Genomic DNA, 143,335 nt, shown 5'->3' with positions numbered 1-143,335 from the left:
GGCACTGATCACCACCTGCACTCATGTATATATCATGTATATATCTATCTACTTAGCACTTTTAATTCTTATTCTTATTTTATATTTTTATGACAGTATGTTTGTACTGAAGCACCGCAGCAATTTCCTTATGTTGTAAACCTGCTCAACATTTGGCAATAAAACCCTTTCTGATTCTGATTCTGATTCTGATTTCCCTTCCTATCCCCCGGTCCTGTCTGTTTTGATTGTAATAACTTAAAGGTAAAAAAATAAAAAATAAAAATAATAAAAATCAATCAAGTGGGCCAATATGGCAAAGTGGTAATGATCCACGCGGGAAAATAAATCTTCAGCATCTTTCTTTTTCCTTCAGACCATAATTCTGATTGCAACAGTGTCAGACAGGACAGTGAAATTATAATAATAATAATTTTATAGAAGCATCTGTTGCTGCCAGTCAACCTGGGAATGGTTATAAGACCATTTTCAAAGAATCTGAAGTTCATCATTCTGCAGTGAGAAAATAAGATAAGTCCCAACAAAGGAGCCAAAAAAGGAAAAATCAAAATAAAATGTTTGATTGTGGTTGTGAGCCACCACTGAACATAACAGCTTCACTGCTCCTTGTTACTGATTCTCCAGTTATTTGAACACTGCTGAAGAGAAGAAGACCATTCTTGTAAAAGATTTCCCCGTATGCCATAATAATGGTGGTGACACAAAGCTCTAACACATCTATCTAACATCTCCCTGTCGTCAAACATGGTTTGAACTGTCTGGTATCCTTGGGGTACACAGCATACGATTCATGACAATTCCAGTCTCATTAGAGTATTCAGTGATCCCTCAGACATTTTAATCCAAGAAGACACCATTCATACTTCATTTAGACGAACTGTAACGGAGTAAGTGGTTCAGGAAAATGCCCCTGAAACAGAACAGCCTGATGGATTATGAATGGGTTGTGTAAGTCACATGCCAAAGATCAAGTGAAAAATTCTCTCTTTAGTAAACAGCATCATCAGATTGATACACGTTTCTGTATCAGTCAGTCAGATCATTTCCATAGAGAGGCACTTTGCATCAGCAGCACCATGCTCCAGTGCTCTGGGAGAGTTTATAGTCCTGAGAGTTGAACACTGGATGACTGACAGCTGTCCTTCATCACAACAGAAGCCACAGAAATCCTCCTCATCAAAAACATGACTTTGATCTGCGTCCTCATCTGGACTCTCCTCTGCTGCTGCTTCACAGGTAAAGTCCAGAGAATCAAACTCCTCTCCTCTATCAACATCTGTCCCTCTGAAATGAAGCCCACAAAACCATGAAGCTGCTTTATGTTTTTGTCTCTGTGTCCTCAGAGTCCAGAGGACAGATCACAGTGACTCAGCCTGGAGCAGTGAGCTCTGCTGTGGGAGGAACTGTGAGCATCAAGTGTAGGACCAGTCAGGATGTTTATTATAGCTGGCCAAATTACTATTTAGCCTGGTACCAACAGAAAGATGGAGGAGTTCCTAAACTGCTCATTTATGCTGCTAGCACTCGACAATCAGGGATTCCAGCTCGTTTTACAGGCAGTGGATCAAACTCTGACTTCACTCTGACCATCAGTGGAGTCCAGGCTGAAGATGCAGCAGTTTATTACTGTCAGAGTTTTCACTATCCTAACAGTCAAGCTGTGTTCACACAGTGAAAAACAGTCGTACAAAAACCTCCCTCAGTCAGACTGAACAGAAACTGAAGTGACTGCTGCAGCTGGAAGATACTGCAGAGACTGATACAGTTCACTGAGGACACACACACACACACACACACACACACACACACACACACACACACACACACACACACACACACACACACACACACACACACACACATTTGCTTCCAATCTAAAAATAGTTTCTTTTTCTCTTTTCCCTAAAAATTAAGTAAAAATCAGTCAACATGTTCAACAAGTTGAATAGTTATAGAGAAAACTCATTGTGACCTTTGACCTCCATTCCATACTAGAACCACCATAATATCATCTATGATTTGTTAAATTTTAACAGTTATCAGTAAAATATGACCTTCATGTTAAAATATATGAAAATAAAATCAATAAATATCATACAGCTCAACATAAAAAATAAAGTTTAATTTAAATAATCTAAACATAAATTCAGGCTCAAAAACAAACACTCTGTTTACACAGTGAAAATCTGTCGTACAAAAACCTCTCAGCTGAAGAGGAACTGATCTGAAGCAACAGCTGCAGAACAAACTACAAGACTGGGATTTTTAGATTTTTAAAACATTAACATTATTTTTAGATGACTGATGTTCTCTGCAGCCCATCAGTCTGACTCATTCTTAGTTTCTACATTTATAACAATAAGTTCAGATGAAAAGACGTAGCTGGAAGGTCCACAAAGAAAAAAAATGTTGTTTTTGCTCATTAAAGATTTTTATATTAATCCAAGTTGTAAAATATAACAAGCTGTCATTAGAAATACAAATACTGTTGTCAGTGTTTCTGCACTGATGAGCAGCTCTTTTCTATTTGTAAGCTGTTAAATATTAAACTGATGCTTCTGTGGAGCTCAGCTGCAGTCCTTCATCACACAAATCCAGAAAATCATTGTAGTCACATCACAACTAGTGTCTATAATATTCTGATATTCTGCTGATTAACAAATCAAGCAGGCTGTTATAACAGTGTTTGTAGGGGATGTGTTCAGTGAAGATTTAGCCTCATTTGGATATTTCCAGCACAAACGAATCACTGTTACTGTTGTAAAAACCTAAAGTTATTTAGTCAGTTTCCAAAGTATTAATGTAGACAGAACAAAGAACTAAAAAGTTTCTCTTTAAAATAATATCTTACTAATGCTTAAAAGTGTGACATTAATATAAAGTCCTACCTAAATCTGAAACCACTGAAAATAAGATGTGATCATCCTCCTGACAGACCGTGGTCTTTTTCTTGTGTTAAGAGGTTTAGTGAAGTGAGTTTCTCTCATTTTGCTGTGAACACTAGAAGAGATTAACTTCTATATAAGTTGATTAAAGCAGACCTGTAGTCTCTCATCTGCCTGCATTCCTGTGTTTGTTCTGTTAGTCTGTTCTTAACATCATGTCCACTTCAAGCTCAATTCTGTCGTCATTATTTGAGTCCAGTTATTGTCTCGCTGCCTTCTGTGAGTTACTCAGCCTCTGTTTTGTGTGCTTTAAATCTCCTAATCTCCACCTCATCCTGACAATTAGAGATCCTCAGCTAAGTCTCCACCTGCTTCACCTCTGCCACCACCAGCTTCTAGACTATTCTGTGCTTTGGTGCTTCATCAGAGTTTCACTGCCAAATAGTTCATTAATCAAACTTCAGTAAATCTTCACTTAAACTTGATTTAAATGATCTCTGTTTAATCATACAGATGACACCCTGCTCTTTAATTTTACTTATTAGGTTTTAGATCAGATTAAAATGTAGATCATAAAACAGCTTTGAGACTAGAAATTATGAAGAGCACACAGATAATCTATGGTTGACATGACCTCAACATCTTATAGAGAAATATTTAATATGTGGATTAAAAAATATATTTAACCATTTTCACTGCACATTACACTTGATGTGTCTGTTTACATTTTTATTTTGGTCTGGTTTTACAAATATTACAAAATCTTAATTTTTTAATGTGCATTTATTAAACTCACAGAGCCAAAGAACATGTTTTCTCGGTACGTTTTTATTCTTTTAAGAGTTTGAAATATCAGCTTTACAACAGACACAAAAGGATGAAACTAGAGGAGATTGTTGCTCTGATTGTTGTCATTATGAGATGGAAACATGACTGTTTGATGCTTTTTTTAAAATCTGCAAACAAAAAGAAACAGAGAGAAAGAGGAAAAACAGCATGAAAGACTCAGTGATTGACATCAGGACTGGGAACACTGGTCTCTCCTCAGTATCTCTGAGACCAGAGTCTGGGAGCCCTGGGTGGCCTCACAGGTCACAGAGCCCACCTTCCCCCACTGGTCTGCAGTGAGCGTCAGGGTGCTGCTCCAGCCGTAGAGGCCGTCATTCTGCAGCACTCCAGGAGTCCTGCTCTCCTCCCCTCTGATGCTGCTGCTGCCACTGCTGTCGCTCGTCTTCCAGGACAGACTCCAGTCTGAGGGGAAGCCCTTGTTGGCCACACACATGAGCGTGGCCTTCCCCTGCTCCAGCTCTGCACTGGAGGGACCCAGCACCTTCAGGGCGGGGCGGGTATCACCTAGGAAACACCAATCAGCTTAGAGGACAGGAACCACAATTTGAATTTCTCCGTTAAGAAGTTTCTGTCAGGTGTTTTTTCTGCTCCACCAGTCATTCACTCACACATTGTTTCACTTCCCTTTAAGAAACCTCTCATGCATATCAGCACAGAGAGAATCATCACACAGTTTGAGCTGAAATATGTTCAAACTACACTGGAAATAAAAGAAGCAGATGTGGAAACATTTACAGCAGAAGTTTGGCTTTAAAATGATTAGAAGTCTAAATCATGGACGACTGAAGAAATGAGTGGACACAAGCACAGAGCAGCTACTCATTCATGTAGATTTGAAATGTTATTGAACAGCTCACATGATTTCAAACTAAATCTGAAACATCTGACACGATAAAAACATCAGAAAGCAAACTTTGACTCATCAAACAGCAGCTGATGTGGTGGAAATTTACAAACTAATCATAAGATGATGAAGTTTACTCTTGTCTACATTTTACTGTGACAGAAATGTAGATTAAACAAGAGAAACTCGCAGAGCTCATCTGAATTAGTCCAGTAAAAAGGACAAACATCAAAAACTAAATTATTTTAAATAAAAAAAATACTTTTGTCTCATCTAAGCAGCCTAACAAATAATTATTAAATAAAATGATACAATATTTAATAATAAACACAGTTTAATTAACTTACTTCCAACATCCAGTCTGGTTCCTCCACCAAAAGTCCACCACAGTGATACAAACTCATTGAGGCGCCGTACAAAAACCTCTGACTGTAGAGAGACACGGCTCTCTGACGCTAACAGACTGGATTAAAACTAAAAGCTCTCTAGACTTAACCAGATGTATGTATATGTAAAATATCCTCAAGTCCACTCTGATGTTTTATATCATTTGTTAATATTCATTTGAACATTTATTCTGAAGCTAACTTTGTTTCTTCATGAAAATTGATGGAAAAAATATTTTACCGAGTTTTTTTCTGGCACACTGAACAGAAAAGTCAAGATAATTACAAGAAAGAAATCTGTTAAAGTAAAAGCGGTTTAAGTTTGACTTACTTCCAACATCCAGTCTGGTTCCTCCACCGAACGTGTACCACAGTGATACAAACTCATTGAGGCGCCGTACAAAAACCTCTGACTGTAGAGAGACACGGCTCTCTGACTCTGAAACAAACAAACTCACCAATATGAATTCTTTAAATCATAATTTCATGACATATTATTATTATAATTATGAAATAAAAATGAATGAAACACAATAAAACAATTTTCCAAAAATGTAATTTGCATTTATTTTAGAGTTTTTATCCAGTTTTGGTCCTCAGTAACCAAAAGGTTATGGCTGTGATATATTGTGTATTTTAGAGTTTGAAAAAATCTAAAATAGTGCTGTCAGCGTTAATCTTGTTAAAATGACGTTAACGCCATAACCACATTAAGATCAAACCTGCACCATTCTTTTGGTCCACTGCAGTGTAGCAGTCAAAAGAAAAGTGAAGTGGCCACAAATGGCCAGGATAGAGCCCAGAGGGTTAATGCATAAAATGTATAAAAATATTATTGATTACAGGGTAATACATTAATGTTAATAGCAACTGTAAGCTTTTTACTTTGAAGTAAGAAGTATAAACAATGCTGTTACTGTCACTGGACCGAGTGGTCTGCACTGAAATGAACTCAGGCACAGAAACCCAGAGCAGAGACAGCAGATGGTTTAACAATATTTTATTAGGCCTAAGCGCTCCAAATGTAGCAAGGACAAAAAAAACCCTAACCCTGCAATTCTGGCTTGGAGGCAGAATAAACAGAGAGAAAAACAGATAAACACCATATACACATTTAAGTTCAGGTTTTAGCAGAAATAACACGTTACAGTTAGCATGTAAGAGATTTGGGAGAAAATTCTTTACAAAAACATAATTTACCAGACACTTTTATTAGTGACATACGTATCTATTGACATATAACAGACAATTTAGCAAAGGCTAACTAACATCTGGGCAATAAAAAACAGAGCAGAATGTAAGTTTGTCTTTGTGACAAACGCTACAATGTTGATGCAGGTGGAATGAGAGACATAAATAAAGTGCAATATGCAGTAAAGGGAACAATGTGCACTGATGTCAGATAGAGAAAAGTAGTGAAGTGAATTTGTTCAATAACAAGCAAAAATCTAATACGTTTGAAACTGACCACTAAAAGCTAACCAGAGGTGTCAAAAGTACACACATTGCAAGTTTAGATACCTCGGGGGTCTGACCGTTGTTGTAACGCTAACAAAGTGCCAACATAATCAGTGTAAGCAAACTAGATGATTCCTAGAATTATATAATTATTAACGGCAAATTTATACATGACAGACTCTGTCCCAACCTTTACAATCCACTTGCAAGGTTTCCACAGACGATGATCCATGCAGGAACGCATTTCGGCCTACTGTAGAGATCACGTGTTTCCGGTTAGTGTGGAGGTCACGTGCTTCCTGTTACTGTGGAGGTCGCAATATGGCGCTCCCCAGTGGCTGCAGCCCTTCTCTGTGCATGGGGCTGCACGCCACTAACATGTTAACGATCTAACTGCGCTAATGCGCTGACGCCGTGCAGCCAACGCACGGGGCGATCTGCGTTAACTCGCTAAGAGAGATTTGTAGTGTTAATGTAGTTGTGACTTCAACGTCATTTTAACACAATTAACGCTAACAGCACTACTCTAAACATTAAAATGTACTTTCAACCTACATTCACTAAACTTCAAACTGCATCAAAAACTATTTTGTGTGTACTCCCACACACAGGTTACAAACGATAAGGAGCAGTTATTACACACTACATCACAAAACCTGTTCAGGGCATGAAACTCAAGTCTGTCCAGTGTCACAGGTTGTCCTGTTATTCTACAAAACATATACAAATGTGAAGTTAAAACAGAGATGAATGATTCTGAGCTGTGGTCAGCATTGTACATCATTGTGAATCACTGAAAGTGTGTTTCACTGAGTGAGTTTTCTAAAAATCTAAAGTAAGTTTTACAAATTGAACCTTTCCTCTGAATATTTTTTAAATGTCCTTCACTTTTGAGGCCCTGTTTACATGTGCAGGCGTCTTTTGGAAAACAGACTTTTCTATTTATTCTGTCCTGCTTACATGTTAACAGCACTTTAGTCCAAGACAATCCAATACAAAAAGCACATGGCCCAAAAATCAAAAGAATGATAATCAATGAAGTTTCAATGAAGCTCCAGAGGACGACCCAGAGGTCGGCAACAGAATAGCCCATGATCAAATAGTTGTGGGGAGGCCTGTGGTGGCGAACTGCATACAAAGCGGTGACGTCGTCGGTGAGGCCATGGCAGAAAAGCCCCCAGTGGCTTGGCTACACACACTCTGCGCAGGTGCATAGCATTGGCTTGGCAGGCGTCAGGCACGCTGAATGTCACGAATAGTGGAGCTGCTGGCGACGGATTCGTAACTGAGACGAAGCCGAACCAGCAAGCGCGGGGACTGCTGGTGGGGACGAAGCAGAAACGGCAGGCGTGCAGTCCACTGGCAGCTGCAGCCGCAGTGGGCAGAGTAATCCAGCAACTCCCGGCCTTGGATCGTCTCCTTGGCTCGGACCAGATAGCAGATCAGCGCCGAAGCCGACGGGATCTCCAGCAGTTCGGGATTGCCGTGAAGAATCACCTCCATGGTGTTTACTCCCACAAGCTTTGTCCACACATCCGAGGTGCCAGAGATGTATGCTCACAGGTTCCAGAGACGGTGACACCCTCCTCACGAACAGCATCCACTGGGTCCATCTTGCGTCAGATCGTTCTGTCACGGCAGGGTGTGCCTGTGCTTTTTTGATACAGGACCCAAAAGCAGATGATGACAGAGGAGTTGCAGGTTTCAGCAAAAAACGAGCCTTTATTTGGGTTGAGGGCTGAACCAAAAATGAAAACTATGAAAAAACTATGAGAACTGTGACAACGGTGACAATTGTGGTGGGTATAACAGACGACCTGTCAATGACATTGTCAGGGCTCGTGGGATGAGCCGTGTGGAATTTAATGAGGACCCAAGATGCAGGCAGCTGAGATGCAGGGGAGTTTTTATAGAGAAGGTGGAGGTACAAACAGAAACGGCAGAGGAGTGGAGGAAACTAAACAAAACCTAAACTGGAAAAAACTAAGAAAACAAACCTGAAGCGCTAACGAACACGGAGAAGTGGGAGCAGGCAGGCACAGAACAAAACCCTAACAAATGGTAAACCTTAACAAAAGATATAACAGAATAAACAAAGAACATAGAATAATATAAATACACACAAAACACAGAGTCGTCAGACTCAGGACCATGACAGACATACAGAAAACACACCGACTTAAATACATACGGCGGACGAAAGCGAAAGCATTTGCCAAGAATGTTTTCATTAATCAAGTGTATGAAAAAAATACACACAGGTCCTTTTCTGTCACCATGGGTACCTACGCCTCCTCCATTGCCCCTGTTACCTCTGGTGTCCCCCAGGGGTCTGTGCTGGGTCCCATGCTGTTCTCTTTATACTTGTTACCCTTGGGCCGAATCTTTGATAAATACAATATTTCCACTTTTATGCGGATGACATTCAAATCTATTTTGAACTAGCTGAGGATGTCATGTTACAGCACGATCAGCGGGGCCTATCGCGCGGTGCCCCGCGCTTCACTCGGACTTTCTGACCACGTCATGATCCACCTAATCCCCGCGTACAGACAGAGGCTGAAGCTCTCCAAACCTGTCGTGAGGACTAAAAAACTGTGGAGCAACGAGGCTGTGGAGGAGCTTCGCACGTGTTTGGAGAGAGAGATACTCCCATACAGCTTATGACAAAATTTGATCCGATGTGATTGATGGCCCTAATCATGACCTTTTGACCTCCCCCCCTCCCCCCCCCGGAAGTGTATAATTTAATCCCCTAAGCGTGACGAATTGCATCCGGGTTAGGGAGGGGTGGGAAACCCCCAGCATCCGGAGAAGGGGGGTGAACCCCGGAAGCGCGCCACCTGTCCCTAAGCGTGTCGAATTGCATCCTGAGATGGGAGGGGTGGGAAACCCCCGTCATCCGGAGAAGGGAGGGGAAGCCTCCGGAAGCGCGCCACCTGTTGTTGGGAAAAAAAGTTTTTTAGAGGGAGGGACTGCGGCAGGGGAGGGGAATAAAAAGCAGAGAGGAGGCGTCACAATTTCTAAGTCACAGACACAAGATGGATTCTTTCATTCTGCAGCCCAGCAGCGCTCCTGTGTCCAACGAGATCTGCTCTCCTAAAGAAGGCTTTGAATATGACATATTCAAATACAGCATATTTACTATGGAAGGCATCGATCCGGACCTTATGACCCTACCGGAAATACTCCAGAAGTGTCTAGTCATTTTCAGACCTGATGCCTCATGTTCCATAAACATGAGGGGAGGGGTATGGTTCCTGAAGCACAGCGGTGATGCAGCAGTTGATTCTGTGTTGTATAGAGAGACAGAGCGGCAGTTAGTTTTCCACAAACTCATAGTCTGAACTCTGTTTCAATATTATGACAATTTTCTCTGTTTTTTTTTTTTTTACAATAGCGGATGTAATTTTACTTTCTTAAGCTGCACCGGCGTTTGTAATGGGAATAAAGAGTGACTTCCTGTAGAGAACCGTTTCTTTCAATAGTATTTTATTTTCCTATAATACAGACGCAGTAAAAAAAAAAACCTTTAAGATGATCAACCTAGCTTGTGATGAAAAGAAGAACTTTCTATCCGCTTGTAACCTACAGGCTGCCTACCCCGTATGTGTAAAAATGAATAAATATTCCTTAGTGAATACTACTTTTCCTTTTGAGAATCCCTTTTACAAGGGACTGAAAAACAAACCATAATTGCCGTGACAGGCGATCTTGTTTCACACACACACAGACCGCGGGTCAAGAAGGAATGAGACAGCAGATATCAGTTTTTTCTCAATGCTTATAACCTATAACATGTCCTCCAAAAAATTATTATTATTATTATTAAATCATCTATATGAGGTAGCTTTTGCGCAGCCTGCTCCTTGGTAGAGTTTTTTTCTTCATTACTTTTACAATGGGTTTTCTCGATAGACAGAAAATGAAAATGAGGAGTCAACAGCCGATATTATCATTGCTTGTATCCCTGTAAATAATTTCGTACATCTCCTCATAAAATAAACCTTAGTGGAAAAAGCTCATATTCGAATAAGTTTATTCCCCGCTGTGGGAAAGAGTTTTTTTCTCAGAGTCAACCATGAGGCGAGTTTTGTCAACAGCAAGAACAAGGTCAGACAACTGTTGCCCATAAGGTAAAACAAATATCCGCCTCAAAGTCATATTTTACCGTTGCAGACAGCCCTCACAAGAAGGCATTCAAAAAAGGAAATAGGATACCTCATCTCTCCCGACTGCACACACACGCACACACACACACACACACACACACACACACACACACACACACACACACACACACACAGAGAGACCCGAAGGATGAGAAAAAACCCCTCTCTAACTGTCAATATTGTCAGGAGAAAGATGCGAAAAACAGATGCACCGCTAGACGGGGATAAAATGAGAGAAGAAACGCGAGGGGAGTCAAAAAGAGCCGATATCTGCTCAGCCCCTACTGTGAAAGTTCTACCAATCGCGAGGAAGAATCCGTGAATATTATGTCAGCATTCCGTTCAAACAACGCCGCCGATCAGAGCGCCAGGGCCATCTCGCCAGAACTGTTCGTACCTCACCCCGGTAAGTTTTTTTTCTTTACGACTTTAAATTATATATCAACAGAGATGTCAATAATTTGATTACTTTCTTTTAGATTTCTACATCAATGATTTCACGCAAGTGGACTACGGTACGATTAAATAAGTATATATCATTTTTTAAATAAGTTTAGATAGACTTGATTTGACGAAATTTACTTGCTTATAGAGGCTATTGATATCGCTGAGAATAGCGGCAAAAATCCGGCCGTTTTCCGTGGCGAATTAGACGCCATACTCCCCGCAGAACCTCCGCTGCCGCCGCGTCGAAAAGAAGAACGAGAAGACGGCGCTATTTTCGTCTCCGCAGACCAGGAGAACTGCAGGAAAATAGATTTTAAATCCGAAGGTAAACAATATGATGCATTATCCGTCATTTTGATGAATAACAGGATGTGACGGAGTAATTCGAGTGTGCTATACCGCCCCTCCCGACTTGGAGTGGTATAAAGTGTGCTAGAAAGTTTTTATTTTTTTATTTATTTTAAATCTTTCTCTTTTTTGTTTTATTTCTCGACAGCCGAGATCGTCAATTTACCTATCCAAGCCCCCGCTACAGACAATAGGGCGGAGGAGGAGCGGGGTAAATAAAGGTTTTTTCATTCTCAAAAAATAGGGAGGAGGAGATTGTTTTCTTAAATCTTTTCTCTCTTCTGTTTTATTTCCCGACAGCCGAGATTGCGGATATACCTATCCAAACCCCCGCTACAGACAATCAGGCGGAGGAGCGGGGTAAATAAATGTTTTTTCATTCTCAAAAAATAGGAAGGAGGAGATTGTTTTCTTAATTCTTTTCTCTCTTCTGTTTTATTTCCCGACAGAGGCCGATACAGAAAATCAGGCGGAGGAGGAGGAGGAACCGTCCAGAGCTCCTCCTCTCAGGAGACTGAGAGGTAATTGACGGGGGATGAATCGATCCTAATAAACTTCTCCGCTCTATAAAAAATGTAAGTTTTAAAAATACATTCTGTCCGTCTTTTCTTACAGCTCGACGACTACTTCATAAGAAGAGAATCCTTGAAGACCTCGCTTTCATGTACGCCTTAACAGTTCGCACATATGCATCGATATACAGACACAGGGACCTGTAAAGGAATGCAAAGTAAAAGCATACGCATGTAAAAGTCTGTGAATTAAGAAATAAAGAAAATCATGTCGGAAGAACGCAGCATTCCTGACGCTTTGTTGGAAGCCGTGGCAGAATTAAACAGAAACGATGAACATTTAGCCCCACCGATAGAAAACAATATAGCCCCACCACCGATCGATCCCCTACAGCCTTTAGAAAACGCTTTGCAAGCCCTCCTTCAAAACATTGAAAACGAACGGCTTGCCGGTCTACTGAACTTTGACCCCCTGCAACCGTTAGAAAATGCTCTTCATCTCTACGACCAGCAGAGGGAGCCGCAGCAGCAGGTGCAGCATCATCATCATCAGCAGCCCAGGGAGGAGGAGCGGCCTGCGGAGCATCAACAAGGAGGATCTCGGGTACAGAACGATGCGGTGACTCGCCGCGAACAATTTAATAATTTTGAAATAAGGCGAGTATTTAACATTCCCTCTCCGGATGAAGCGAGCGACCTCGCTCAATTTTACCTCGACGTCAGGGATAATTTTGTAGATCTAGCGGATAGGGTCAGACAGGAAGTTAGTCGTAACGACCGGGTTCAACTGGAGATCATCAGCGAGCACGCGCGAAGTCACTCTGTTTTCAACGTCGACGAAAGCGTTGAAAACATTGTACCGGTTTTTGAGGACCTGCTAGCCAGGCTGATACAATCAAACGGCGCGATCGTTGCGGGCTCTCCCCTAGAAATTGTTGTGCAAGTAATTAGAAATCCTAGAGGCAGCGGCAGTAATGACCCGCGTAAAAAGATTTGCAAAACGTTAGATGATAAAATTCTAGTCAAAAAGCGAAGCTGTCTGTACGTGGTAAGAAACAAAAACGATAATCTGTGTTTCGCCATTAACCTGATCCACCTCACTCAGCCTCATTTCACAGATAAACAGGCCCTGGAACGCGGCAGAGAGCTGCAGCGTTTAGCGGGGTTGAGCGATCGCACTCAGGTAACTCTCACCGACATAGGTAAATTCGAACAAATACTAAATCGTAAAATCGTTGTGTTTTACCGCCCGCCCGAGGACAGAACTCTTTCATTAATCGAAACAGACTACCCAAACACGCCTCACCCTCTGTACTTATTCTCTGCCCTTTGACCCGCGCTCCTTACGGGGACCTGCACGCCTCTGCCGAGGCGAGGCTCCGGGAGCTGAGAAACGTTTACAGAGTCCGCACGGTCACTCTGTGGGAGCACGAATGGAACGAGATGAAAAAATCGAACGAGGAGGTTAAAAATTTTATGCGGAGCTACGAAGCCCCGGAACCTCGCCTCGGCAGAGGCGTGCAGGTCCCCGTAAGGAGCGCGGGTCAAAGGGCAGATTTCCTCAGGCCTGTAGCATTTTGGACAGCCGTGATAAAAGCATCCCAGAAATTCCCACACCCACTTTTCCCCGTTAATCAGTGCGTATCCGTCGACAAAGTACGGGCCTATTTTTTTCTCCCCACCGGTTGTGAGAGCGTGTTGAACGGGAATTTTCTGAGAGCGAGCTACCCACTCCAGCCACTGAATGGACGCGTGCGAATAGGCTTTGAACCTGCGGCCGTAGTTGTCGGGCGAGGGGATGGCCAGAGTGTTTTCGGGTAGGAAATTGGTGAGAAACACTTTCATGCAGGCTGAAGCTATAGTGACGCAGCTGAAAGGATCTACTTTAGTTTCGCCTATAAAGCCGTCTCTGAACTTTACGCACGCCTCCCTCAGGATATTAACGTCGTTTCGGCAGTAATACAGGGACTCTTTTTCAAAGTTAAGCACCCCCCAGGAGGCCTCGCAGTGCCAACGCAAAAACCCCTCCCGTTCGGAGAGTGACATGCGCTCTACCCCGTAATCTGAAGGAGGAGGGTACGGACCCACGTATTTTAAACGGTCCCGCGAGCTGAATTTGTGAGGAAAAAATCCCTTGGATTTGTCCTCGAAGCCTAAAGCTTTGGGCATAGCGCTGAGACGCATGGTGAGAAAAGAAAGCGAGTCTATGAATTTGAGAAGGAAATCGGATTCTGTGAAACATATAATTTTACTGCCTTGCATGATGAGAGAGGGCGTCATCCCCTCTCCCACCAGGTGACTTAGAATTAAATAACTGTCAAACCCTTTCGCGTTGTGCGCAACGAACGTGGTCTCTCTATATCTTTTCCTTCTGTATCTTTGGAGAAACTTTTCAACGCAGTCTACGCCGTAAGCGTGCCACTCTTCTCCTTCTAGAGATTTTGTGCACACTAGGTAAGGGACGTGCGTCCCCTCCCTGTCTGGGAAGGTTTCAAAGTCATAAAAGATTATGGAAGCGTTATCAGATTTTTCGTGCTTCAAAGGTTGAATGTAACACAGGTGCTGATTTTTGTCGGGAGGAAGTTCCGCGCGACAGATTTTGCATCTGGCGGCTGTGCACCTGTGCTTTTCGCGACGGGAGAGGAGTTTGCAGTCCGGACATTTATACAATTGTTGACAAACGCTGAGGCCTGATCTGGAGTGAATTCTAGCTTGTTTGTGCTTCAAATAACACGTGCGTGTGCGACATGATCTGTTACAATCCGTACAGATTACAGAGTCCAGAAAGTGAGAGGGGCACGCGGGGTCAAAACAGAGGTTGCAGCGGTTTTGACAAAAGTGTTCCTCTCTTTTATAATACCCGCGGTGACACTCCTCGCAAATGTACTGGATTCCTAAAAATGTTTTTAGATTTTTTATCCCGTAATAGTGATGCCGGAATAAGAATAAGTACAGCGGGTGAGGCGTGTTTGGGTAGTCTGTTTCGATTAATGAAAGAGTTCTGTCCTCGGGCGGGCGGTAAAACACAACGATTTTACGATTTAGTATTTGTTCGAATTTACCTATGTCGGTGAGAGTTACCTGAGTGCGATCGCTCAACCCCGCTAAACGCTGCAGCTCTCTGCCGCGTTCCAGGGCCTGTTTATCTGTGAAATGAGGCTGAGTGAGGTGGATCAGGTTAATGGCGAAACACAGATTATCGTTTTTGTTTCTTACCACGTACAGACAGCTTCGCTTTTTGACTAGAATTTTATCATCTAACGTTTTGCAAATCTTTTTACGCGGGTCATTACTGCCGCTGCCTCTAGGATTTCTAATTACTTGCACAACAATTTCTAGGGGAGAGCCCGCAACGATCGCGCCGTTTGATTGTATCAGCCTGGCTAGCAGGTCCTCAAAAACCGGTACAATGTTTTCAACGCTTTCGTCGACGTTGAAAACAGAGTGACTTCGCGCGTGCTCGCTGATGATCTCCAGTTGAACCCGGTCGTTACGACTAACTTCCTGTCTGACCCTATCCGCTAGATCTACAACATTATCCCTGACGTCGAGGTAAAATTGAGCGAGGTCGCTCGCTTCATCCGGAGAGGGAATGTTAAATACTCGCCTTATTTCAAAATTATTAAATTGTTCGCGGCGAGTCACCGCATCGTTCTGTACCCGAGATCCTCCTTGTTGATGCTCCGCAGGCCGCTCCTCCTCCCTGGGCTGCTGATGATGATGATGCTGCACCTGCTGCTGCGGCTCCCTCTGCTGGTCGTAGAGATGAAGAGCATTTTCTAACGGTTGCAGGGGGTCAAAGTTCAGTAGACCGGCAAGCCGTTCGTTTTCAATGTTTTGAAGGAGGGCTTGCAAAGCGTTTTCTAAAGGCTGTAGGGGATCGATCGGTGGTGGGGCTATATTGTTTTCTATCGGTGGGGCTAAATGTTCATCGTTTCTGTTTAATTCTGCCACAGCTTCCAACAAAGCGTCAGGAATGCTGCGTTCTTCCGACATGATTTTCTTTATTTCTTAATTCACAGACTTTTACATGCGTATGCTTTTACTTTGCATTCCTTTACAGGTCCCTGTGTCTGTATATCGATGCATATGTGCGAACTGTTAAGGCGTACATGAAAGCGAGGTCTTCAAGGATTCTCTTCTTATGAAGTAGTCGTCGAGCTGTAAGAAAAGACGGACAGAATGTATTTTTAAAACTTACATTTTTTATAGAGCGGAGAAGTTTATTAGGATCGATTCATCCCCCGTCAATTACCTCTCAGTCTCCTGAGAGGAGGAGCTCTGGACGGTTCCTCCTCCTCCTCCGCCTGATTTTCTGTATCGGCCTCTGTCGGGAAATAAAACAGAAGAGAGAAAAGAATTAAGAAAACAATCTCCTCCTTCCTATTTTTTGAGAATGAAAAAACATTTATTTACCCCGCTCCTCCGCCTGATTGTCTGTAGCGGGGGTTTGGATAGGTATATCCGCAATCTCGGCTGTCGGGAAATAAAACAGAAGAGAGAAAAGATTTAAGAAAACAATCTCCTCCTCCCTATTTTTTGAGAATGAAAAAACCTTTATTTACCCCGCTCCTCCTCCGCCCTATTGTCTGTAGCGGGGGCTTGGATAGGTAAATTGACGATCTCGGCTGTCGAGAAATAAAACAAAAAAGAGAAAGATTTAAAATAAATAAAAAAATAAAAACTTTCTAGCACACTTTATACCACTCCAAGTCGGGAGGGGCGGTATAGCACACTCGAATTACTCCGTCACATCCTGTTATTCATCAAAATGACGGATAATGCATCATATTGTTTACCTTCGGATTTAAAATCTATTTTCCTGCAGTTCTCCTGGTCTGCGGAGACGAAAATAGCGCCGTCTTCTCGTTCTTCTTTTCGACGCGGCGGCAGCGGAGGTTCTGCGGGGAGTATGGCGTCTAATTCGCCACGGAAAACGGCCGGATTTTTGCCGCTATTCTCAGCGATATCAATAGCCTCTATAAGCAAGTAAATTTCGTCAAATCAAGTCTATCTAAACTTATTTAAAAAATGATATATACTTATTTAATCGTACCGTAGTCCACTTGCGTGAAATCATTGATGTAGAAATCTAAAAGAAAGTAATCAAATTATTGACATCTCTGTTGATATATAATTTAAAGTCGTAAAGAAAAAAAACTTACCGGGGTGAGGTACGAACAGTTCTGGCGAGATGGCCCTGGCGCTCTGATCGGCGGCGTTGTTTGAACGGAATGCTGACATAATATTCACGGATTCTTCCTCGCGATTGGTAGAACTTTCACAGTAGGGGCTGAGCAGATATCGGCTCTTTTTGACTCCCCTCGCGTTTCTTCTCTCATTTTATCCCCGTCTAGCGGTGCATCTGTTTTTCGCATCTTTCTCCTGACAATATTGACAGTTAGAGGGGTTTTTTCTCATCCTTCGGGTCTCTCTGTGTGTGTGTGTGTGTGTGTGTGTGTGTGTGTGTGTGTGTGTGTGTGTGTGCAGTCGGGAGAGATGAGGTATCCTATTTCCTTTTTTGAATGCCTTCTTGTGAGGGCTGTCTGCAAACCCTGGTTTACTCCTAAACTCAAAAAGCTGTGGCTGGAAAAGAGAAAGGCGTTCAGAAGCGGAGACAGGGACTGCTACAGAGAGGCCAAGTACAGGTTCACTAAGGAAGTGGACATTGCTAAACATCAGCACTCTGAGAAGATGCAGCAGCAGATCTCAGAGAATGACTCGGCCTCTGTGTGGAAAGGTTTTAGGAATATCACAAACTACAAGCCTAAAACCCCCCACTCCACTGACGACTTGCTCTTGGCCAACACCCTTAACGACTTCTACTGCCGTTTTGACGAGCCATCAGGCAGCCTTCACACCTCCAACGGCCCCAACAATAGAGACACTTTGGACACTCATTCCCCCACCTCTCCCCCCTCCATAGAGCCATCACCACCTTCAAACTGTTCACCTGCAACACCCCCCTCCTCACCCCACACAAAAGAGGATTTCACACCACCTCCTCCGACCACAACTCTTCATATTCATGAAGCAGATGTGAGGAAGCAGTTTAAGAACCTGAATGCTCGGAAAGCTCCCGGCCCAGACGGCGTGTCTCCTGCCACCCTCAGACACTGTGCAAACGAGCTGGCCCCAGTGTTTTCTGGCATTTTCAACTCCTCACTGCAGGCATGTCATGTGCCTGCCTGCTTCAAGTCCTCCACCATAATCCCTGTCCCCAAGAAACCTAGGATCACTGGACTAAATGACTACAGACCCGTGGCTCTGACATCTGTGGTCATGAAGTCATTTGAGCGCCTAGTTCTCTCCCATCTCAGGACCCTCACGGCCCCCCTCCTGGACCCCCTGCAGTTTGCATATAGAGCCAACAGGTCTATAGACGACGCCATCAACATGGCCCTACACTTCATCCTGCAGCATCTGGACTCCCCAGGAACCTACGCCAGGATCCTGTTTGTGGACTTCAGCTCTGCCTTCAACACCATCCTTCCAGACCATCTCCGAGGCAAGCTTTCCCAGATGAATGTGCCTGATCCCATCTGCCGGTGGATCACTGACTTCCTGATGGACAGGAAGCAGCATGTGAGGCTGGGAAAGAATGTCTCGGACTCCCGGACCATCAGCACCGGCTCCCCTCAGGGCTGTGTTCTTTCTCCTCTGCTCTTCTCCCTGTACACCAACTGCTGCACCTCCACCCACCAGTCTGTCAAGCTAATCAAGTTTGCAGATGACACCACCGCTATTGGACTCATCTCAGACGGGGACGAGTCTGCCTACAGGAGGGAGGTTGAACGTCTGGTGTCCTGGTGCAGCCACAACAACCTGGTGCTGAATGCCCAGAAGACAGTGGAGATTATTGTGGAAGCACACAGCCCCACTCCCCCCCATCATCCTGACTGACACCCCCATCACCTCTGTGGACTCATTCCGCTTCCTGGGTACCACCATCACCCAGGACCTGAAGTGGGAGCCCACCATCACCTCCGTCATCAAGAAAGCCCAGCAGAGGATGTACTTCCTGAGGCAGCTGAAGAAATTCAACCTGCCAACACGGACGATGATGCAGTTCTACACTGCAATCATTGAGTCCATCCTCACCTCCTCCATCACCGTGTGGTACGCTGGAGCCACTATCAGGGACAAACAGAGACTGCAGCGTGTTGTGCGCTCTGCTGAGAAGGTGATTGGCTGCAGACTCCCATCTTTGCAGGACCTGTACACCTCCAGGACATTGCGGCGTGCAGCTCGGATCTCAGCTGACCCTTCTCACCCTGGACACAGTCTGTTTGACCTGCTCCCCTCAGGCAGGAGGCTCCGGTCCATCCGCACCAGAACCTCTCGCCATAAGAACAGTTTCTTCCCCTCTGCTGTTGGACACATGAACAATAACCATATGACTGTCCCCGCCACTAACACATGACCCTACGCTGTGTTCACTGTATCATTCCATGTTTGGCACTGATCACCACCTGCACTCATGTATATATCTTTCAACGTAGCACTCTTAATTCTTACTCTCATGTATATATCTCATGTATATCTCATGCACATATCTTTCCACATAGCACTTTTAATTCTTAACCCTACTTTTATTTTTTCCATGTCTATTTAAGTGCTATTTATGACACCATGTTTGCACTGAAGCACCGCAGCAATTTCCTAATGTTGTAAACCTGCTCAACATTTGGCAATAAACCCCATTCTGATTCTGATTCTGATTCTGATGTTGTCATTGCAACATTTCTCCGATTGTATGAATGAATGAGATGTTTTTTTAAGAGGATTGCAGAAAATGTCCTATTTAAAAACATACCTATGTATGATTGTAACCTAAGTGTAACGCGGTTAAAGGACCAGGGCGCCTGACTGCAGCCTCATAGACAATGAGCTATCAGATTAAGATTCGACTATGGAGCCTGAGGGTGTGAATAAAACACAGGAAACAAAAGTAGAGCTCAAATATATATATATTATGTTTGTTATGAGAAGTGTATAGACGGATGTACAAAAGAAAATAAAAACATATGCATATATATCACAAACAAAAATAATGTTGACAATACAAAACAGCTTAGTAGGTTCCAAAAGGAGGTGGGATGAGGTGTAGTCCAGTATGTGATTTAGTTTAGTTCCATGGACCTGTGATAGGTCATTGTCAACAATTTGTGATTCAGTCCATAGGTTCACAATTCCTACCGCACCGTAGCGGTGGTCGGGTGGCTCGCCATCTCGCGCTGATCAGGGCAGATCGCGGGAGAACAAAAAAAAAACCTGACCTAAACAAGGTCAAAAAACAGAAATTATCATTCACAGAAGAAAATGAAACAGCATTCTACTGCTGTGACAAAATAAATCCATAAATAACAAAGTCAAGTAATCAATGCCACGTTTCATACAACAATCAATAAACCATCATCTCTTATAATAAATGTCATTCTAAATACTATTCTAGAAAGACATTCTCATGGGTCCCATCAAAGTATATCAGCGTTAAAGCTAATAAATATTATCCAAAGTTAATCAAATATATTTACAAAACTCATTTAATCACAGGTGTTGCGCAACAGATTCAATAATGTAAATGGAATTTAACTCAATGCAAAATCTCATAGGCCGTTTCGGCATTTCATCAGAAAAGTAACAAAAAACATCCAAAACGGACAAAACTACAAAAATCAAATCACTCATTCAACTCTAGATACGTTAAGTCAACATTCGGCCATAATGGAATAAACAAAAACAACAATATTCAATAGATGACACTAGTAATTGCACTTACTGTCGCTAGCCTAGCATTAGCTTACCGGCATTGTAGGATGTGCGATCGCGGCTCCGCATGTACATTAATTGTGACAAAACAAAACAAACAAATAACTCACCGTTGAGTCGAGTGTGAGGTAGTGTAAAGATGAATGAATCGGCCGGGTTATTGCACGCTGTCAACTGGCCTGTAGTGCAAAATTTGTCGATATCTGACAAGTACGCCAACCACAGGGACAACAGCAGCCAGAGGAGCAGGGACATGCAGCTGATTGACCCGGAACTTATACAGGATTCATTCCCGCCACAATAAAGGGACTGGCGGAAGTGGGGTCAGAGGTTACCGTGGTTACACTCTCCCCCCCTAATCTCATGGACGTCCTCGTACATGGACTAGGCTGGCAGCGAATGACTGGTTGGCTGAGGTGTGAAGGCATCGTCTCCTCTTCTTCATCGTCTTGAAGAGCGAAGGAGAAGACAGAACTTAACCCATGCAGGAAGGTCTGAACGCTCTTTAACAGAGGCTTACCAGGCTTGATGTATTGCAGCCGATCAGGAGGATTCCTGGTGCGGGTTGAATGCCTCAAAGGTGGTTCTGCCTCAGGACTGAGAGGCTCTGATTCAGTAGGTGAGTATTGTGACAAGTTACTTCTGGATGCTTCCGAATCAGAAGACAGACTTTCTTCATCGTGAGAAGTTTCGACAAGATCAACTGGCTCAAAGCCAGCTTCCACGGTTCCGCTAGCAATAACTTGTTCCTCTTCAGCAGGTACAGGTTCCTCTGAGAGGATAGCATTCTCTTCCTCTGTAGCCAATACTACAGGGACATCGGGCTGGTTGATAAGTGGCACAGGTTGCGGAGTATTGGGTAAGTCGATGGTTGTTGTGAAGGTGACAGGTTCAGCAGAGAAGGGAACAGGTAGGTATGAGATTAGTTCCTCTTCGTCATTGTTATCAGCATCATCAGCACGTACAGGAGACACGGGTAAGACAGGCATTTTCCTCTTCTGCTTAGTAAGCATTTCCTTTTCAGGTGGTAAATACCCACAGGGCAGTAGGAGGTCTCGATGTAAAGTTCTCAGGGGCTTGTCTTGGCCTTCGGGTCGAACTGTATACACAGGAAGAGTGCCGGCTTTCTTCACTACAATGTACACAGATGACTCCCATTTATCTGCAAGCTTGTGTTTGCCTCTTAGCCGCACGTTCCTCACAAGAACTCTGTCTCCAACATTCAGCTGTGATGCAGTGACATTTTTATCAAATCTGTTTTTGTTACGTTTCATCACCTTTTCTGAGTTTTCGATGGCCAGCTTGTAACTTTCTTCTAGGTGGGACTTTAGTTTGTCCACATATTGTGTGTGGGATGTTGATCCTTCTTTGGCAAGGGGTAGTCCAAAGGCCAAGTCCACCGGTAAGCGAGGTTGGCGGCCAAACATAAGCTCATATGGTGAAAAACCTGTAACATCATTTCTTGTGCAATTGTATGCATGCACCAGGGGTTTTACAAAATCTTTCCAATGGGATTTCTGTTGAGCTGTGAGTGTTCCTAGCATATCCAGTAATGTTCGGTTAAACCGTTCAACAGGATTGCCTCTTGGATGGTATGGAGTGGTTCTTATTTTGTGGATCCCAGCCATTTCACAAAGCTCTCGGATGATTCTGGATTCAAAGTCAGGGCCTTGGTCACTGTGCAAACGTTCTGGGATACCATAATGCACAAGAAAGTTGTCCCATAAACATTTGGCAACAGTCCTGGCTTTCTGGTTTGGTGTTGGCACAGCAATGGCATATTTTGTGAAATGGTCAGTTATGACAAGTATGTCTTTGACTCCACGATCTGGTTCCACAGAGAGAAAATCCATGCACACCAGTTCCATGGGATGAGAGGTTTTGATATTGACCAGAGGTGCGGCTCGTTCAGATGGGGATTTGCGTCTCACGCATCTTTCGCACTGTCTTATTCTATCGACCACATCACGTGTCATCTTAGGCCAATAAAACCGGGAACGGACCAAGTCCAGCGTTCTGTCGATTCCCATGTGACCCATTTGATCATGTAGGTGGTTAAGTACAACTGGCCGATATTCCTCAGGTAGCACTAGCTGGTATGCGAAGTCACTTCCCACTTGTCTCTTCCTGACGAGAAGGGTGTTATGGAGCTCCAGTTTATTTACTTCTCGCAGTAATAGAGGTAGATCGGGAAGTTCTTCCCTCAGGAATGGCGGTGGTGACTCGCCTCGTTCAACCTGAGCTATGACATGCCGGATGACAGGGTCAAGGCGTTGTTTGGCTGCAAGGTCAGCTGTTGAGATTTGGGGGAGTACCATGGAGGTGAACTGGATGTCGTCCGTGAAACTGTCAGGCAGACTGTTGACATTGACAGACATGGATAACACCAGAGCAAGATCAGGATCCGTGCTTGAACTGTACATCAGATGACGGTCACAAACTGCTTTGATGGTATGCTGGTCAATAGAGACATAATCTGGTTCATTGAGATGTTGCCATGCAAATCTCCAGATTCGCTCACGTTCTTTCTGTGACAGAGGATCATCAGACAGTTCACCATGAGGTCGGCGAGACAAACCATCAGCATCCGAGTTCTGCTTTCCTGCTCTGTAGATTAATTTGAAGGTGAAAGTGGACAAAGCTGAAAGCCATCTGTAACCGGTAGCGTCAAGTTTTGCTGATGATAAGAGGTATGTTGATGGGTTGCTGTCTGTCACAACTGTAAACTGAGCACCATAAAGGTAGTCGTGGAATTTTTCAGTCACCGCCCACTTCAAAGCAAGAAACTCCAATTTGTGGGCGGGATACTTTGACTCACTCCGGGAAAGACCTCTGCTGGCATATGCTACAGCTCTGTTTTTTCCATCCTGCTCTTGATACAGCACCGCACCAAGACCTGTGGCACTGGCATCAGTGTGGAGTGTGTATGATTTCTGGGGATCAGCAAATGCCAGAACTGGGGCAGAAGTGAGTTTGTCAATAATGGACTCAAAAGCTTGTTGACACATTTGCGTCCATCGTCCTCCAAATGGCTCTTTGGGGTTGAGGTAATTCTCTGGCTTTACAGTTCGTCTCAGTTTCCTCTGGGAAGGTGGATAACCAGCAGTGAGTTCATGTAACGGCTTGACAATGGCCGAATATCCCTGGACAAAACGTCTGTAGTACCCAGCAAAACCAAGGAAAGATCTTAATTCCTTCAAGTTTTTTGGCACTGGCCAAGAAGTGAGTGTGGAAATCTTGTCCAGATCAGTTTCAACACCAGCCTGGGACACTACATGGCCCAGATACTTCACCGATGTCTGGAAGAACATGCATTTCTCAAGTGAAAGCTTCAAGCCAAAATCTTTGAGTCTGGTGAGAACTTTCATCAGGCGAGCTTCATGTTCCTCAAGAGTTGGTGCAAAGACAATGAGATCGTCAATGAAAACCAAGACTTCTTTTAGATTTAATTCTCCCATGCATTTTTCCATCAGCCGTTGGAAAGTGCTTGGTGCGTTGGTAATCCCTTGTGGCATCCGATTAAATTCCCAAAATCCTACTGGGCAGACAAAGGCAGTCTTTGCCTTATCCTTCTCCTCCATTTCGATTTGGTAGTAACCCGACTTGAGGTCTAGCACCGTGAACCACTTTGATCCTGCAAGTGCGGAGAAGGTGTCTTCCAGTTTAGGCAGAGCATAAGCATCTTTGATTGTTTGCAGATTGAGTTTGCGGTAGTCAATACAAAGACGTATACTGCCGTTCTTTTTGCGTGCAACCACAATTGGAGAGGCAAATGGTGAGTCAGATTCTCTGATAACGCCAGAGTCAAGAAGTTCTTGCAGGTGCTTCCTGACAGCATCAAGATCTTGAGGGTGAATTGGTCGTGGTCTTTGCTTGAAAGGAGTTGGATCGGACAATTTGATTTGGTGTTTAACTTTATTGGTCCTGCCGAAATCCAGATCGTGTTTGGCAAATACTTCAGGAATAGTGTTGAGTTTTTGAACAATGCGTTCTTTCCAGTCTGGAGTTAAGGGGGAATCTCCAAAGTTGTATGGTGGTTGAGATGGAGGTAACGACTCTATAGACTGGTCTGAATACTGGGTGGGTTGCTCTTTGGAAATGACCTCTTGGAAGGCGCTGATTTCTGCAATAATAGCTCGAGCTGGAATGTGGATTTCATGGTCGGACTCATTACTCACTACTACAGGCAGAGAATATGGCCGACGTTTAGGTAAGTCCACAAGGCAGGTTTTTACTAGGAGTCCACCAGGCAGAGAACTGGAGGTGGGGTGTTCCAGAATAACTGCTTTCTCACCTTGGAATAGCCTTGTGACCATGCATCCCTCAAGGACAGTGGTTTGGCCGGCAGTAATCGTATGCGGTTGGTCTGACTTTAAGATTACAGGAGCATACTGGTCATTTGAATTCTGGATGTGGCGACACTGGAGGATTTTATAAACTGCAATGTAACCGGAACCAGATGGCAGGAATGACTGCTCAGAGAGGGTATCACAGTGTTTGCTGTATGCAACGTCAAGAGTGTTGGTACCAACAAGTATCATTGGGGGTGATTGCTGGACGTCAGGCACGACAAGCGCAAGTGTATCAACATTAATGGATGAACCAAGAAAATTAGCTGGGAACGTCATGTTAATCTCAATGTATCCCAGGTAAGGTACGGCTTGTCCATTTGCTCCTTCTACTTCCAACAGATCATCCAGTGGTTTGATTGGATGGTCTGAAAGGTAAGTATTATAGAAGGAAAAAGGAATCGTAGTAACCTGAGAGCCAGAATCAAGAAGACAGTTGAAATGGTTGCCTTTGATTTGAATTTGGCCTGTGCTTTTGGTCCCCACAAGCCCTTTTGGCAACAATGGAAATTTGTTGTGGTTTCTGGGACTGTTCGTGCACGCAGCTCCTGTGTGTCCCACCACAGAAACTCCTTCTAGTTTAAAGATGAAGTATTTCTAGCGTCCCATTCTTGCTGTTTTTTCCTTAATTGGCTCTTTTTCTGTTCAACAAGACTGGAGTTTGCTCTGTTGTTGCAGGTGGAAGAAACATGGCCATCTTCTCCACAGTTAAAACAGTACCATGGCTTGGGTCTGGTATTTGACTGAGGTGAAGAATGACTGGATTTGGTTTGTCGTGGCTTAAACTTTGACTCGGTTGGACGTTTTTGGGACCAAAGTTGGGACATTTGCTGTTGGAGGGTTTGGAGTTGTTTTTTCATTTCTTTTAGCTCTTCATTGGCTGTAGAGTGCCCACAAGAACAAGTACTTTGGGATTGGATGTTAGCTTTTTGTTTTGATGAACCGATGTATTTCTTCATAAGTGACTCCTTAGCAATTTGTCTGTCTTCTTCTGTCCGTAACGACAACAACAAGTCAGAGAAAGGTGGTGGGTTGTCCTTTTGCTGTTCTAATTGTAGTTTGGTTAGTATAGTGTTATCCCAACACCCCCGACAAAACTGCTTCAGCAGATGCTTATTCATGTCAGCAGCTGCAAGTCCTCCTTGCTTTACAACAGTGCTGAGGGTTAGCTGCAATCTTTGGAGGTAAGCGGATGGTCGTTCACCTGGATTTTGAAGAATATTTAAGTATTGAGCATACAATTCTTCACCATCTTGAACTGTTCCAAAAGCGGAGTCAAGTACACTTAGTATGACTGAAGGCAATGTGTTGGGACTTAGACCTTTAACCAAATCAGCAGCAGGTGACAACAGGCTCTCTATAATACGCCTGGCGACGTATAGAGCTGACAAACTGGGGTCGGCAAGCAGTAGATCAATTTGGGAACGCCATGATTCAAAATCTGCTTCACTACTTGGCTTAGGAATCCTTCCTGAAAAAGCACGGAGACGTAGTGAAGTTGTGGTGCTTATGTCTGGGTTTCGGACCACATGCTCAACAACAACCCTTTGTATTTGTGGTGGGTTGAGATCAGGGGCTGTGAGTGATACTCTTGGAGTTGGTCCAGTCTGGCTTTGACGAGGTCGTGCCCCCTGCTGGTCAGTGGAAACCTGTCTGGCAGGAGGTGAAGACAATTGCTGCCGCTCCAGTTCCCTTTCTTCTTCCTCTACACCAATGTCCTCATCTACTCCATTTTCCTCATCATATTCAATTTTTCCATCATCACCTGCTCCTGCTTCATGCAAATGTTGACCAATCTGCCTCATTACTGTCTTCAAGACATCTTCAAACCGGTGCCCGCTGCGATCAGCAATATGCTTGAGCTCTTTGAGGTAATTGGGAGGGGGACTGCTGCTGTCCTCCGTGGCGGCGTACTCACAGGCCAAAGCTGTGATGCGGAAAACAAGGTCGGCAACACTTTTAGAACAGTGGGTGTATGGCAGAAACGGCTCTAGAGTTGTAAAAGCAGTGGTATCTACAAACTCAGCGATCAGGTTTTTGAAGAAAGTACTTGCGGGATCATTTACGTAAAAATGACGGCTAAGATTTCCATAAGTACGCAAGTAGTCAAGAATTTCATTATCAGATTTTGTGTTAGACACACCGGAGATCATCACAGACTGTGATATATTTATGCCAGAAAGTGCAACTGAATCCATTTTTGATTTTATGTTCAGCAAAAGCGAAGTAAATAAGTAAAGAAAATTGTACGTAAGACCCCAAAATATTCACACACAAAGGCTCCTGGCTGGCTCGCCACTTGTAACGCGGTTAAAGGACCAGGGCGCCTGACTGCAGCCTCATAGACAATGAGCTATCAGATTAAGATTCGACTATGGAGCCTGAGGGTGTGAATAAAACACAGGAAACAAAAGTAGAGCTCAAATATATATATATTATGTTTGTTATGAGAAGTGTATAGACGGATGTACAAAAGAAAATAAAAACATATGCATATATATCACAAACAAAAATAATGTTGACAATACAAAACAGCTTAGTAGGTTCCAAAAGGAGGTGGGATGAGGTGTAGTCCAGTATGTGATTTAGTTTAGTTCCATGGACCTGTGATAGGTCATTGTCAACAATTTGTGATTCAGTCCATAGGTTCACAATTCCTACCGCACCGTAGCGGTGGTCGGGTGGCTCGCCATCTCGCGCTGATCAGGGCAGATCGCGGGAGAACAAAAAAAAAACCTGACCTAAACAAGGTCAAAAAACAGAAATTATCATTCACAGAAGAAAATGAAACAGCATTCTACTGCTGTGACAAAATAAATCCATAAATAACAAAGTCAAGTAATCAATGCCACGTTTCATACAACAATCAATAAACCATCATCTCTTATAATAAATGTCATTCTAAATACTATTCTAGAAAGACATTCTCATGGGTCCCATCAAAGTATATCAGCGTTAAAGCTAATAAATATTATCCAAAGTTAATCAAATATATTTACAAAACTCATTTAATCACAGGTGTTGCGCAACAGATTCAATAATGTAAATGGAATTTAACTCAATGCAAAATCTCATAGGCCGTTTCGGCATTTCATCAGAAAAGTAACAAAAAACATCCAAAACGGACAAAACTACAAAAATCAAATCACTCATTCAACTCTAGATACGTTAAGTCAACATTCGGCCATAATGGAATAAACAAAAACAACAATATTCAATAGATGACACTAGTAATTGCACTTACTGTCGCTAGCCTAGCATTAGCTTACCGGCATTGTAGGATGTGCGATCGCGGCTCCGCATGTACATTAATTGTGACAAAACAAAACAAACAAATAACTCACCGTTGAGTCGAGTGTGAGGTAGTGTAAAGATGAATGAATCGGCCGGGTTATTGCACGCTGTCAACTGGCCTGTAGTGCAAAATTTGTCGATATCTGACAAGTACGCCAACCACAGGGACAACAGCAGCCAGAGGAGCAGGGACATGCAGCTGATTGACCCGGAACTTATACAGGATTCATTCCCGCCACAATAAAGGGACTGGCGGAAGTGGGGTCAGAGGTTACCGTGGTTACATAAGACACGAGGTTACAATCATACATTCACTCAAAAATATAATTATACAAAATCTGAAATATCTTTCTAACTAATAATAAAATCAGTTGATTCACCACCAGATCAAGATAAAAAGAATTGAATTTTTCATAGAAGGAGGAAGAAATGTTCTTTTTGAAATAATTTACAGAGAACATCATCAACAGCATCATCAGATCGATCCCACTCCCTGTTGCAGTCATTTCCATAGAGAGGCACTTTGCATCAGCAGCACCATGCTCCAGTGCTCTGGGAGAGTTTATAGTCCTGAGAGTTGAACACTGGATGACTGACAGCTGTCCTTCATCACAACAGAAGCCACAGAAATCCTCCTCATCAAAAACATGACTTTGATCTGCGTCCTCATCTGGACTCTCCTCTGCTGCTGCTTCACAGGTAAAGTCCAGAGAATCAAACTCCTCTCCTCTATCAACATCTGTCCCTCTGAAATGAAGCCCACAAAACCATGAAGCTGCTTTATGTTTTTGTCTCTGTGTCCTCAGAGTCCAGAGGACAGATCACAGTGACTCAGCCTGGAGCAGTGAGCTCTGCTGTGGGAGGATCTGTGAGCATCAAGTGTACGACCAGTCAGGATGTTTTTGTTTGGAGCAACAACCATCTTTTAGCCTGGTACCAACAGAAAGATGGAGGAGTTCCCAAACTGCTCATTTATACTGCTACCACTCGACAATCAGGGATTCCAGCTCGTTTTACAGGCAGTGGATCAAACAAAGATTTCACTCTGACCATCAGTGGGGTCCAGGCTGAAGATGCAGCAGTTTATTACTGTATGGGTGCATTTGATAGCAGCTACTGGGAACCGCGCACACAGTGAAAAACAGTCGTACAAAAACCTCCCTCAGTCAGACTGAACAGAAACTGCAGTAACTTCCAGCTGCAGCAGAGACTGACACAGTTCAATGAGCACAACCACAATTTCATGAAGGGACTGAATTTTTCATCATATCACTCAGAAATCTAAAGTTCACTATTAAATGATCATTATGGTGGAAACTTCTTTCTACCCACTAAAAAACTCAGGAAATCTCGAACTGTCACGGTTGTTGCTGTGAATCTTTGAGTAGTTAGAAGATGCTTGATCATGAACTTTGACCTCAGCTTCATAATGGATCACAGACACACTGTCTTTAAATAAAAGAAACAAATCTCAACAATCAGTCACCCTGAAGCTCAGCGATTTCTGAAGATTATATCGAATCAGTTTAAAGTCAAATATATCCAGTTTTACATTCAGCTCTTATGAGACCAGAGTTTTTCCGTTTTTTCTCGTCTTCATGTTCAGACAACAAACATTTGAAAGTGAGGCCTTTAGCCTGCATGTTAGCAGCTTTCAGCCAATCAGAGCAGAGTTCAGGATGAATAAAGTCACTTAGTGCATTAGTGTGAACTCATCTGCCTTCTGCAAAGAGGACACCTTCTGTTCATTTAGATCAGCCACAGAAGAGCTCAGGCACACATTTAATAAACAGCTTCACTATCATTAGCTCACACACTGATGCTAAATCAGTAGCATTTCAAGCCAAGCAGCACCCATCAACAAGGATTCCTGTCACTCTGTTGACGTCAGAATGAGTCTCATGTCATGTTTTCTTTAGGCTTCGAAATTTCTATTGATGAGCTTATAAATTCACACAATTCCACCTTTGAGTTTAAACTGTCTTCAGCAGGCTTGACTCTAGAAAAATAATCCTTATCTTTTCACATTGATTGCGGCCGGAAAAAAAGAAGCGCTGTGAAGTGTGTGGACCCAATATAAATGCACCAGATACATGCAAGAAGTACATTTGCAATATACACACACAGTGAAACTCTGCCCCTCATGGTTGGTGTAGTCTGGCATGAAAATAGCCATGTTCAATCGGACTAATGTGTTGTTCAGACAGATGTTGTGTAAACTAACCAGAGTAGGTTACATTTCTAATGAAGGTCGAACAAATAAATCACTACAGTTTTGGAAAAACTTGCTTTATTTGTACATTTGTTCATTATTTTTCAGTCTCACTGAGGGAAGCTTCATAAGCTCAGGACAGCTGCAGCTGACTGACTCTGTGTGTTTGCATATGTGTCCTGCCTCTCTGCTCACAGCTGTTAAGAGGCCAGTGTTGATCAGTGGCTGTCCAGGCCTTTCAGAGCCACTCACACACCAGTAGCACAATGATGATGTCACTGACTCTACTGCTGGCCACCCTGGGGCTCCTTGTTCAGGGTGAGACTCTCTGTGAAAACTTTGCTTCAGCATGCAGCCAGGTTCACCACAATGATGTTCTGCTCTGATGGAGAAACTCTGAAACCAACAGCACTGACCTTCTTCCATCTGTTCTCCGTGTTAGAGAAATGATCCTCGAATGTTTGGATGTTCATCATCTCGATAACTTTTCTCCACTTTTTCATGTTTTCAGGTTCATCAGGAGAACAAGTCCTGACTCAGACTCCTACAGCTCAGTCTGTTGTTCCAGGACAGACTGTCTCTGTCAGATGTAAAGCCAGTTCAAGTGTTGGCTCATGCCTCCACTGGTACCTTCAAAAGGACGGAGAATCTCCCAAACTCTTAATTTATTATGCTACCAGCCGTCAGTCTGGAGTTTCTGATCGTTTCAGTGGAAGTGGATCTGGGACTGACTTCACTCTGACTATCAGCAGAGTTCAGGCTGAAGATGCAGGAGTTTACTACTGTCAGCAGTGTAGCAGCTGGCCGCTCACACAGTGATACAACGCCGTACAAAAACCTCACACAGCTGGAGAGGAACTGAGAAAAAAGATCATCTGAACTGACAGCTGCTCAGAAACACACATTATTTATTTTTATAAAATATTTTGATAATTTTAAAAATAGGTTTATATGTTGTTCTAATACCATTTTATAACTGTTAACATCATCAGTTCTTTATGGCCAAATACATATTTATTGCTAAAATTATCTTCAAATCAGAGAATATCGATACAAGCAATGACTAAAAGCAATCATTTAAATATTTTATCTTTGTATTATGAAAGCTAGAAACAATGTTCTCAAACTGAAAAGACTAATGACTAATTCAGCCTGCTTCTTTTTCTGCTTCTTCTTCTTTTTTTTAAGAAAATCGCTTAAAAACCTTGAGCCCTTTTCAAACAGATCAAACATTAAATTATTTTCAGGGTTTTAACTCTTGAATCACAAATGAAATATAATGCATCTACAACAATCTTTGAAAGTAGTTCCAGTAGGGAGCAGCTGATGGATGTGATTTTATTTATTCATTTATTGCCTTTTTCTCCAAAAGTTGATTCTGTTCATCTGGACGCAGCGTTTTCAGTGGGAGAAACGTTTCGTCACTCATCCAAGTGACTTCTTCAGTCTCAGCTGACTGCAGGTTTCCCCAATATTATAAACAGTACATTTGCATAATGAATGAAACCAGCCAATGAAGGAACAATGGGCTGGGAGGTCACCTTCATCATAATTATGCAAATTTGCATGACCATTGATCAACAACCACTAATCAAGGCCCACTGATTAATGGCCATGAGTACCATTCACAGTTTCACAATTTCTGCAATCACAGCATTGTTAGATTTATTGCTTTTTCTTTTGTTTTGTGTTTCCCTTTGTTTTAGGTTTGCACTCTGATGTGTAGTGATAGTGTAAAAATTAGCGCTGGTCTGTCATCAGAGTCTCTGAGAGTGGAGTGTGGGAGCCCTGGGTGGCCTCACAGGTCACTTTGATAATGTGTCATGTGCAAAAGCATCAGCTCTAGGAGCCGTGATTAGAGAGTGCTTAGCAGTGAATCAGAAGAGTCGACTCCCATTGAGCGAGAGCCGGCTCCTCGCTTAATTTCCTTTCGCTGCTCAGCTCTCACACAGTGGCTCAGCTATGCTCCAGTCCCTCCATGTTGTGGCCAATCACATGCCAGGATATAGGATAAAATCATTATGTGAAAAATAGAGAGATGAGACATTCAAGTGGAGCATGCGTCTGTCCTGTCAGTAAGTGAGTGAGACAGTAGACAGCGATGAGGAGACCTGTGCAAGTGCATTGCAAAAACACATAAATATGTCTGACACCCGTAAACGAAGCAGCATCTGGCTGCAGTTTAAAGACTTTTTTGTCTCGGTCTTGGTCTTGACTCGGTCTGTCTTGGTGTCGGTCTTGTTTGGTCTCGATACACTTTGGTCTTGGTATTGTCCTGGTCTTGGTTTAGGCGGTCTTGAATGCAAGTCTAATGTTTATTCATTTCTAATGAAATTATTGTGAGATCTAAACGAGCATTTCTCCTCTAAAATCAGGTCAGATTTAAACCTTCTTAATTATGATCCAAGAAAAAGTGTTTTGATGTATTTCTCATTATTATCATGAAATTATTAATTCATTGCTCAACAGCATCATCAGATTGATCCAAGTCCCTGGTGGAGTGAGATCATTTCCATAGAGCGGCACTTTGCATCAGCAGCACCATGCTCCAGTGCTCTGGGAGAGTTTATAGTCCTGAGAGTTGAACACTGGATGACTGACAGCTGTCCTTCATCACAACAGAAGCCACAGAAATCCTCCTCATCAAAAACATGACTTTGATCTGCGTCCTCATCTGGACTCTCCTCTGCTGCTGCTTCACAGGTAAAGTCCAGAGAATCAAACTCCTCTCCTCTATCAACATCTGTCCCTCTGAAATGAAGCCCACAAAACCATGAAGCTGCTTTATGTTTTTGTCTCTGTATCCTCAGAGTCCAGAGGACAGATCACAGTGACTCAGCCTGGAGCAGTGAGCTCTGCTGTGGGAGGATCTGTGAGCATCAAGTGTCGGACCAGTCAGAATGTTCATAACAACAACTATATGTTCTGGTTCCAACAGAAAGATGGAGGAGTTCCTAAACTGCTCATTAAGTATGCTAGCACTCTAGAATCAGGGATTCCAGCTCGTTTTACAGGCAGTGGATCAAAGTCTGACTTCACTCTGACCATCAGTGGAGTCCAGGCTGAAGATGCAGCAGTTTATTACTGTCAGAGTCTTCACTATCCTAACAGTCAGTGGGTGTTCACACAGTGAAAAACAGTCGTACAAAAACCTCCCTCAGTCAGACTGAACAGAAACTGAAGTGACTGCTGCAGCTGGAAGATACTGCAGAGACTGATACAGTTCACTGAGGACACACACACACACACACACACACACACACACACACACAAACACAAACACCTACACACACACACACACACACACAAACACCTACACACACACACACACACACACACACACACACACACACACACACACACACACACACACACACACACACACTTCACAGTCCTTCCAAAATAATTGCAAAATCATTTCTTAGGCCTTGATAAAACTTAAACTTTCATAACTAATGTTTATGTGGGTTTGACTCAAAACTTCAGACTTGTGTCCATCCTGACGAGCTCGCACAGAAGAACATGTGAAACACAAAACAGTTGATACTGTGAGTCAGATCTGTGATGAAGAAACTCTCCTGTAAATATTCAAACTGGGAAGTAGTTATTAAATGAGAATATTTTAGTAAACTGCAGTACTGATATATGTATGTATGTAGATTGCTCAGCTACATTCTTGGTCACAGAAATATTTCACATGATTTGATCTGAAGATTTAAAGTTTAGTTCATCAAGTCTTTAACTTCATCTTTGTGACATAAATTATTCTGACATTTACACTTTTTAAACTGCACTGATGTTCTGAAAGAGACATTTTTAGTGTCTCCTATGTTGATAAAGAAAGTTTAGTTTTTCTTTGGGTTATTTTATCAATTCTGACTTTGAAGAAAACCAGGACGGGTCTCATCACGGGTCACATGCAGGTTACAATAACCTGTCACCATGTTTTCTACTTCTTCTACACCCAACAGCAAATATCATCTATGCTGCCCTCACGACACGTGACCCTGTGAGGTTAGACAGCTAGCGAACAAATAGAAGAGGTCTTCCACACAAGGCTTGACTTTCTTGTTTTTATGTAACTAGAACATGAGAAAAAATGAAAATGAATCGCTGGTTAACACACATCTTAATAACAACTTGCCGATTAGCCTAGCTTAACATGTACATTACATCAGCATACAGTTCGCTCCATGTAAACACACATAACGACTGTCTCTACACATGTCAATACTCACAAAGACGAACGTTTTCCGAGGTGCGAACGTGTAGAGCACTCTTAGCGTGAACATGAACTAGTCCCTATTTAATAACTGCCGGAGCACTTTTCACGACATCATAAACGAAAGGGTACATCAAAGATAGGTTAGTGAACAGAGCGCTCCCTCGCTCCATTTCCGCACATAGGATACAAAGATCTCTTGTGGCAATGATGTCTCACTCTGAGCTTATTTATCACTCTGCTTATGTGGCTCAATCAGCACACACACCAACCGCTGACTTTTGACTCAAGGGCATAACATCATCACAAAATCCAACATGATGGAAAATAATGCAGCTACAAAAGACTTTAAAGCTTTTTATAACAGGGAGCAGCTGTTGGCTGTGATTCTATTTTTAACTTATTGCTTTTTCTTTCTTTTTTTTTACATTTACAGTCTGATGTGATACAGCACATGTGATTCTCTCAGTCAAAGTTACTGAAGCAGAGATTTTCAGTGTATGGAAGCATCACTGCTGAAGCTGAAGGATGATTATCAGACAGAAGAGCAGCTGAATGGAAACACATGAAAACCACTATTTGAAGACCTCAGTTTTTATTTGAAGTATTAAAACCATCAACAGTGCCACAAGCATGAAAACATGAAAACTATCAAAGCAATACAGACACAGAGGGAGCAGACTGAGAGAAGCTGCAGACTAAAGCCAGTATCAGAGTCCCAGTGAGTCAGCTCAGGACTGGGAACACTGGTCTGTCATCAGAGTCTCTGAGAGTGGAGTGTGGGAGCCCTGGGTGGCCTCACAGGTCACAGAGCCCACCTTCTCCCACTGGTCTGCAGGGAGCCTCAGGGTGCTGCTCCAGCTGTAGTGGCCGTCATTCTGCAGCGCCCCGGGGCTCCTGCTCTCCTCCCAGCTGATGCTGCCACTGCCATCCACCTTCCAGGACAGCCTCCAGTCTGAGGGGAAGCCCTTGTTGGCCACACACATGACTGTAGCCTTCCCCTGCTGCAGCTCCTCACTAGAGGGCGCCAGCACGGTCAGGGAGGGGGGGACTCGACCCACTGCAGAGAGAGAGAGAGAGATGTTAGAGAAACTGGGAGTTTGGGTGAAACTGATCTCCAGATGTTTCACTTCCCTCTCTGAGCTTGGTAACCATGGTAACTGAAAGGCTTCACTGCTGAACCATGGCAACAGACGAGTTTCAGTACCAAAGATAAAAATATTAAAGTGTTTCTTTGACTTCTTTGTGAACTATTTCTTAGTTCTACAATTACAATTAAAGTAATCAGAAAAATACATTTTCAGAATTTTATCATAACTCAAAAATTAAACAATTTTGTATATAAAAATGGAAAAAAACAAACAAACTTATTTTTGGTATATTTGGGAAAAATAAAAATAACTTAATTACAAATTAAATCTCATAAACTGAGCCCAAAGTGGTCAGCATGCTTTTAGAGCAGGGGTGGGCAACTCCAGGCCTCGAGGGCCGGTGTCCCTGCAGGTTTTAGATGTGTCCTTGAACCAACACAGCTGATTTAAATGGCTAAATTAGCTCCTCAACAGCTATGTCCCAATTCAGGGTCTGCACGCTTGAAGTACGCATTTCAAGTGCGGTTACGTCACCGCCACGCGGCTGTCCCAATTCGAAGTGTACTTCAAATGCATACGAGGGAGAGAAAGATGGCGGAATAAGCGGTTGTACAATCTGCGGGTCTGATTAAGAAACGTGATTTTGATGTCCTGTAAAATACTTTACTGACAAACTGTTACTCCAAAGGAAGTAGAACGCAAGCGAAACCCCCTGGAAGTTACTTTGACAGACCTTCAGGCAGACACAAAGATAAACTTAGAGCGATAAAAATGGCTAACCCCAAGCTAACAGGTAGCCTCTCCGACCATGATTACAACCTTGCTGCTATGCGGGAAGCATGTGAGGATGAAGATATAGAAGAGATGGAACTTCAGAAAGAGATCGGAAGACCCATAGGTGACCACACTCCGTTACCAAGTCCCAATCCCAAAAAAATGAAAAGCAAAATAACTGAGAAGCAGGTGAGCATCGAGAATGTATATGAAGTTTTACTTGGCTTCACAAAGAGATGCGAGGAAAGGTTTGATTCTCTTGAAAAGAAGTTGGAAGCCTTCGAACAACGCATTGAAGTAAATACACAGGCGACCCAAAAAAACAGAGAGGAAATTGACAAGCTGACGACGAAGGTGGAGTCGCTGATGAAGGAAAACAAAGAATTAAAGGAGAGCTGTCGGGAGAGTGCACGTTACCGCAGAAGATGGGACCTCAGAATTTTGGGTCTGACAGAGAAGGACAACGAGAATACACGTGAAACAGTGATCGGCATTCTAACAAGAGTGGTTCCTGTATCAGTGGAAAAACTGCAGCTCATGGTTGATACAGTACACCGACTGGGGAAGAAAGACAATGCAGTGAGCAACAAGGTGCCAAGACCAATCATCATACAGTTCAGCATGAGGACGGCAAGGGATGAAGTATGGAGGAAATCCAAAGAGGCCAGGGTCTGCAAAGAACTGAACATAAAATTTAAAGAAGACTTCTCCAAAGAAGACCGTGAAGCTCGGATCAAGCTGTGGCCCAAGGTGCAGGAAGCTCGAAACAACGGCAAAAGAGCATTCCTAAAGGAGGGTTATGCAATAATAGACGGTAAAAGGATCGATCTGTGAGATGCACTTGAAGAAGTCACTACAAGTTAACCATAAAATGTGGGTATGTGTGTGTGTATATATATGTTTATATATACATATCTGTTAAAAATACACAAATAAAAAATAGGAGAGGGTCAAAAAGCAAAGCCGTAGTTAAACGTGGGCTATCCAGAGCTAAAATTGCCGCATATATAAAGGGGTAGTACTGTGATAGGGTCGGAGTACTGTTATGATTACATAGGTAGGACACTAGGCTTATTCCTGCTTCAAGCACTTTTTTTTTCTTCTAGTAAGTGCCAAGGAAGCCGTTACTGTTCTTGTTTTGTATTTTGTTCTTGCGTTTTTTGTTTTTGTTTTTTCTTTATCTTATAGATGGCTGTTCTATTAAGTTCCTTAAATGTTCGAGGCTTAAAAAACAATGTCAAACGTAAGGCCATGTTCTTATTCTGCAAGGAAATTAAGGCAAACATTTTGTTTTTACAAGAAACACATTCTGGTAAGGAAGAGGAAACATTTTGGAAACATCAATGGGGAGATAGTATTCTTTATTCACATGGTACTACTCACTCAGCAGGAGTTATGATCTTATTCAACAAATTTGCAGGGAGAGTTATTGATCATAAAAGCGACGGAATGGGGCATTGGATCATGGTGTTGGTAGAAGTCTGTGAACAGAAAATTATTCTTATTAACGTGTATGGATACAATAACAGGTCGCTAAATAGAAATATGATGTCTAACTTAAGTAAATTAATTGCAAAGTGGAGTACTACATATGGTTCTACCCAGGTGATAACTGGAGGCGATTTTAACCTGGCTCCTAACTCATGGCTTGACAGACAACCACAAAGAGGAAATCAACCAGAACACGATAGCATTATTTGTGACTTTTGTACGACAACCAATATGATCGATTATTGGAGGATGACAAACCCAAATACGAAGAAATATACTTGGTTTAGTCCATCAAATAAAAACGTATGTTCAAGATTAGATTATTGGCTTGTCTCCCAAACAGTATCATCATATGTTACGAAATGTGAGACCCAGTCAACCCCACTTACTGATCATTGTCTGATAAGTCTCTTATTATCTCTACGTAAACAACAAAGATCTGACAACATATGGAAATTTAACAATAGTTTATTACAAAACGAAGACTTCTGTAAACAAGTTAAAGAACTTAAATCAGAAATTAACAATATGAGCATGACTAATGTCAGTAAATGGGAATGGTTTAAATATAATGTGAAACAATTAGCTATAGAAACGGGAAAGAAAGTGTCTGCCCTACGCGTATGTGAACAGAAAAATCTAATTGAACAAATTCATTTATTATGTGGTAAACCCTGTATGACTGCGGAAGAGTCAGAACGCTTACAATCTTTACAAAATAAGCTAGATGAGGTGTACTTGATTAAAGCTAAAGGAGCATATGTAAGGTCTAGAGCCAAGTGGATTGAACATGGAGAAAAAAATTCATCTTATTTCTATAGTCTAGAGAAGCGTAGACAAACAAAGAAAAAAATAACTAAATTGAGTAAGGATGGTACTATAATTGAGGAACCAAACAAAATAAGTGAGGAAATTAACATGTTCTATAGTAATCTGTATAAATCAAGAACTGAAAAAGAAAATGCAGATATCTTTTTTGATATGATTAAAGATCAGGTTAAAAAATTGGAAGAGGATGATAAAACATGGTTAGAAGAAGATTTGAAAATATCCGAATTAGATACAGCTCTAAAACAAATGAAAAATGGAAAATCGCCTGGAATTGATGGTTTAACGATTGAATTTTATAAAACCTTTTGGCAAGACATTAAAGATTTGTTATTTAATGGCTTTTTGGATTGTTTAAAAAATGAAGAACTATCCCCAACAATGAAAACAGGATTAATAACCTTATTACCCAAACCAAACAAAGATTTACAAATGCTAGACAATTGGAGACCCATAACACTTTTATGTAACGACTACAAATTATTAGCCTTAGTATATGCAAATAGGCTTAAAAGCGTCTTAACCAAATTGATTGATGAGTGCCAATCAGCGTTTATTAAAGGAAGGCAGATTCATAATAACATAAGATTAATATTAGATATGATTGACTATCGATCCTTTATTAATTCAGAAAGTTTAATACTATTTATTGACTTTTTTAAAGCATTTGATTCAATAGACCATAATTTTTTATTTAGATCTTTAGAACTTTTTGGATTTGGAAACAAATTTTGCAAAGTGATCAAACTGTTCTACAAGCAAATTTATAGTTATGTTTCACTCAATCCAGGCATAACATCTAGGATAGACATATTCTGTGGAATTCGACAGGGTTGCCCAATTTCTCCAAAATTATTTATTCTTTGCACTCAATTAATGGCTTACCTCATTGTGAACTATTCAGACATCGAAGGAATAAACATTTTTGATATTGAACTGAAAATAAGTCAGTTTGCAGATGACACAGTAATATTTTTAAAGGATAAATCAATACTCGAGAAAGCATTGAATGTCATTTCAATTTTTTCTAAAGCTTCAGGCTTGTGTCTGAACCTAAAGAAGTGTGAACTTTTGCCACTTTATGATTGTTTGGAAAATAGCATGAGGACGATTCCAGTGAAAAATGAAGTTAAGTATCTAGGCATCTATTTAGACAAAGACATCAACACTAGAGAATCAAAAAACCTAAAAGACAAAATTGATGGCATGTCCAAAACACTAAATCATTGGTTGACGAGAGATATTACAATTTTTGGACGCAATCTATTATCCAAATCAGAGGGCGTCTCAAAGATGGTTTATCCAGCATACTCACTATACATTACCCCGAAAAGCATTAAAAAGATTAACTCTATAATCTATCAATTCATTTGGCGCAATAAAACACATTACATTAAAAAATCACTACTTGTCAAAGATTACGCTAAAGGTGGTATAAAGTCAATTGATTTTCAATCAATGGTTGGAGTATTTAAAATAAACTGGATAAAAGCCTTCCTCTTGAAACCTGACTCCATATGGTTCCATATCCCAAAAAATATTTTCAAAAAGGTGGGAGGGTTGGATTTTCTCCTGAAATGTGATTTTGATATATTGAAGTTGCCTGTGAAACTGTCAGAATATCATAAGCAGGTCTTGTCTTATTGGAAGATGGTGTTTGCCCATAACTTTTCACCACATTGCTCCACCTTGTGGAATAACAGAACAATTACAATTAATAAGAAGTCATTGTTTATTAAAGAGTGGTTTGAAAAAAACATAATCTTTATAACAGACTTACTTGATGAAAGGGGTCAGTTTCTCTCAGTGGGTGTTTTTAATACGAAGTTTAACATTCAGTGTTCCCTTAGAGAATATGACAAGGTTTGTAAGGCAATCCCCTTACCTCTGTTGAGTTTGATTCAAGGTTATTTGTATTACTCTAAGGCACAAATTAGTCTACCTTCTTTACATCTAAACCAGATTCCTTTGACGGATAAAAACTGTAATAATAAAACCATGAACAAGATATTTAAAAACAAATTATTTCACGACTTTAACAGTAACACAAAACTAAAAGGGAGTAATATTAAAATAACGAACAAATATACGCACTTTTTAAAATGGCCTATCCCCCCCAAAGTCAAAGAAATGCAATTTAAAATAATTAATGGATATTACCCAGCAGCTGAAATGCTTAAAAAAAGGTTTGGGTTTGAGGTAGAGCCATGTGGATTTTGTTCACAAAATGCGGAAAGTATTGATCATTTGTTTTTTTCCTGCTCAGTAACAACTGACTTTTGGCAAGATCTAGTAGACTGGTTGAGTATAAGAATAGATGGGATGACCCCACTGACTCTAACACAAGTTTTATATAATAATGGTGATCCATCTAAGGAACTGTCCATGCTACACAAGGTGGTGATAATTATGGGCAAATACCACATACACAAATGCAAATGGAAAAGTAAAAGACCTTCCCTAACTGTATTGAAAATTGAATTAAAATCTTTTTTGTCATCTTTAGAATTACTGAGGGATTCATGTAAAGAGGCTGCTTTGATATGCGACAATGGGACTCAATCTCTATCCTTTTAATGATTGTGTTTTTGGTGTACTAAGTAAGCCACATGTATGTTAAAGTGTTCGCAGAAAGGAAACTGTTATATGTCATAAAAATGGCCTTCATATATTTATGTATATGTATATATGTGGTTTTTTTTTGTTTTGTTTTGTTTTGTTTTTTTTGTTTGTTTTGTTTTTTTTTCGTTTGATTTCTTATTCAACCTTTTCAAGATGTTGTTGCACAAATGTTGTCTCCCAACGAGAGATTGTAATATGTGCATAAATTTAATTAAAGTATTTAAAAAAAAAAAAAAAAAAAAAAAAAAAAATGCATACTCCAAATGCGCCGTCGATTTCCCCAAATATCAAGCGTGGTCCGGTGTGTCACTACCCGATCCGTACCGGAAACCCGATCGGTACCCCGCATGCGCAAATCTTACGTCACTTCCTCTCTTTGTCAACATTGCGACATTCAATATATTTGAATGACACCGTTAGCGCCCAGTTAGCTCCTAGCATTTCTCAACAGCTCTACCTCCTTTTCGACTACCGGGACATTTAAACAATGGATAATTCGTATCCGCAACAAATTTTTGCTTTTCTCCTCAACAGAGAGCGTCCCCCGATTGAACAACAGCGCCGTAAAATAAGAAGAATGGTGCCTAATGACAGAGTTAATAATAAAGACTTTAAAATATGTCACGCAAAGATTCAGCAGCCAGTTGAAGTGTTTACTGGCAATTGACAGTGATAGCGGACATTATCATCACTTTTCAAACAATCCTCTCCACACAGACAAGCATAAACACACTCGATTATCACTAAATCAAATTTAACACACATTTGTAATGACGCTAATTCAGTTTACAATAGGGTTCATTCGCTCAGTCAGCAGGTGGCGGTATCCTCGTACACTGGGGAGTACACTGCCATTAAACGAACAGAAGAAGAAGAAAACCCTTGCACATGCGCGGTACGGATCGGGTAGACCCGATTTGTACGGTCCGACTTTGCACATGCGCAGTAAGGATCAGGAGTCCCGATCTGTCACTATCTTTTTATTTTTTTTGTTTTTGTCTACATTATATTAAATGTTTCATTATCGGAAACATTTTAAGAGATACTTGTTATTCTTAACATCTTAACAGATACTCTGACCTGTAACTATCGTAAAATGCTTCGACCGGAAGTAGACACCTTTCGCGCATGCGGGGTACCGATCAGGTTTCCGGTACGGATCGGATAGTGACACGGTGCACGCTTCATGGTCCCATATATCCCACAATTCATAGCGCGGCGGTGGGTGTGGAGAATTTTGCAGCAAAATACGGCAGAAGGGAGCGGCCGAAGACGTTTTTTCTTTTTTTCCCCCAAACTTTATTGAACTTATAAAGCGAACAGTCAGTCATTCCAGTTCGGTTTGTACAGTAGACATACAAGGCAAATAAGAGTAATAATATATAGTACAATGAAATAAGAAGGATAAATAAATAAAGGAGAAAAAAGAAAAAAAGGGGGGGGGATTGTGACAGACTTCATAACAACTTTGTACTTGAAAGTTGTGACAGCTCATTCGTTAAACATTTCTGAATGAACTTCAATCAATGATAAACCTTTTTTATTGGAAGTTAATTTAAGAGAGTTTAAGTAATATTCAATTTCAATCAAAAACAAATTAAATGATGGGGTTGAGTTTTGAAATTTACATTTATGTATGTGGAATTTCCCTAATAAGATGGAGCGGCCAAAGAGTGAACTGTCAAAAGTACTGAATATGACGTCAATTATTTATGTGCAAATGTTTAATAATTAAAGCCAGTCATATATCCACAAACACAACAAGCTGAAAGTCAGTGATATATGTATATACACTATATACACCCACTATATATATATATAAAAAAAAAACAAAAAAAAAAAACACCCAGCACGCCCCTGCGAGGGGTTTATCCTTCAAGCTCGGGTCCTCTACCAGAGGCCTGGGGGCTTGAGGGTCCTGCGCAGTATCTTAGCTGTTCCCAGGACTGCGCTCTTCCGGACAGAGATCTCCGATGTTATTCCCGGGATCTGCTGGAGCCACTCGCCTAGCTTGGGAGTCACCGCACCTAGTGCTCCGATTACCACGGGGACCACCGTTACCTTCACCCTCCACATCCTCTCGAGCTCTTCTCTGAGCCCTTGGTATTTCTCCAGCTTCTCGTGTTCCTTCTTCCTGATATTGCTGTCATTCGGAACCGCTACATCGATCACTACGGCCGTCTTCTTCTGTTTGTCTACCACCACTATGTCCGGTTGGTTAGCCACCACCATTTTGTCCGTCTGTATCTGGAAGTCCCACAGGATCTTAGCTCGGTCATTCTCCACCACCCTTGGGGGCATCTCCCATTTTGACCTCGAGACTTCCAGGTTATACTCGGCACAGATGTTCCTGTACACTATGCCGGCCACTTGGTTATGGCGTTCCATGTATGCCTTGCCTGCTAGCATCTTGCACCCTGCTGTTATGTGCTGGATTGTCTCTGGGGCATCTTTACACAGCCTGCACCTGGGGTCTTGCCTGGTGTGATAGACCCCAGCCTCTATGGATCTTGTACTCAGAGCTTGTTCTTGTGCTGCCATGATTAGTGCCTCTGTGCTGTCTTTCAGTCCAGCTTTGTTCAGCCACTGGTAGGATTTCTGGATATCAGCCACCTCCTCTCTCTGCCGGTGGTACATACCGTGCAGGGGCCTGTCCTTCCATGATGGTTCCTCGTCTCCCTCCTCTTTCTTGGGTTTCTGCTGCCTGAGGTATTCACTGAGCACTCGGTCAGTTGGGGCCATCTTCCCAATGTATTCTTGGATGTTCATTGTCTCATCCTGGACTGTGGTGCTGACACTCACCAGTCCCCGGCCCCCTTCCTTCCGCTTAGCGTACAGCCTCAGGGTGCTGGATTTGGGGTGAAACCCTCCATGCATGGTAAGGAGCTTTCTTGTCTTTATGTCAGTGGCTTCTATCTCCTCCTTTGGCCAGCCTATTACCCCAGCAGGGTACCTGATCACGGGCAGGGCGTACGTGTTGATGGCCCGGATCTTGTTCTTACCATTCAGCTGACTCCTCAGGACTTGCCTGACCCTCTGCAGGTACTTGGTGGTTGCAGCCTTTCTAGCGGCCTCTTCATGGTTCCCATTTGCCTGCGGGATCCCCAGGTACTTGTAACTGTCCCCTATGTCTGCAATGTTGCCTTCTGGTAGTTCAATCCCCTCAGTTCTGACTACCTTCCCTCTCTTTGTTACCATCCGACTACACTTCTCCAGTCCGAACGACATTCCAATGTCATTGCTGTATAGCCTGGTAGTGTGGATCAGTGAATCGATGTCTCGTTCACTCTTGGCATACAGCTTGATGTCATGCATGTACAGGAGGTGGCTGACAACTGCTCCGTTCCGTAGTCGGTATCCGTAGCCAGTCTTGGTAATGAGCTCACTGAGAGGGTTCAGGCCTATGCAGAACAGAAGTGGGGACAGAGCATCTCCTTGGTAGATCCCGCACTTGATGGTGACTTGTGCTATGGGCTTGGAGTTGGCCTCTACTGTTGTACGCCACATCCCCATTGAGTTCCTGATGAAGGCTCTTAGGGTCCCATTGATCTTGTACAATTCTAGGCATTCCAGTATCCAGCTGTGGGGCATTGAGTCATAGGCCTTCTTGTAATCAATCCAGGCAGTGCACAGGTTGGTCAGTCTGGTCTTGCAGTCTCGGCTGACTGTTCTGTCTACCAATAGCTGGTGTTTTGCGCCTCTGGTATTCTTGCCAATTCCTTTCTGTGTCCCGCTCATGTATTGACCCATGTACCTGTTCATCTTAGCCGATATGACAAACAGAAGAAGACGGCCGTAGTGATCGATGTAGCGGTTCCGAATGACAGCAATATCAGGAAGAAGGAACACGAGAAGCTGGAGAAATACCAAGGGCTCAGAGAAGAGATCGAGAGGATGTGGAGGGTGAAGGTAACGGTGGTCCCCGTGGTAATCGGAGCACTAGGTGCGGTGACTCCCAAGCTAGGCGAGTGGCTCCAGCAGATCCCGGGAATAACATTGGAGATCTCTGTCCAGAAGAGCGCAGTCCTGGGAACAGCTAAGATACTGCGCAGGACCCTCAAGCCCCCAGGCCTCTGGTAGAGGACCCGAGCTTGAAGGATAAACTGCCCGCAGGGGCGTGCTGGGTGTTTTATATATCATAATAATCTGGCAATACTATAATATTGGCCATATTATATTTACATTACCACAGTGAGATGACTTTAGTCTCATGAACAACATTAACTAATTGTTATTTACTAACTAATCTTACATGACTGTTCAGCACAGAAATGAAGCCCAACAATCATGTTTTACAGTCCTGTGGTCTCAGCCTCAGATACTCAACTAATCAAAGTGATGTCATGACAAAAATGAATGACTAACAAAACATTTTTCTCCTTCATTTCTGTCAAACAATGCTGTATGTAACGTGTCTCGCGGTTAGTATCATGGTTGCTAGGCAACCTGAACAGCGTGATGAAGCGTATACCGTCCCATTTCACAAGCCTCTCACTTCCGCACTTCTCGTACTTATAGTACGCACCGTACGTAGTACGCGCAGTGCGCGTACTTCAAGCGTGCAGACCCTGAATTGGGACACAGCCATGCTGTGCAGGGGCCTGTCCTTCCATGATGGTGCCTCCTCTTCCTCTTCTTTCTTGGGTTTCTGCTGCCTGAGGCGGGGAAACTAAAAGTGCAATCAATTACATGACAAACACAGTTATCCAGAGCAGAAGACTCATCACTCTAGAGAACAGGTCTACACTGCTCTAGAGTCTGAGCTGCAGAGACTGATACAGTTCACTGAGGACACACACACACACACACACACACACACACACACACACACACACACACACACACACACACACTTATCTCAGACAAAGTGAGTCAATGTGTGATATGTAACATGTAATCCTAATGACTTTCTACCTCACCTACACCGCTTCTCTGAGATTTTAAGCACTTTCGGTCCCTAGTTAGAACATATAGTTATTAAAGTTACATAATTTTCTCAAAGATCAGTAAACTTTTTGGCTGACGAAAACAAAAAATGTGCATGCTTGCACTCTCTGTAATGTACAGATTTCTGTACACAGTTTGGGAACTGGGGTCAGTCAACCCAACCACTCAGCAGGCACCTGTGAGGGACGAGAGAGAAACACCCACACATACATCCTCTGATGGGAAGAGTCTGTCACGGCGGGGTGCGCCGGTGTGAAGAATGAGGTAGACCCAGATGCAGACACGGTGGAGACAAAACGTAGTTTCAAAAATAAAGCGAGCCTTTATTGCAGAAGAAAAAACATCAAACTAGGGAAACTAAGGAGACGATGAACACTGTGTTAACAGAAGGCTGTGACACTCAGTGAAAGAATTACAACAAAATGATGAACACTGAGTAAACTAGGACACACAGCGAAACAATGAGGTAAACCCATGAATACTGTGGTGAGGTTAACAGACCATCTGACACCGACTGAGCAGAAACACACGGATTAAGTACACATAAGGAATGATCAGGGGAAGCGGAATCACATGGGAAAACAGCTGACAGCAATTAACATAATGACAGGACAGGGGACGTGAAGCTAAATACAATAAACAAAAAACACAAGGATCCTTCAAAATAAAACGGGAAACATAACGAGACCCAGACATGACTGGAAGTAGACAAACAAAGAAAACTTGGACATGAAACATGACAGATAAACACACGAAGACTTAACACAGAAAACTTCACACAGGGATGAGACAAATGGGGAGCTTGAAAAATCATGAATTAAAACTGTAACCCAGGCATGACAGAATGTAACTCGATAAACTGAAATGAAACTAGACTGAAAGGAATAAAAAAACATCAAGAAACTCAGAATACTGGGTCACATGACCCAGGACCATGACAGAGTCACCCAAATAAACACACACACATATGACCCACATGATTTTCGATCATAAGAGGGGTAGAAACGTGAAGGCCACAAGTTCAGTCTGTGGATTTTACCTTCAAATCCAACAGCACCTTTAAACTAGGTACATGTTCTTTTATGTCCATGATGATAACATCATGAGATTTTATTCAGTTGAATAAAGCTGGAATTCAGTTAGTAATTTTATGATTGAAAAAATACATCATCAGCAAATAGTGAACATTTATACTTGATCTGCCCCACTGTCATTTCATAAATACATGACTGTGATCACATAGCTACTGAAACACCTCTGATAACAGCTTCATTTAAAGATACTGATTGTGTCTGTTCGTGTTTCACAAGAACTCATTTGACGCAAAGGAGCAATAGGGTTTAAAAAATCTCCTTTAGCATTAGACATAAACTAATATTTATTATCAAACATTTAAATGTAATAAAAGGCAAGGCAAGTTTATTTGTATAGCACAATTCAACAACAAGGTGATTCAAAGTGCTTTACAGAGACATTAGAAACAAAAACAAATAAAAAGCATGATTTAAAATTGATTAAAACAAGCAAACAAACAAACTAATTAATAAACAAACAAAACAGTATATAAAATCAAAACAGATAAAATCAGAACAGTAGATAAAATCAGTAGTTAAATGTAAGTTTTGAAATTTAAGCTTAAGTGTGGATTTGGTGCTTTATTCAAATGCAGCTGAGAATAGGTGAGTCTTCAACCTGGATTTAAATAAACTGAGTGTTTCAGCTGATCTGAGGCTTTCTGGGAGTTTGTTCCAGATATAAGGAGCATAAAAGCTGAATGCAGCTTCTCCGTGTCTGGTTCTGACTCTGGGAACTGATAAAAGACCAGATCCAGATGACCTGAGGGATCTGGAAGGTTCATACTGGGTCAGGAGGTCATTGATGTATTTTGGTCCTAAACCATTCAGAGCTTTATAGACCAGCATCAGAACTTTAAAGTCTATCCTCTGACGGACAGGCAGCCAGTGTAAAGACCTCAGAGCTGGACTGATGTGGTCCACTTTTTTGGTCTTAGTGAGGACTCGAGCAGCAGAGTTCTGAATATGACAAAATCACGGAGCTATTTAAGGTCTTCTCTGTTTCCTCCTTTGTCTTCAAATCTTTCTTGGCTGTAGTTGTGTTTGTGTTAAGGTTTGACACTGGGCAGAAAAGCAGGACTCAATCACAGGACTTCCTCTAGCAGAGACAGTGACTTCAATGACAAGTGAAAAAAGGGTCATAAACGGTTTCAACATACAAAGTCCACAGCAGTGTTAATCCCAGCTCTCAGTACAGTCAGGCTGACACAGCTGATGACTTGGACTGGGGGCTTCCCAGAATCCCGGGATGGAATGAAACTAACAGCTGGTCCATTGTCCGAATCGAGTGGGTACATGCAACATACAGTGCCACAGCTCGGGCAGGCCACAGAGCCAGCAGCCTCTTAGTCCAAACCTTCAGTGGGAGCTGAGTGCAGCTCAACTGAATGAGAGAGGTGGAAGTCCGAGAGGGCTTTCTTCAAGAAGGCAGGGTTGGGCCGGAGGACCACCCCCTTCCCATCTGGCAGCCACCTACAACAGTCACTGTGGACCGACAGCGCCTCCAGCTCACTAATTCATCTGGTGGAAGTTAGGGCCAGAAAGAAGGCAGTCTTAAGCGATAGCCACTTCAACTCAGCACTTTCCAGGGGCTCAAATGGAGGGCGCCAAGGACAAGGTCCAGGTCCCAAGGGGAAACTGAGGACCCTGGCCTTTAAGCTGTTAGGTGCAAAGCAGTGTCAGCGTCACTGAGTGCTGAGCGACCAAGGCGAACTGCATCCAAGTTTTCCAAGGGAATGTTTTTTTTTCTTAACTAAGCATTCTGTTATTATCAGTTTTAGTTTTCTTCTGTGGTTTTTCAGGCCTTTTTAGTATCGTGCTGTCCAATGCATTTATTCCTTTTACGAATGAACCAGGTGGTTGATTCGGACAGTCCTAAAGTTTCTGCTCTTATGTTTATTTTGTTATTTCCTGTGGTGATGATCTCTTTGGACCTCATATGGATAGTAATTAATTAACAATACATGCAATTATTTTACTTAAAATCAATCAATCATCTGTTTAATTAACAGGTCTTATCTGTCCATGAAATGGCTTTAAAAAACAAAGACGTATCCTTGTGGCAGTCTGTTCAAATACATTCCAGATTTTAGAAAACTGACTTTGAGACCTTTATTCAGTGGTATGTTAATTTGATTGATCCATTATTAAACAGCATTATGAGCCTGGTCCAAGTCTGTGTTGGAGTCAGTCTAGGAAAAAAGTCACACCAAAAGGTTCATTGCCTCAATGGTGTCATTGATCACTTTTATAGCAGTAGCTGAATGAATGTTTAATTCTGCTTTTAATCCACATTACCAGATTGTGTATCAGGAGAAGGCAGAGCTCATTCAGAACTCTGCTGCTCGAGTCCTCACTAAGACCAAAAAAGTGGACCACATCAGTCCAGCTCTGAGGTCTTTACACTGGCTGCCTGTCCGTCAGAGGATAGACTTTAAAGTTCTGATGCTGGTCTATAAAGCTCTGAATGGTTTAGGACCAAAATACATCAGTGACCTCCTGACCCAGTATGAACCTTCCAGATCCCTCAGGTCATCTGGATCCGGTCTTTTATCAGTTCCCAGAGTCAGAACCAGACACGGAGAAGCTGCATTCAGTTTTTATGCTCCTTATATCTGGAACAAACTCCCAGAAAGCCTCAGATCAGCTGAAACACTCAGTTTATTTAAATCCAGGTTGAAGACTCACCTGTTCTCAGCTGCATTTGAATAAAGCACCAAATCCACACTTTAAGCTTAAATTTCAAAACTTACATTTAACTACTGATTTTATCTGTTTTGATTTTATATACTGTTTTGTTTGTTTGTTTGTTAATTAGTTAGTTAGTTTATTTGCTTGTTTTAATCAATTTTAAATCATGCTTTTTATTTGTTTTTGTTTCTAATGTCTCTGTAAAGCACTTTGAATCACCTTGTTGTTGAATTGTGCTATACAAATAAACTTGCCTTGCCTTGCCTTAAAGGTCCTGGATAAAGTAATAAATAGAATAATATACCAACCCAATTACATCTCAAAACATGTTGAAAACCTGTGAATTCACATTGCAAAGACTAATTATGTAGTCCTGCTGGAGTCAGTTCATTTGCATAGAGCGGCACTTTGCATCAGCAGCACCATGCTCCAGTGCTCTGGGAGAGTTTATAGTCCTGAGAGTTGAACACTGGATGACTGACAGCTGTCCTTCATCACAACAGAAGCCACAGAAATCCTCCTCATCAAAAACATGACTTTGATCTGCGTCCTCATCTGGACTCTCCTCTGCTGCTGCTTCACAGGTAAAGTCCAGAGAATCAAACTCCTCTCCTCTATCAACATCTGTCCCTCTGAAATGAAGCCCACAAAACCATGAAGCTGCTTTATGTTTTTGTCTCTGTGTCCTCAGAGTCCAGAGGACAGATCACAGTGACTCAGCCTGGAGCAGTGAGCTCTGCTGTGGGAGCAACTGTGAGCATCAAGTGTACGACCAGTCAGGATGTCCGGTACTCCAACCGTTTAGCCTGGTACCAACAGAAAAATGGAGGAGTTCCTAAAATGCTCATTTATGGTGCTAGCACTCGAGAATCAGGGATTCCAGCTCGTTTTACAGGCAGTGGATCAAACTCTGACTTCACTCTGACCATCAGTGGAGTCCAGGCTGAAGATGCAGCAGTTTATTACTGTCAGAGTTATCACTACATCAGCAGTCAGTATGTGTTCACACAGTGAAAAACAGTCGTACAAAAACCTCCCTCACACACACACACACACACACACACACACACACACACACACACACACACACACACACACACACACACACACACACTTTACCATATCCTCCATGTTCTTTAAAGCAACCACCAAATGATTTCAATATTTTAAACCCTTTTACAATTTCCATGAATGAGTGAATCTCGACAAAATGAAAGACAGTCTTTCTAATGGAAATTCCAAAGACAGCAAGACAAAACATGAGTGACCTACTACTAGTAACCCTACTGTACCAACATGAACACACAGTATATAAAAGAAATCTGGGGAAGCTCCTAAACTGCTGATTCATGATGTTACCTCCCGTCAGTCTGGAGCTGACTTCACTCTGACCATCAGTGGAGTTCAGGTTGAAGATACAGGAGTTTATCACTGTCAGCAGCATCACAACTACCCACTCACACAGTGAAACAACACTGTACAAAAACCTCCCTCAGCTGGAGAGGAACCGAGAAGAAGAAAATCTGAATAAGCAGCTTCTCAGAGACATAAACTATTTCATCATTTAATAATAGCTTCAATTAAACAATTTGCAGTTATTTGATTTTAAATATTTTTATGTTCAATTTTATCACATCAAATCAGAACAACAGTTACTTTAAGATTTTTATATTTTAGGTAAAGACACTACAGTAATGTTCAATGAATTATGGTATAAACCATTAAAAAAATGTATGACTACTATATCTCTGGTTTATAGAAAATAACACCAAATATTAAGCTTCTGATAAAATGAGACCAATGCAGACTGTTTTGCGAGAGTTTTGAGTTTTACATTATTGATGAACTTTGATTTTGCCATTATTTATCATTTCTAGTCTTCTGGTTTCTGTCTCTGTGTTCCCTAGTTGCTGTGCCTCATCTGTCAGCTGTATCCCCTTGTCAAGTCTGTGTCTCTGTGTTATGTTTCCTGTTTTACTTTGAAAGTCTGTGTCTCATGTTAATGTGTCTGGTTTGCCCTGATTTGTCCCAGCTGTGTTTCCCTCCTGTCTCCCATTCCCTGATTGCTCCCTCTGTGTATTTAAGCCCTGTGTTTACTTTGGTCTGAGTTGTGTTCTCTCTGCCTGCCTACATTCAAGTTCAGCATTAAAGCTGTTTTGAGTTCATGTTTTTGCCTCTGTTTATCTGCACATTGGGTCCACCAATCCTGCCTGCACACAGCTCATGACGTACTTAAGTGGAGGTGACATATAAGATGTCATGTCATCTGTGTGAGTGTGTGTGTAATAAAAAACAGGTGAAATAACTGTATCAAGACTACAAATTATGAAGAGGAAATATATACCATCAACTTGGCTCCTATTTCTTTAAAAAATATATTAAATGTGGAAATAACAATATAGTCAATCTTTTCAAATTATATAACTCTTGTTTTTTTATTTTGGTTGGGCTTATTAAATGTTTCTATTTTAAGGTGTATTTGTTAAACTCGAGTACTCAAAGACCATGTTTACTAATTTTATTCTTTTTAGAACAGATCATACACACAAAGGGATGAATGTAGAGGCATTTGTTATGATTTTGGTATTTATGAAATGGAACAATTTTTATTGTTTTGTTTTTTTTAATATGTCTGGGGGTGGGCGTCCAGGTACACACCGGCTCACTCCTTGGCGGCCGCTTATCGGGGCCTGGAACCTGGGGCTCGCTCGGACCACTTTGGAGGTGGGGTGCCCCCGGCCTCTCGGCCTGGGGCTCGGTCACTCAGGCACAGCTGGCTGCCGGCGGAGCTCACGGGCACGTCACTGCAACTCCCCCTGGCTTCTGCTCCGCGGCTGCTGAGTGAACCCTCTTCTGGGACTCTCCTCAGCTCTTGCTGGGACAGTGGCGCGGCTGCCCCTCTGTTGGTTTTCCATGGTCTCTTGTGTTCTGGGGGCCTCTGGATGTCTGGAGTTTTGATCTCCTCCATACCTGCTTCATACCCTGGAGGACGGGGCTGTGGCCCCCCCACACTCCCTAGCAGATCGTTACATGGAGAAACCTTTGGAATACAAGCACGCTGATCCACACAGGTATGCACACGGGTGTTCACTGCTCGTAGACTTAAATTACACCTTTCTTGGCTGCTACTTCGAAGCACATCTGTCCTGCGTGCTGCACAACAACATTGAATATTTAGTATTTACTGCTGTTTACACTTAGCTAGATTAATGCGATGGTGTTGTGTTTAGTATGTTGCTTTGTTTTTTTTGTTTTTTTGCTTGTCTTCTATTCTTCTCTCAACAGGTGATCCAGGAGATTTTTATTTTTTTTCTCCCCCCCTTTCTCACTGTCCCTCTCCCCTTCTGTTTTTCCTTTCCTTCCTCTTTCTTTCTCCCTTTCCTATCCCTCACTGATGTCTGTCCCGTCTGTAACATCTGAAAATAAAATATAATAAATAATAAAAACAAAGATCGACCAAATGGACCAATACGGCAATGCCACGATGATCCATTTGGCAAAGTAAATCCATTGGGTATCCTTGTTGGTCTTCAGACAACAATTCTGATGGCTAAAGAACCAAATGGGACAGGCAAAAAAAAAAAAAAAAAAAAAACAATGACTCAGTAACAGTGACTCAGAATCTCCCAAACTCTTGATTTATTCTGCTACAAACCGTCAGTCTGGAGTTTCTGATCGTTTCAGTGGAAGTGGATCTGAGACTGACTTCACTCTGACTATCAGCAGAGTTCAGGCTGAAGATGCAGGAGTTTATTACTGTCAGCACTGTAACAGCCGCCCGTTCACACAGTGATACAACGCTGTACAAAAACCTCACACAGCTGGAGAGGAACTGAGAAAAAAGATCATCTGAACTGACAGCTGCTCAGAAACACACATTATTTTATCTGTATAAAATAGTTTTATATTTTTTTTTATAAATACATGTTAGAAATGTTAATATGATCATTTTGTGAATGTTTTTATTATTTTTATTTTTAAGCAAGAAGTTATTTATCCTATAAATAGAATTTTATTGCTACAATTAATTATCTGTAAAACAGAGAATATCGATACGAGCAATGATTGAAAGCAATCAATTAAATATTTTATCTTTGGATTATGAAAGCTCGAATCAACTTTCTCAAACCCAAAAGACCAATGACTTATTCATCCTGCTGTAAGTTCTACAGAAACACAAATATTTATGATTACCATGTAATCGTCTTTTTTATAAATATTTCTTCACGTCATTATGCGGGCCACAAGTAGAGGTGAAATGGGCTGTGAGATTGAGACACAGAAATTACAGCCTCTTGATGTGTGTTTTGTTTCTGTTTCCACCTGCCTGGAATCACCAAAAATAGAGAGGGCACAGCCTAACATATGAAACAGGAAAAGACTGACGTGTAAACCCTTTATTCCAACAAAGTAACTGTATTCTGAATGTCACCTTTTAAACGGTAACTGTAACGGAATACAGTTACTCATATTTTGTATTTTAAATACGTAACGGCGGTACATGTATTCTGTTACTCCCCAACACTGGTCTGCAGGGAGCCTCAGGGTGCTGCTCCAGCTGTAGTGGCCGTCATTCTGCAGCGCCCCGGGGCTCCTGCTCTCCTCCCAGCTGATGCTGCTTCTTCCATCCACCTTCCAGGACAGCCTCCAGTCTGAGGGGAAGCCCTTGTTGGCCGCACACATGACTGTAGCCTTCCCCTGCTGCAGCTCCTCACTAATGGTGTCTCTGTTATGGGTCAAACATTTCACATTTCTATCAAGTAAATTATTCCATGCCGTGTTTCAAATTAAACTGAAGAGTTGTAAGTCCATTAGCCCTTGGTGAATAAATAATGACAGAGTCTAATATGACAGTGTCGTTGTTTCTCTCAAGCTTTATTTACCAAATTTTGACTCTTTCAACTCTAACACATTGATCCAAATTCACGCACAGATGTTCAGCTGTCTTAAAGTCTGAAGGACTTGAAGGACACTTTATATGATTTATGTCAAAGAACAAGTGGTGTCATGAAACTGCTGAGCAGGCAGGAAAGGACTCAAATGCAGCTACTGCAGAGACTGATACAGTTCACTGAGGACACACACACAAGCATATACATTGAGTATATTGCTACAAATTAAGAGACGACCAAATACAATACATAGCACTTAGAAAACATCACTAGATTAATTGATAATCCTGAACACGCACTTTGTTCACACCTGTTTCTGGACAGGAGTGCTTTAACTCTCAGACTCCTGATCTCCACCTCATCCTGGACAATTATCCTCAACTAAGTCTCCACCTGCTTCATCTCTGCCACCACCAGCTTCTAGACTCTTCTCTGCTCTGTTGCTTCATCAGAGTTTCACTGACATATAGTTCATTAATCAAACTTCAGTAAATCTTCATTTAAATAGACTCTGTTTAAACATACAGATGACAGCCTGCTCTTTAATTTCAATTATTAGGATATTTTTTATCTATATTGTCCGAATAAAATGCAGGTCAAGAAACAGCTTTGAGACTAGAAAATATGAAGAGCACACAGACAATCTATGGTTGGACCTCAACATCTTATAGAAAACACTAAATGTGTGTATAAGAATATATTTAACCATGTTGACTACACATTACACTTGGTGTGTCTGTAGACATTTTTATTTTGGTCTGGTTTAATAAATGTTACAAAATCTCTCTTTTTTAAATGTGCATCGATCAAACTCACAGAGTCAAAGAACATGTTTCCTCGTTGCATTTTTATTCTTTTAAGAGTTTGAAATATCAGCTTTACAACAGACACAAAAGGATGAAACTAGAGGAGATTGTTGCTCTGATTGTTGTCATTATGAGATGGAAATATGACTGTTTAATGAGTTTATTTTTTAAATCTGCAAACACAAAGAAACAAAGAGACAGAAGAAAATCAACATCAAAGACTCAGTGATTGACATCAGGACTGGGAACACTGGTCTCTCCTCAGTATCTCTGAGATCGGAGTCTGGGAGCCCTGGGTGGCCTCACAGGTCACAGAGCCCACCTTCCCCCACTGGTCTGCAGTGAGCGTCAGGGTGCTGCTCCAGCTGTAGAGGCCGTCATTCTGCAGCACTCCAGGAGTCCTGCTCTCCTCCCCTCTGATGCTGCTGCTGCCACTGCTGTCGCTCGTCTTCCAGGACAGACTCCAGTCTGAGGGGAAGCCCTTGTTGGCCACACACATGAGCGTGGCCTTCCCCTGCTCCAGCTCTGCACTGGAGGGACCCAGCACCTTCAGGGCGGGGCGGGTATCACCTAGGAAACACCAATCAGCTTAGAGGACAGGAACCACAATTTGAATTTCTCCTTTAAGAAGTTTCTGTCAGGTGTTTTTTCTGCTCCACCAGTCATTCACTCACACATTGTTTCACTTCCCTTTAAGAAACCTCTCATGCATATCAGCACAGAGAGAATCATCACACAGTTTGAGCTGAAATATGTTCAAACTACACTGGAAATAAAAGAAGCAGATGTGGAAACATTTACAGCAGAAGTTTGGCTTTAAAATGATTAGAAGTCTAAATCATGGACGACTGAAGAAATGAGTGGACACAAGCACAGAGCAGCTACTCATTCATACAGATTTGAAATGTTATTTAACAGCTCACATGATTTCAAACTAAATCTGAAACATCTGACACGATAAAAACATCAGAAAGCAAACTTTAACTCATCCAAACAGCAGCTGATGTGGATGAAATTTACAAACTAAGCATAAGATGATGAAGTTTACTCTTGTCTACATTTTACTGTGACAGAAATGTAGATTAAACAAGAGAAACTTGCAGAGCTCATCTGAATTAGTCCAGTAAAAAGGACAAACATCAAAAACTAAATTATTTTCAATAAAAAAAATACTTTTGTCTCATCTAAGCAGCCTAACAAATAATTATTAAATAAAATGATACAATATTTAATAATAAACACAGTTTAATTAACTTACTTCCAACATCCAGTCTGGTTCCTCCACCAAAAGTCCACCACAGTGATACAAACTCATTGAGGCGCCGTACAAAAACCTCTGACTGTAGAGAGACACGGCTCTCTGACTCTGACAGACTGGATTAAAACTAAAAGCTCTCAAGACTTAACCAGATGTATGTATATGTAAAATATCCTCAAGTCCACTCTGATGTTTTATATCATTTGTTAATATTCATTTTAACATTTATTCTGAAGCTAACTTTGTTTCTTCATGAAAATTGATGGAAAAAATATTTTACCGAGTTTTTTTCTGGCACACTGAACAGAAAAGTCAAGATAATTACAAGAAAGAAATCTGTTAAAGTAAAAGCGGTTTAAGTTTGACTTACTTCCAACATCCAGTCTGGTTCCTCCACCGAACGTGTACCACAGTGATACAAACTCATTGAGGCGCCGTACAAAAACCTCTGACTGTAGAGAGACACGGCTCTCTGACTCTGAAACAAACAAACTCACCAATATGAATTCTTTAAATCATAATTTCATGACATATTATTATTATAATTATGAAATAAAAATGAATGAAACACAATAAAACAATTTTCCAAAAATGTAATTTGCATTTATTTTAGAGTTTTTATCCAGTTTTGGTCCTCAGTAACCAAAAGGTTATGGCTGTGATATATTGTGTATTTTAGAGTTTGAAAAAATCTAAAATAGTGCTGTCAGCGTTAATCTTGTTAAAATGACGTTAACGCCATAACCACATTAAGATCAAACCTGCACCATTCTTTTGGTCCACTGCAGTGTAGCAGTCAAAAGAAAAGTGAAGTGGCCACAAATGGCCAGGATAGAGCCCAGAGGGTTAATGCATAAAATGTATAAAAATATTATTGATTACAGGGTAATACATTAATGTTAATAGCAACTGTAAGCTTTTTACTTTGAAGTAAGAAGTATAAACAATGCTGTTACTGTCACGGGACCGAGTGGTCTGCACTGAAATGAACTCAGGCACAGAAACCCAGAGCAGAGACAGCAGATGGTTTAACAATATTTTATTAGGCCTAAGCGCTCCAAATGTAGCAAGGACAAAAAAACCCTAACCCTGCAATTCTGGCTTGGAGGCAGAATAAACAGAGAGAAAAACAGATAAACACCATATACACATTTAAGTTCAGGTTTTAGCAGAAATAACACGTTACAGTTAGCATGTAAGAGATTTGGGAGAAAATTCTTTACAAAAACATAATTTACCAGACACTTTTATTAGTGACATACGTATCTATTGACATATAACAGACAATTTAGCAAAGGCTAACTAACATCTGGGCAATAAAAAACGGAGCAGAATGTAAGTTTGTCTTTGTGACAAACGCTACAATGTTGATGCAGGTGGAATGAGAGACATAAATAAAGTGCAATATGCAGTAAAGGGAACAATGTGCACTGATGTCAGATAGAGAAAAGTAGTGAAGTGAATTTGTTCAATAACAAGCAAAAATCTAATACGTTTGAAACTGACCACTAAAAGCTAACCAGAGGTGTCAAAAGTACACACATTGCAAGTTTAGATACCTCGGGGGTCTGACCGTTGTTGTAACGCTAACAAAGTGCCAACATAATCAGTGTAAGCAAACTAGATGATTCCTAGAATTATATAATTATTAACGGCAAATTTATACATGACAGACTCTGTCCCAACCTTTACAATCCACTTGCAAGGTTTCCACAGACGATGATCCATGCAGGAACGCATTTCGGCCTACTGTAGAGATCACGTGTTTCCGGTTAGCATGGAGGTCACGTGCTTCCTGTTACTGTGGAGGTCGCAATATGGCGCTCCCCAGTGGCTGCAGCCCTTCTCTGTGCATGGGGCTGCACGCCACTAACACGTTAACGATCTAACTGCGCTAATGCGTTGACGCCGTGCAGCCAACGCACGGGGCGATCTGCGTTAACTCGCTAAGAGAGATTTGTAGTGTTAATGCAGTTGTGGCTTCAACGTCATTTAAACAAAAATAACGCTAACAGCACTACTCTAAACATTAAAATGTACTTTTAACCTACATTCACTAAACTTCAAACTGCATCAAAAACTATTTTGTGTGTACTCCCACACACAGGTTAAAAACAATAAGGAGCAGTTATTACACACTACATCTCAAAACCTGTTCAGGGCATGAAACTCAAGTCTGTCCAGTGTCACAGGTTGTCCTGTTATTCTACAAAACATATACAAATGTGAAGTTAAAACAGAGATGAATGATTCTGAGCTGTGGTCAGCATTGTACATCATTGTGAATCACTGAAAGTGTGTTTAACTGAGTGAGTTTTCTAAAAATCTAAAGTAAGTTTTACAAATTGAACCTTTCCTCTGAATATTTTTTAAATGTCCTTCACTTTTGAGGCCCTGTTTACATGTGCAGGCGTCTTTTGGAAAACAGACTTTACTATTTATTCTGTGCTGCTTACATGTTAACAGCACTTTAGTCCAAGACAATCCAATACAAAAAGCACATGGCCCAAAAATCAAAAGAATGATAATCAATGAAGTTTCAATGAAACTCCAGAGGACGACCCGGAGGTCGGCAGCACAATAGCCCATGATCAAATAGTTGTGGGGGTCGACAGCTTAACAGTTGATACCGATGTAACTCTGGGGGCAACCAGGAGGCCTGTGGTGGCGAACTGCATACAAAGCGGTGTCGTCGGTGAGGCCATGGCAGAAAAGCCCCCAGTGGCTTGGCTACACACACTCTGCGTAGCTGCATAGCATTGGCTTGGCAGGCGTCAGGCACGCTGAATGTCACGAATAGTGGAGCTGCTGGCGACGGATTCGTAACTGAGACGAAGCCGAACCAGCAAGCGCGGGGACTGCTGGCGGAGACGAAGCAGAAACGGCAGGCGTGCAGTCCACTGGCAGCTGCAGCCGCAGTGGGCAGAGTAATCCAGCAACTCCCGGGCTTGGATCGTCTCCTTGGCTCGGACCAGATAGCAGATCAGCACCGAAGCCGACGGGATCTCCAGCAGTTCGGGATTGCCGTGAAGAATCACCTCCATGGTGTTTACTCCCACAAGCTTTGTCCACACATCCGAGGTGCCAGAGATGTATGCTCACAGGTTCCAGAGACGGGGACACCCTCCTCACGAACAGCATCCACTGGGTCCATCTTGCGTCAGATCGTTCTGTCACGGCAGGGTGTGCCTGTGCTTTTTTGATACAGGACCCAAAAGCAGATGATGACAGAGGAGTTGCAGGTTTCAGCAAAAAACGAGCCTTTATTTGGGTTGAGGGCTGAACCAAAAATGAAAACTATGAAAAACTATGAGAACTGTGACAATGGTGACAATTGTGGTGGGTATAACAGACGACCTGACAATGACATTGTCAGGGCTCGTGGGATGAGCCGTGTGGAATTTAATGAGGACCCAAGATGCAGGCAGCTGAGATGCAGGGGAGTTTTTATAGAGAAGGTGGAGGTACAAACAGAAACGGCAGAGGAGTGGAGGAAACTAAACAAAACCTAAACTGGAAAAAACTAAGAAAACAAACCTGAAGCGCTAACCAACACGGAGAAGTGGGAGCAGGCAGGCACAGAACAAAACCCTAACAAATGGTAAACCTTAACAAAAGATATAACAGAATAAACAAAGAACATAGAATAATATAAATACACACAAAACACAGAGTCGTCAGACTCAGGACCATGACAGACATACAGAAAACACACCGACTTAAATACATACGGCGGACGAAAGCGAAAGCATTTGCCAAGAATGTTTTCATTAATCAAGTGTATGAAAAAAATACACACAGGTCCTTTTCTGTCACCATGGGTACCTACGCCTCCTCTATTGCCCCTGTTACCTCTGGTGTCCCCCAGGGGTCTGTGCTGGGTCCCATGCTGTTCTCTTTATCTTGTTACCCTTGGGCCGAATCTTTGATAAATACAATATTTCCACTTTTATGCGGATGACATTCAAATCTAGTTTGAACTAGCTGAGGATGTCATGTTGTCGTTGCAACATTTCTCCGATTGTATGAATGAAGTTAAAATCTGGCAACTGAGCAATTCCCTCATTCTAAATGATAAGAAGACTGAAATTGTAATCTTTGATACTCCCTTCTCTCGGGCTGAACTAATTGGTATTTTTGGGCCCTTTGCTGACTCCCTTTCTGACACTGTGAGGAACCTGGGTGTTGTCTTGGACAGTTCCTTCAAGTTGGACAAACATGTGTCCTCTGTAGTTAAATCGAGTTTCAGTCAACTACGTCTAATCTCTTTTTTTTTTTTTTTTTTTTTTTTTTTTTTTTTTGCTAAATGACATCAGAAACAGCAGTATGCGACATTACGTGATGGCAGAGCTTCAGTTCATCCTTTGTCATTTTTTTTTTTTTTTTTAATAAATAGGACAGGGGGAATGAATGAGAGAGAGAGGGGGAGAGAAAGAAAGAAAACCAAAGGGGAGAAGAGACTGTGAGAAGGGGGGGGAAGAGAGAGAAAAAAAAAAAAAACTCCTGGGTCACCTGTATGGAGAAAAAAACAAACAAACAAACAAACAAAAACAAACAGAGGAGACAGCAAACAACAAAGAGCAACATAATAATAGAGAAAACAAAGCACCATCACAATAAACTAGCTAGTCATAGATATCAGTATTTACTAAGTAATAAACGATATTGTGCAGCACGCAAGATAGACAGCGCACAGTGTGCTTTGAGGCAGCAGCCAAGAAAGCTTTAGTCCGCGTCTGTGAATACCCATGTGTGCATACCTGTGTGGATCAGCATGCTTGCATTCCAAAGGTTTGTCCATGTAATGATCTGCTAGGGAGTGTGGGGGGGCCACAGCCCCGTCCTCCAGGGTGTGAAGCGGGTATGGAGGAGATCAAAACTCCAGACATCCAGAGGCCCCCAGAACACAAGAGACCATGGAAGACCAACAGAGGGGCAGCCGCGCCACTGTTCCAGTAAGAGCCGAGGAGAGTCCCAGATGAGGGCTCGCCCAGCAGCCGCGGAGCAGAAGTCAGGGGGAGTTGCAGTGACGCGCCCGTGAGCTCCGCCGGCCCCCAGCTGCGCCTGAGTGACCGAGCCCTAGGCCGAGAGGCCGGGGGCACCCCACCTCCAAAGGGGCCCGAGCGAGCCCCAGGCCCCAGGCCCCGACAAGCGGCCGCCAAGGAGTGAGCCGGTGTGCACCCGGACGCCCACCCCCAGACACAAAGAACCACCAACACACCGACACCTGAGGGAGTCCGCCACCGGCAGGGGAAGTGGTGGTGGGTGGAGATAGGCCTCCAAACCTTGGAGGGCCTGAGGTGTCCCCAGAGAGGTGGCGTCTGATACCCAACCTGACATATAGACACAGACATACAGGCACACACAGACACAAACATCCATTCCCACCCTCATGCTCTCATATGCACTCACTCCACACTCAACCAACGTGGAGACAGACATAAAGAGACGCTGTACACACAATCACACTCCCCAAGCGTACTCTACAAACCGGGTCTAGGTACCCTTGCCCCTGGAGGGGGGAATTGCACCCAGACCCAGGTGGTGTTACCCTTTTCCCTGCGGTGGGGAGAGGCAGACCGCCCCGACTCCGCAGCAGCAGGGAGGCCCCACACCCCAGACCGCAGTCGGACGGCCAACTCCTCCTACTAGCCCTCCCGCTCCAGCAGGCCGCAGAGAATGGGGGTGGGAGAAGACTCCAAACCTCCCTCCACCCGCTCATTGTAGTGTTGATGCATATGTGTTCTAAGGTGCAATTAAAACCCAGGAGGGCATGGAGCTACCTGCCAAGGAGCAGCAGGTAAGCGCATAGTCCCTCCTGCTAACCCTCAATGACTAAGTGTATTTAAAATTGAGAGGTGGGCAACGACGTCAGGGGTGAGGTATACACCCTGATGGTGATTTGGACTCCGTGATTGTGCCCACCCCCAAGATCCTATATGTATGTGTAATGAGAGTGTGAATAATGTGAATGTCTAAGTTGTGGGATAAAATTGAGGCAGAGGCTCCGTCAATTTTAGAAACTCCCACCATGCTGTTAGAGAAAAGCTGATGTTGATACTTTTAAAGCATTCATGTCTTTTGATGTTTGAGCTAATAAATGGTAGGTCTGAAATCTCTAGATCCTTGCATAGTGCCTGTTCAACATCTAGCCAGGGCTCAACTAAGAAGGTATGTTTTAACCATTCTGAGATGAACTGAAGCCTGTTGGCTAAGAAGTATTGGTGAAAATTAGGCAGATCTAATCCTCCTCTATCCTTGGTTCTTTGTAGCGTTTTTAAGCTAATACGCGGGGGTTTATCTTTCCAAAGGAATTTGGAAATATATGAATCCAGAGATCTGAACCAATCTTGTGATGGTTTGTTAGGGATCATCAAAAATAAGTAATTTATTTTTGGCAAGATCATCATTTTTATAGTGGCGACCCTTCCCATGAGTGATATGGGTAAAGATTTCCATCTAGTCAGATCGCCTTCTACTTTCTTTAGAAGTGGGATGTGGTTTAATTTAGTTAAGTCTGAAAGCTTAGGAGAGATATTAATACCTAAATATTTAATATTTCCGGATTGCAGTGGGGCAGAGGAAGAATTATGGAAGGAGCAGTTAATGGGGAGAACTGTAGATTTTGGCCAGTTAATTGAATAATCTGAAACTCTTGAAAACCAGTTTATTAAAGTAATTACCTCAGAGAGGTTGGTTTGTGTGTTTTGCAGAAAAAGCAACACATCATCCGCATAGAGACTGATTTTATGTTCTATGTTCTTACATTTTATGCCCTTAATTGTTGTAGCCTGTCTAAATGCTGCTGCTAGAGGTTCGATAAAAATTGCAAAAAGTGAGGGGGAGAGTGGGCATCCCTGTCTGGTGCCCCTCAGGAGACAGAAGCTGGAGGATGTCTGGTCATTTGTTCTGATACGAGCCGTTGGGGAATTGTATAATATTCTTATCCAGTTTATGAAAGAGTTTCCAAAACCAAATTTGTGTAAAGTTGCGAATAAAAATTTCCAATTAACTCTGTCAAATGCTTTTTCTGCATCTAGAGATAATATTATGGCTTCGATGTTTTTATCGTATGAGTAGTCTATTAAATTAAGTAATCTACGAGTGTTTGTTGAGGAGTGCCGACCTTTTATGAAACCAGTTTGGTCAGGATGAATTAAGAGGGGGGTCATTTTCTCTAATCTCTTTGAGAGAGCTTTGCAGATTATTTTAAGGTCTACATTTAAAAGAGAAATTGGAAGATAGCTTGAGGGAAATAAAGGGTCTTTGCCTGGTTTTAGCAGGAGACTAATGTTGGCAGAATTCATATTTGGTGGTAGTCTGCCCTTTTCCTCGATTTCCTGCAACATGCTGTGGAATACTGGTGCCAAAATTGTCCAGAATTCTTTGTAGAATTCTGCAGGGAAGCCGTCTGGACCTGGAGCTTTATTATTGGGCATACTTATCAGGGCTTCCTGGAGTTCACTTGGCGTCAGTGGCGAATCCAGTTCCATTGCTTGACTGTCTAGTAATTTTGGAAGAGTTACGTTGTCAAGAAACAGATCAATTTCATTTTTAGATGGGTTTATTTGTGGTGAGTATAAAGTTTCATAGAAATCCCTAAAAATGTTGTTTATTCTTCCAGGATCATATATTGTGTTCCCCGATAAATCTTTAGCAGCACATATAGTTATTTTTTCTTTATTTATTTTTAGCTGGTTAGCTAGAAATCGACCTGATTTGTTACTGTGTTCAAAATTCTGCAAGCGAAGTCTTTGTATAAGGAATTGTGTTTTTTTATTAATAGTTTCAACTACGTCTAATCTCTAAGGCCAAGCCCTACTTACCACGTAAGGACCTGGAGAAACTTATCCATGCCTTTGTTACATCAAGATTAGATTACTGTAATTCCCTTTACACTGGTCTCCATTCTGCCCTTGTTCACAAACTACAGCTCGTTCAAAATGCGGCTGCGCATCTTTTAACTGGAACTGGCAGGTTTGAGTCTATTACTCCAGTTCTTTCCGACCTGCACTGGCTCCCTATTAAATTTTGTATTGATTTTAAAATCTTATTGCTCACTTTTAAAATCACAAGTAACACCGCGCCCAGCTATCTTACGGATCTCCTCAGCTTTTATACCCCTGGGAGAGCGCTTAGATCAGCAGGCCAAATGCTCCTGGTGCGACCTAGATCTCGGCTCAAGACCAGAGGTGACCGCGCATTCGCTGCTGTCACACCCTACCTCTGGAATAACCTCCCTCTAGCTATTCGGGCGTCTGATTCAATTCAATCTTTTAAATCTCGATTAAAAACTTATTTGTTTAGCTTTGCTTTCCCCGCCTCCTAGAGCCTGCATTTTTGGTGTACTGTAAGTTATCTTTTTCGCTTTATTAATATTTATAATGTTTTAACCTTCAACCTTTTGGGTTGTGCCTACTACGCCTGGTGTATTATTGGTTAGTTATGTCACCCGCCTGTTAGTATATTTTATTTGTATTTTGTATTTTGTGTTTTGTATTTGTATTTATTATTGCTCTAACTCATTCTGTGAAGCACTTTGGCATAGCTGTGTTTTTTTAAAATGTGCTATATAAATAAAATTGTATTGTATTGGATTGTATACAGGAGGTGATATGGGGAAGTGGGAACAAATGGGGAAACAGCTGACTGACATTAACATAATGACGGGACAGGAGAAGTGAACCTAATACAACGAACAAAGAACACAAGACTCAAAATTAAAATAAAACAAAAATAAAACAGAGAAAACGGCCAAAAAATACAATAAACAACGAAATAGCACTAAAATACACAAAACACTGGGTCTCAGACCCAGTACCATGACAGCGATACCCTAATCCCATGGGGCATGTGGTCGTCTGCGCACCCACTGAGCTTGAACTGGCACCCTGCACAGTCCAGACTGGTCAACACTTAGTATTATAATAAAATGTAGGGCTCAGGTTTGCTCTTGAAATATTTTCTTGTCTTCTCCTTCAGCTGAGATGTTTTTTAAGAGGATTGCAGAAAATGTCCTATTTAAAAACATACCTATGTATGATTGTAACCTAAGACACGAGGTTACAATCATACATTCACTCAAAAATATAATTATACAAAATCTGAAATATCTTTCTAACTAATAATAAAATCAGTTGATTCACCACCAGATCAAGATAAAAAGAATTGAATTTTTCATAGAAGGAGGAAGAATGTTCTTTTTGAAATAATTTACAGTGAACATCATCAACAGCATCATCAGATCGATCCCACTCCCTGTTGCAGTCATTTCCATAGAGAGGCACTTTGCATCAGCAGCACCATGCTCCAGTGCTCTGGGAGAGTTTATAGTCCTGAGAGTTGAACACTGGATGACTGACAGCTGTCCTTCATCACAACAGAAGCCACAGAAATCCTCCTCATCAAAAACATGACTTTGATCTGCGTCCTCATCTGGACTCTCCTCTGCTGCTGCTTCACAGGTAAAGTCCAGAGAATCAAACTCCTCTCCTCTATCAACATCTGTCCCTCTGAAATGAAGCCCACAAAACCATGAAGCTGCTTTATGTTTTTGTCTCTGTGTCCTCAGAGTCCAGAGGACAATATACAGTGACTCAGGCTGGAGCAGTGAGCTCTGCTGTGGGAGGATCTGTGAGCATCAAGTGTACGACCAGTCAGAATGTTTGGAGCTCCAACTATTTAGCCTGGTACCAACAGAAAGATGGAGGAGTTCCTAAACTGCTCATTACCTATGCTAGCACTCGAGCATCAGGGATTCCAGCTCGTTTTACAGGCAGTGGATCAAACTCTGACTTCACTCTGACCATCAGTGGAGTCCAGGCTGAAGATGCAGCAGTTTATTACTGTCAGAGTTTTCACTATCCTGGCAGTCAGCGTGTGTTCACACAGTGAAAAACAGTCGTACAAAAACCTCCCTCAGTCAGACTGAACAGAAACAGAAGTGACTGCTGCAGCTGGAAGATACTGCAGAGACTGATACAGTTCACTGAGGACACACACACACACACACACACACACACACACACACACACACACACACACACACACACACACACACACACACACACACACACACACACACACAGCTTTTCATGCAACTTTCACAAAATGCAATGATATCCAAATCTCATAATCTTATCAATTTAAACCAGGACCTTTTTGTTTTCTATTAAATAAATATTAGTGTTTTTATTTTTTTATTTTTGATAAAGTCAAAAATATTTAAAGTCTTGTAAAAACAATGAGTCTCCAAACACTTTTCAGATGGCTGATCCCCAATCAAATAGCAATAATGCTAATACTGATATCAAAAATATTCATTAAAGGCAGAAAATAGTTTGTATTCAGTCTGAAAATGTACAAATTGCAACATTACTTCATTGTTTACTTTGATGCTGTTTATTAGTTGTATCTCAATACTGGTACGACCTTTTTGACAACACAAAATATTTGCTTCATTCATTAAAATGTTGAAATAATCAGTTTTAATAAGCTGTGAAAAATGAAGGGAGAAAATTAATGATTAATAAATATAATATTTTTATTTACAAACATTATCATTGTTATCAAGATAATACATAGGAATACAAGTTATTTACAAAGAAACACGATTTACTGTGTTAACACAGTAAATCTAATTAGCCTGTTGATTTATCCATTATGTCTTTTTTTCTTTTTTTTTAACTAGTTTATTTATTTCAATTAATCAGTATGTTTGTAACCAGATCAAAACTGTTGTTTAATAAAATGTGTTAAATGTTTTTTTTATTTTGAAATCCATGTTAATGTATTTATATACATATACAACAAACAGCAGAAATAACAGGACATGTTCTGTTGAAAAATCTTTATTGTTGTAAAATCTTGAGACAAGTTCATAAAACAGGCAACAAACAGATGAAGAATAAAGAGACTGAGATTGAAAAAGTCTGCAGACTGAGAGCTGTAGCAAAGTTTAAACAACAACAACAACAACAACAACAAAACAACGTCATGTCCCCAGTGAATCAGCTCATGACTGTCTGCTGCACCCCGGGGCTCCTGCTCACTTCACAATCAATGCTGCTGCATCTGCGGCCGTCAACCATCCAGGACAGACTCCAGTCTGAGGGGAAGCCCTTGTTGGCCAAAACCCGTTTACAAACACAACTCACTAAAACAATTTTCTGCATAAACAGAGATATTTACTATACAATTAACCTTAATCTGAAACCAAGGAAGATGATGCAGAAGAATTTTTATTCATGTAAAATTTAGTTTATCCACCACTGTTAATAGGAAAATTGTACTTAGTAGTCAGTATAATCTTTTAATGATATAAGTTTGCATATGGTAGAATGCTGCATGTAATCATTTGTGTGTAGAAGTATATAGTTGGTGGCATACTGAAAGAATGTCTCATCCTAGGGGGCCTGTAACACTTCAAGGTGTTTCAGCGTCCACCCCCACATCCTGGGAGCATGGGGAGAGGTCGTACCTTGTTTTATTGTTTTATTGTTTTAACGTAGTGTAGCCTGGCTAAATTAACCAGCCCAGAACACAGATTATCTTTGGGGTTCTTTTAATCTGTATGATAAAGTAAGCGCTCAGAAGAAAATAAAAAGGTTGTAAAAATAAAGAAATAAAATTGTTACAGACAGTTCTTATCCAGTAACAGCTTTGTGCACTGGTAACCCACTGCTACTGCAGGTTATTTCCCCAACTTTATCAGCATCTGGAACTCAAGGACGTCTAGTGTCATTTTGTGTCTGATATAAACCCATACATAAATAAAACAAACTTAGCAGTGCAAAAATAACTGTAGTGGCTTCTCCTGCTAAGATACAGAGCCAAGCTTAAACAGTTAACAAGGTACATTTCCCTCTTACCCACAGAGATAGTATAATACAAGTGTGGACTCAAATACATACAGTGCATTAATTCAGCAGAAAACGGAATATAGATCCCTCTGAGATGAACGGCGAAGTTGGTTGCAGCAACTCCTGGTGCCTTAACTGTTGCACACTTTGCATTTAAAACATATCAGGCAGCGAAAAAAGGCAATTGCACACCCACATAACACCAATGCAAGCTAGCACTCCCGTGAATGTCTCTGTAGATCCCCATGATCCCTTGCGCTCTCAGGGGTACCCCAAAAGAAACAGTGCCATCCAGTGTCCCATAATATCGAACTTCCACCTGGCTACAGTAGCTATGTCTGTTTTAGTCTAAGTGCCTTTTGTTAAGATGAACTGTTAGACTTCTTCACTGTGTTATCTAGGGTGAACCATCTAGGGTGAGGGGGAGACTACCCTCTTCCTGACCAAGGATGTTCCTTTTGTGCTGTTATATGACCCTTTGATCAGCAGGACCACACACACACACACACACACACACACACACACACACACACACACACACACACACACACACACACACACACATACACACACACACACACACACAAGCACCCACTGAAGTATAAATAAAGACCGGGGCAGTTTCTCAGCGTGAGCCTCAGTGCTGGAGGCTGCCCTTGCTAGCAAGAAGTTCTGTGTGTTTCTCTTCTCTGAGTCTTTACTGAAGAAGTGTTTTAGAGTATATTTCTTAACAACAACTTACTGTGAAGATCATATAAAGAAAAAACATTGAAGGAACTGGTTTATCAACAGCAAGTAGGTAAAAATTTCAAACACAAATTTAGACATAAATTTCTGTCAGCCTCCCTGTGATATCAGGAAAAACAACAAAATAAAGTTTTGATGCTTTTTTATCTCACCCAACAGCCAACAACTGAAGCAAATATAACATATTATTTTTATCATTTTAAAGGGTAAAAACATACTTCCAACTTGCAGTCTGGTTCCTCCACCAAAAGTCTACCACAGTGATACAAACTCTCTCTGAGAGAGACACGGCTCTCTGACTCTGAGACAAAACAAACTCAACAAATGATTTCTTTTGCACACTTTATCAGTCCCGTAGGAAATTAGTCCTGTGCACATAACCCATTAACATTGTGAAGCAGTGAGCAGCTGCCAATCCAGCACCCAGGAGTAGTGAGTAGAGACGGTATCTTGCTCAGGGGTACCTCAAGGCAGCCATTCTGTGGATTTGAATCCCTGAACTTAAAATTAGGGGGCGAGCACTCTACCTACTGAGCTATCGCTACATTTTTTTTTTTTTTTTTTTTTTGGGGGGGGGGTGTCAATGTGTTCCCTGTGTAATTCTGGCAGCTGATGTGAAGCATTCTTTAGTAAAATTACACAACCTTCATTGTAATTTTTCTATATTGCTTACTCATTTCAAAGCTATCTATATAACATGTTACACGTGGAGTATTGTGACAAACTAGCTGATCCATCATTCAACAACATGACAAAAGTAAGTGAAATTTTATTTATGTAGCACCTTTCAAGACAAGCTGGTGCTTGCTCATAATGCTTACAAAAGTGTGCAATGAATTACAATGAAGAAATAAATGAATAGAAATGAATAACAAGACAGAAAACTGGAGGTTTGCATTAGAATCCTAAATGTATGCAGAGTCGAGAGGTACCCCAAGAGTCCAGACAGAGGATTTAATTGTAAAAACCATTCTTTAACATGCGAGCTGATTGAAGCAAGTCCCTGTTAGAGTCAGATGATTTCCATAGAGAGGCACTTTGCATCAGCAGCACCATGCTCCAGTGCTCTGGGAGAGTTTATAGTCCTGAGAGTTGAACACTGGATGACTGACAGCTGTCCTTCATCACAACAGAAGCCACAGAAATCCTCCTCATCAAAAACATGACTTTGATCTGCGTCCTCATCTGGACTCTCCTCTGCTGCTGCTTCACAGGTAAAGTCCAGAGAATCAAACTCCTCTCCTCTATCAACATCTGTCCCTCTGAAATGAAGCCCACAAAACCATGAAGCTGCTTTATGTTTTTGTCTCTGTGTCCTCAGAGTCCAGAGGACAGATCACAGTGACTCAGCCTGGAGCAGTGAGCTCTGCTGTGGGAGGATCTGTGAGCATCAAGTGTACGACCAGTCAGAATGTTTATAGCAACTATTTACACTGGTACCAACAGAAAGATGGAGGAGTTCCTAAACTGCTCATTAAGTATGCTAGCACTCTAGAATCAGGGATTCCAGCTCGTTTTACAGGCAGTGGATCAAACTCTGACTTCACTCTGACCATCAGTGGAGTCCAGGCTGAAGATGCAGCAGTTTATTACTGTCAGAGTTTTCACTATCCTAACAGTCAGTATGTGTTCACACAGTGAAAAACAGTCGTACAAAAACCTCCCTCAGTCAGACTGAACAGAAACTGAAGTGACTGCTGCAGCTGGAAGATACTGCAGAGACTGATACAGTTCACTGAGGACACACACACACACACACACACACACACACACACACAGTAATGTTTATGTGGGTTTGACTCAAAACATCAGACTTGTGTCCATCCTGACGAGCTCGCACAGAAGAACATGTGAAACACAAAACAGTTGATACTGTGAGTCAGATCTGTGATGAAGAAACTCTCCTGTAAATATTCAAACTGGGAAGTAGTTATTAAATGAGAATATTTTAGTAAACTGCAGTACTGATATATGTATGTATGTAGATTGCTCAGCTACATTCTTGGTCACAGAAATATTTCACATGATTTGATCTGAAGATTTAAAGTTTAGTTCATCAAGTCTTTAACTTCATCTTTGTGACATAAATTATTCTGACATTTACACTTTTTAACCTGCACTGATGTTCTGAAAGAGACATTTTTAGTGTCTCCTATGTTGAGAAAGAAAGTTTAGTTTTTCTTTGGGTTATTTTATCAATTCTGACTTTGAAGAAAACCAGGACGGGTCTCATCATGGGTCACATGCAGGTTACAATAATATGTCACCATGTTTTCTACTTCTTCTACACCCAACAGCAAAGATCATCACAAAATCCCACATGATGGAAAATAATGCAGCTGCAAAAGACTTTAAAACTATTTATAACAGGGAGCAGCTGTTGGCTGTGATTCTATTTTTAACTTATTGCTTTTTCTTTTTTTTAGTTGTTTTCATTTTTTTACATTTACACTCTGATGTGATACAGCACATGTGATTCTCTCAGTCAAAGTTACTGAAGCAGAGATTTTCAGTGTATGGAAGCATCACTGCTGAACCTGAAGGATGATTATCAGACAGAAGAGCAGCTGAATGGAAACACATGAAAACCACTATTTGAAGACCTCAGTTTTTATTTGAAGTATTAAAACCATCAACAGTGCCACAAGCATGAAAACATGAAAACTATCAAAGCAATACAGACACAGAGGGAGCAGACTGAGAGAAGCTGCAGACTAAAGCCAGTATCAGAGTCCCAGTGAGTCAGCTCAGGACTGGGAACACTGGTCTGTCATCAGAGTCTCTGAGAGTGGAGTGTGGGAGCCCTGGGTGGCCTCACAGGTCACAGAGCCCACCTTCTCCCACTGGTCTGCAGGGAGCCTCAGGGTGCTGCTCCAGCTGTAGTGGCCGTCATTCTGCAGCACCCCGGGGCTCCTGCTCTCCTCCCAGCTGATGCTGCCACTGCCATCCACCTTCCAGGACAGCCTCCAGTCTGAGGGGAAGCCCTTGTTGGCCACACACATGACTGTAGCCTTCCCCTGCTGCAGCTCCTCACTAGAGGGCGCCAGCACGGTCAGGGAGGGGGGGGACTCGACCCACTGCAGAGAGAGAGAGAGAGATGTTAGAGAAACTGGGAGTTTGGGTGAAACTGATCTCCAGATGTTTCACTTCCCTCTCTGAGCTTGGTAACCATGGTAACTGAAAGGCTTCACTGCTGAACCATGGCAACTGACGAATTTCAGTACCAAAGATAAAAATATTAAAGTGTTTCTTTGACTTCTGATGGTCTCGTCTGTAATCTGTGAACTATTTCTTAGTTCTACAATTACAATTAAAATAATCAGAAAAATAAATTTGTCAGAATTTTATCAAAACTCAAAAATTAAACAATTTTGTATGTAAAAATGGAAAAAAACAAACCAACTTATTTTTGGTATACTTGGGAAAAATAACTTAATTACAAATTAAATCTCATAAACTGAGCCCAACGTGGTCAGCATGCTTTTAGAGCAGGGGTGGGCAACTCCAGGCCTCGAGGGCCGGTGTCCCTGCAGGTTTTAGACGTGTCCTTGAACCAACACAGCTGATTTAAATGGCTAAATTAGCTCCTCAACATGTCCTGAAGTTCTCCAGAGGCCTGGTAACGAACTAATTATGTGATTCAGGTGTGTTGACCCAAGGTGAGATCTTAAACCCGCAGGACACCGGCACCCGAGGCCTGGAATTGCCCACCCCTGTTTTAGAGTATGGTTAAATGGTAACCATATGGCAGTATAGTAATTTTAAATCTTCATCAAAGGCGAAATGAAATGGATGACAAATTATTTGCAGATACTTTGGCAAAAGGTTAAAACATAGAAACAAAAATGTGCCATCTATGAACTGTTTTTGAAGAAAAATTTCTAAAAAAAAGTTTTAAAAATTTAAGTTTCATTGAAAGAAAATGCTCAAAAAGATTTTAGTGTGAAATAATAATGGCATCATAATTGCATAATTTGTAGAAAACTGTGCACTTTTCTGTTGCACTGTCTTGTGTCTGTATCACTCTGTTCTGTTTTTGTAGTTCTTGTATACTTGCACTTTATTATAGTCCTATGTTGATTTACTGTTATATGTAGCACCAGGGTCTTGGAGGAACGCTGTCTCATTTCACTGTGTACTGCACCACTGTATATGGCTGAAATGACAATAAAGCCACTTGAACATGTTACATGTCAGTCGTGACTTGAGTGTGTTCAAAGCAAAAGGAGATAAAAGACCACAAATAAGCTGATTATCAGTAGACCGCCTGACATAACACAACACTCATCCACAAGAAAAACTGGCAAACAACAACAACAACTGGTAAGCTGCCTGAGTCGCACACAGTGGAGTGCCCGCGGAAACATAAAATGTCTCTGTTATGGGTCGAATATTTCACATTTCTATCAAGTAAATTATTCCATGCTGTGTTTCAAATTAAACTGAAGAGTCGTGAGTTCATTAGTCTTTGGTGAATAAATAATGACAGAGTCTAATATGCCATGTGTCGTTGTTTCTCTCAAGCTATATTTACCAAATTTGGACTCTTTTAACTCTAACACATCGATCCAAATTCACCCACAGATGTTCAACTGTCTTAAAGTCTGAAGGACTTGAAGGACACTTTATATGATTTATGTCAAAGAACAAGTGGTGTCATGAAACGGCTGAGCAGGCAGGAAAAGACTCAAATGCAGACTCCCAGAAACAGGACGTAAAATCAAAAACCATCTTTATTTGCTGAATGGAAATACAAAACAAAACTAGACTGGGGGAAGTATAAACTACAAACACAAAGAGGCACACAGGGAAACACAGCCATGAGGGAGGACGCAACACAGGACTGAGGGAGACGCTGACCTAAATACACAGAGGGATAACGAGAACACACGAGGAACCCAGCTAACACGAATAACCACAACGAGACAAAACGACCATGGAAACACAAGACCTTCACAATAAAACAGGAAACATGATGCGGGAGCGGAGAAGAGGCAGACGAAAGGGAGTGAGGGAAGACGAGGGAGAGAGCAGACACGACGGGCTGGGAAACATAGATAAACATGATGGAATGAAACACACGGAGGAGAAACAAGGCACAAGAACTCACACCACAATATAAACACAGACACACAGAGGGAGACACAAAGGGCAACGACACAAGGGGAAATCTAATAACCAAATCTAAACAGAACAATGCAGGCATTAAAGAATGATCCTTAACATAAACAAGTAGACTGAACATAATACAAAAAAATGACAAAAACACAGGAAACGCAAACCGCTTGGTCGAATGAGCCAGGACAATGACAAGTGGTCTTGAATCATTTCAGCAAAATGCCCCTGCAGAAGAAAAGCCTTCACATCTCCTCACTGCACGAGTAAATTTTGACAAACTTTCTCATCTGTCTATAAATCATGAAGGGTTCATGTGAGTCACATGCCAAATATGCCATGACAACTCTTTTTAGACACATCACACTGATCCAAGTCTCTGCTGGAGTCAGTCAGATGATTTCCATAGAGAGGCACTTTGCATCAGCAGCATCATGCTCCAGTGCTCTGGGAGAGTTTATAGTCCTGAGAGTTGAACACTGGATGACTGACAGCTGTCCTTCATCACAACAGAAGCCACAGAAATCCTCCTCATCAAAAACATGACTTTGATCTGCGTCCTCATCTGGACTCTCCTCTGCTGCTGCTTCACAGGTAAAGTCCAGAGAATCAAACTCCTCTCCTCTATCAACATCTGTCCCTCTGAAATGAAGCCCACAAAACCATGAAGCTGCTTTATGTTTTTGTCTCTGTGTCCTCAGAGTCCAGAGGACAGATCACAGTGACTCAGCCTGGAGCAGTGAGCTCTGCTGTGGGAGGAACTGTGAGCATCAAGTGTCGGACCAGTCAGAATGTTCATTATTATTCCACCGTATCCAGCCGCCACCACTATTTAGCCTGGTACCAACAGAAAGATGGAGGAGTTCCTAAACTGCTCATTCACTCTGCTAGCAGTCGAGAATCAGGGATTCCAGCTCGTTTTACAGGCAGTGGATCAAACTCTGACTTCACTCTGACCATCAGTGGAGTCCAGGCTGAAGATGCAGCAGTTTATTACTGTCAGAGTTTTCACTGGCTGAACAGTCAAGCTGTGTTGACACAGTGAAAAACAGTCGTACAAAAACCTCCCTCAGTCAGACTGAACAGAAAATGAGTGCTGCAGCTGGAAGATACTGCAGAGACTGATACAGTTCACTGAGGACACACACACACACACACACACACACACACACACACACACACACACACACACACACACACACACACACACACACACACACACACACAGCTTTTCATGCAACTTTCACAAAATGCAATGATATCCAAATCTCATAATCTTATCAATTTAAACCAGGACCTTTTTGTTTTCTATTAAATAAATATTAGTGTTTTTATTTTTTTATTTTTGATAAAGTCAAAAATATTTAAAGTCTTGTAAAAACAATGAGTCTCCAAACACTTTTCAGATGGCTGATCCCCAATCAAATAGCAATAATGCTAATACTGATATCAAAAATATTCATTAAAGGCAGAAAATAGTTTGTATTCAGTCTGAAAATGTACAAATTGCAACATTACTTCATTGTTTACTTTGATGCTGTTTATTAGTTGTATCTCAATACTGGTACGGCCTTTTTGACAACACAAAATATTTGCTTCATTCATTAAAATGTTGAAATAATCAGTTTTAATAAGCTGTGAAAAATGAAGGGAGAAAATTAATGATTAATAAATATAATATTTTTATTTACAAACATTATCATTGTTATCAAGATAATACATAGGAATACAAGTTATTTACAAAGAAACACGATTTACTGTGTTAACACAGTAAATCTAATTAGCCTGTTGATTTATCCATTATGTCTTTTTTTCTTTTTTTTAACTAGTTTATTTATTTCAATTAATCAGTCTGTTTGTAACCAGATCAAAACTGTTGTTTAATAAAATGTGTTAAATGTTTTTTTTATTTTGAAATCCATGTTAATGTATTTATATACATATACAACAAACAGCAGAAATAACAGGACATGTTCTGTTGAAAAATCTTTATTGTTGTAAAATCTTGAGACAAGTTCATAAAACAGGCAACAAACAGATGAAGAATAAAGAGACTGAGATTGAAAAAGTCTGCAGACTGAGAGCTGTAGCAAAGTTTAAACAACAACAACAACAACAACAACAAAACAACGTCATGTCCCCAGTGAATCAGCTCATGACTGTCTGCTGCACCCCGGGGCTCCTGCTCACTTCACAATCAATGCTGCTGCATCTGCGGCCGTCAACCATCCAGGACAGACTCCAGTCTGAGGGGAAGCCCTTGTTGGCCAAAACCCGTTTACAAACACAACTCACTAAAACAATTTTCTGCATAAACAGAGATATTTACTATACAATTAACCTTAATCTGAAACCAAGGAAGATGATGCAGAAGAATTTTTATTCATGTAAAATTTAGTTTATCCACCACTGTTAATAGGAAAATTGTACTTAGTAGTCAGTATAATCTTTTAATGATATAAGTTTGCATATGGTAGAATGCTGCATGTAATCATTTGTGTGTAGAAGTATATAGTTGGTGGCATACTGAAAGAATGTCTCATCCTAGGGGGCCTGTAACACTTCAAGGTGTTTCAGCGTCCACCCCCACATCCTGGGAGCATGGGGAGAGGTCGTACCTTGTTTTATTGTTTTATTGTTTTAACGTAGTGTAGCCTGGCTAAATTAACCAGCCCAGAACACAGATTATCTTTGGGGTTCTTTTAATCTGTATGATAAAGTAAGCGCTCAGAAGAAAATAAAAAGGTTGTAAAAATAAAGAAATAAAATTGTTACAGACAGTTCTTATCCAGTAACAGCTTTGTGCACTGGTAACCCACTGCTACTGCAGGTTATTTCCCCAACTTTATCAGCATCTGGAACTCAAGGACGTCTAGTGTCATTTTGTGTCTGATATAAACCCATACATAAATAAAACAAACTTAGCAGTGCAAAAATAACTGTAGTGGCTTCTCCTGCTAAGATACAGAGCCAAGCTTAAACAGTTAACAAGGTACATTTCCCTCTTACCCACAGAGATAGTATAATACAAGTGTGGACTCAAATACATACAGTGCATTAATTCAGCAGAAAACGGAATATAGATCCCTCTGAGATGAACGGCGAAGTTGGTTGCAGCAACTCCTGGTGCCTTAACTGTTGCACACTTTGCATTTAAAACATATCAGGCAGCGAAAAAAGGCAATTGCACACCCACATAACACCAATGCAAGCTAGCACTCCCGTGAATGTCTCTGTAGATCCCCATGATCCCTTGCGCTCTCAGGGGTACCCCAAAAGAAACAGTGCCATCCAGTGTCCCATAATATCGAACTTCCACCTGGCTACAGTAGCTATGTCTGTTTTAGTCTAAGTGCCTTTTGTTAAGATGAACTGTTAGACTTCTTCACTGTGTTATCTAGGGTGAACCATCTAGGGTGAGGGGGAGACTACCCTCTTCCTGACCAAGGATGTTCCTTTTGTGCTGTTATATGACCCTTTGATCAGCAGGACCACACACACACACACACACACACACACACACACACACACACACACACACACACACACACACACACACACACACACACATACACACACACACACACACACAAGCACCCACTGAAGTATAAATAAAGACCGGGGCAGTTTCTCAGCGTGAGCCTCAGTGCTGGAGGCTGCCCTTGCTAGCAAGAAGTTCTGTGTGTTTCTCTTCTCTGAGTCTTTACTGAAGAAGTGTTTTAGAGTATATTTCTTAACAACAACTTACTGTGAAGATCATATAAAGAAAAAACATTGAAGGAACTGGTTTATCAACAGCAAGTAGGTAAAAATTTCAAACACAAATTTAGACATAAATTTCTGTCAGCCTCCCTGTGATATCAGGAAAAACAACAAAATAAAGTTTTGATGCTTTTTTATCTCACCCAACAGCCAACAACTGAAGCAAATATAACATATTATTTTTATCATTTTAAAGGGTAAAAACATACTTCCAACTTGCAGTCTGGTTCCTCCACCAAAAGTCTACCACAGTGATACAAACTCTCTCTGAGAGAGACACGGCTCTCTGACTCTGAGACAAAACAAACTCAACAAATGATTTCTTTTGCACACTTTATCAGTCCCGTAGGAAATTAGTCCTGTGCACATAACCCATTAACATTGTGAAGCAGTGAGCAGCTGCCAATCCAGCACCCAGGAGTAGTGAGTAGAGACGGTATCTTGCTCAGGGGTACCTCAAGGCAGCCATTCTGTGGATTTGAATCCCTGAACTTAAAATTAGGGGGCGAGCACTCTACCTACTGAGCTATCGCTACATTTTTTTTTTTTTTTTTTTTTTGGGGGGGGGGTGTCAATGTGTTCCCTGTGTAATTCTGGCAGCTGATGTGAAGCATTCTTTAGTAAAATTACACAACCTTCATTGTAATTTTTCTATATTGCTTACTCATTTCAAAGCTATCTATATAACATGTTACACGTGGAGTATTGTGACAAACTAGCTGATCCATCATTCAACAACATGACAAAAGTAAGTGAAATTTTATTTATGTAGCACCTTTCAAGACAAGCTGGTGCTTGCTCATAATGCTTACAAAAGTGTGCAATGAATTACAATGAAGAAATAAATGAATAGAAATGAATAACAAGACAGAAAACTGGAGGTTTGCATTAGAATCCTAAATGTATGCAGAGTCGAGAGGTACCCCAAGAGTCCAGACAGAGGATTTAATTGTAAAAACCATTCTTTAACATGCGAGCTGATTGAAGCAAGTCCCTGTTAGAGTCAGATGATTTCCATAGAGAGGCACTTTGCATCAGCAGCACCATGCTCCAGTGCTCTGGGAGAGTTTATAGTCCTGAGAGTTGAACACTGGATGACTGACAGCTGTCCTTCATCACAACAGAAGCCACAGAAATCCTCCTCATCAAAAACATGACTTTGATCTGCGTCCTCATCTGGACTCTCCTCTGCTGCTGCTTCACAGGTAAAGTCCAGAGAATCAAACTCCTCTCCTCTATCAACATCTGTCCCTCTGAAATGAAGCCCACAAAACCATGAAGCTGCTTTATGTTTTTGTCTCTGTGTCCTCAGAGTCCAGAGGACAGATCACAGTGACTCAGCCTGGAGCAGTGAGCTCTGCTGTGGGAGGATCTGAGAGCATCAAGTGTACGACCAGTCAGAATGTTTATAGCAACTATTTACACTGGTACCAACAGAAAGATGGAGGAGTTCCTAAACTGCTCATTAAGTATGCTAGCACTCTAGAATCAGGGATTCCAGCTCGTTTTACAGGCAGTGGATCAAACTCTGACTTCACTCTGACCATCAGTGGAGTCCAGGCTGAAGATGCAGCAGTTTATTACTGTCAGAGTTATCACCGCATCAACAGTCAGTATGTGTTCACACAGTGAAAAACAGTCGTACAAAAACCTCCCTCAGTCAGACTGAACAGAAACTGAAGTGACTGCTGCAGCTGGAAGATACTGCAGAGACTGATACAGTTCACTGAGGACACACACACACACACACACACACACACACACACACACACACACACACACACACACACACACACACACACACACACACACACACACAGCATTAACATTGAGTGTATTGCTGTAAATTAAAAGACCACCAAATACTTTGAACACACAGAAAACATCAGTAGATAAATTAAGTATTTATTAATTAGCTGCTGTAGAAATTTAAATAGTAAACTTTTGAATCCAGCATTCGTTTCCTCTTTCCCATCATTGCTTAGACTCCACTTTGTTAATTGCTTTATCAGAGCATAACTTTGAAATCTTTAAATGATTTTATTAGTTTGAATCTTAAGTCTTAAATTTTAAAGCAACATGAATAAATAAGGAGCTACAGAAAAAGCACATTACTGCTCACAGACGTTCCTACATGATAGAGAACAAATAAGTTTAGAGTTCAGAGTTATCTCAGCACAGATGTGTTTACACATTTTAATATTATTTTACCTCAGACTGAATAAGAGCTGAACTGACTGCTGCAGAGACTGATGGATTTCCTCCAGATTTACCTTAAACAGCATCATAACCACTCATAACAACACTATTAATAGAAGCAGTAATAAACATGCATTTCACTCTTTATACAATGTAATCAGAGTATACAATGAATGCATTGTAACTGTATTTGGTATCAATAAACACAGATTTGTGTGTGATTGTGATTCATGACTTCAACTTGGAAGCTGATCTTCTCTGAGCTGAAGACTCTGCCTCTCATTCCACTTTTCAAAGTCGTGCCAGGTGGTCCTTGGGCACTGTTCTCGGCTCGTGCTAGGACATCCGACTGATGCCTGTTGCCTCTGGTTCTCTGAGACTCTCACCCTCTGGGTGCCCCATCTGGGGCCTTCCTCCTTCTCCTGCTGTGGGCTCCTGGATCTCCTGGATCTCCTGGATCTATCGCTGTCTGACTGTCACGGACCCGGCTCTGGAGGTTACTCAGGGGTCCGTGAGCAGTGGTTATTATTATTGTTGTTATTATTATTATTACGACTATTATTTGGGGTCTGTCGTCTACTGTTCTGTCCACGTTTGTATGTATGTGTCTGCTTCTCTCTCTCTCTCCCCCCGTCCTCGGGGCTGTTGACGGAAGCGTGCGTCGTGGAAGAGGCGTGTCCGGGCGACTGTCGTCATCGGGAGTCGCTCTTTGCTGTTGCAGCTGATTACCTGACCAGCTGGTGGTGATCATCCCTCCCAGCTAGGAAGAGGTATTTAACCTGGACTCGCGGCGACAGTCGACGTGGGATTATTACTCTTGACCGGTATAGTCGGCTAGCGTGTGTGGCTTATTGTGGTTTTTCCTTCTTCCTCCAGGAAAGTCGGGCGAAGAAGCGAGTTGGGGAGCACACAAACTAAGCGAGCTACAGCACGGGACGCACTGGGAGCAAGGGATGAGCACCATTGGCAAATTACATCTCTGAGTTAATTGTTGGACTTACCTGTCTATTCACTGTAAATAAAGTGCACTGTGGCATCGCAGAGTCCTGCGTTTTGGGTCCTACTTTCCTCATCCCCACGGTCTGCCAGCCAGACCGTGACACTGCCTCTGACACCCAGGAGGGCATTATTGCACCTCCCTGCCCTCATTATTGTCTACCTTTTGTGACAATGACACACACCACAAAAAGATTGTTAATTTATGTATCTGTGCATTTTCATATCTTTGTGTTCCAGGTGCTGTATGTTTTTGTTCCCTTTGTTTTTTCTTACAGGTGCAGCAGTTGGTGACACATTGTTGGACAACACGACAACAGGCAGAGGAAACAAGAGGAACCATAGAGAACTTATAGAGCTGATCTTGCAACATGTTTTTGGCACCACAGTGCATTCAGATCATAATTCAGATTGCATAAACTGCCAGACATGACAGGATTAAACAACATATATTAATAATATGTTTCTGTACAGGAGTATTTGAGTAAAGTAGCTCAGAGGTAAGGCAGGACAAAACCATTTAAGAATTTAAAAAGAAACACAAAAACATCAAATTACCAGGACAATGTCTCTGTTTCCCATTTTAATATCATGATTCAAACAGGAATTAAATGCAATTTGTAAACATTTAGATATAAAATTAACTAAACTGAAGCAAAGTGGTAAAAAGTAAAATATTTATAGCTTTCAGGCTCTCGGACGCTAAAAGTTTAAATACACTGATATCCTGGAAAGATGAAATGGATATGGATATCGTGAATAATTAAATGAAGTGCTCACTCAGGTTAAAACACCATCACATGAGACACATCACACTTCTACATCTGGCTGGCTCTGTGTATACTAATGTTTGTTATTCAATGTCCTGTCATGTTTGCTGTATGGCAGGCAGCATGAAGGTTCCTGGATTCAGGATTCTTACACGGAAACAAATTTAAAGCTTTATTTGTTGGGAAATAATGCACAAAATAAACATTTACGAAAAACAAACCAAAACTTGAACATGGAAAATAAGAACTAGACTCTGCGGGACTAGAGACAGAAACACTAGGAAATAAGGAGCATGGAACTAGGAATGATGGACAGAAACATGGAGAAACTTACAGCACATGGGACAACACGACAACAGGCAGAGGAAACACACAAGGGAATGACACACAGGAGGAGAGCACAGATGGAAATAATCACACATAAGGAGACCAAGGGGAAGCAAAACTGAACACAGGACAAGGACTATCAGAAGAAAACAGGAAGCATGACGAATATGTAGATGCAGAAAAGACACTGTGACTGGGGGAACAAAAACAGAGACAGACACTAGACACTGAGACATGGAGACATGACTGCCTGTGCAACAGAGGGAACAATAAACATGGAGACAAGAGCTTATACACAGGCTTGAGATGGACACTGAGGGAGGGAGAACTAGGATCACTAAGAACTTAAGAAAAAAAGATAACCAAAACCATGAATAAAAGTAATCAAAGAATATAAATTAACAACACAGACAAAACACTGGGTCACAGATCCAGCACTGTGACATGTCCGCTTCTAAACAGGACTTTTTTTTACATACTTAGCATGCTAAAACAAAAGCAGAAGGACAAAGTATTGTTTAAAATACTCATTTAAAATTGATTTATTTCCAGACATCCAGTCTGGATCCTGAAAGAAAAGAGTTTGTCTCATCATGATTGAGCTAAAACCTCTGAGTGTAAAGAAACACAGCTTTCTTCTTAATCGTACAGTTTGGTTGTCTGAAATCAAAAATGAAAAAACTGTAATAAATAAATGCAAAATAAGAAGGCATTTTACTATTTTGGTGTTATATCCACATTATCACATGCTGATGATCTGACAATAATAATGAAACTATACATGCATCCCATCCTATTCCAGCTGTCTTAAGGTCAGAGGCAGGGTACACCCTGGACAAGTCAAATAGTGAAACTAATAAAGACTTTAACAAAAAGAATGAATAATTCAAATAATGTCACTGTCACGGTCCTGGGTCTCCTGACCCAGCGTTTTTAGTTCTTTGTGATTTTCGTATTATTGTACTTGTGTGTGATTTATTCTATGGCTTCTAGTTTTGATCCCTTGCCCTTCATGTCTCCCTGTGTGCCCTCTATGTATTTATGAGCCCTCGTCCCCTTTCGTGTTTATTCCATGTCTCCCCTGCCTGTTACGTTGGTGTTCTACTCGTGCTCTCTCTCCTCCTGTACTTCCTGTTTCACCTCTCCCGTCAGTGTTCAGTTCACCCCGCCCTGTCTCGTTATGATTATCAGTGTCACCTGTGTTCCCCGTGTGTTCCCACTTCCCTCGTTAACCCTCTGTGTATTTCTGTCTGCGTCTCCCTCTGTTCAGTGTGACGTCGTCCCTCATGTTGTGTGGATCTCCCTGTGTCTCTCTGCGTATGTTAGTTTACTCTTCCCAGTTTAGTTTTGTATTTCCTATGTTCTGCCATTCCAGCATTAAAGCTGTGATTTTGAGTTCATCCCCGTGTCTGTGAGTTTTGCGTTTGGGTCCTCCTCCTGCCTGCCACACAGCCGAGCCTTGACAGAACGACGTCACCAGACATGGACCCAGCAGGCTCCTCCCGGGAAAGCGATTTGGCCCGCATCTTCGGCCTGTGGGAGCGAGTTTCCCACGCCTCGGACATTAAAACCATGTCCATTGGGATAAACGCCATCGAGGCTATTCTCAAAGGGAATCCCCATCTCCACGAGCTCTCAGGATTTTCGGGCCTACTGTCCAATCTGCAGAAAGCCAAGGAGACAGTACAAATCCGCGAGCTCGTCATACCGCAACAGCGACCGCCACAATCGGGAAACGTTTCCACGCTGCTGCCACTGGACTCCTCTCCATCCACCCTCCACTCTGACTGTCACTCACCCGCTGCTTTTCTCGCAGCAATGTGGTCGGAGGATGAGGAGCCGGCCGCGATCTCTCCGTCGTTGCCGGTTTCCTCCATCACCGCACCTCCGGCTTCCCGAAGAAAACGGCATTCACGCCGCCGACGCGCCACCCCACAGCCGGACATTCGGCCTTCTAATTCACCTGCTGTGGTGAGTGAGAACTCTGTGTCTTTTCCAGACATTATGACTGTTCATTCAGGGGCTGTGTTTTGTGTGGCGGAAGTCAATGCGAGCTGCTTATCGCCTGCGCAGCCCTTCACAGCTCCGTTAGCTCCCTCGCAGCCCTTCACAGCTCCGTTAGCTCCCTCGCAGCCCTTCGCAGCTCCGTCAGCTCCCTCGCAGCCCTTCGCAGCTCCGTCAGCTCCCTCGCAGCCCTTCGCAGCTCCGTCAGCTCCCTCGCAGCCCTTCGCAGCTCCGTCAGCTCCCTCGCAGCCCTTCGCAGCTCCGTCAGCTCCCTCGCAGCCCTTCGCAGCTCCGTTAGCTCCCTCGCAGCCCTTCGCAGCTCCGTTAGCTCCCTCGCAGCCCTTCGCAGCTCCGTTAGCTCCCTCGCAGCCCTTCGCAGCTCAGTTAGCTCCTTCGCAGCCACCCTCAGTTCAGTCTCCTGTGTCCCCGCTAGCTCAGCCATTAACTCCACCACAAGCTCCATTTTCACCTCTACCATCGCTTCAGTCATCAGTTCGGTCTGCCACTCAGTCGCCCTTAGCTCCATCATCCACACTACCACCTGTTTCTCTTCCACCACAACCGTCACTACACCCAGCCACTCAGGCTGCTACTCAGTCAGTCATTCAACCCATAGCCCTGCCGTTACCATACCCTGTAGCTGAGCCACTAGCCGTCCGACCCACAGCCACTTCAGCCACTCCTTCACCCGTTACACCTCCACTACAACCATCACTGCAGTCTCCAGTGTCCCCAGTGCAGTCTCCAGTGTCCCCAGTGCAGTCTCCAGTGTCCCCAGTGCAGTCTCCAGTGTCCCCAGTGCAGTCTCCAGTGTCCCCAGTGCAGCCTCCTTTAGCACAGTCATCCACTCAATCACCAGCTCCACTTTCCCCTCAACTACCACTACCACCTCTAGCTCAATCTCCTGTGCACTCACCTCTGGTTCATTCTCCTGTGAAGTCATCTACTCCACTGCCTACTCCACTCTCACCACCTCCGTTACAACAGACATCAGTTCAGTCCCCTGTGCCAGTGCAGACGCCCTCAGTTCAGTCCCCCGTGCAGTTATCTACTTCACCACCATCAGTGGCTCAGCTCCCACTCTCATCCGCCCCTCCAGTAGCTCAGCTCGCACCTGAACCATTGGCCCAGTCCCCGATAGCAATACGGTCTTCTGTTCGGCTTAACATTCAGCCAGGGGTCCCAAACCTCTCTGGCTCTACATCAGCTCCTGCTGGAAGCTCGGACGAGCTCATCCAGGACTCCGTGGCTCCCACGCCGCCATCTGCCTCATCCGCTGGGGGTTCCAGTGAGCCCGGCCAGCACCTCCTCGTCTCCGCTGGAGGGTCCGAGGGGCCCGTTCAGCCTCCTGTCTCCGCTGGAGGGTCCGAGGGGCCCGTTCAGCCTCCTGTCTCCGCTGGAGGGTCCGAGGGGCCCGTTCAGCCCCCTGTCTCCGCTGGAGGGTCCGAGGGGCCCGTTCAGCCCCCTGTCTCCGCTGGAGGGTCCGAGGGGCCCGTTCAGCCCCCTGTCTCCGCTGGAGGGTCCGAGGGGCCCGTTCAGCCCCCTGTCTCCGCTGGAGAGTCCGAAGGGCCTGTCCAGCCTCACGCCGCATCAGCTGGAGGGCCCGAGGAGCCTGTCCAGCCGCCATCTGCGACCGCTTCGTCATCGCCTGGGCCAGCCTCTGCCTGTGCTTCTGCTACGCCTGGTCCGGCCTCAGCCTCTGCAGCTCCGCCTGGTCCGGCCTCAGCCTCTGCAGCTCCGCCTGGTCCGGCCTCAGCCTCTGCAGCTCCGCCTGGTCCGGCCTCAGCCTCTGCAGCTCCGCCTGGTCCGGCCTCAGAGTCTTCGTCTGCTGCAGCCTCCTCAGAGTCTTCGTCTGCTGCAGCCTCCTCAGCCTGTGCTTCGCCTGGTCCCGCCTTGACTGGTCCCGTCTCGACTGGTCCTGTGCCCTCCGGGCCTCGGCCGGTGCGCCTGACACTGGAGAGCCGCCGCCGCTGCCTTCCGCGCGGCCGGCCCCCGGACCGCCTTCGCCTGAGTGGCCGCCGTCGCCTTCCGCACGGCCGGCCCCCGGACCAGCGCTGTCATCGTCGCCGCCGCCTCCCGCGCGGTCGGCCTCCTGAACTGCTCCGTCGTCTCCTTCACCGCCGCCATTGCCTTGCGCACGGCCGGCCTCCTGAACTGTTTCCACGTCGCCGCCGTTGCCTTGCGCACGGCCGGCCTCCTGAACTGTTTCCACGTCTCCGCCGTTGCCTTGCGCACGGCCGGCCTCCTGAACTGTTTCCACGTCTCCGCCGTTGCCTTCCGCATGGTCGGCCCCCTGAACTGCTCTGTGTTTGGGTTATTTTCTTGGGCTCCGGTGTTTGCTGTGCTCTTCTTTTGTTTTCTGTTCCGAGCCCTCCGTCCTGGGCCCCCGCCGCCCGCCCTGGGTTGTTTTCTGTTTGGTTTTGTTTTTCTGTGTTTGGGCTGTCTGGAGCCAGCCCTTGAGGGGGGGGGTACTGTCACGGTCCTGGGTCTCCTGACCCAGCGTTTTTAGTTCTTTGTGATTTTCGTATTATTGTACTTGTGTGTGATTTATTCTATGGCTTCTAGTTTTGATCCCTTGCCCTTCATGTCTCCCTGTGTGCCCCTCTGTGTATCTGTGAGCCCTCGTCTCTCCTTATGTTTTATTCCATGCTTCCCCTGCCCATTATGTCTAAGTTCTCCCCGTGCTCTCTCTTCCCCCTGTGTGCCCTCTATGTATTTATGAGCCCTCGTCCCCTTTCGTGTTTATTCCATGTCTCCCCTGCCTGTTACGTTGGTGTTCTACTCGTGCTCTCTCTCCTCCTGTACTTCCTGTTTCACCTCTCCCGTCAGTGTTCAGTTCACCCCGCCCTGTCTCGTTATGATTATCAGTGTCACCTGTGTTCCCCGTGTGTTCCCACTTCCCTCGTTAACCCTCTGTGTATTTCTGTCTGCGTCTCCCTCTGTTCAGTGTGACGTCGTCCCTCATGTTGTGTGGATCTCCCTGTGTCTCTCTGCGTATGTTAGTTTACTCTTCCCAGTTTAGTTTTGTATTTCCTATGTTCTGCCATTCCAGCATTAAAGCTGTGATTTTGAGTTCATCCCCGTGTCTGTGAGTTTTGCGTTTGGGTCCTCCTCCTGCCTGCCACACAGCCGAGCCTTGACAGTCACGATCTGCAGCAGCAGATTGTGTGGAGCGGAGAGTGAGAGGACCCAAAATCAGACACGTGGAAACAGGATGGAATTTACCAGAAAGCGAGGCGTTCATTGAGACTGCATGAAAAATACAAAGCAAAGGAAAAACAGGACTAAGACACAAATACCTAAACTGGGCAAAAACCAACACTGTGAATGTCGTGCATGAAGCATGAAACATGAAAGCTGTAACTTCAATAACTCTGATATTCTTTATTATTAATTGGGAGAAAAAGTGCCGACTCAGTCTTTTGTTCCAGGACAGACTGTCTCTGTCAGATGTAAAACCAGCAAGCGTCCTCCTGACAGACCGTGGTCTTTTTCTTGTGTTAAGAGGTTTAGTGAAGTGAGTTTCTCATTTTGCTGTGAACACTAGAAGAGATTAACTTCTATATAAGTTGATTAAAGCAGACCTGTAGTCTCTCATCTGCCTGCATTCCTGTGTTTGTTCTGTTAGTCTGTTCTTAACATCATGTCCACTGTCGAGCTCAATTCTGTCGTCATTATGTGAGTCCAGTTATTGTCTCGCTGCCTTCTGTGAGTTACTCAGCCTCTGTTTTGTGTGCTTTAACTCTCAGACTCCTGATCTCCACCTCATCCTGACAATTAGAGATCCTCAGCTAAGTCTCCACCTGCTTCACCTCTGCCACCACCAGCTTCTAGACTCTTCTCTGCTTTGTTGCTTCATCAGAGTTTCACTGCCAAATAGTTCATTAATCAAACTTCAGTAAATCTTCATTTGAACTTTATTAAGATAAACTCTGTTTAAACATACAGATGACACCCTGCTCTTTAATTTTACTTATTAGGTTTTAGATCAGATTAAAATGTAGATCATAAAGCAGCTTTGAGACTAGAAATTATGAAGAGCACACAGATAATCTATGGTTGACATGACCTCAACATCTTATAGAGAAATATTTAATATGTGGATTAAAAAATATATTTAACCATTTTCACTGCACATTACACTTGATGTGTCTGTTTACATTTTTATTTTGGTCTGGTTTTACAAATATTACAAAATCTTAATTTTTTAATGTGCATTTATTAAACTCACAGAGCCAAAGAACATGTTTTCTCGGTACGTTTTTATTCTTTTAAGAGTTTGAAATATCAGCTTTACAACAGACACAAAAGGATGAAACTAGAGGAGATTGTTGCTCTGATTGTTGTCATTATGAGATGGAAACATGACTGTTTAATGAGTTTATTTTTTAAATCTGCAAACACAAAGAAACAAAGAGACAGAAGAAAATCAACATCAAAGACTCAGTGATTGACATCAGGACTGGGAACACTGGTCTCTCCTCAGTATCTCTGAGACCAGAGACTGGGAGCCCTGGGTGGCCTCACAGGTCACAGAGCCCACCTTCCCCCACTGGTCTGCAGTGAGCGTCAGGGTGCTGCTCCAGCTGTAGAGGCCGTCATTCTGCAGCACTCCAGGAGTCCTGCTCTCCTCCCCTCTGATGCTGCTGCTGCCACTGCTGTCGCTCGTCTTCCAGGACAGACTCCAGTCTGAGGGGAAGCCCTTGTTGGCCACACACATGAGCGTGGCCTTCCCCTGCTCCAGCTCCTTGTTGGAGGGACCCAGCACCTTCAGGGCGGGGCGGGTATCACCTAGGAAACACCAATCAGCTTAGAGGACAGGAACCACAATTTGAATTTCTCCTTTAAGAAGTTTCTGTCAGGTGTTTTTTCTGCTCCACCAGTCATTCACTCACACATTGTTTCACTTCCCTTTCAGAAACCTCTCATGCATATCAGCACAGAGAGAATCATCACACAGTTTGAGCTGAAATATGTTCAAACTACACTGGAAATAAAAGAAGCAGATGTGGAAACATTTACAGCAGAAGTTTGGCTTTAAAACGATTAGAAGTCTAAATCATGGACGACTGAAGACATTAGTGGACACAAGCACAGAGCAGCTACTCATTCATGTAGATTTGAAATGTTATTGAACAGCTCACATGATTTCAAACTAAATCTGAAACATCGGACACGATAAAAACATCAGAAAGCAAACTTTGACTCATCCAAACAGCAGCTGATGTGGTGGAAATTTACAAACTAATCATAAGATGATGAAGTTTACTCTTGTCTACATTTTACTGTGACAGAAATGTAGATTCAACAAGAGAAACTCGCAGAGCTCATCTGAATTAGTCCAGTAAAAAGGACAAACATCAAAAACTCAATTATTTTAATAAAAAAAATGTTTTTTCTCATCTAAGCAGCCTAACAAGTAGTTATGAAAGAAAATGATAAAACATTTAATAATAAACACAGTTAATTAACTTACTTCCAACATCCAGTCTGGTTCCTCCACCAAAAGTCCACCACAGTGATACAAACTCATTGAGGCGCCGTACAAAAACCTCTGACTGTAGAGAGACACGGCTCTCTGACTCTGTCAGACTGAACTAAACCTACAAGCCCTCAAAATACAACTTTATCATCAGAACCACAAATAATAATTAATACTATGAAACATCCTAGGCTTTCATTAGAAAATGTTATGAGTTTTTGAATATGCGTTTTAAAAGCAAACTTTGTTCATAGGCCAGAAAATATTATGAAATTATAAAGTAATGATTCGTTAATATAAATTGTTTCCTAGTATGCTGAATATTAAAGGAAATGAAAGGAATGACAAAAAAATATATTTAATTAAGCTCTAAGTCTGACTTACTTCCAAATTCCAGTCTGGTTCCTCCACCAAAAGTCCACCACAGTGATACAAACTCATTGAGGCGCCGTACAAAAACCTCTGACTGTAGAGAGACACGGCTCTCTGACTCTGAAACAAACAAACTCAACAAAATAATTCACTCCTTCCTTTTCAGTTTTACCAACTGATCTAAAAAAATTAAATTATTTCAGTGCTACACATTTAAAGAAGATATATTTTCATTTTGAATATATGAGTTTTGAAAATGGGACTTCTTCCTCTGATGATATCAAATCAATCAGTAATGAAATCATCAATTTAAAATGGAATTTTAAACTTGATTTAATATGTGTCAGTATAAACTGAGACCTTTTTGATTCTCTCAAATATCTGTTTTTTTTTTAAATTTTTCACGTGATATACAGTGTAGGTTAATTGTGATAAATCCATAAATACTGAAAAATACATAAAGACATATTTACCTCCAATAAACTGAATATATATATATACAGTGGGGCAAAAAAGTATTTAGTCAGCCACCGATTGTGCAAGTTCCCCCACTTAAAATGATGACAGAGGTCAGTAATTTGCACCAGAGGTACACTTCAACTGTGAGAGACAGAATGTGAAAAAAAAATCCATGAATCCACATGGTAGGATTTGTAAAGAATTTATCCGTAAATCAGGGTGGAAAATAAGTATTTGGTCACCTCAAACATGGAAAATCTCTGGCTCTCACAGACCTGTAACGTCTTCTGTAAGACGCTTTTCTGTCCCCCACTCGTTACCTGTATGAATGGCACCTGTTTGAACTCATCATCTGTATAAAAGACACCTGTCCACAGCCTCAAACAGTCAGACTCCAAACTCCGCCATGGCCAAGACCAAAGAGCTTTCGAAGGACACCAGGAAAAGCATTGTAGACCTGCACCAGACTGGGAAGAGTGAATCTACAATAGGCAAGCAGCTTGATGTGAAAAAATCAACTGTGGGAGCAATCATCAGAAAATGGAAGACATACAAGACCACTGATAATCTCCCACGATCTGGGGCTCCACGCAAGATCATCCCGTGGGGTCAAAATGATCATGAGAACGGTGAGCAAAGATCCCAGAACCACACGGGGGGACCTGGTGAATGACCTGCAGAGAGCTGGGACCAAAGTAACAAAGGTCACCATCAGTAACACACTACAACGGCAGGGAATCAAATCCCGCAGTGCCAGACGTGTTCCTGCTGAAGCCAGTGCATGTCCAGGCCCGTCTGAAGTTTGCCAGAGAGCACATGGATGATACAGCAGAGGATTGGGAGAATGTCATGTGGTCAGATGAAACCAAAGTAGAACTTTTTGGTATAAACTCAACTCGTCGTGTTTGGAGGACGAAGAATACTGAGTTGCATCCCAAGAACACCATACCTACTGTGAAGCATGGGGGTGGAAACATCATGCTATGGGGCTGTTTTTCTGCCAAGGGGACAGGACGACTGATCCGTGTTAAGGACAGAATGAATGGGGCCATGTATCGTGAGATTTTGAGCCAAAACCTCCTTCCATCAGTGAGAACTTTGAAGATGAAACGCGGCTGGGTCTTCCAACATGACAATGATCCAAAACACACCGCCCGGGCAACAAAGGAGTGGCTCCGTAAGAAGCATTTGAAAGTCCTGGAGTGGCCTAGCCAGTCTCCAGACCTCAACCCCATAGAAAATCTGTGGCGGGAGTTGAAAGTCCGTGTTGCTCGGCGACAGCCCCAAAACATCACTGTTCTCGAGAAGATCTGCATGGAGGAATGGGCCAAAATACCAGCTACTGTGTGTGCAAACCTGGTAAAGACCTATAGTAAACGTTTGACCTCTGTTATTGCCAACAAAGGTTATGTTACAAAGTATTGAGTTGTATTTTTGTTATTGACCAAATACTTATTTTCCACCCTGATTTACGAATAAATTCTTTACAAATCCTACCATGTGGATTCATGGATTTTTTTTTCACATTCTGTCTCTCACAGTTGAAGTGTACCTCTGGTGCAAATTACTGACCTCTGTCATCATTTTAGGTGGGGGAACTTGCACAATCGGTGGCTGACTAAATACTTTTTTGCCCCACTGTACATTTAAAAAACATTCTAGTGTCTAGTTGGCACTGAAAGGAACATCTTCAGTGCTCCTTGGCACTGATTCTCAAAGACTTTGAACTGTACTGGAGAGATGAGGCCCTTTCTCCCAAATCATGCAGACGAGAGCTCTGTCTAACACATCGGCCCAAAATCTCCTTGACATTTAGATTAAGCTCTAATGATTGTAAAACACATAATTTCACATAATTTCCATCCTCATTAAAGCATTAACTGATCCATAGCGTCAGATGCTGAGTCTGTGACCCAGTGTTTTGAGTTTATTTAGTATTTTTGGTTTCTTGGTTATATTAAAATATATGAAGTTCTTGTGGTGTTATGCTTAGTTAGGGTTTAATTGAAGTTTAGCCTAGTTGTGTTACCACCCAAGTCTCCTTGTTTGTGAGTCTTTTCCTGTCTTCTGTGTTAGTCTATCACATGTTATCATGTCTATGTCTCTCCATGTTTCCTGTTTTACTTTGAAGAGTCGAGTATTTCCATGTTCATGGTGTTTTGTTTCCCTGTGGCATCATTATGTGTATTCCAGTCAGCTGTTTTCCCAAGTGTTTCCACTTTCCCTGATCACCTCCTGTGGGTATTAGGTCTGTTTTCCGTCCCCCACATCACGTCAGGTTAAAAGTACGTATTTCATCATTCTGTTCAGGCCATGTTCATGTTTTCTCATCATAGTTTCTTGCATGCTCCTACTAATAATATTCATATCACTTTGTCATAGTTGACATAGTCTAGCTTTTCCCAGTTTAGCTTGTACTTTTAGTTTACTCCCCCTGTATGCTTTGCCTTGTTTTTTATTCCTGTGGAGTTTTTCCAGCCAAATAAAGGGCTCGCCTTTTGTTTAAACTTCTCTCTTCTTCTGTGGTGCACTTGGGTCCACTCCACAAACACACCAGCTGCTCAGCCGTGACACATAGTTCCTCCTGTCATCTTGGAAAAGCTCACTCAACTCAAGATTGAAAAGTTTAATGACACTAGTGATCACTCAGAACAAATATAATAGATGTCGTTTAAGTCTCCATTTATGAAAAGGATCTACATCTTCCTCTGCATTCTTCAGTAAAATCTTGGCTTTTTTATATTCATTGATGTGACACTGACAGCATGAGAAAGCTTTTTAATATTCAACAGCTGGGAAATCTTTGGCTCACAAAATCGATTAACTAAAGAAAGAGTCTTCTTTAAAAGAGCAAAACAGACAAAATAACCTTTTTCTATTTAGTTTTGTTAAACGTCAGGATAGGATCAGAGATGAGAACTTTTTAAACAGAGAGCTGATCCAGACTTGCTGTATTGGGGTGCTGGTCCTGCAGATCGACACTACGTCTTTACTAGTTATGGATTGGCAGTGGTGTGTGGGATTGTAGTATCAGGACATTTTCATGAAAGGTAACAATTAATGCATTTATGTATATGTTTCAATAATTATTTATATTCATGGCTACCAAAGCATGAGTCATCACACACTCTCTGAAAGTAAATGATGGAAGAAATTGGAAAAGAAAAATTCGTCAAGTTTAACCTTTTAAACGCAAATTGATAAAACATTGTGGAGATTTGGATACTTAAGTAAATATACATGTTCCTGTGTGCTGAAATATCTTTAATTAATAAATGCAAATTGAATAAATAAAAATACAAAGTAAAACAAAAAAGCACTGCACTAACTAAAGGACGAACGTGTCACATGACAGAGGATGACATGACGAGGAAAGATGACTGACTCTGTGTGTTTGCATATGTGTCCTGCCTCTCTGCTCACAGCTGTTAAGAGGCCAGTGTTGATCAGTGGCTGTCCAGGCCTTTCAGAGCCACTCACACACCAGCAGCACAATGATGATGTCACTGACTCTACTGCTGGCCACCCTGGGGCTCCTTGTTCAGGGTGAGACTCTCTGTGAAAACTTTGCTTCAGCATGCAGCCAGGTTCACCACAATGATGTTCTGCTATGATGGAGAAACTCTGAAACCAGCAGCACTGACCTTCTTCCATCTGTTCTCCATGTTAGAGAAATGATCCTTGAATGTTTGGATGTTGATCATCTTTCTCTAAACGTCTCCTATTTTTCATGTTTTCAGGTTCATCAGCAGAAATCGTCCTGACTCAGACTCCTAAAGCTCAGTCTGTTGTTCCAGGACAGACTGTCTCTATCAGATGTAAAGCTAGTTCAAGTGTTAGCGATGAGTTGCAGTGGTATCTTCATTAATCTGGAGAATCTCCCAAACCCCTCATTTACAACGCAGACAGTCGGTACTCTGGAGTTTCTGAGCGTTTCAGTGGGAGTCAGTCTGGAACTGACTTCACTTTGACCATCAGTGGAGTTCAGGCTGAAGATGCAGGAGTTTATTACTGTCAGCAGGATTACAGCCGCCCGTTCACACAGTGAAAAACAGTCGTACAAAAACCTCCCTCAGTCAGACTGAACAGAAACTGAAGTGACTGCTGCAGCTGGAAGATACTGCAGAGACTGATACAGTTCACTGAGGACACATAAACACATTTTATTAGAGTTTTCCTTTCTAACTCAGTTTGAAGAACAATACAAAAATGATTCAAGAGCATAAACAAGACCTTATTGATTTTTAGTGTCAGGCACAGTCTACTATGGACATTTGGACGTCCACCCCTGACCCAACCTGGACGTCAGTGTGACGTTTAACATTTAAACTTTGGACTGGGTCATTGTTGGACGTCATGTGCTCGTCTATGACAGGTGCAGGAAAATTACATGATTAATAAATATAATATTTTTATTTACAAATATCATGATTGTTGTTATCAACATGATACATATGAATATAAATTATTTACAAACAAACATGGTTTACTGTGTTTTAGCCTGTTGACTTTTCCAGTATTTATATATTTTTCTTTCTTCTTTAAGTGGTTTATTTATTTCAATGAATCAGTGTGTTTGTAACCACATTAAAACTGTTATTTAATAAAGTATGTTGAAAACGTTCAAATCCATGTTAATATATTTATAAACATATATAACAAACAGCAGAAATAACAGGACATGTTCAGGTGAAAAATCTTTATTGCTGTAAAATCTTGACAAGTTCATAAAACAGGAAACAAACAGATTAAGAATAAAGAGACTGAGACTGAAAAAGACTGCAGACTGAGAGCTGTAGCAAAGTGTAAACAACAACAACAATAACAAAAAACAGCATCATGCCCCCAGTGAATCAGCTCAGGACTGGGAACACTGGTCTCTCCTCAGAGTCTCTGAGAGTGGAGTATCGGAGCCCCTCGTGGCCTCACAGGTCACAGAGCCCACCTTCTCCCACTGGTCTGCAGGCAGCATCAGGGTGCTGCTCCAGCTGTAGAGCCTGTCTGTCTGCAGCGCCCCGGGGCTCCTGCTCACTTCCCAACCAATGCCGCTGCATCTGCGGCCGTCAACGATCCAGGACAGACTCCAGTCTGAGGGAAAGCCCTTGTTGGCCAGACATGTGAGTGTGGCATTCCCCTGCTCCAGCTCCTTACTGGAAGGGGCGAGCACCGTCAGGGTGGGACGGACATCACCTAGGAGACACCAATCAGCTTAGAGAACAGGTAACAGGTAGTTTCTGTCAGATGTTTTTCTGCTCCAACAGTCACTCACACGTTGTTTCACTTCCCTTTAAGAAACCTCTCAGCACAGAAATAACAGCAGTGAAATATGTCCAAACCACATACAGAAGGAAAAAAGTGCAACATTTGACAAAAGAGTGTTAAACTCACAAAAATCTGACTCACTCATGATTTTAAGGATTACTGGGAAATACGTTTAAAAACACAACTCACTAAAACAATTTTCTTCATGAACAGATTTTTTCTATACAGTTAACCTTAATCTGAAATGGGGGAACATGATGCAGAAGAATTTTTATTCAAGTAAAATTAATCTTTCCACAACTTACTGTAAAGGAACAGTTTTATCAACAGCAAGTAGGTAAAGATTTCAAACACAAATTTACACATAAAATTCTGTCAGCCTCCTTGTGATATCAGGAAAAACATCAAAATAAATGTTAATTTTTTTCTCCCACATTACTCCCGTCCTAGCTGATTTGCACTGGTTGCCTGTGAAATATCGTATCCAATTTAAAATTCTGCTGTTTACTTTTAAAATCACTAATAACACAGCACCGAGCTATCTTAAGGAACTCTTAAACTTATATGTTCCTGCTAGGGCTTTAAGATCATCCTCACAGTCTCTGTTGGTGCGGCCTAGATCTCGGCTGAAGTCTAGAGGTGATCGAGCGTTTGCCCTGGCCGCACCAGAGTTGTGGAACAACCTTCCGATTGGCATTTGGGCGTCTGATTCTATTCAATCTTTTAAATCACGGCTTAAAACGTATTTGTTTAATCTTGCGTTTTCTACCGGTTAAATGCTGGCCTTGTCTGCAGTGATTTATTTTACTAATTTTCTTATCATGCTTTTTATTTGCGCTGTGTATGTCTTATCCCATTGTGTGTTGATGACATAGTTATATTGTACTATAGCTATGTGCTATAGTTATATTTTTTCTATTGGTGGCTTTTTCCTGTGAACATAATTCTACACTTTTATTTTTATGACTCTGATTATGCTTGTGTTAATTTGTTCTATGTTAAGCACTTTGGCATGCCGTTGGTTTTTAAATGTGCTCTATAAATAAAGATTGTTGTTGTTGTGAAGCAGTGGGCAGCTGCCAATCCAGCACCCGGGGAGTAGTGAGTAGAGATGGTACTTTGCTCAGGGGTAACTCAGGGTAGCCATTCGGTGGATTTGAATCCCCGAACTTATGATTAGGGGGCGAGCACTGTCGATTTACTCCCTGTGTAATTCTGACAGCTGATATGAAGCATTCTTTAGTAAAATTACACAACCTTTATTTTATCTTTCCATACTGTTTACTGATTTCAATCCTCCATCCATCCATCCATTCACTTCCGCTTATCCTTTTCAGGGTCGCGGGGGGTGCTGGAGCCTATCCCAGCTGTCATAGGGCGAGAGGCGGGGTACACCCTGGACAGGTCGCCAGTCTGTCGCAGGGCCAACACACAGGGACAGACAACCATTCGCACTCACATTCACACCTAGTGACAATTTGGATTATCCAATTAACCTATCCCCACAAGTTGCATGTCAAACTCCACACAGAAAGACCCCGGCCTGATGGTGGAATTGAACTCAGGACCTTCTTGCTGTGCAGCAACAGTGCTACCCACCGTGCCACAGTGCTGCCCGATTTCAATCCTATCTGTATAAAATGTTAACATGTGCAGTATTGTGACAAGCAGGCTGATCCATCACTCAACAATATGACAAAAGTAAGTAAGTGAAATTTTATTTATGTAGCACATTTCAAGCATCACAAAGTGCTTCATATGAAAATCACAGAGCATTAAAGAAAAGAGTTTACTAAAGTCAAGTCTAATAACATGACATTTGGTTGTTTCTTAAGAGACCACCGCGTCCACAGATCTCAGACTCAGAGGGAGAGAGTTCCAGAGGCTGGGATCACTGTGGAAAAAGCTCTGTCTCATTTAGTTTTCAGCCTGTTATGATGTAGAGTAAACAGACCCTGATCACAAGAAATCAGGGACCTGCTGTGGCTGTATGGCTGAAAAAGTTCAATGACGTAAGCTGGTGCTTTCCCATGATGCTTACAAAAGTGTACAATGAATTACAATGAAGAAAAAAAATGAATAAAAATGAATAAGAAGACAGAGAAATAGAGGTTTGCATTAGAATCCTAAATGTATGCAGAGTCGAGAGTTACCCCAAGAGTCCAGACAGAGGATTTAATTGTAAAAACCATTCTTTAACATGCTGATTGAAGCAAGTCCCTGTTAGAGTCAGATCATTTCCATAGAGAGGCACTTTGCATCAGCAGCACCATGCTCCAGTGCTCTGGGAGAGTTTATAGTCCTGAGAGTTGAACACTGGATGACTGACAGCTGTCCTTCATCACAACAGAAGCCACAGAAATCCTCCTCATCAAAAACATGACTTTGATCTGCGTCCTCATCTGGACTCTCCTCTGCTGCTGCTTCACAGGTAAAGTCCAGAGAATCAAACTCCTCTCCTCTATCAACATCTGTCCCTCTGAAATGAAGCCCACAAAACCATGAAGCTGCTTTATGTTTTTGTCTCTGTGTCCTCAGAGTCCAGAGGACAGATCACAGTGACTCAGCCTGGAGCAGTGAGCTCTGCTGTGGGAGGAACTGTGAGCATCAAGTGTAGGACCAGTCAGGATGTTCATGTTTGGAGCAACTATCACTATTTAGCCTGGTACCAACAGAAAGATGGAGGAGTTCCTAAACTGCTCATTTACTGGTCTAGCACTCGACAATCAGGGATTCCAGCTCGTTTTACAGGCAGTGGATCAAACTCTGACTTCACTCTGACCATCAGTGGAGTCCAGGCTGAAGATGCAGCAGTTTATTACTGTCAGAGTTTTCACTATGCTAACAGTCAGCATGTGTTCACACAGTGAAAAACAGTCGTACAAAAACCTCCCTCAGTCAGACTGAACAGAAACTGAAGTGACTGCTGCAGCTGGAAGATACTGCAGAGACTGATACAGTTCACTGAGGACACACACACACACACACACACACACACACACACACACACACACACACACACACACACACACACACACACAGCATTAACATTGAGTGTATTGCTGTAAATTAAAAGACCACCAAATACTTTGAACACACAGAAAACATCAGTAGATAAATTAAGTATTTATTAATTAGCTGCTGTAGAAATTTAAATAGTAAACTTTTGAATCCAGCATTCGTTTCCTCTTTCCCATCATTGCTTAGACTCCACTTTGTTAATTGCTTTATCAGAGCATAACTTTGAAATCTTTAAATGATTTTTTTAGTTTGAATCTTAAGTCTTAAATTTTAAAGCAACATGAATAAATAAGGAGCTACAGAAAAAGCACTTTACTGCTCACAGACGTTCCTACATGATAGAGAACAAATAAGTTTAGAGTTCAGAGTTATCTCAGCACAGATGTGTTTACACATTTTAATATTATTTTACCTCAGACTGAATAAGAGCTGAGCTGACTGCTGCAGAGACTGATGGATTTCCTCCAGATTTACCTTAAACAGCATCATAACCACTCATAACAACACTATTAATAGAAGCAGTAATAAACATGCATTTCACTCTTTATACAATGTAATCAGAGTATACAATGAATGCATTGTAACTGTATTTGGTATCAATAAACACAGATTTGTGTGTGATTGTGATTCATGACTTCAACTTGGAAGCTGATCTTCTCTGAGCTGAAGACTCTGCCTCTCATTCCACTTTTCAAAGTCGTGCCAGGTGGTCCTTGGGCACTGTTCTCGGCTCGTGCTAGGACATCCGACTGATGCCTGTTGCCTCTGGTTCTCTGAGACTCTCACCCTCTGGGTGCCCCATCTGGGGCCTTCCTCCTTCTCCTGCTGTGGCCTCCTGGATCTCCTGGATCTCCTGGATCTATCGCTGTCTGACTGTCACGGACCCGGCTCTGGAGGTTACTCAGGGGTCCGTGAGCAGTGTTTATTATTATTGTTGTTATTATTATTATTATTACGACTATTATTTGGGGTCTGTCGTCTACTGTTCTGTCCACGTTTGTATGTATGTGTCTGCTTCTCTCTCTCTCTCCCCCCGTCCTCGGGGCTGTTGACGGAAGCGTGCGTCGTGGAAGAGGCGTGTCCGGGCGACTGTCGTCATCGGGAGTCCCTCTTTGCTGTTGCAGCTGATTACCTGACCAGCTGGTGGTGATCATCCCTCCCAGCTAGGAAGAGGTATTTAACCTGGACTCGCGGCGACAGTCGACGTGGGATTATTACTCTTGACCGGTATAGTCGGCTAGCGTGTGTGGCTTATTGTGGTTTTTCCTTCTTCCTCCAGGAAAGTCGGGCGAAGAAGCGAGTTGGGGAGCACACAAACTAAGGGAGCTACAGCACGGGACGCACTGGGAGCAAGGGATGAGCACCATTGGCAAATTACATCTCTGAGTTAATTGTTGGACTTACCTGTCTATTCACTGTAAATAAAGTGCACTGTGGCATCGCAGAGTCCTGCGTTTTGGGTCCTACTTTCCTCATCCCCACGGTCTGCCAGCCAGACCGTGACACTGCCTCTGACACCCAGGAGGGCATTATTGCACCTCCCTGCCCTCATTATTGTCTACCTTTTGTGACAATGACACACACCACAAAAAGATTGTTAATTTATGTATCTGTGCATTTTCATATCTTTGTGTTCCAGGTGCTGTATGTTTTTGTTCCCTTTGTTTTTTCTTACAGGTGCAGCAGTTGGTGACACATTGTTGGACAACACGACAACAGGCAGAGGAAACACACAAGGGAATGACACACAGGAGGAGAGCACAGATGGAAATAATCACACATAAGGAGACCAAGGGGAAGCAAAACTGAACACAGGACAAGGACTATCAGAAGAAAACAGGAAGCATGACGAATATGTAGATGCAGAAAAGACACTGTGACTGGGGGAACAAAAACAGAGACAGACACTAGACACTGAGACATGGAGACATGACTGCCTGTGCAACAGAGGGAACAATAAACATGGAGACAAGAGCTTATACACAGGCTTGAGATGGACACTGAGGGAGGGAGAACTAGGATCACTAAGAACTTAAGAAAAAAAGATAACCAAAACCATGAATAAAAGTAATCAAAGAATATAAATTAACAACACAGACAAAACACTGGGTCACAGATCCAGCACTGTGACATGTCCGCTTCTAAACAGGACTTTTTTTTACATACTTAGCATGCTAAAACAAAAGCAGAAGGACAAAGTATTGTTTAAAATACTCATTTAAAATTGATTTATTTCCAGACATCCAGTCTGGATCCTGAAAGAAAAGAGTTTGTATCATCATGATTGAGCTAAAACCTCTGAGTGTAAAGAAACACAGCTTTCTTCTTAATCGTACAGTTTGGTTGTCTGAAATCAAAAATGAAAAAACTGTAATAAATAAATGCAAAATAAGAAGGCATTTTACTATTTTGGTGTTATATCCACATTATCACATGCTGATGATCTGACAATAATAATGAAACTATACATGCATCCCATCCTATTCCAGCTGTCTTAAGGTCAGAGGCAGGGTACACCCTGGACAAGTCAAATAGTGAAACTAATAAAGACTTTAACAAAAAGAATGAATAATTCCAATAATGTCACGATCTGCAGCAGCAGATTGTGTGGAGCGGAGAGTGAGAGGACCCAAAATCAGACACGTGGAAACAGGATGGAATTTACCAGAAAGCGAGGCGTTCATTGAGACTGCATGAAAAATACAAAGCAAAGGAAAAACAGGACTAAGACACAAATACCTAAACTGGGCAAAAACCAACACTGTGAATGTCGTGCATGAAGCATGAAACATGAAACCTGTAACTTCAATAACTCTGATAATCTTTATTATTAACTGGGAGAAAAAGTGCCGACTCAGTCTTTTGTTCCAGGACAGACTGTCTCTGTCAGATGTAAAACCAGCAAGCGTCCTCCTGACAGACCGTGGTCTTTTTCTTGTGTTAAGAGGTTTAGTGAAGTGAGTTTCTCTCACTTTGCTGTGAACACTAGAAGAGATTAACTTCTATATAAGTTGATTAAAGCAGACCTGTAGTCTCTCATCTGCCTGCATTCCTGTGTTTGTTCTGTTAGTCTGTTCTTAACATCATGTCCACTGTCGAGCTCAATTCTGTCGTCATTATTTGAGTCCAGTTATTGTCTCGCTGCCTTCTGTGAGTTACTCAGCCTCTGTTTTGTGTGCTTTAACTCTCAGACTCCTGATCTCCACCTCATCCTGACAATTAGAGATCCTCAGCTAAGTCTCCACCTGCTTCACCTCTGCCACCACCAGCTTCTAGACTCTTCTCTGCTTTGGTGCTTCATCAGAGTTTCACTGTCAAATAGTTCATTAATCAAACTTCAGTAAATCTTCACTTGAACTTGATTTAAATGATCTCTGTTTAATCATACAGATGACACCCTGCTCTTTAATTTACTTATTAGGTTTTAGATCAGATTAAAATGTAGATCATAAAGCAGCTTTGAGAGTAGAAATTATGAAGAGCACACAGATAATCTATGGTTGACATGACCTCAACAGCTTATAGAGAAATATTTAATATGTGGATTAAAAAATATATTTAACCATTTTCACTGCACATTACACTTGATGTGTCTGTTTACATTTTTATTTTGGTCTGTTTTACAAATATTACAAAATCTTAATTTTTTAATGTGCATTTATTAAACTCACAGAGTCAAAGAACATGTTTCCTCGTTACATTTTTATTCTTTTAAGAGTTTGAAATATCAGCTTTACAACAGACACAAAAGGATGAAACTAGAGGAGATTGCTGCTCTGATTGTTGTCATTATGAGATGGAAACATGACTGTTTAATGAGTTTATTTTTTAAATCTGCAAACACAAAGAAACAAAGAGACAGAAGAAAATCAACATCAAAGACTCAGTGATTGACATCAGGACTGGGAACACTGGTCTCTCCTCAGTATCTCTGAGACCGGAGTGTGGGAGCCCTGGGTGGCCTCACAGGTTACAGAGCCCACCTTCCCCCACTGGTCTGCAGTGAGCGTCAGGGTGCTGCTCCAGCTGTAGAGGCCGTCATTCTGCAGCACTCCAGGAGTCCTGCTCTCCTCCCCTCTGATGCTGCTGCTGCCACTGCTGTCGCTCGTCTTCCAGGACAGACTCCAGTCTGAGGGGAAGCCCTTGTTGGCCACACACATGAGCGTGGCCTTCCCCTGCTCCAGCTCCTTGTTGGAGGGACCCAGCACCTTCAGGGCGGGGCGGGTATCACCTAGGAAACACCAATCAGCTTAGAGGACAGGAACCACAATTTGAATTTCTCCGTTAAGAAGTTTCTGTCAGGTGTTTTTTCTGCTCCACCAGTCATTCACTCACACATTGTTTCACTTCCCTTTAAGAAACCTCTCATGCATATCAGCACAGAGAGAATCATCACACAGTTTGAGCTGAAATATGTTCAAACTACACTGGAAATAAAAGAAGCAGATGTGGAAACATTTACAGCAGAAGTTTGGCTTTAAAATGATTAGAAGTCTAAATCATGGACGACTGAAGACATTAGTGGACACAAGCACAGAGCAGCTACTCATTCATGTAGATTTGAAATGTTATTGAACAGCTCACATGATTTCAAACTAAATCTGAAACATCTGACACAATAAAAACATCAGAAAGCAAACTTTGACTCATCCAAACAGCAGCTGATGTGGTGGAAATTTACAAACTAATCATAAGATGATGAAGTTTACTCTTGTCTACATTTTACTGTGACAGAAATGTAGATTAAACAAGAGAAACTCGCAGAGCTCATCTGAATTAGTCCAGTAAAAAGGACAAACATCAAAAACTAAATTATTTAAAAAAATACTTTTCTCTCATCTAAGCAGTCTAACAAATAATTATTAAATAAAATGATACCATATTTAATAATAAACACAGTTTAATTAACTTACTTCCAACATCCAGTCTGGTTCCTCCACCAAAAGTCCACCACAGTGATACAAACTCATTGAGGCGCCGTACAAAAACCTCTGACTGTAGAGAGACACGGCTCTCTGACTCTGTCAAACTGAACTAAACCTACAAGCCCTCAAAATAAAACTTTATCATCAGAACTACAAATAATAATGAATAATATGAAACATCCCAGATTTTCATTGGAAATTGTCCTGAGTGTCTGAATATTCATTTCCAAAGCTGACTTTGTTTCTTAGGACAAAATTTATGAATAAAATAATTAATCAGTTACACAAAAAGTTTCCTAGCCTTTCATATTAAATGAAATTAAAGAAAAGAAAATTGAATTGAAGAGAAAAAGGACATAGAAGTAACTTTGTTTTTGACTTACTTCCAACATCCAGTCTGGTTCCTCCACCAAAAGTCCACCACAGTGATACAAACTCATTGAGGCGCCGTACAAAAACCTCTGACTGTAGAGAGACACGGCTCTCTGACTCTGAAACAAACAAACTCAACAAAATCGTTCACTGTTTGTATCATTTATTAATATTATAATAATTAAAACAAATAAAGCCCATTACAACAATATTTAAAGAATCTGATTTCAAAATGTAGATTTTACAGCTTTCACATGTGAAAACATCTCTTGAAACCTGACACTTATTTTTTCACAGCTCTAAACACTGAAACTAATTCTCAGCCTAAAACGCTTCAAAAACACTTCAGATTCATGTCGTTATGTTTTGAATTTCACAAAAATATTAAGTTCTGGAAAGTGTACCAGCATTTTTTTCTATAATTTTTTTTTAATTTCCGAAGGAACATGTCCATTGTTACGACGCTGCCTACACATACAGGGTTTTTTTTAATGAGTTTTTATTTCTATTTTGGAATTCTGTCTACAAATAATGGTGTTTTAGGAAGTTTTGAAAATTCCTTCCAGGTAGAGAAGACTGTGCTCTGTGCTGTTCTCACTGTGAAGGCTTCTAACTGGTAAACATTACCATTCAATTCGGGTTTTATCACCATGTGTTGCTTTGGTTCACTTTTGACATGTTTCACACACACACACACGTTTTCAAACGACTTCACTGACATTTATTCGTGAACACTTAAATGAACTCCAGTAAATGTTTCCCCATCACTGCTTTTCTCAGTTGCTTTGGTGAAAGTCTTACATCAGGAACGTCATTCTCACCACTCTTAATGCAGCTCTCCAAATATGTAAGGCCTTTTTCACCACACAGACTCATCTATGCAAAAGACACTTCATAAAACACTTTCACCGTCGTTTTAAGACATCAAAACAGGTTTTTTTGTTTTGTCATTTTTCTCAAAACCTCACCTACTTTGGAAAGAGTACTGCAAAAAATGTAGGCCTAATGTCACAAGGGGCCAAAGGCCTGTACGCAACTGGACTCAAGTGCTGGACCACATGTGGAGACGGTTGAGTTTGCTTCACACAAATCTTTATTTGGCACAAAAACACAGAGTTATACTTGACGTGGGATTCCTGACAAGAAAACGTAGCGTGGTGGCCTAAGGTGGCGTGGTGATCAAGAGGGAGAGAGGAAAAGGGGGTTAGTGGGTTCACAGACTTCTCCAGGTGTGGTTGAATTTTAAAGAGGAGTATGGCTTATGTTGCAGGTGGAGTTGGTGGTACTTTGAGGGGAGTAGGTGAAGGTCCAGCTGAGCTGAATAGATTTAAGATGAGCTGACCTGAGCTCCAAGTGATCCTGTGAGAAGCAGTGGGAAGAGGGCAGCAGGTGTGATATTGAAATCCTTCCCAGGAGACGGAGCATGAAGCTGCAGTGAGTATGGCCGAGTGCATAGACTTGTGCAAGGAGCATGAAGCATGGTAGCCTGTTACCACCGAGGGTAAGTTGACAAACTAGCAGTGAAGAGACGGCAACGCTGGTCTTGAATATCCTGAGTAGGTTGCTCCAGATTGGCTCCATGTGAGGAGATGACGGCTCTGCCCAGGGCAGACACAGGAGAACATGGTGGAAATTTACCAGCAGCTCACCCGGACTGTGACAGCTAATGAGAAGTTTAAAACTGTTTTCAGGAACAAAAATCACGTCTGATGGTTTTTTTGTATTTTTTTAACCTTACAAAACTGATGAAATGGAGAAAAGCAAAATAATACTCATTAAACTATATGTGTGTTCTGTTCACATCATCGACACATTCTCAGCCTGGCTGGGGGGCTTCTTTGCCCAGCCTGGAGGCTCCCGGTGCAGACGGCTCCCTGTGATAGTGTTTCCTCACCCGGCTCATGTAAAGATTGATTGATTACTACAGTGCCGTGATCTTCCTCGTGCTGTGTGTGTTTTGTTAGATTCTTCCCAGTTTAGGTTTTGTGGAGTTTTCTGTTCAGCAATAAAAGCTGCCACTTTGAGTTCAGTCCTGTTTCCAGTGAGTTTGAGTTTGGGTCCAATTCCTGCCTGGACACAGCCCGATCACGACAGTTGTGAGCTGTGAGTTGTGGATCAACGAAGTAACAAATCCCTTTATTAGTGTAGAAACAACAGCAGTGTGTATGTGTGTATGAAACAACGAGAAAGGCTAATTTGATTGGGGAAAAGCATCACTGATTTGAGAACTGCAGCAAAGCGACTGAGAGAAACTGTAATATATGTTGGAGGTGGATGGTACTGGAGGAAATCATGTTGTATCATGATGTTTGAACCATATTTAATTTTGGATCACAGCCATCTGAATGGTGTCCTACAGCAATATTTTAAAATTGACATTGAACTTATTTTAAATATAATCAGTTAGTAGTTCTTCAACCGCATCAGGATCTGCGTGGCGTACAGAATGTTGTAAAAACATGTAGTGAAGTCCAGACCTTTACTTTTTCACATTGTGCCTCTAAACTTGGTCAGATGATTTCCATAGAGAGGCACTTTGCATCAGCAGCACCATGCTCCAGTGCTCTGGGAGAGTTTATAGTCCTGAGAGTTGAACACTGGATGACTGACAGCTGTCCTTCATCACAACAGAAGCCACAGAAATCCTCCTCATCAAAAACATGACTTTGATCTGCGTCCTCATCTGGACTCTCCTCTGCTGCTGCTTCACAGGTAAAGTCCAGAGAATCAAACTCCTCTCCTCTATCAACATCTGTCCCTCTGAAATGAAGCCCACAAAACCATGAAGCTGCTTTATGTTTTTGTCTCTGTGTCCTCAGAGTCCAGAGGACAGATCACAGTGACTCAGCCTGGAGCAGTGAGCTCTGCTGTGGGAGGAACTGTGAGCATCAAGTGTACGACCAGTCAGGATGTTTATGGCAACAACTGTTTAGCCTGGTACCAACAGAAAGATGGAGGAGTTCCTAAACGTCTCTTTTACTGGTCTAGCACTCGACAATCAGGGATTCCAGCTCGTTTTACAGGCAGTGGATCAAACTCTGACTTCACTCTGACCATCAGTGGAGTCCAGGCTGAAGATGCAGCAGTTTATTACTGTCAGAGTCAGCACTATCCTAACAGTCAGTGGGTGTTCACACAGTGAAAAACAGTCGTACAAAAACCTCCCTCAGTCAGACTGAACAGAAACTGAAGTGACTGCTGCAGCTGGAAGATACTGCAGAGACTGATACAGTTCACTGAGGACACACACACACACACACATACGTGTTTTCGTGATATATCAGTACGTATGACAAAAATGTGACAAATGGGAACGTGCCTTTCCGAAGGTCCTAGAGGCATGGGAATCTCAAAAAATTTGACCCATGCTTCCAGGAACACACCCATCTGTTGAGATTTTGGCTAGGGCTAAATTTTGGTCAAACCTGAATTTAATGCTACTTGTGAGGACACTGTCAGGTTTATGTGACTTATGAGTACCATAAGGTCACACACAGATATTTCATGTTTAGGTGAATTGTGAAGCCCATGGAAACACATAATTTTCAAGTATACATGACTTATAAGGACCAGGTAACGGTAGGTTCTGCATTTTTAGCTTGGCTCCTTTTGAGATTACAATATAATAGACATGGATGCACAATAGTAATGCTCATCAGTTGGGTAACTTCTGACAGAAATATCAGACATTTATGTGTTAATAAAACAGTAAATCTGAGCTGTGTAAAGACTTTAAAAAAAAAAAAAGACATGGGTCAAATGTGGTCAGTCTACTTTTTAAGTCTTGATATTGTAATGCATTAATTCATTTTGTAGTGAATGTTCATGTGAATAAAAACGTGGAACATTATCTGCCTTTTTTATCATTTAATTGCAAAAAGCACCCAGCATAAACCACAGATTTATGAGTAAGAACAATGCAATACAGAAAACTGCAATACTGACATAACTGTGGAAGTAACAAAGTATCTCTCTTGCTTGTTTCTTTTTTTCTTGCATCTTTCTTTTAATGCTATGATCCTGTTGTGGCTGTAGTACCTTATGACAACCCAGTCTCTGCCTTTCAGAGCTGCCGGCTCTGCTTGGAGGCAGCAGTCACATTCCTTTTTACCTGGTACTTTGCAGCTTTTTATGAAGTGAAACATGCCGCTCAGCAACCTTCACTTCATCATTTGTCCACTTGCTTCTCACCGTCCCAGCTGTCATAAATGGAAACAAAAGAAAATATCTTAATGTGAATGCAAGAAAAGATAGAAAATATTCTAGTTTATAATGTGAATACAAAATGTTCTTAAACCTTGCTTTCTACTGGAGCACTTTAAAGGAGCAATAAGCACAATTCATCATACTTAGGTTGAAGGAATTAAAAATGACTATGTGAAGAACTAGAGGTGTAATTACATCTGGAGTACAGCATGAAGTCACAATCCCTCTCTCTGTGTTGATCTCCAGCCATAGACTTTGGTTTGGTTCACAGGCAGTGCAAAACAGCACACCTAGCAGTGAAAAGATATTGCTTATTGCTCCTTTAAGGATGCTTGGAATGAACCATTTGAAGTGCTGTGTTCTGCTGGGAATCAAATAAGATGAAATGATTTATGATAAAAGCTCTGAATAGTGTCATGTCTGAAAACAAACTTGTTCTTTGATCACAAGTATATTAACCTAAAACATTTTGTATTTTGGTGCCTTTACCCCTTCTTGGTGAAGTGTTGCTAATGTTTTTGTTGTCCAGGGTGATTGAGGCAGAGGTGCCCTTCATGTTGTCCAGGGCAGCTGAGTAAAGCGTGTGGCTTGGAACCCCCGGAATACTTGGTCCTTGAGCCTTTGAAAAGTAACAGTGAAATATGAGAATCAATGCATGCAATAGGTCTGTTTGCTTTTTTCTCTGCATTGTAGGCAAAGTCAGCGTTGGGCAGTGTGTAATTCTACATTAAGGGGCTAAGGGGCGGTCGTGGCTCAAGAGTTGTAATCAGAAGGTTGCCGGTTCGAGCCCCAGCTCCGACAGTCTCGGTCGTTGTGTCCTTGGGAAAGACACTTCACCTGTTGCCTACTGGTGGTGGTCAGAGGGCCCGGTGGCGCAAGTGTCCGGCAGCCTCGCCTCTGTCAGTGCGCCCCAGGGTGGCTGTGGCTACAATGTAGCTGCCATCACCAGTGTGTGAATGTCTGTGTGAATGGGTGGATGACTGGATGTGTAAAGCGCTTTGGGGTCCTTAGGGACTAGTAAAGCGCTATATAAATATAGAATATTTACCATTTGATATGAATATTTTACATGTGAACATAATCTACTAATAATACTCATCACAGTGTGATTGTTTGAAATCGGATAGAGTGTTATTATCTTCATGACAAACATCCCTGCTGTTCAGTTTCAATGTAACACAAACTAGAGTTGTTGGTTCTACCAATTGAGAAAGGCTAAAAAAACCCAAATTCATGTCCTTCACAGCTTAAAACAATCTGAGGACAATGTAACACAGAAATATCAAATTTAGTAGGAATAAAGATCAAGCTGATGCTTTAAAGGGAAAGTTTGGACTAACAAATGGTATAGACAATTACTTTATCCTAATGCTAATGTTGGTTTTGGTTAACTTCGACTAAAACTGATTGTTTTAGTACAATTAAAGTGCATTTCATTTATGCACTAGGCCCAACTGACACATATACTTGATGCCAAATACAAAAAAATAATGTGTAACCTGTTGGAAGAATGAAGTGGGTGTGTCACTCACCAATTGGTCTGAAGGAGGTTGAGGCAGGACCTCGGCACTTGGTGTCTGCAACAAAAGACAACAATATAACGTCAGAAACATTCTCTAGTATAAATCCCGACTATTTAATTAACTACAGATCATATTTGTATCAGTGAATATTATTACAGAAGGATCTGACTTCCTTATACCAGATTCTATAGAAACTTAACACTGTACGGTTCTGCTACCCAACGATATGAGGACAGTGTAACACACACTAGAGTTGTTGGTCCTACCACATGAGGAAGGCAACTGAAACACACTCCTGTCCTTCACAGCTTAAAACAATATGAGGACATGACGACTGAACACATGTAGAGTTCACATTCCTGACTTCTAACTTCTCCTGCTGTTGTCAATAAAAGCTCTAAACCCAACACTGATGTACAGCCATCTATTTCCCCAGAAATTAAATCATGTAAACTGATCAGCGGGAGCTTATTTTGACAAAAACATGTGTAAAACGACAAAAATATCAAATTTTGTCAGAATAAAGATCAAGCTGATGCTTTAAGGGAAAGTTTGGACTAACAAATGGTATAGACAATTACTTTATCCTAATGCTAATGTTGGTTTTGGTTAACTTCGACTAAAACTGATTGTTTTAGTACAATTAAAGTGCATTTCATTCATGCACTAGGCCCAACTGACACATATACTTGATGCCAAATACAAAAAAATAATGTGTAACCTGTTGGAAGAATGAAGTGGGTGTGTCACTCACCAATTGGTCTGAAGGAGGTTGAGGCAGGACCTCGGCACTTGGTGTCTGCAACAAAAGACAACAATATAACGTCAGAAACATTCTCTAGTATAAATCCCGACTATTTAATTAACTACAGATCATATTTGTATCAGTGAATATTATTACAGAAGGATCTGACTTCCTTATACCAGATTCTATAGAAACTTAACACTGTACGGTTCTGCTACCCAACGATATGAGGACAGTGTAACACACACTAGAGTTGTTGGTCCTACCACATGAGGAAGGCAACTGAAACACACTCCTGTCCTTCACAGCTTAAAACAATATGAGGACAGTGTAACACACACACTACAATCACTGGTCCTACCATATGAGGACTTCTACTTAAACACACTCCTGTCCTTCACAGCTTAAAACAATATGAGGACATGACGACTGAACACATGTAGAGTTCACATTCCTGACTTCTAACTTCTCCTGCTGTTGTCAATAAAAGCTCTAAACCCAACACTGATGTACAGCCATCTATTTCCCCAGAAATTAAATCATGTAAACTGATCAGCGGGAGCTTATTTTGACAAAAACATGTGTAAAACGACAAAAATATCAAATTTTGTCAGAATAAAGATCAAGCTGATGCTTTAAGGGAAAGTTTGGACTAACAAATGGTATAGACAATTACTTTATCCTAATGCTAATGTTGGTTTTGGTTAACTTCGACTAAAACTGATTGTTTTAGTACAATTAAAGTGCATTTCATTCATGCACTAGGCCCAACTGACACATATACTTGATGCCAAATACAAAAAAATAATGTGTAACCTGTTGGAAGAATGAAGTGGGTGTGTCACTCACCAATTGGTCTGAAGGAGGTTGAGGCAGGACCTCGGCACCTGGTGTCTGCAACAAAAGACAACAATATAACGTCAGAAACATTCTCTAGTATAAATCCCGACTATTTAATTAACTACAGATCATATTTGTATCAGTGAATATTATTACAGAAGGATCTGACTTCCTTATACCAGATTCTATAGAAACTTAACACTGTACGGTTCTGCTACCCAACGATATGAGGACAGTGTAACACACACTAGAGTTGTTGGTCCTACCACATGAGGAAGGCAACTGAAACACACTCCTGTCCTTCACAGCTTAAAACAATATGAGGACAGTGTAACACACACACTACAATCACTGGTCCTACCATATGAGGACTTCTACTTAAACACACTCCTGTCCTTCACAGCTTAAAACAATATGAGGACATGACGACTGAACACATGTAGAGTTCACATTCCTGACTTCTAACTTCTCCTGCTGTTGTCAATAAAAGCTCTAAACCCAACACTGATGTACAGCCATCTATTTCCCCAGAAATTAAATCATGTAAACTGATCAGCGGAAGCTTATTTTGACAAAAACATGTGTAAAACGACAAAAATATCAAATTTTGTCAGAATAAAGATCAAGCTGATGCTTTAAGGGAAAGTTTGGACTAACAAATGGTATAGACAATTACTTTATCCTAATGCTAATGTTGGTTTTGGTTAACTTCGACTAAAACTGATTGTTTTAGTACAATTAAAGTGCATTTCATTCATGCACTAGGCCCAACTGACACATATACTTGATGCCAAATACAAAAAAATAATGTGTAACCTGTTGGAAGAATGAAGTGGGTGTGTCACTCACCAATTGGTCTGAAGGAGGTTGAGGCAGGACCTCGGCACCTGGTGTCTGCAACAAAAGACAACAATATAACGTCAGAAACATTCTCTAGTATAAATCCCGACTATTTAATTAACTACAGATCATATTTGTATCAGTGAATATTATTACAGAAGGATCTGACTTCCTTATACCAGATTCTATAGAAACTTAACACTGTACGGTTCTGCTACCCAACGATATGAGGACAGTGTAACACACACTAGAGTTGTTGGTCCTACCACATGAGGAAGGCAACTGAAACACACTCCTGTCCTTCACAGCTTAAAACAATATGAGGACAGTGTAACACACACACTACAATCACTGGTCCTACCATATGAGGACTTCTACTTAAACACACTCCTGTCCTTCACAGCTTAAAACAATATGAGGACATGACGACTGAACACATGTAGAGTTCACATTCCTGACTTCTAACTTCTCCTGCTGTTGTCAATAAAAGCTCTAAACCCAACACTGATGTACAGCCATCTATTTCCCCAGAAATTAAATCATGTAAACTGATCAGCGGAAGCTTATTTTGACAAAAACATGTGTAAAACGACAAAAATATCAAATTTTGTCAGAATAAAGATCAAGCTGATGCTTTAAGGGAAAGTTTGGACTAACAAATGGTATAGACAATTACTTTATCCTAATGCTAATGTTGGTTTTGGTTAACTTCGACTAAAACTGATTGTTTTAGTACAATTAAAGTGCATTTCATTCATGCACTAGGCCCAACTGACACATATACTTGATGCCAAATACAAAAAAATAATGTGTAACCTGTTGGAAGAATGAAGTGGGTGTGTCACTCACCAATTGGTCTGAAGGAGGTTGAGGCAGGACCTCGGCACCTGGTGTCTGCAACAAAAGACAACAATATAACGTCAGAAACATTCTCTAGTATAAATCCCGACTATTTAATTAACTACAGATCATATTTGTATCAGTGAATATTATTACAGAAGGATCTGACTTCCTTATACCAGATTCTATAGAAACTTAACACTGTACGGTTCTGCTACCCAACGATATGAGGACAGTGTAACACACACTAGAGTTGTTGGTCCTACCACATGAGGAAGGCAACTGAAACACACTCCTGTCCTTCACAGCTTAAAACAATATGAGGACAGTGTAACACACACACTACAATCACTGGTCCTACCATATGAGGACTTCTACTTAAACACACTCCTGTCCTTCACAGCTTAAAACAATATGAGGACATGACGACTGAACACATGTAGAGTTCACATTCCTGACTTCTAACTTCTCCTGCTGTTGTCAATAAAAGCTCTAAACCCAACACTGATGTACAGCCATCTATTTCCCCAGAAATTAAATCATGTAAACTGATCAGCGGGAGCTTATTTTGACAAAAACATGTGTAAAACGACAAAAATATCAAATTTTGTCAGAATAAAGATCAAGCTGATGCTTTAAGGGAAAGTTTGGACTAACAAATGGTATAGACAATTACTTTATCCTAATGCTAATGTTGGTTTTGGTTAACTTCGACTAAAACTGATTGTTTTAGTACAATTAAAGTGCATTTCATTTATGCACTAGGCCCAACTGACACATATACTTGATGCCAAATACAAAAAAATAATGTGTAACCTGTTGGAAGAATGAAGTGGGTGTGTCACTCACCAATTGGTCTGAAGGAGGTTGAGGCAGGACCTCGGCACCTGGTGTCTGCAACAAAAGACAACAATATAACGTCAGAAACATTCTCTAGTATAAATCCCGACTATTTAATTAACTACAGATCATATTTGTATCAGTGAATATTATTACAGAAGGATCTGACTTCCTTATACCAGATTCTATAGAAACTTAACACTGTACGGTTCTGCTACCCAACGATATGAGGACAGTGTAACACACACTAGAGTTGTTGGTCCTACCACATGAGGAAGGCAACTGAAACACACTCCTGTCCTTCACAGCTTAAAACAATATGAGGACAGTGTAACACACACACTACAATCACTGGTCCTACCATATGAGGACTTCTACTTAAACACACTCCTGTCCTTCACAGCTTAAAACAATATGAGGACATGACGACTGAACACATGTAGAGTTCACATTCCTGACTTCTAACTTCTCCTGCTGTTGTCAATAAAAGCTCTAAACCCAACACTGATGTACAGCCATCTATTTCCCCAGAAATTAAATCATGTAAACTGATCAGCGGGAGCTTATTTTGACAAAAACATGTGTAAAACGACAAAAATATCAAATTTTGTCAGAATAAAGATCAAGCTGATGCTTTAAGGGAAAGTTTGGACTAACAAATGGTATAGACAATTACTTTATCCTAATGCTAATGTTGGTTTTGGTTAACTTCGACTAAAACTGATTGTTTTAGTACAATTAAAGTGCATTTCATTTATGCACTAGGCCCAACTGACACATATACTTGATGCCAAATACAAAAAAATAATGTGTAACCTGTTGGAAGAATGAAGTGGGTGTGTCACTCACCAATTGGTCTGAAGGAGGTTGAGGCAGGACCTTGGCACTTGGTGTCTGCAACAAAAGACAACAATATAACGTCAGAAACATTCTCTAGTATAAATCCCGACTATTTAATTAACTACAGATCATATTTGTATCAGTGAATATTATTACAGAAGGATCTGACTTCCTTATACCAGATTCTATAGAAACTTAACACTGTACGGTTCTGCTACCCAACGATATGAGGACAGTGTAACACACACTAGAGTTGTTGGTCCTACCACATGAGGAAGGCAACTGAAACACACTCCTGTCCTTCACAGCTTAAAACAATATGAGGACAGTGTAACACACACACTACAATCACTGGTCCTACCATATGAGGACTTCTACTTAAACACACTCCTGTCCTTCACAGCTTAAAACAATATGAGGACATGACGACTGAACACATGTAGAGTTCACATTCCTGACTTCTAACTTCTCCTGCTGTTGTCAATAAAAGCTCTAAACCCAACACTGATGTACAGCCATCTATTTCCCCAGAAATTAAATCATGTAAACTGATCAGCGGGAGCTTATTTTGACAAAAACATGTGTAAAACGACAAAAATATCAAATTTTGTCAGAATAAAGATCAAGCTGATGCTTTAAGGGAAAGTTTGGACTAACAAATGGTATAGACAATTACTTTATCCTAATGCTAATGTTGGTTTTGGTTAACTTCGACTAAAACTGATTGTTTTAGTACAATTAAAGTGCATTTCATTTATGCACTAGGCCCAACTGACACATATACTTGATGCCAAATACAAAAAAATAATGTGTAACCTGTTGGAAGAATGAAGTGGGTGTGTCACTCACCAATTGGTCTGAAGGAGGTTGAGGCAGGACCTCGGCACCTGGTGTCTGCAACAAAAGACAACAATATAACGTCAGAAACATTCTCTAGTATAAATCCCGACTATTTAATTAACTACAGATCATATTTGTATCAGTGAATATTATTACAGAAGGATCTGACTTCCTTATACCAGATTCTATAGAAACTTAACACTGTACGGTTCTGCTACCCAACGATATGAGGACAGTGTAACACACACTAGAGTTGTTGGTCCTACCACATGAGGAAGGCAACTGAAACACACTCCTGTCCTTCACAGCTTAAAACAATATGAGGACAGTGTAACACACACACTACAATCACTGGTCCTACCATATGAGGACTTCTACTTAAACACACTCCTGTCCTTCACAGCTTAAAACAATATGAGGACATGACGACTGAACACATGTAGAGTTCACATTCCTGACTTCTAACTTCTCCTGCTGTTGTCAATAAAAGCTCTAAACCCAACACTGATGTACAGCCATCTATTTCCCCAGAAATTAAATCATGTAAACTGATCAGCGGAAGCTTATTTTGACAAAAACATGTGTAAAACGACAAAAATATCAAATTTTGTCAGAATAAAGATCAAGCTGATGCTTTAAGGGAAAGTTTGGACTAACAAATGGTATAGACAATTACTTTATCCTAATGCTAATGTTGGTTTTGGTTAACTTCGACTAAAACTGATTGTTTTAGTACAATTAAAGTGCATTTCATTCATGCACTAGGCCCAACTGACACATATACTTGATGCCAAATACAAAAAAATAATGTGTAACCTGTTGGAAGAATGAAGTGGGTGTGTCACTCACCAATTGGTCTGAAGGAGGTTGAGGCAGGACCTCGGCACCTGGTGTCTGCAACAAAAGACAACAATATAACGTCAGAAACATTCTCTAGTATAAATCCCGACTATTTAACCCTCGTTTTACCCTAGCGAAAAAAGGGACCCGCTTGGGTAACTTTGGATTTTTGATTCTCAATATATCAGTCATTTTAAAGACTAGTTGCATGAAACTTGGCCAGGATGTGTGTTTTAGGATTATTTTTGAAATTCAATGATCCCCTCTATGGTGTGGTGTATAGTAAAGAAGATTCACATATGTACTACCTCCTTTTACCCTTGTATCCGTTTGGGCCCCATTGACTCCCATTATAATCACATATTTTCGATATACTGTAATCCTGACATGCGATAATGCCTTTCTCGTGAATACCTAATGGATCTAAGCCTCAGCCTTCAAAATAAAGGAAAAATAGGTTTTGGATCAAATGAGCACAATATTAGGTACAGCACCACCATAGACATTTTCAGTGCTTTTGAATGGAGGACATGGTTATCTTACTATGCAAAATACATGACAATAAAACAGCTGACCACCATAAAATAGTCTTGATGTAGTGGAACTGATATAAGAGAGTGGTGTGAATGTGATTGAGAATATATATATATATATACTGTGTGTGTCGGTCACAAACAAAACGGCCCGTAGAGCCGCCTCCTTGAAGTGAACAACGGGAGCCTGCTCCGTTTTTTTCTCCTTTCTCTGAACCTCTGTCAATGTTATTTTGCTTCACTTTGCACATGAACCTTGTTTTTGCCCTCAGCAGAGAGGGGAGGGGTGCAAAAGCAGCCACGTGTTTGCAGAGCAGAGGGGGAGGGGTGCAAAAACAGCCACCTGTTTGCTGAGCAGAGGGGGGGAGGGGCAGTCGTTACTCTCCCAGTGGCATCTCAACAGAGCCGGAGGGAGAGAGACAGATCGTTTTGGATTCAAGTGCACACTTGAAGTCTGTGAGAATAGTTTGCAGCCTTGTCTTACTAGTCATTTCTGCACAGACGCCACTAAATGCACAGACTCGCGCACACACAACACGAAGCGCACGGTCAATTTAGGGGAGCTTGGAAGCTGTGCTCATCGTGCAAACAGCGCGTTATTATCGTAACGGCTGCAAAAGTTAGGATATGTCCTGTCTGCAACATCCATCTTCACCTGTTGGAAGAATGAAGTGGGTGTGTCACTCACCAATTGGTCTGAAGGAGGTTGAGACAGGACCTCGGCACTTGGTGTCTGCAACAAAAGACAACAATATAACGTCAGAAACATTCTCTAGTATAAATCCCGACTATTTAATTAACTACAGATCATATTTGTATCAGTGAATATTATTACAGAAGGATCTGACTTCCTTATACCAGATTCTATAGAAACTTAACACTGTACGGTTCTGCTACCCAACGATATGAGGACAGTGTAACACACACTAGAGTTGTTGGTCCTACCACATGAGGAAGGCAACTGAAACACACTCCTGTCCTTCACAGCTTAAAACAATATGAGGACAGTGTAACACACACACTACAATCACTGGTCCTACCATATGAGGACTTCTACTTAAACACACTCCTGTCCTTCACAGCTTAAAACAATATGAGGACATGACGACTGAACACATGTAGAGTTCACATTCCTGACTTCTAACTTCTCCTGCTGTTGTCAATAAAAGCTCTAAACCCAACACTGATGTACAGCCATCTATTTCCCCAGAAATTAAATCATGTAAACTGATCAGCGGGAGCTTATTTTGACAAAAACATGTGTAAAACGACAAAAATATCAAATTTTGTCAGAATAAAGATCAAGCTGATGCTTTAAGGGAAAGTTTGGACTAACAAATGGTATAGACAATTACTTTATCCTAATGCTAATGTTGGTTTTGGTTAACTTCGACTAAAACTGATTGTTTTAGTACAATTAAAGTGCATTTCATTTATGCACTAGGCCCAACTGACACATATACTTGATGCCAAATACAAAAAAATAATGTGTAACCTGTTGGAAGAATGAAGTGGGTGTGTCACTCACCAATTGGTCTGAAGGAGGTTGAGGCAGGACCTCGGCACTTGGTGTCTGCAACAAAAGACAACAATATAACGTCAGAAACATTCTCTAGTATAAATCCCGACTATTTAACCCTCGTTTTACCCTAGCGAAAAAAGGGACCCGCTTGGGTAACTTTGGATTTTTGATTCTCAATATATCAGTCATTTTAAAGACTAGTTGCATGAAACTTGGCCAGGATGTGTGTTTTAGGATTATTTTTGAAATTCAATGATCCCCTCTATGGTGTGGTGTATAGTAAAGAAGATTCACATATGTACTACCTCCTTTTACCCTTGTATCCGTTTGGGCCCCATTGACTCCCATTATAATCACATATTTTCGATATACTGTAATCCTGACATGCGATAATGCCTTTCTCGTGAATACCTAATGGATCTAAGCCTCAGCCTTCAAAATAAAGGAAAAATAGGTTTTGGATCAAATGAGCACAATATTAGGTACAGCACCACCATAGACATTTTCAGTGCTTTTGAATGGAGGACATGGTTATCTTACTATGCAAAATACATGACAATAAAACAGCTGACCACCATAAAATAGTCTTGATGTAGTGGAACTGATATAAGAGAGTGGTGTGAATGTGATTGAGAATATATATATATACTGTGTGTGTCGGTCACAAACAAAACGGCCCGTAGAGCCGCCTCCTTGAAGTGAACAACGGGAGCCTGCTCCGTTTTTTTCTCCTTTCTCTGAACCTCTGTCAATGTTATTTTGCTTCACTTTGCACATGAGCCTTGTTTTTGCCCTCAGCAGAGAGGGGAGGGGTGCAAAAGCAGCCACGTGTTTGTTGAGCAGAGGGGGGAGGGGTGCAAAAGCAGCCACGTGTTTGCAGAGCAGAGGGGGAGGGGTGCAAAAACAGCCACCTGTTTGCTGAGCAGAGGGGGGGAGGGGCAGTCGTTACTCTCCCAGTGGCATCTCAACAGAGCCAGAGGGAGAGAGAGAGATCGTTTTGGATTCAAGTGCACACTTGAAGTCTGTGAGAATAGTTTGCAGCCTTGTCTTACTAGTCATTTCTGCACAGACGCCACTAAATGCACAGACTCGCGCACACACAACACGAAGCGCACGGTCAATTTAGGGGAGCTTGGAAGCTGTGCTCATCGTGCAAACAGCGCGTTATTATCGTAACGGCTGCAAAAGTTAGGATATGTCCTGTCTGCAACATCCATCTTCACCTGTTGGAAGAATGAAGTGGGTGTGTCACTCACCAATTGGTCTGAAGGAGGTTGAGACAGGACCTCGGCACTTGGTGTCTGCAACAAAAGACAACAATATAACGTCAGAAACATTCTCTAGTATAAATCCCGACTATTTAATTAACTACAGATCATATTTGTATCAGTGAATATTATTACAGAAGGATCTGACTTCCTTATACCAGATTCTATAGAAACTTAACACTGTACGGTTCTGCTACCCAATGATATGAGGACAGTGTAACACACACTAGAGTTGTTGGTCCTACCACATGAGGAAGGCAACTGAAACACACTCCTGTCCTTCACAGCTTAAAACAATATGAGGACAGTGTAACACACACTACAATCACTGGTCCTACCATATGAGGACTTCTACTTTCCTGTTGGAGGTTGAGACACGACAGAGGGACAGCAGGGTAGTAGCTTGCACAAATGATTCTATTGACACAACAGGGAAGTGAGATTAATGAACTGAACGCAACAGACTCTTTCAAAATAAAACAGGAAACATGGCATGAAAATACAAACGTGGTAATATACAGCCCTAACATAAACTCCTTAAAACGATATTAATAACGTTAAGCCAAACTCAACTAACCCGCCATTAAACATAAGAAACTCAAAAACCTTAGAATAACATCAGAAACGCTGGGCCAGAGACCCAGACCGTGAGCAAATAACTATAATATTATTGATTTGTGCTGAATAAGAAAACATTAATATTATCATTTAAATCCCCCCAAGCATATCTTGTGTTGAAAAAAAAAGAAGTGTGTTGCAGTTAGCTACACTGAGCTTAGACTGACTGTCTCTGCAGTTGAAGATGCAGAGCACATGCAAGGCCGCAGGTCCCTTTAACTCCGGTGGGAATTTAAAAACAGTTAAATTTAACTTCTAATATCTATTGTTAAAGATAAATCTTAAGTAATTTTTTAGCATTTATCATCATTCACCACTTTCAATTTGTTCAAATCGGTTGTGTATTGTTTTAATTCCGTTTAACTAACCTTAATTAGCTTGTTAAACATACAACTTTACCTCGCGGAGCTTGCGTCGACGCATGGATATCAAAGGTAAATACATACCTCAAGATAAATCTCTCCTGAGTGCTGAAGGTCCCGGATGTGCCGTTCACGCAGAGCTCCGGCGAGTTTGTATCTTGCCGTGACCAGCAGCTCTTTGGTTGACGCTTTCGAACAATCAGATGCATCTTTACTCACTTTTTGACCAATCAGAGACGTTGTTCTATGCTCCACTGACGAAATGCTGCATCCTCTCACCAGCCACCGGTCTCTCCTCGTCCATTTAACAACAAAAACACAGCAACACGTGCTGGATTTGAGGTAGGAACACTTGAGAACTGTCACAATGTTTTGCAAACTGCTGTTACAGTTAATTTCGTTCCGTTAATTTGTTTGGTTCCTATTCTGAAGTAACACTTAATACACATGGGGTTAGCTTGCTGGTCTAGTTTAAGTTAGCATGGGCATGCTGTTCACTGATAGAGTAAGGCTAAAATTGTCCTGATATTGTCAGTGTGTTATCATAAACATGCAGCACCCCTAGACCCCCAAGTTAAAATACAGATAATAGATAAGCAATTTAAGAAAATAAGTATAATGTGTATAATAAATGATTTTACTGTCACTTTCCTGGGTCTGTTGACCCAGCGTTTTAAGTTTTAGTTTGTTTAGATGTCGATGTTTATTTATAAGTTCTTTAGGTTTGCTAAGTTCATTTGTTTATTAGATTACCCTTGTGATGTCTGTTTTATTGGGAAAGTCTTTGTCCTATATGCAGTGAGTCTAGTTTTGTTTCCCCTTGTCCCAGCTGTTCCTCATCCCCTCATTATCTCTCTGTGTACTTGCAGTGGCTTGCAAAAGTATTCGTCCCTCTTTTCCACATTTTGTCACATTACTGCCACAAACACAAATTGTCATGGTCCTGGGTCGGTGACCCAGCGCTTTTAGTTTATTATTATTATTATGATGATGATGATGATTATTATTGTTTGATTTCTATGTGTTATATTTGGTCTGCCTCTGAGTCTGCGTCTGTGTCTCTGTCTATGCTGTCACCCCGTCTGTTTGTGAATCTGTCTGTTTAGTTCTGTGTCTTGTTTGGTTCCCCGTGTCTGAGTTTCCTGTTTTATTGTGAAGGTCTCTGTCTGATGTGAGTGTGTTCAGTTTACGTTTCCCCTGTCCCGTCAGCTCTGATTCCTCCCAGCCGTGTTGCCCTCCTGTCTCTCATCCCCTGATTACTGGTGTGTGTATTTAAGCCCTGTGTGTTCTCCTGCCTGTTACTCGGTGTCCTGCTCGGCGGCTGCCGCGCATCCCTTTGTTGTATGCACCCAGGTCTGTTATTTTAGTTCTTCCCAGTTTAGGTGTCTTCAGTTATTTGTCATGCCCCACTGCTTGTTTGCCACTACACCTTGTAAATAAACTTCACTAGCATTTTCATCCACTGCTTGCATCTTGGGTCCTCCTTCCTCCACACCACACGGCTCGCCTTCCCAGCCGTGACACAAATCAATTTTAATGGAATCCAATTGCAGCAAAAGGTGGTTCTACAAAGTATTGACTCAGGGGGCTGAATAATTGCGCACACCCCACTTTTCAGTTATTTATTTGTAAAAAATGTTTGGAATCATGTATGATTTTTGTTCCACTTCTCACGTGTACACCACTTTGTATTGGTCTTTCACGTGGAATTCCAATAAAATTGATTCATGTTTGTGGCTGTAATGTGCCAAAATGTGGGAAAGTTAAAGGGGGCCGAATACTTTTGCAAGCCACTGTAAGTCCTGTCCTCATTTGTTCAGTGTCAGGTCATCTGTTGTCTTTGGTGCCACGTTTCCATGTTCCAGGTATCTTTGTATCCATGTCAGGTTTCATGGTTTGTTTGTTTTTTTTAATAAAAAATATTTTCCCCAGGTTAGGTTATTGTTTAGCTTCACCTCTGCCTTTTGTTTTGTAATCTTTTAATTTAATTAAATTTTATTTATATAGCGCCAAATCACAACAACAATCGCCTGAAGGCGCTTTATATTGTACAGTAGATCGCACAATAATAGATACAGAGAAAAACCCAACAATCATATGACCACCTATGAGCAAGCGCTTTGGCGACAGTGGGAAGGAAAAACTCCCTTTTAACAGGAAGAAACCTCCAGCAGAACCAGGCTCAGGGAGCGGCGGGCATCTGCTGTGACCAGTTGGGGTGAGAAAAGGAAGACAGGACAAAGACATGCTGTGGATTAATAACAAGTATGATTCAGTGCAGAGAGGTCTATTAACACACAGTGAGTGAGAAAGGTGACTGGAAAGGAAAAAACTCAGTGCTTCATGGGAATCCCCCGGCTGCCTACGTCTATTGCAGCACAACTAAGGGAGGATCCAGGGTCACCTGATCCAGCCCTAACTATATGCTTTAGCAAAAAGGAAAGTTTGAAGCCTAATCTTAAAAGTAGAGATTAATAAACGGCTTGCTTTCTGTTAATATTCAAATTTTCTTTCACGTTCCTTTGTGTCAGCATTTTGGGTCCACTCCTCAAATTCATACATATGTCTAACCGTTTTTCCCCACTCGGCGACACACCCGTCGGGGGTCAAACTCTGGTAATTGGCAATTCTGTTCTCAGACATGTGAAGCTAGAGACACCGGAAACCATAGTCAATTGTCTTCCAGGGGCCAGAACAGGCGACATTGAAGGAAATTTAAAACTACTGGCTAAGGGTAAACGTAAATTCAGTAAAATCATAATTCACGTCGGCAGTAATGACACCCGGTTACGCCAATCGGAGGTCACTAAAATCAACATTGAATCGGTGTGTAACTTTGCCAAAACAATGTGGGACTCTGTAGTTTTCTCTGGTCCCCTCCCCAATCAGACCAGGAGTGACATGTTTAGCCGCATGTTCTCCTTAAATTGCTGGCTGTCTGAGTGGTGTCCCAGAAACGATGTGGGCTTCATAGATAATTGGCAAACCTTCTGGAGGAAACCTGGTCTTATAAGGAGAGACGGCAGCTCTCATTTCTAGAAATATGGACAAATTAATTAAACCCCCCATAATATGACTATCCAGAGTTGGGACCAGGAAGCAGAGTTGCAGTCTTACACGCCTCTCTGCAGCTTCTCTCCTCCTGCTACCCCCCCAAAAACCCATCTCCATAGAGACTGTGTCAGCTTCCAAAAAGACAAAAAACAATCTAAAAACCAGCAACAAACAACTTAAACATAAACAATTACAAAGAAAGAACAATACAGTATCCACATCCTAACTAAAGAGTAAAACAGTGAAATGTGGATTATTAAATATTAGGTCTCTCTCCTCCAAGTCTCTGTTAGTACATGACTTAATAATTGATCAACAAATCGATTTACTCTGCCTTACAGAAACCTGGTTTTAGCAGGATGATTATGTTAGTTTAAATGAATCAACACCCCCGAGTCATTCTAACTACCAGAAACCTCGAAGCACAGGCCGAGGGGGCGGTGTGGCAGCAATTTTTCACACCAGCCTATTAATTAATGAAAGACCAAGACAGACTTTTAATTCATTTGAAAGCCTGATGCTTAGCATTGTCCACCCCAGCTGAAAAATTTTAGAAACCAGTCTTATTTGTTATCATCTAATTGTCCACCTGGGCCTTACACAGAGTTTCTCTCTGATTTCTCAGACTTTTTATCTGATTTAGTGCTCAGCTCAGATAAAATAATTATTGTGGGTGATTTTAACATCCATGTAGATGCTAAGAATGACAGCCTCAACATGGCATTTAATCTGTTATTAGACTCAATTGGCTTCTCTCAACATGTAAAAGAACCCACCCACCACTTTAATCACACTCTAGATCTTGTTTTTAACATATGGCATAGAAACTGAACATTTAACAGTGTTTCCTGAAAACCCTCTCCTGTCTGATCATTTCCTGATAACATTTACATTTACAATAATTGATTACACAGCAGTGGAGAGTAGACTTTATCACAGATGTCTTTCTGAAAGCGCTGTAACTATGTTTAAGAATGTAATCCACCCACTGTTATCATCTTCAATGACCTGTACCAACACAGAGCAGAGCAGCTATCTGAACGCTACCCCAACAGAGGTCAATTATCTTGTTAATAATAATTTTACCTCCTCACTACATATGACTCTGGATACTGTAGCTCCTGTGAAAACTAAGGTCTCAGATCAGAAGTACCTGACTCTGTGGTATAATTCTCAAACATGTAGCCTAAAGCAGATGACTCGTAAGCTGGAGAGGAAATGGCGTGTCACAAATTTAGAGGATCATCATAATTGGAGAAATATTTTGCTGATTTATAAGAAAGCCCCCCGCAAAGCCAGAACATCTTACTATTTGTCACTGATTGAAGACAATAAGAACAACCCCAGGTTTCTCTTCAGCACTGTAGCCAGGCTGACAAACAGTCAGAGCTCTTTTGAGCCAACCATCGTTAACTAGTAATGACTTCATGAACTTCTTCACAAATAAAATTCTTATCATTAGAGAAAAAAATTACCAATAATCATCCCACAGATGTAACATTATCTACAGCTACTTTTAGTACCGTTGATGTTAAGTTAGACTCTTTTTCTCCAATTGATCTTTCTGAGTTAACTTCTATAATTACTTCCTCCAATCCTCCGTGTCTTTTAGACCCCATTCCTACAAAACTGCTCAAAGAAGTCCTGCCATTAATTAATGCTTCAATCTTAAATATGATCAACCTATCTCTAATAATCGGCTATGTACCACAGGCCTTCAAGCTGGCTGTAGTTAAACCTTTACTCAAAAAGCCATCTCTAGACCCAGCAGTCTTAGCTAATTATAGGCCAATCTCCAACCTTCCTTTCATATCAAAAATCCTTGAAAGAGTAGTTGTCAAACAGCTAACAGATCATCTGCAGAGGAATGGCTTATTTGAAGAGTTTCAGTCAGGTTTCAGAGTTCATCACAGCACAGAAACCGCTTTAGCGAAGGTTACAAATGATCTTCTTATGGCCTCTGACAGTGGACTCATCTCTGTGCTTGTCCTGCTAGGCCTTAGTGCAGCGTTCGATACTGTTGACCATAATATCCTATTAGAGCGATTAGAGCATGCTGTAGGTATTACAGGTACTGCACTCCAGTGGTTTGTATCATATCTATCTAATAGACTACAATTTGTTCATGTAAATGGAGAGTCCTCTTCACCCACTAAGGTCAATTATGGAGTTCCACAGGGTTCAGTGCTAGGACCAATTCTGTTTACATTATACATGCTTCCCCTAGGCAGTATCATTAGAAGACATAGCATACATTTTCACTGCTATGCAGATGACACCCAGCTCTATCTGTCCATGAAGCCAGATAACACACACCAATTAGTTAAAGTGCAGGAATGTCTTAAAGACATAAAGACCTGGATGGCCGCTAACTTTCTGCTTCTTAATTCAGATCAAACTGAGGTTATTGTACTCGGCCCTGAAAATCTTAGAAATATGGTATCTAACCAGATTCTTACTCTGGATGGCATTACCTTGGCCTCCAGTTATACTGTGAGGAACCTTGGAGTCATTTTTGACCAAGACATGTCCTTCAATGCACATATTAAACAAATATGTAAGACTGCTTTCTTTCATTTGTGCAACATCTCTAAAGTTAGAAATATCCTGTCTCTTAGTGACGCTGAAAAACTAGTTCATGCATTTGTTACTTCCAGGCTGGACTACTGTAATTCATTATTATCAGAATGTCCTAAAAACTCCCTGAAAAGCCTTCAGCTAATCGAAAAATGCTGCAGCAAGAGTACTGACAGGGACTAGAAAGAGAGCAGATTTCTCCTATTTTGGCTTCCCTTCATTGGCTTCCTGTTAAATCCAGAATTAAATTCAAAATCCTGCTCCTCACATACAAGGTCTTAAATAATCAGGCCCCATCTTATCTTAATGACCTTGTAGTACCATATCACCCTATTAGAGCACTTCGCTCTCACACTGCAGGCTTACTTGTTGTTCCTAGAGTATTTAAAAGTAGAATGGGAGGCAGAGCCTTCAGTTTTCAGGCCCCTTTTCTGTGGAACCAGCTTCCAGTTTGGATTCGGGAGACAGACACTATCTCTACTTTCAAGATTAGGCTTAAAACGTTCCTTTTAGCTGAAGCATATAGTTAGGGCTGGACCAGGTGACCCTGAATCCTCCCTTAGTTATGCTGCAATAGACGTAGGCAGCCGGGGATTCCCATGATGCATTGAGTTTTTCCTTTCCAGTCACCTTTCTCACTCAGTATGTGTTAATAGACCTCTCTGCATTGAATCATATCTGTTATTAACCTCTGTCTCTCTTCCACAGCATGTCTTTCATCCTGTTTTCCTTCTCTCACCCCAACCAGTCGCAACAGATGGCCGCCCCTCCCTGAGCCTGGTTCTGCCAGAGGTTTCTTCCTGTTAAAAGGGAGTTTTTCCTTCCCACTGTCGCCAAAGCGCTTGCTCATAGGTGGTCATATGATTGTTGGGTTTTTCTCTGTATCTATGAAGCGCCTTGAGGCGACTTTTTTTGTGATTTGGTGCTATATAAATAAAATTGAATTGAAATTGAATTGTACTTCTGTGACATTTACAGTTGCTTAGTTAATTAAGTGACTTAATTACTCACTTTTATTTACTAATTGAATTACTAAATGAAGCTGGAATTGTGCATTCTGCAGTTTTTAATAGTGTGTTATTAGTTTTTAAAGAAACAATATGCATTTTATACTATATTGTAAAAAGTATAAGGTAAGTTGAATTTAAAATATAATTAATAAAGTGTTGACTTTTTTCATCAATTCTTGTAGATACACAGAGTCGAGACTGAGCCTGATGATCATACTGAATCAGATGACAGCGGCAGGAATCTCCAAGTTCAACTGCAGATTGCAGATGCAATTATATTAATGTAGATTAATATAAACTCTTCAAGGGTCAAAATCTGCACACACATCATTCTGCATAGTGAAGGTCAGACAATTTGTGCATTGATCTTGAGAAGTAAGACTCATTAATTAATAGTAATATAATTAGACAAATGTTGAAACTTTATATTTCGATACATTTTGTCAACAACAAAAGAAACCAAGCTGTGCAGGTACTGATAACTGAATCTAAAGACCTTCATTTTTGTCAAGATTTGCCTGATTTAACTGTTGTTACCCTTGCTTATAGCTCACTTTAATATGTATAAAAATGTGAAAAGTTTTTGATGTGTGTTAGAATGATTGTTTAATTGGCAAGGTTTGAACGAACAATTTTCAGAAGCCTCAAAATTCATCTGTTACTATTCCACGAATGATTGAAATAAAGTTCACCTCCATTTCAACATTGAATACGACTTTGGACATAAGAACTAAAAGGTGCTGTCCACGCATGTGTCCGCTAAGCCCCAGAAGGGTATAACCTGGGTCAAATGTGTTATTGTGTCTGACACACCTACAATATGAGGACTCGCAGAGTGACGTCACTGAAAGTGTGTTTAAAGTGTGTTAAGTTCCAAAACTGGCCAGTAGGCGGCGAAACTGAAAGTGAGCAAAAACGCTAAACACACTTAAACACACTTTTTCATAAAATTGTGATGTTTCAGGACTTTCGAGATTTTTGGTTTGGGAGCATGTTGGGAGCCTCTAGAACACTTTAGAAGGCTCAGAAAAATGAGGACCTCAAAAATGTCCTCATTTTTCTGAGCGTCCTCATTTTGTGAGTGTGTTATCATAAAATTGTCCTAAGATGTCACGAAAACAAGTACACACACACACACACACACACACACACACACACACACACACACACACACACACACACACACACACACAGCATTAACATTGAGTGTATTGCTGTAAATTAAAAGACCACCAAATACTTTGAACACACAGAAAACATCAGTAGATAAATTAAGTATTTATTAATTAGCTGCTGTAGAAATTTAAATAGTAAACTTTTGAATCCAGCATTCGTTTCCTCTTTCCCATCATTGCTTAGACTCCACTTTGTTAATTGCTTTATCAGAGCATAACTTTGAAATCTTTAAATGATTTTTTTAGTTTGAATCTTAAGTCTTAAATTTTAAAGCAACATGAATAAATAAGGAGCTACAGAAAAAGCACTTTACTGCTCACAGACGTTCCTACATGATAGAGAACAAATAAGTTTAGAGTTCAGAGTTATCTCAGCACAGATGTGTTTACACATTTTAATATTATTTTACCTCAGACTGAATAAGAGCTGAGCTGACTGCTGCAGAGACTGATGGATTTCCTCCAGATTTACCTTAAACAGCATCATAACCACTCATAACAACACTATTAATAGAAGCAGTAATAAACATGCATTTCACTCTTTATACAATGTAATCAGAGTATACAATGAATGCATTGTAACTGTATTTGGTATCAATAAACACAGATTTGTGTGTGATTGTGATTCATGACTTCAACTTGGAAGCTGATCTTCTCTGAGCTGAAGACTCTGCCTCTCATTCCACTTTTCAAAGTCGTGCCAGGTGGTCCTTGGGCACTGTTCTCGGCTCGTGCTAGGACATCCGACTGATGCCTGTTGCCTCTGGTTCTCTGAGACTCTCACCCTCTGGGTGCCCCATCTGGGGCCTTCCTCGTTCTCCTGCTGTGGGCTCCTGGATCTCCTGGATCTCCTGGATCTATCGCTGTCTGACTGTCACGGACCCGGCTCTGGAGGTTACTCAGGGGTCCGTGAGCAGTGTTTATTATTATTGTTGTTATTATTATTATTATTACGACTATTATTTGGGGTCTGTCGTCTACTGTTCTGTCCACGTTTGTATGTATGTGTCTGCTTCTCTCTCTCTCTCCCCCCGTCCTCGGGGCTGTTGACGGAAGCGTGCGTCGTGGAAGAGGCGTGTCCGGGCGACTGTCGTCATCGGGAGTCGCTCTTTGCTGTTGCAGCTGATTACCTGACCAGCTGGTGGTGATCATCCCTCCCAGCTAGGAAGAGGTATTTAACCTGGACTCGCGGCGACAGTCGACGTGGGATTATTACTCTTGACCGGTATAGTCGGCTAGCGTGTGTGGCTTATTGTGGTTTTTCCTTCTTCCTCCAGGAAAGTCGGGCGAAGAAGCGAGTTGGGGAGCACACAAACTAAGGGAGCTACAGCACGGGACGCACTGGGAGCAAGGGATGAGCACCATTGGCAAATTACATCTCTGAGTTAATTGTTGGACTTACCTGTCTATTCACTGTAAATAAAGTGCACTGTGGCATCGCAGAGTCCTGCGTTTTGGGTCCTACTTTCCTCATCCCCACGGTCTGCCAGCCAGACCGTGACACTGCCTCTGACACCCAGGAGGGCATTATTGCACCTCCCTGCCCTCATTATTGTCTACCTTTTGTGACAATGACACACACCACAAAAAGATTGTTAATTTATGTATCTGTGCATTTTCATATCTTTGTGTTCCAGGTGCTGTATGTTTTTGTTCCCTTTGTTTTTTCTTACAGGTGCAGCAGTTGGTGACACATTGTTGGACAACACGACAACAGGCAGAGGAAACAAGAGGAACCATAGAGAACTTATAGAGCTGATCTTGCAACATGTTTTTGGCACCACAGTGCATTCAGATCATAATTCAGATTGCATAAACTGCCAGACATGACAGGATTAAACAACATATATTAATAACATGTTTCTGTACAGGAGTATTTGAGTAAAGTAGCTCAGAGGTAAGGCAGGACAAAACCATTTAAGAATTTAAAAAGAAACACAAAAACATCAAATTACCAGGACAATGTCTCTGTTTCCCATTTTAATATCATGATTCAAACAGGAATTAAATGCAATTTGTAAACATTTAGATATAAAATTAACTAAACTGAAGCAAAGTGGTAAAAAGTAAAATATTTATAGCTTTCAGGCTCTCGGACGCTAAAAGTTTAAATACACTGATATCCTGGAAAGATGAAATGGATATGGATATCGTGAATAATTAAATGAAGTGCTCACTCAGGTTAAAACACCATCACATGAGACACATCACACTTCTACATCTGGCTGGCTCTGTGTATACTAATGTTTGTTATTCAATGTCCTGTCATGTTTGCTGTATGGCAGGCAGCATGAAGGTTCCTGGATTCAGGATTCTTACACGGAAACAAATTTAAAGCTTTATTTGTTGGGAAATAATGCACAAAATAAACATTTACGAAAAACAAACCAAAACTTGAACATGGAAAATAAGAACTAGACTCTGCGGGACTAGAGACAGAAACACTAGGAAATAAGGAGCATGGAACTAGGAATGATGGACAGAAACATGGAGAAACTTACAGCACATGGGACAACACGACAACAGGCAGAGGAAACACACAAGGGAATGACACACAGGAGGAGAGCACAGATGGAAATAATCACACATAAGGAGACCAAGGGGAAGCAAAACTGAAAACTGAACACAGGACAAGGACTATCAGAAGAAAACAGGAAGCATGACGAATATGTAGATGCAGAAAAGACACTGTGACTGGGGGAACAAAAACAGAGACAGACACTAGACACTGAGACATGGAGACATGACTGCCTGTGCAACAGAGGGAACAATAAACATGGAGACAAGAGCTTATACACAGGCTTGAGATGGACACTGAGGGAGGGAGAACTAGGATCACTAAGAACTTAAGAAAAAAAGATAACCAAAACCATGAATAAAAGTAATCAAAGAATATAAATTAACAACACAGACAAAACACTGGGTCACAGATCCAGCACTGTGACATGTCCGCTTCTAAACAGGACTTTTTTTACATACTTAGCATGCTAAAACAAAAACAGAAGGACAAAGTATTGTTTAAAATACTCATTTAAAATTGATTTATTTCCAGACATCCAGTCTGGATCCTGAAAGAAAAGAGTTTGTCTCATCATGATTGAGCTAAAACCTCTGAGTGTAAAGAAACACAGCTTTCTTCTTAATCGTACAGTTTGGTTGTCTGAAATCAAAAATGAAAAAACTGTAATAAATAAATGCAAAATAAGAAGGCATTTTACTATTTTGGTATTATATCCACATTATCACATGCTGATGATCTGACAATAATGATAATAATGAAACTATACATGCATCCCATCCTATTCCAGCTGTCTTAAGGTCAGAGGCAGGGTACACCCTGGACAAGTCAAATAGTGAAACTAATAAAGACTTTAACAAAAAGAATGAATAATTCAAATAATGTCACGATCTGCAGCAGCAGATTGTGTGGAGCGGAGAGTGAGAGGACCCAAAATCAGACACGTGGAAACAGGATGGAATTTACCAGAAAGCGAGGCGTTCATTGAGACTGCATGAAAAATACAAAGCAAAGGAAAAACAGGACTAAGACACAAATACCTAAACTGGGCAAAAACCAACACTGTGAATGTCGTGCATGAAGCATGAAACATGAAACCTGTAACTTCAATAACTCTGATATTCTTTATTATTAACTGGGAGAAAAAGTGCCGACTCAGTCTTTTGTTCCAGGACAGACTGTCTCTGTCAGATGTAAAACCAGCAAGTGTCCTCCTGACAGACCGTGGTCTTTTTCTTGTGTTAAGAGGTTTAGTGAAGTGAGTTTCTCTCATTTTGCTGTGAACACTAGAAGAGATTAACTTCTATATAAGTTGATTAAAGCAGACCTGTAGTCTCTCATCTGCCTGCATTCCTGTGTTTGTTCTGTTAGTCTGTTCTTAACATCATGTCCACTGTCGAGCTCAATTCTGTCGTCATTATTTGAGTCCAGTTATTGTCTCGCCGCCTTCTGTGAGTTACTCAGCCTCTGTTTTGTGTGCTTTAACTCTCAGACTCCTGATCTCATCCTGACAATTAGAGATCCTCAGCTAAGTCTCCACCTGCTTCACCTCTGCCACCACCAGCTTCTAGACTCTTCTCTGCTTTGGTGCTTCATCAGAGTTTCACTGTCAAATAGTTCATTAATCAAACTTCAGTAAATCTTCACTTGAACTTGATTTAAATGATCTCTGTTTAATCATACAGATGACACCCTGCTCTTTAATTTTACTTATTAGGTTTTAGGTCAGATTAAAATGTAGATCATAAAACAGCTTTGAGACTAGAAATTATGAAGAGCACACAGATAATCTATGGTTGACATGACCTCAACATCTTATAGAGAAATATTTAATATGTGGATTAAAAAATATATTTAACCATTTTCACTGCACATTACACTTGATGTGTCTGTTTACATTTTTATTTTGGTCTGTTTTACAAATATTACAAAATCTTAATTTTTTAATGTGCATTTATTAAACTCACAGAGTCAAAGAACATGTTTTCTCGTTACATTTTTATTCTTTTAAGAGTTTGAAATATCAGCTTTACAACAGACACAAAAGGATGAAACTAGAGGAGATTGTTGCTCTGATTGTTGTCATTATGAGATGGAAATATGACTGTTTGATGAGTTTATTTTTTAAATCTGCAAACACAAAGAAACAAAGAGACAGAAGAAAATCAACATCAAAGACTCAGTGATTGACATCAGGACTGGGAACACTGGTCTCTCCTCAGTATCTCTGAGACCGGAGACTGGGAGCCCTGGGTGGCCTCACAGGTCACAGAGCCCACCTTCCCCCACTGGTCTGCAGTGAGCGTCAGGGTGCTGCTCCAGCTGTAGAGGCCGTCATTCTGCAGCACTCCAGGAGTCCTGCTCTCCTCCCCTCTGATGCTGCTGCTGCCACTGCTGTCGCTCGTCTTCCAGGACAGACTCCAGTCTGAGGGGAAGCCCTTGTTGGCCACACACATGAGCGTGGCCTTCCCCTGCTCCAGCTCCTTGTTGGAGGGGGGCAGCACTGTCAGGGCGGGGCGGGCATCACCTAGGAAACACCAATCAGCTTAGAGGACACAAACCACAATTTGATTTTCTCCGTTAAGAAGTTTCTGTCAGGTGTTTTTTCTGCTCCACCAGTCATTCACTCACACATTGTTTCACTTCCCTTTAAGAAACCTCTCATGCATATCAGCACAGAGAGAATCATCACACAGTTTGAGCTGAAATATGTTCAAACTACACTGGAAATAAAAGAAGCAGATGTGGAAACATTTACAGCAGAAGTTTGGCTTTAAAATGATTAGAAGTCTAAATCATGGACGACTGAAGACATTAGTGGACACAAGCACAGAGCAGCTACTCATTCATATAGATTTGAAATGTTATTGAACAGCTCACATGATTTCAAACTAAATCTGAAACATCTGACACGATAAAAACATCAGAAAGCAAACTTTAACTCATCCAAACAGCAGCTGATGTGGTGGAAATTTACAAACTAATCATAAGATGATGAAGTTTACTCTTGTCTACATTTTACTGTGACAGAAATGTAGATTAAACAAGAGAAACTCGCAGAGCTCATCTGAATTAGTCCAGTAAAAAGGACAAACATCAAACACTAAATTATTTTAATAAAAAAAAATACTTTTGTCTCATCTAAGCAGCCTAACAAGTAGTTATTAAATAAAATGATAAAATATTTCATAATAAACACAGTTTAATTAACTTACTTCCAACATCCAGTCTGGTTCCTCCACCGAACGTGTACCACAGTGATACAAACTCATTGAGGCGCCGTACAAAAACCTCTGACTGTAGAGAGACACGGCTCTCTGACTCTGAAACAAACAAACTCAACAAAATCATTCACTGTTTGTATCATTTTGTCAGCTCATGTGAAAACTGAAAATATTACAGTGCATCACATTTAAATAATGAATAATTTATTTGGAATGTAAAACTTTTGACTTTGATTTCTTGGGACTTTTTCTGATATCAAAATCTGAGAATAACACAGTGGATCCAATTTACAGAAATGTAAATGTTAATTAATATGCATCAGTGTAAATGAAGACTTTGTTGATTTCCTACATTTTTAGAGACTATATTCATAAATATAGAAAAATCAGATATATTTGTGTTTGATGCTCTGATAAACTGGCTGATCCACTCCATACAAAGATGCATATATATTGACAAAGGACACAAACATACAACGGTACTGAGCCAGCACTGAACAGCAAGACTAAGGCTACGTTCACACTGCAGGCGAAAGTGCATCAAATCCAACTTTTCTGACCCTAAGTGACTCATATCCGATCATGGTATGACAGAAAGCACAAATCCAATATTTTCCAAATCCGACCTAGTTCACTTTTGTCTGTGGTACTGAATCCGATACATATGACGTTTTAGAAAGCGACTGCTGTGTGAATGGTCATTGGTCACATGGAAGGGTAATACAGTTGGAAGCTGGAGGATCACTATATAAATATCAGATAAGCTTCATACAAGCTAGGTCGCTTAACGATAGCTGTTGAAAGCATAAAGTTGTGGTATACCAGCAGTCAGAACTTCCACTGCTTTTCTAGTACGCCAGTTATCTTAACCACAGTTTCTCATGAATGAACATCATGTTTCCATGTGTAGTTTGACATTTGTGGGAAGTTTTTTCCTTTTATCATTATTGTTATCTTTTGCATATGGAAGTTTAGGCTATGAGGATGATTGGAGATGAACAAAAGGTTGGAGAGGAGAATAGTGAAGTGAGGATGCACATAGTGAAACCTCTTTGAGTGTACAATGGTGTTGATGTGATATACAGAATGTCAGAAAAGAAAAGTGTGTTATTGATGTGATTAGCAGAGTAATCCAAAGAGTGGGAATGTGCTGGAAATTTCTTTTATTTTATGAATTTGTCACGTTTTAGTAATATCACTTTTGGGTCACTTCAAGGTTCACAAGGAAGAGGAGTACAGAAGTCTGGTGAGGAACTTTGTCTCATGGAGTCACACAAACCACCTGCAACTCAACACCTCAAAGACTAAGGAACTGGTTGTGGACTTCGGGAGGTCCAGAGAAGGTCCACTGCCGGTTCAGATAGAGGGGGAGGAGGTGGAGGTGGTCAACAAGTACAAGTACCTCGGGCTGTGGGTGGACAATAAACTGGACTGGTCATGCAACACAGAGCACCTGTATAAAAAAGCCCAAAGCCGACTGTACTTCCTCAGGAGGCTGAGGTCTTTTAACATCTGCAGGAAGCTCCTGAGGATGTTTTACCAGTCGGTGGTTGCTGGAGTACTTTTCTATGCTGTGGTGTGCTGGGGGAGCAGCACAGCAAAGAAGGACTCATCCAGGCTGGAGAAACTGATCAGGAAGGCTGGCTCTGTGGTCGGCATGAAGCTGGACACTCTGGTGACAGTGGCAGAGAAAAGGACACTAAAAAAACTGATGGACATTATGAACAATGCTGGGCATCCTCTGCACACGGCCATTAACAACCAGAAGAGTCTGTTCAGTGACAGGTTGCTTCTCCCAAGACAAGAACCAACAGACTTAAAAACTCCTTTGTCCCACACGCCATCAGACTGTTTAACTCCTCTCTGGAGGGGAGAGGGAGGAGAAACAGGAGGACAAAGGAGGGGGGAACAACTAAGCCGTAGTGCCTCTTCACCTCACTGTGCAATACCTTCGTTAATAGTCAATGGTGCAATAGACCTCAATACTTGAAATGTGCAATTCACTTGTATTTTTATTTTTATTCCTATTTATTCTATTTATCCCCTTCGTATATTTTATTTATATATGTCTCTGTATTTATATATGTGTGTGTGTGTGTATATATAATATTCTGTAACTGTAACTTCTGTCGGTGCTGTGCTTTTGGAAACCGAATTTCCCAGAGGAACCCACCCGAGGGATTAATAAAGTTTTATCTTATCTTATCTCTTATGTGGGGAAGCATTCAGCTTTAACTCCATTGCACAAAGTCAGGCATCGTGAGAAAGTTGGTGACACCCAGAGGGGGAGAATTCAACAGGTGGTGAAGTCTTTTGTTAATCAGGTCTTTGAGGATGGGGAGAAGAGGCAAGGAGCAGTCTCTATGTGACACTGGAAGAGGAGACAAGGTTGTAAACTCTCTCTCTCTCTCGGATGGGACAAGGGTGAGAACAACAACTGTTTGACTGTATTTAAAGAGGGCTGTGCCATTCATCTTCAGGCTACGTCCACACTAGCCCAGATAGATTTGAAAACGGCGTTTTCATCTGAAAACACTCCACGTCCACACTAGGGTTTTCAGTTGTTTTCACAGAGTTGCGGGTCCACATTGAAACGGCCGAAAATGTTTAAATTCCAGTACTGCGCATGTGTGAAATGCAAGAAGATTCGACCTGCTTCATTTCTGTCTGCCGCGTATTTACTTTCCAGCTCTTTAAACGTCGCGGCAAAATGTTGAGGAAAAGCACCGAGTATTTTAAATGGACTAACAATGAGGTGGAGTTGTTGCTGCGAGTAACACAAAAGTACAAAGTTGCAAAAGCGAGTAAGAGTTAAAGAATTTGAAGAAAAGCTATCTGGAGCATGTACAGACTGATATGAGTCTTAATAGAGCAAACAAAACAACTGCTGTATAATGCCCTCCGCTATCTTAGTTTAATTGGTCAAATGACTGCATCACATGACTAACATGCGTCATCGTTTTAGAAATTCTCTGTTTTCGCTGTCCACACTGCGACGCGAAAGCACCATTTTCAAATGTATGCGTTTACGAGAGCGCAGCATTTTCCTTGAGCGAAAACGCTGTCTCAGTGTAGACGGGACGCCAAAACAGAGAGAAAACGATGTGTTTTCCAATGAAAGTGCATTAGTGTGGACGTAGCCTTAGAGACTGTGTTTCAGTGCCCCACTGAATGTCCTCTCTCTCACCTGCTTGGAATTAAAAGGTGTGGGCTACATCTCATCGTGTCTGTGGACTGTTAATGAAATTTCCATGACATCATTCTGCAGTGACAAAGTGAGGTAAGTAACTTACAACAAAGGAGCAAAAACTGAACAAGTGTTTGTTTACATTGTTGAGTCAACATTGATTATAAAACCTTCGGTGCTCTTTGGCACTGATTCTCCTGTTTGTTCTAAAGTCTTATAATTATGATTATGTCGCCTCATTCAGTGTCAATGATGGTGATGATACAGGAGGATAAAGGTGAGCTCTAACACATCTGTTCAAATTCATACAGCGTTCACATCCCCTCACTGTAGGGGTCGAGTTATATTTTTCCCTAACACCAGAAAAAGTCGCCAGACTTGTTGCTAGTGGCTTTTTAGAAAAAAAGTCGCTAAGGGGGTCTGAAAACTTGCTAAAAATAGCTACAAAGTTGCTAAGTTGGCAACACTCGACTGACGTTTAGTCCGTTTACAGCATCCTGCCATGCGATTGCATTTGCCCCTAACCATTGGGAACCCTCACATTAACTTTTATCGAGTGGAAAAAGTCCTCCGTTAGCGTTCGTCCTCCAGCTTTACTGTTTATGTTATGCTAACATAGCTTTGTCGTGCTAGCGATCACGTAGCACATCATTATATACCAGGTAGTCCAACTTCAGTAACCCTACAAACGTCACTGCTGTTTACTTTCCTGTCTTCGTTTATGTTGGAAGTGATAGCAGAGCTGTACATTATAATTTGTTTCATAAATCTCTCAGTCAGAACATGGTGTAATATATTTAGATGGAAGTCTAAATATAAATTCTGTTTTCATGGATGCCCGGATGTTAAACTTAATTGTTATACCTGGTAGAGCAGCCACACTGATCATTTTATTAAAGATGAAAGAATTTATAAAGTTTTTTAACTCTCAGTAATACTGCAGTGATCATTTGACTTAAGGACCTGCAGCGGAGATTGGGCCCAGACATGGCTAACGACATCAGACTTAAAGACTGGATACACAACATGAGGCGAGAGAAGGAGAAAAAAGCTCCACCCAGACTGAGCTCCTGATGGGTGAACAGTTTGAGGACAGAAAAAAACCACCTCAGCACAAAAGCACATGAATCTTAATACACCATAGAAGCACATGACAAGAAACAGGCATGAGTAAGGGGTGAGAGTAAGTCGGTGTAGACAGCACATCCGGTCCTGCAGCATGGGCTGGGACTAGACCCGCCGTTCGACCTCAGCCTTGGAGATAAGCGTTCAAAGGTGTTTGGAATCCAGGATGGGGGACACAGGATGGGAACGAAGAGTCTACAGAGTCTGTCATCAGAAACAGAGTTTTTTGGTGGTCAGCTCCAGCCTTGAGACCACAGCTGGCGCCGATATGGTAGCCACATGAAATGATGGTGGTTTCCTTTAGTGCGAACAACTGCATGTCAATTTTACAGTCGATCTAAATGTCCATCAATCTCCCGTTGGAGATTTTGCGCTCAAAGACCATTTGTTCACTCTCTATAAATTCTACAGGGTTCATGTGTGTCACATGCTAAATATGCTGTGAAAAACTTTTTTTAAACAAGTCCTGCTGGAGTCAGTTCATTTCCATAGAGAGGCACTTTGCATCAGCAGCACCATGCTCCAGTGCTCTGGGAGAGTTTATAGTCCTGAGAGTTGAACACTGGATGACTGACAGCTGTCCTTCATCACAACAGAAGCCACAGAAATCCTCCTCATCAAAAACATGACTTTGATCTGCGTCCTCATCTGGACTCTCCTCTGCTGCTGCTTCACAGGTAAAGTCCAGAGAATCAAACTCCTCTCCTCTATCAACATCTGTCCCTCTGAAATGAAGCCCACAAAACCATGAAGCTGCTTTATGTTTTTGTCTCTGTGTCCTCAGAGTCTAAACCTCAGGTCCCAGTGACTCAGCCTGGAGCAGTGAGCTCTGCTGTGGGAGGATCTGTGAGCATCAAGTGTACGACCAGTCAGGATGTTCTTTTTTATAGCAACAACCACTATTTAGCCTGGTACCAACAGAAAGATGGAGGAGTTCCCAAACTGCTCATTTACTATGCTAGCACTCGAGCATCAGGGATTCCAGCTCGTTTTACAGGCAGTGGATCGAACAAAGACTTCACTCTGACCATCAGTGGAGTCCAGGCTGAAGATGCAGCAGTTTATTACTGTAAAGGAGAATTTAATGTCAACTCTTGGGAGCTCTTCACACAGTGAAAAACAGTCGTACAAAAACCTCCCTCAGTCAGACTGAACAGAAACTGCAGTAACTTCCAGCTGCAGCAGAGACTGACACAGTTCAATGAGCACAACCACAATTTCATGAAGGGACTGAATTTTTCATCATATCACTCAGAAATCTAAAGTTCACTATTAAATGATTATTATGGTGGAAACTTCTTTCTACCCACTCAAAACTCAGGAAATCTCAAACTGTCACGGTTGTTGCTGCTACTCTTTGAGTAGTTAGAAGATGCTTGATCATGAACTTTGACCTCAGCTTCATAATGGATCACAGACACGCTGTCTTTAAATAAAAGAAACAAATCTCAACACTCAGTCACCCTGAAGCTCAACGATTTGTGAAGATTATATCGAATCAGTTTAAAGTCAAATATATCCAGTTTTACATTCAGCTCTTATGAGACCAGAGTTTTTCCGTTTTTTCTCGTCTTCATGTTCAGACAACAAACATTTGAAAGTGAGGCCTTTAGTCTGCATGTTAGCAGCTTTCAGCCAATCAGAGCAGAGTTCAGGATGAATAAAGTCACTTAGTGCATTAGTGTGAACTCATCTGCCTTCTGCAAAGAGGACCTTCTGTTCATTTAGATCAGCCACAGAAGAGCTCAGGCACACATTTCATAAACAGCTTCACTATCATTAGCTCACACACTGATGCTAAATCAGTAGCATTTCAAGCCAAGCAGCACCCGTCAACAAGGATTCCTGTCACTCTGTTGACGTCAGAATGAGTCTCATGTCATGTTTTCTTTAGGCTTCCAAATTTCTATTGATGAGCTTATAAATTCACACAATTCCACCTTTGAGTTTAAACTGTCTTCAGCAGGCTTGACTCTAGAAAAATAATCCTTATCTTTTCACATAGATTGCGGCCGGAAAAAAAGAAGCGCTGTGAAGTGTGTGGACCCAATATAAATGCACCAGATACATGCAAGAAGTACATTTGCAATATACACACACAGTGAAACTCTGCCCCTCATGGTTGGTGTAGTCTGGCATGAAAATAGCCATGTTCAATCGGACTAATGTGTTGTTCAGACAGATGTTGTGTAAACTAACCAGAGTAGGTTACATTTCTAATGAAGGTCAAACAAATAAATCACTACAGTTTTGGAAAAACTTGCTTTATTTGTACATTTGTTCATTATTATTCAGTCTCACTGAGGGAAGCTTCATAAGCTCAGGACAGCTGCAGCTGACTGACTCTGTGTGTTTGCATATGTGTCCTGCCTCTCTGCTCACAGCTGTTAAGAGGCCAGTGTTGATCAGTGGCTGTCCAGTCCTTTCAGAGCCACTCACACACCAGCAGCACAATGATGATGTCACTGACTCTACTGCTGGCCACCCTGGGGCTCCTTGTTCAGGGTGAGACTCTCTGTGAAAACGTTGCTTCAGCATGCAGCCAGGTTCACCACAATGATGTTCTGCTCTGATGGAGAAACTCTGAAACCAGCAGCACTGACCTTCTTCCATCTGTTCTCCATGTTAGAGAAATGATCCTCGAATGTTTGGATGTTGATCATCTTTCTCTGAGTTCGATTTGTCTCAATAACTTTTCTCCTCTTTTCATGTTTTCAGGTTCATCAGCAGAAATCATCCTGACTCAGACTCCTACAGCTCAGTCTGTTGTTGCAGGACAGGCTGTCTCTGTCAGATGTAAAGCCAGTTCAAGTGTTGGCTCATGCCTCCACTGGTACCTTCAAAAGGACGGAGAATCTCCCAAACTCTTAATTTATTCTGCTACCAGCCGTCAGTCTGGAGTTTCTGATCGTTTCAGTGGAAGTGGATCTGGGACTGACTACACTCTGACTATCAGCAGAGTTCAGGCTGAAGATGCAGGAGTTTATTACTGTCAGCAGTGTTACAGCTTCCCGTTCACACAGTGATACAACGCTGTACAAAAACCTCACACAGCTGGAGAGGAACTGAGAAAAAAGATCATCTGAACTGACAGCTGCTCAGAAACACACATTATTTATTTTTATAAAATAATAAATATGTTGTTCTAATACCATTTTATAACTGTTAACATCATCAGTTCTTTATGGCCAAATACATATTTATTGCTAAAATTAATTATCTTCAAATCAGAGAATATCGATACAAGCAATGAGTAAAAGCAATCATTTAAATATTTTATCTTTGTATTATGAAAGCTAGAAACAAGGTTCTCAAACTGAAAAGACTAATGACTAATTCAGCCTGCTTCTTTTTCTGCTTCTTCTTCTTTTTTTTAAGAAAATCGCTTAAAAACCTTGAGCCCTTTTCAAACAGATCAAACATTAAATTGTTTTCAGGGTTTTAACTCTTGAAATATGAAGTATTCATTAAAGAAAATCACAAATGAAAAATAATGCATCTACAACAATCTTTGAAAGTAGTTCCAGTAGGGAGCAGCTGATGGATGTGATTTTATTTATTCATTTATTGCCTTTTTCTCCAAAAGTTGATTCTGTTCATCTGGACGCAGCGTTTTCAGTGGGAGAAACGTTTCGTCACTCATCCAGGTGGCTTCTTCAGTCTCAGCTGACTGCAGGTTTCCCCAATCTTATAAACAGTACATTTGCATAATGAATGAAACCAGCCCAATGAAGGAACAATGGGCTGGGAGGTCACCTTCATCATAATTATGCAAATTTGCATGACCATTGATCAACAACCACTAATCAAGGCCCACTGATTAATGGCCATGAGTACCAGTCACAGTTTCACAATTTCTGCAATCACAGCATTGTTAGATTTATTGCTTTTTCTTTTGTTTTGTGTTTCCC

General features: G+C 41.6%; 3 protein-coding genes and 8 gene segments (V, D, J or C); 4 read left to right on the top strand and 7 right to left on the bottom strand.

Moving 5' to 3' along the window:
* Window positions 1-9,285: 9,285 nt before the first annotated feature.
* On the top strand, window positions 9,286-12,108 carry LOC308385164 (uncharacterized protein; the record flags this gene model as incomplete). Its single annotated transcript, XM_080863946.1, has 7 exons — window positions 9,286-11,000; window positions 11,074-11,109; window positions 11,187-11,366; window positions 11,538-11,600; window positions 11,690-11,749; window positions 11,839-11,910; window positions 12,005-12,108. The coding sequence occupies exons 1-7, from the start codon at window positions 10,922-10,924 to the stop codon at window positions 12,106-12,108; spliced, it is 594 nt and encodes a 197-aa protein (XP_080720072.1). The 5' UTR covers window positions 9,286-10,921.
* Window positions 12,109-15,958: 3,850 nt separating this feature from the next.
* On the bottom strand, window positions 15,959-18,912 carry LOC308385163 (uncharacterized protein; the record flags this gene model as incomplete). The annotated part of the gene is made up of 8 exons (XM_080863945.1): window positions 18,817-18,912; window positions 17,067-17,286; window positions 16,958-16,993; window positions 16,701-16,880; window positions 16,467-16,529; window positions 16,318-16,377; window positions 16,157-16,228; window positions 15,959-16,062 (listed from the first exon to the last, which is right to left on the bottom strand). The coding sequence occupies exons 2-8, from the start codon at window positions 17,143-17,145 to the stop codon at window positions 15,959-15,961; spliced, it is 594 nt and encodes a 197-aa protein (XP_080720071.1). The 5' UTR covers window positions 17,146-17,286; window positions 18,817-18,912.
* Window positions 18,913-35,342: 16,430 nt separating this feature from the next.
* On the bottom strand, window positions 35,343-63,185 carry LOC308384733 (Ig kappa-b4 chain C region-like). The segment is given in 2 exons: window positions 61,984-63,185; window positions 35,343-35,810 (listed from the first exon to the last, which is right to left on the bottom strand).
* A 26,275-nt stretch (window positions 63,186-89,460) lies between these two features.
* Window positions 89,461-89,903, bottom strand: LOC308384476 (Ig kappa-b4 chain C region-like). The segment is given in 2 exons: window positions 89,900-89,903; window positions 89,461-89,795 (listed from the first exon to the last, which is right to left on the bottom strand).
* A 6,272-nt stretch (window positions 89,904-96,175) lies between these two features.
* On the bottom strand, window positions 96,176-97,276 carry LOC308384475 (Ig kappa-b4 chain C region-like). The segment is given in 2 exons: window positions 97,177-97,276; window positions 96,176-96,507 (listed from the first exon to the last, which is right to left on the bottom strand).
* A 1,682-nt stretch (window positions 97,277-98,958) lies between these two features.
* Window positions 98,959-99,449, top strand: LOC308384474 (Ig kappa chain V region K-25-like). The segment is given in 2 exons: window positions 98,959-99,010; window positions 99,118-99,449.
* A 4,047-nt stretch (window positions 99,450-103,496) lies between these two features.
* LOC308384472 (Ig kappa-b4 chain C region-like) lies at window positions 103,497-103,939 on the bottom strand. The segment is given in 2 exons: window positions 103,936-103,939; window positions 103,497-103,831 (listed from the first exon to the last, which is right to left on the bottom strand).
* A 3,618-nt stretch (window positions 103,940-107,557) lies between these two features.
* LOC308384471 (Ig kappa chain V region BS-5-like) lies at window positions 107,558-108,039 on the top strand. The segment is given in 2 exons: window positions 107,558-107,609; window positions 107,717-108,039.
* A 106-nt stretch (window positions 108,040-108,145) lies between these two features.
* On the bottom strand, window positions 108,146-124,326 carry LOC308385001 (uncharacterized protein). 11 transcript variants are annotated; one of them, XM_080863705.1, is made up of 13 exons: window positions 121,639-124,326; window positions 120,913-120,991; window positions 120,563-120,607; window positions 119,313-119,357; window positions 118,473-118,517; window positions 117,261-117,305; window positions 116,421-116,465; window positions 112,221-112,265; window positions 111,381-111,425; window positions 110,636-110,680; window positions 109,593-109,722; window positions 109,299-109,393; window positions 108,146-109,096 (listed from the first exon to the last, which is right to left on the bottom strand). In XM_080863705.1, exons 1-13 carry the CDS (start codon window positions 121,761-121,763, stop codon window positions 109,085-109,087), a joined length of 801 nt encoding a protein of 266 aa, XP_080719831.1. In that variant the 5' UTR covers window positions 121,764-124,326; the 3' UTR covers window positions 108,146-109,084. The 11 variants fall into 11 exon arrangements, with proteins under 11 accessions (XP_080719831.1, XP_080719835.1, XP_080719841.1 ...); XM_080863709.1 differs by having other exon boundaries at window positions 120,563-120,610; window positions 120,937-120,991; XM_080863715.1 differs by lacking the exon at window positions 121,639-124,326 and adding an exon at window positions 121,561-121,612.
* A 9,754-nt stretch (window positions 124,327-134,080) lies between these two features.
* LOC308384470 (Ig kappa-b4 chain C region-like) lies at window positions 134,081-134,523 on the bottom strand. The segment is given in 2 exons: window positions 134,520-134,523; window positions 134,081-134,415 (listed from the first exon to the last, which is right to left on the bottom strand).
* Window positions 134,524-140,049: 5,526 nt separating this feature from the next.
* Window positions 140,050-142,450, top strand: LOC308384469 (Ig kappa chain V region 3368-like). The segment is given in 3 exons: window positions 140,050-140,101; window positions 140,209-140,283; window positions 142,143-142,450.
* The last annotated feature ends 885 nt before the right edge of the window (window positions 142,451-143,335 follow it).

The sequence above is a fragment of the Rhamphochromis sp. 'chilingali' genome (assembly GCF_963969265.1).
Source record: "Rhamphochromis sp. 'chilingali' genome assembly, chromosome: 17".
In the NCBI taxonomy this organism is placed as follows: domain Eukaryota; kingdom Metazoa; phylum Chordata; class Actinopteri; order Cichliformes; family Cichlidae; genus Rhamphochromis; species Rhamphochromis sp. 'chilingali'.
Note: the sequence above shows the minus strand (reverse complement) of the source record. Positions and strands in the feature narration are given on the sequence as shown.

What these genes read in the sequence shown, in the direction of transcription:
- LOC308385001 (XM_080863705.1), bottom strand. Translation starts at nt 121,763, where the DNA reads ATGCATCTGATTGTTCGAAAGCGTCAACCAAAGAGCTGCTGGTCACGG. An exon ending in AACCTCCTTCAGACCAATTG is followed by an intron (nt 118,518 to 119,312) that starts GTGAGTGACACA and finishes CTTTTGTTGCAG; the next exon opens with ACACCAAGTGCCGAGGTCCT. An exon ending in AACCTCCTTCAGACCAATTG is followed by an intron (nt 117,306 to 118,472) that starts GTGAGTGACACA and finishes CTTTTGTTGCAG; the next exon opens with ACACCAGGTGCCGAGGTCCT.